General features: G+C 46.6%; 1 protein-coding gene across 1 annotated transcript; it reads left to right on the top strand.

Moving 5' to 3' along the window:
• The first annotated feature begins 29971 nt into the window (after positions 1–29971).
• Positions 29972–115120, top strand: RAPGEFL1 (Rap guanine nucleotide exchange factor like 1). The gene is made up of 15 exons (XM_084808252.1): positions 29972–30398; positions 73428–73506; positions 77158–77311; positions 77553–77650; positions 80346–80458; positions 82810–82977; positions 83978–84075; positions 84346–84468; positions 85903–86081; positions 89950–90040; positions 99506–99556; positions 101958–102045; positions 102944–103008; positions 112234–112288; positions 114996–115120. The coding sequence occupies exons 1-15, from the start codon at positions 29972–29974 to the stop codon at positions 115118–115120; spliced, it is 1914 nt and encodes a 637-aa protein (XP_084664378.1).
• Positions 115121–123617: the final 8497 nt, after the last annotated feature.

Consider the following 123617-nt stretch of genomic DNA (forward strand, 5'->3'; position numbering starts at 1 on the left):
TGCGCGCACACACACCACACCACCACCACCATCTCCATTAGACGTTGCTGCAGGCTCTTCTCCATCTGTACGTGCTATATTCATTTACTCTGCAATAATCTGTGCTACGCTAATTTAAAAGCACAGAAACTGTTTGTTCTTGTAGTTAAAGATATGCTAGGAAAACATCATTGTCCTATCATCTGTTAGCAACATGAACCTCAGCAGCAGCAGAATGTGAAATGGCAAGCTACACAGTATTCCGGTGTGGGCATTTACAGGCAGCTGCGCTAAAGGTAAGATGAAACTGATGGGAGGGAATTCTCCACGCCAGCTCCAGAGTTGCTGCAGATCACTAGCCGAGCTGACGTTTCTGGGGCCAGCGGTGGCGCCTGTGGATCCATAGCCTTTCGTAACACAACACCTTTGTCCTTGTTCCGACGTCAGAATTCTCATGTTAGGAAAGAACCTCTGTGGACATTTCCAGGGGAGCCAGAGTGGGAGTATCTGGTCGAGTCTCCTCCAAGGGTGGATCTCTCCCTGCCCTTGGAGTGGACGATCCGATTAAACCTGTGGCCCCTGGGACTCCCTCCCAGGGACCATAGTATTGCAGCCTACCAGAATTAACTTCTAGAAACGTGATACTGGGAGGGGCTGAAACATAACGGCAACTCTAGCGGTCCACATGGACAAGGGTCTTACATGGCATCCCAAAACATTGTCTAAAAGGCATTATATGGACAACAGTGTGTCAGGGCTGTCCCTGACAGATGGCATTCATTGGCGTGTATGAAGTTCTGCTGTGGAAATAGACTAATATCCACACACATTCATAGATACAGACGTTCTCTCTCTCTCTCTCTCATGCTCTCTTTCTCAAAAGGAATTTTTTCCACCCTTCTCTGAATGCCATGTGATTTGTCACTCCCACTCGCATGGTCTGTTTAGCAATGACATTGCCAAGGTTTCACACGTGGCACCTGGCTGCTGAGGCTGTCAGAAGGAGAACTGCAAATTCCTCTCTAATAAAAAAGCAATGAATTGAAATTGAATGGGAAGGAGGGGAAGAGGAGAGAGAACTCTTCAGGTACCTGCTCTATAAGTCTATTCGATATGCATTAGGTTTGGAAAAGGCCCTTTTATTTGAATTCATTCTCTCTCTCTCTCTCTCTCTCTCTCCTGCTTGGCACAATTGTCTTAGGAAATTGTCTTAACTACAGTTTGCTTGATGCAGATGAAACATTTCAGTATGGCTAACACAAGCTATTGTTTGCAAACTCTGACTCAAACCATGGTTTCACATCCTCGTTTGCAATAAATCCTTACCCATAGGTATTGTATTCAAACAATACTTAAACATGGTTAAGGGAAATAAACCATGGTTACGCATTATGTCTTCATCAGGCCTCCGTTTGTCCTATAGTGGCTGATGTTTGAAGAGAACTCAGAAAAAGATGTTGTGATGCTAGGTATTAACAGACATTTACAAAAAAGTGAATTTTGAAAGTGCCTATTCTGTGATGAACATGCGTATGCCCATTTTCTGTTATCTGAGGCCCTGTGAAGCTGAGATGCCTAAAGAGCTTAATGAGCTAGAAGCATGTGAAACCGTAACAGAAGGTCTCTGAGCATGTGCTGTCCAGGTTGTTCCCTTACCACTGAGTAGCCGCTGCCAATCTGTACACATGCAGAACAGGAGGCAACACTTTGAGATCAAAGAGTAGTGCCTTCCAAAAAGAGCTGATGCCTAGCACTATGGTCTTTGTACATAAAACACTGGATGTTCTGTTTCCATACATGTTTGATTTTTGGCTTTCTTGGAAGGTGTGTTAAGTTAGCAATTTAGCAGAGCTTAAATCCCAACTTTGATTTCTGGTAATGTCCTCTGTTCCATTTCTGAGACTTTAGAAAACACTGCCATCATCATCATTATTTTCTGCCACAATAAGGACTAGGAACTTTAAAAGGGAAAGCTGTGAAAATCAGAATAATGAGAAAGCTGCCAAAATTCTGCCTAGCAAAGCCACACTGAACACAATCCCAGACAAATTTTGTAGAACCAGGATAAATGATAGCATTGTATGTTGTTCAAGCCTCATTATATTGATTCGAGATACCTGGATTCAAGCTATAGACTTTATACACGTTTACCTCAGTGTACGTCCCTTTAAGCTTAATAGGACTTACTTCTGAGTAGATACATAGGATTGCACAGTAATTGTCTGGCCTTGATCAAGTCACTCAGTCTCAGTGCTCCCCATAAAATTGGGAAAATATGACCCCAAGTGCATTGTAGGCATGTTGTGAGGATGAAAATCATTTTTTTTTTAATTGCATAGGAAAAAGGAAAGGAAAGGTTCCTCCTGTGCAAGCACCAAGTCACTGCTGACTCCTAGAGGGATGCCGCTTTCGCTGGCGTTTTCATGGCAGACTGTAGCGGGGTGGTTTGCCATTGCCTTCCCCAGTCGTGACTCCCTTTCCCCCAGCAAGCTGGGTACTCATTTTACCGACCTCGGAAGGATTTACCGACCTCGGAAGGATAAAAGGAAAGGTTCCTCCTGTGCAAGCACTGGATCATTACTGACCCCTAGAGGTATTGGTTTAAATGCCAGGGTAACCAGTAGCATTTATAGTTAATAATTATGATGTTCGTAGTTTCTCATATATAATTAATTGTTGATATTAGGGATTGTTAATATGGGGGGCTGCTCTGAATTAAGCAGTTTAAACATTGGAATGAAGATAATAATTGCAGCTCAAAATGAGTGTTTTTATTCAGGTGACAAACTAGACCTTGTCTACCTTATGCTCAAACCCCTAGATTTTAAGAGCCATCGAGATCGGACTCCGCTCCCCCTCCCCCAGCCACACACACAGATCAATAGTCATATGTAAGTGTAATATCTCTTCTCCTGGGTACAAGACAGAGAGGCAGGCTCTGCACAAATTTGGTTGCCACTAGACTACAGCCGTACTGGGAACCCTTCCCATCCTCCCTTGTACCACCTGCTTGCCAAGCTGTTGCTTGGGCCCCAACTGCGTTCAATCTGAAGACACGAGTACAAGATTTTTGGCAAGGCTTAGTCCCTTCCCTACCACCACAATCAGCTTCAAAAGTGAGTGAGGAAGCCTGAGTCTAGCTTGGAGGCTTGAGCCCAGTTTGAACCTGAAGTGTCGGATATCTGGATCAAACCAGAGGCCTTATTTTACTTGGCCAAGTCAATGTGCAACCTTGTGGGAAGGAGATTGTGCACAACGAATGGATAGCAATCTCACGGTGAATTGAATGCACTAAAAACAGACAATGTGGAAAAGCTCTGAAGGCAAAGAACTCTTTGGGCATCTTTACACCAGCCTAAAATCCTGCATTTAAACCGGGCTTTCTGCTTCCGTTTTAAATGCAGGATCACAACTGACCCCCTTTGCATGTGCTTCCTTTGCCCCTCCCCTTCCCCCCTCCTTCTCCCCATAGCTGAGTCTGCCCTTCTCTTTCATTGATCTTGCTCCTCTACTTGCCGCTTTTCCTCTTTTCACGGAGGGAACTCAAGTGGAACACAACCGGGTGCTTTGATAGCTCTTGATCTGCGATCTATTTAAAAACGGAACAAAGGGCATTTAGTGCGGGAGACGCCCTGCAGGGACACAGCCTTGTGTAAAGAATCCACAAACTTCCCTGAGGGAGCCATCTCAATCATGGGATGAAAGCTCCGTGTGAAGAAAGCCTTTGTTTGGCCCTACCTGTAGATGTCAGGAGTTTTAGTCCAGGGACTCCGTCTTACTGCACTACCAAGATAGTTCACTAGAGGTGGGAGCTGCTGTGTGCTCTTTGCAGCACTGCGGTGCCACCAGGTTCAGCCCAGTCTTCTCAAGCTGCTGTGTGAGCAACTTCTTGTGCGGACTCTGATGGAGCTGCTAGTGGATCGCACTTGATCCAGCTGTTAAACACGTCTGCCCAGACAAGCGGGAAGAATTGTTGGAAATCAGAAACCTTGGAAACACAACAATGGACAGGTTTTTTAAACTCCCGCACCTGTCTTTGGGGATTTCTACACCAGCCTAAAATCCTGCATTTAAAATGGGGATTTCCGCTTCCGTTTTAAATGCAGGATGACCACGGATTCCGTTTACACGCGCTTCCTTCTCTGTAGATAGCCATTCCCATCATGCTATGCTTCCGTGAAGAGGCATTACACACGCTCCAGGTTCAGCGATGCTTGCTCCTGCCTCTTTCCCTCCCCTTGCACATTACTAGTGGATGGGGACTGACACGCGGACAGCCCCCCCACCGATCTCCCCGGGCCCCACCTCCCTCTTCCATGCTTTTGGCCAGTCCCTGCCGCTCAGCCCCTCTGCTGCTTCTCCACTCTGTGGCCCCCCCTCACTGCCGCTCTGTTTTGAACAGGCAGGCTGAAAATGGCAAGGAGCCAAAATGGTGCAGGAGCAGAAAGGCTGAACGCCCATCAGACCTTCGTCACCACCTTCGACGTCGTGACCACCACCCCCAACAACCACACTCAGCGCTTCATTCATGCTAGGAGGGAAATACACCGGGGGGGGGGGGACATGGCACTCCATTTGTGCATATCTGGAAAAATACCCAATTTTCCGTTTGAGGAAAACACGAGTAGGTAGGAGGAAATAGTGGAATAATGACAGGACAACGACGGCGGCATGTAATGGACCTGCACAATTCAGTGAATGAGCAACCATGAATGTGCAATAAACTTGAGGTGCAGAGATCCCCTTTGTGTCGCAAAATGGAAAGAAGCGCCAGGAAACTTGGAGGGCTTACTCTAATTTAATATGGAAAGAAGGACAAGTTCCTTAACCTTTTAATAGTTGTACAGAAGAGGACATTTCGGCAAGTCCACTTGCTTTCACCCCTACATGATGCGCTGCGCCAGTGGCAATTCTCTCTTGTACAAGTATTGGTATCGCCCTACTTCATTCATGCTCCTTTCAAAACTGCACATATGTTCACGTGCACATTGGCCTACAAACGGTACTGGGGTGAGTGCTGCTTTGCAGCTTCAGATCTACCTGGGCAGTGTTTGGGTTTCTGGGCCCATGCCATTTCTAGATTGGTTGCAGCCTTGGCTGATGATGCACACCCCAAAACTGATACTGGACATTGTACTCTGTTGAGCCTATTAGATCCTCCAGTAGCATGTGATACTGCAGACTGCAAGATCTTGGTCCCCTCCTTGGGATCTTCCAAGGCTATGAGGCTGCGTGATGGGACCACATGAAATACAAGCAAATTGTCTTCAATACACATCCATTTTTCTTTGATGTCTGCATCGGCTAGTCCTGTGCAATTATTGAAGTTCAACCATAGCAAGAGGCTGGATGGGGCCAAATTATCTGCCGCTAAATTCAGACAAACCCAACGTATTGCGATGGTGTTAATCAGTAAACTCAGACCTGCCCAGCAATCTTTCCAGCACCACCCCATCTGGCTTTCAAGAGGCCCAGGGAATTTGGCTGTGGAGGCGCCATGAGAACAAAAGGCGGATTGTCGTGAGCAGAGCTCAACAAGATGCTGGACCCCCAGGCTCCGCTCCAGGGTGCTTTCTGCCGCTGCTGCTGCCTGACCATGTGGCTTCATCTCTTTTTGTGCCAAGCCATCTGGCCAAGAGATGATGGGGTGATGCCTCGGGGGCAGCCTTGAATCGTTCCTTATAACTCACGTAGTGCTAATAGAGAGGCAGATCTACAACTAAAGTTACATGGGGCTTCATCTGAGTCAGGGTTCAGCCCCCAAGCCCGTTTCCAATGCCCAGGCTCAGTCCTAAAGTGAGTGAAGGCATATCAGTGTAACACAGTAGCTAGGAGTATGAACTATGAATCTAGACATGTCTGATTCAAATCCCACCTCGGCCATGAACTCAAGCCATTACAAGCCTACTCTATGGTGTCATTGTAAGGATTGGCCTCGTTCTGTTGTAGGGTTATGTGAGGGTTGTTTAGCCTTCAAAATAACCCTTGCCCGCCAGGTTTGCACAACGTGACAACCCCTGGTCAGGGCTGCATATTCACAATGGCGGCTGGCACATGCTGCAGGTTCTCTAGGGTTCATTAACCCACAATAGGCTTCCATATTGTCCGAACAAGATCAATATGTGGAAGCACTGTAATCTCTCAATATTATAATATAAATGCTATTATTAAGAAGATATCTTCAAGCACAGGGTCCTACATAAACAGAACTTAAGAGATTTTAATTATGTTTTTCTCCAGATTTGTGCCAGGCTGATGACTGAAAATATTATTCTGGCTTCTAAACAATTGAGGCTGGTACCTAGGCAGGGCCTGAGGAAGAACCCAGAGTGGAACCTGGATGGAGCCCAGCAGCATTTTTGAGATAGAGGCAGGGATATACAAATTGTATATTTTCCTGAGGTGTAGCCGGGCAACTGGCACAAAGGCAACATGCCGGTGTGTGCGCACACACGGCTTTATTCTGGCTATTTGGCTATTTGGTACTTCCCCTGCAAGTACACCCTGCCCCCGTTTCAGCACCAGATTTAGCATTATGAGAGAAATATGGGATTAGGAACCGGGTATTTTCCTTGTAACATCTAGTTGGAATCTAAGGGTGCGTCTGGATTGAACATCCCATGCAAGCCGTCCCTCGCCATTTTTGGGCTCCCATCTACAGCTGCCTCTGCTGCAGAGCATAATTTGAGCCAGAGTCTACCAGGATTAAACCCTGGCAGCTGCTTTTGATTCATAATGAGAGCGCCTCTGAGCAGGTGCAAAGATTAATTTATAGCCCCTATCAGAGAACTTGGAGGGACTGCTAAAGGGAGGGGCGTATGTGTCGCCCAGCAACGGACTGGACCTCCATAGGGAGGCCACCCTGCTTGAGGACCCAGAGAACAATGCAGGCCTTGGTACTTGGAGAATCTGGAAGGGGAATCCAGTACAGGGGGCGGGCAGGGGGAAGCAGCAATGTTGCTCTTTCAGAATGGGTGTTGCTCTGTGCTCCTGAGTCTCCCCCACTTTCAACCACTGCGTGTTGTACGAGGGCTGGCAAAAGCAGCATCTTGCTCTCTCCCTACAGTCATCGCCATCCCAAATTTTACCCGGAGAACAGGTTGCCAGGCAACTAGCTTTAACATGGCAAAACGCATAAAAGGCGCTAGGAGCTGATGTCGGCCCCATCCTCTGTCTCGACATGTTAATGCACATTCTGTTCCCACATCAGAGGACTCCCCGCCACTCTTCCCCTTCAGTTTCTAGAAATGGAGCTCTGAAGTGAACATCTCTGAGGAAAAACCTGGAGGAAAGAGCCATGTTCTGTCTATACCTTCTGACAGCTTCTATCTAAGAGCACTCAATCTGCAGAGCGTTTAATCATGTTTGCACCCTTGCATCAAACCTATGGGGGAAACAATTGCTGTTTCCATTTTACACACCAGTAGCTGAGGCTGAGAGACTGTGAGCTGGTTCTTAAACTTAGCCAGCTGAGGACTGTCGCTCCATGGGAGGGCACTCCACACATGGACCTGGAGAACATGTAGGCTTGATTCAAACTATTTCACACACACACACACACACACACACACCCCTTTAATAACAGAAGTTAAGGATTGGATGAACTGGGTCTCCCACAGACAGGCTTCGGTGTGAAGTGTCCAGTTCAAGCAATGCCCTTGTTACCCTCATGCAATAAATTACAGTTATATTTGGAAACCAAGCCTCTTCCTTCAAAATAAAAATGTTGCTGCAAGGGAATTGCATTTTCTGAGCATTTGGGGAGCGGTGTTTGGGGGAAATGCAGTTCTTCTCCTTTCAGACAGCAGTCGCTCTAGTGACTGCCAGAGGAATGTAGTTGTTTGAGGGTCAAAAGCTCAGTTGACATTTGCCTTCACATGAATGATGATGCAAAATTCCCTCCCTCCCATGTTAATGTCACTTCTTCTTTTTTTAACTGAGTTGTTCTCCACCCACCCAACACACCAATACAGTTAAACAGAAAACAACAAATGAGAAGACATTAGTACATCAAAATAATTCAGAAAATACTATACATTAAACAAAATGTGTTATTATTATCTGTATGTTGCAATCTGTTACACAGTGGTTTTCAAACTGTGTTCCTAGGAATCTTCTGATTCCACATAGAATTATAAGGGATTCTGCAGCAAAAAGAAGAATGTTTGAAAAGCAGGTTGCTTGCCATTACCAGCTCTTCGCCTACAGAGCCACCCTAGGAAGGTCTTGGGCCCATTCTTAGTATGCCAACTTGGGATTTTAAAAATAACCAGGGTTGGATCGTGATTTAAGGCACAATCTTATGCATATTTAGATGGAAGAAGTCCTACAACTCCCAGCATTAACCACCATGGCTAGCTGGGGAATGCTGGGAACTGCAGGACTTATTTCTGTCTAAATGTGCATAGGATTGCACCCTTAGTTATTCTTAGAGCATGGATAACTTACGTCCCATTGATTTCAATGTGTCTACTCTAAATCTGGATCCAACCAAGTGACTGTAAAATCACAGACAGGCAATTTTATTGAAATTTGGTATCCATTTATTGAATATACAAACAAAAATAGACCAAGATTGACACCTCTGGCCGCACCTGTTCCTCTACGAAGAGACATCTTAGGACGAATAAGACAATTAAAGACAGAACAAAACAAAATCACTAGAAAGGACTAATTTGGGAATCCTACTTTGAATTTAATACACAATGAAGCATTTTTTCTATTGACTGTAATGTTCATTACATTTGTTTGTAATATTAGTTTTATTAATAAAAATATGTGTATTTATTATTTAAATACCTGGTTAGTGGCCAGAGACAAGGCTAGATTCTAAGTAGCCAGAGAAGCTTGGTGATTTTTGGTGGATCAGGAGTACAGCATGGCAGATTTGGGCATCTCCTAGTGGATCAACTGTGGGTCCAAATGAAAACACATTTAGGGTGCAATCCTACGCATGTTTAGACAGAAAAAAGCTCTACACGTCCCGGCATACCCAGCATGGCTGGCTAGGAAATGCTGGGAGTTGCAGGACTTTTTTCTAAATATGTATAAGATTGCACCCTTAATCCCCTTCCCTGACTCAGGGAGCTTTTCTACACAAGGCTGTTAATCCGCTGTATCTACATAACTGAGATCGGAGTGCTACAATTGAGATCAGAGCGTTCCTTTTCTGCTTTTCTGCTACATAATCTTTAGTGGCATTTGGTATAGTGGAATAATACAAATACATAAGTGAAAAACACAATTTCTTTAACTTTCACAGTTAAATGCTGCATTTTCCCTGCTCTAAAAAAACTCACGAAAAGTGCTCGTTAGACACAAGCAGAACTGGAGAGTCACGACATCGTCTAAAGATGCCGTAAACAACCATGAGTAGGGAATGACGGCACATGATAAACGCCTCATGTAGAAAAGCCAAAAATGTTATTTGCTGCTGGGAGGGAGTGATCTCCCCCCCCCCCCGCTGTTCCTTTGCTTCCCTCCTTCAGCAGGAACACATTTAGTTCATCCTTCTTCCCATGTTCGTTTGGGTTGTGTTTTTTTTTTAAGATTAAATATATCCAGCTCTTAGAAAATCAAAAAGTCTCTGCTGCAATTTTAGTGAAATTAAGAAAACAACAAGGCTCCCCACAACATCAGGTACCATACCCCACCTTTGTTTGGAAAATTCAGACTCTTCACATGCATATTCACTTAAGGCTGCAATCCTATACATATTTACCAGGGAATAAGGCCCATTGAACTTAGTGGGACTTCCAGGTAAACATGCATAGAAATGTACTGTCTTTGGAATATTCTGCAGTATGGAATTTGGTGAATCTCTATTAAAGAATACCAATATTTCAAAATTGGGAAGGCCTATTTTCCCCTACCCCACTCCTCAAAATGAAAAATTCAGGATGTTGGCATATGTTTCCGCATTACTGTTCATAAATGAAATAAAAAATTTCCCATGTTTCATCTGACTGGTTCACTGCCTGGCATGAAGTTCGTTGGAATTTTTATAAATGATATATATGGGGCCAAATTAGATTTCACAATATTCACGCTTTTTTAAAAAGTGTGCTTAAATTGGCCGCTTTTCATCTTGAAGAAAAAGCAGCCATGGGGCCCTGATCTGGAATGTGCTTCCAATCCAGATCAGGGCCCATCTTCAGTTTCCTGCCAAGAAGCACCCCTAAGCTGATATCCCCACACCCCCGCCCCCAAGTGCTAGTTGCTATTGTTTGGAAGCAGCCATTTAGCAGCAACAGTTTATTGCATTGTTCACCATGATACGTGGTAGAAAGGTGTAGGAGGGGTCAGCCTTTTTCATGGCCAGTTTTCATGTAAGGGGAGATTAATGGATATTTATGTCCGTCCCCCCCCACAATATCTATTTATTTGCACATTTTCAGATTGAACACGAGAGAGCAGGTAGACATTTGGACAGACTAAAGCAGCATCAGTTCCCCCTGAAACAAACAGCATATGCTTAGAGATCCCAAGATCTCCACCCGACTTCTCTCTTTCAGGTGCGACATTCCCACTGTCAAACTGTTTTGCTCAGCAAAAGCCTAGAGAAAAGCATATTCTAAAATGGTGCTTTAAACTATCAGATGTCATACACAGCAAGCATGCAAAAAATAAAAGAGAAAAAAAACCAACAGGTTACAGAGAAGCAAGAGAGTATTTACAAGTCTCCTCTCTTGCTTTGTCCCTAATTTGTTGGCTTGTGGGGTTCTGGAGCTGCAGATTGAAGCTCAGCTGTTCAAGGAAAGGTCACCTGCTGTCAGACGCCCATGAGGAAGATCTGTGACAAAAGTACGGGGGGGGGGGTGTCTGCCAGCATTTAACTCTGAGCTCCCCACGGCTGAGGAAGAAGGCAGGAGTGTTCTTTGCTCAAGACTGAATGGCGAAGACCCAAATAAGGCAACAACAAAAAGGTCATTTTTGAATTTGACGCTTGGAAGCATAGGAGGCCTGGCCACGGAGGCATATTGGGCAAGAAAGGGTGTTGTGTTTTCTTAGGTATAGTAGGGCACTCTGCCCATATTTAGAGGTACTCACCTCTCTAGCCAGCTTGTGAGTGCAAATTAAAAGAGAGAGACAGAGAGAGATGGTGAAGAGATGGGATATAGCTGCTTCAGAAATGGAAGGAGGTCTTCTGAGATAACAGGGTGGTGTAGATGTGTGATTCTGTCTTGAGCCTTGGGGACTAGACCCTTTGCTCTGGGGCCAGACCTTCTACCAGTCAGGGCACCACCACTGCCGTGTGAACATGCGTTTGCCCCTCAGACTGAAGAACCTGCCAGGACCCCATGCGAAGTAACGAGATGTCCCAGAGAGGCCTCTGCTAGGGGTTGCTAAGCAGTGTAGTAAATAAATTGTCCAGTTTGGAGTCCTGGATTCAAATCTTTACCCAGCTGCGTGATAGCCTTGAAAAGATCACACACACACACGCATGCACACACACACACACACCCCTGAACTCTTCTCTAGAGAATCCTTGCGGACGTGCTTGCCTGTCACGCGTGTGTGTGTCACACCATTTCTCTCTGTCCCTCCCCCGCTTTTGCTGGCAGTGCTTTCCATCTGCATGGGAGCTCTCACCTGCTCAGCCATGCAGAGAGACACGTTATGAGTCAGCCAGCGATGAGCTGTGGACAGCTTTAAAACGGCCCATGCAAACCTTCCACCACACTGATAAATCACTCCTGCCTTGCCGCTACTGCCTCTGGATAACAAACACCCAACCCTGCAGATTCCACCGGCACCCATTCTGTTAACAGAAACCAACAGAAGCAGTACTCAGTGTTTTGTTCTCATGCTGCGTGTTGGCTCAACCTCAGAACCAATTTTCAGGTTCAAAGCTCCATTCTAGAACAGGTGATGAACTACTAGAGTATCTTGGAGTATGTGAAGAGTGCCGTTCCCTTACTAGTCACAACAGACAGCCCCCAACTCATGTGGGATTTGAGGGCAGTCATGGGCATTGCTGTACCAACTGTCCCACCCCGTCCAAACAAAGCCTGTTTTGGAGAACAGTGTAAATTAAGCAAATGAAATAGATCGACACACGTGTAACATGATCTAGGATTTGAAATTAGTTTCATTTATTTTATACTGTTTTAGTTTTGCATGGGGTAGGTCTGACAGGGGAGTGGATGGAGAGGGTGAGTCTGGAAACATTTTCAATTTCTGCTCTATCTAAGCACCCTGAGGAATAGAAGCCTGGTTTATATTTTTATCTCCTTGGGTGTCTCAGGATGTCACATTTGCACTTTTTAGAAGGTGTTGCTATGTTTACCATGTTTTTACTGTTTGGGGTGTGTTGTTAATGTTTTTAATACCACATCGGTATTATTATGTGTTTTATTGTTGTACGCCACCTTGAGAATTCTCCCGCCCTGAAAGGTGGCCAAGGAATATTTTAAATAAATCAATAAATAAGTTTTTGTACCAACAACAAATCCCGAATTTGTGCATCACACACATGGACACATGAAGAATACACAGCCATCCATTCCTACCATTCCTGTACAAGGTGTAACTTTATAATAATCAAATTTCATGCAAGAATGCTTATCTTCTGATGGGCCACTTACAAACCATCACCTATACTAGATTAATAGACATAGGGTTGTATCCAGTGGGTTGCATCCAGTGTTAGTCTAGCTAAGTCCAATTCCTTTCACTGGGTCTACTCTAAGTAGGACTAACACTGGATACAACCTTGTGGTGCCTATTTTCCTATTGTGGTGCAGTGGTTTAGTGGGATTTCGAAGAGAATGGTAGCCCGTGACTTGTGGTTGTGAGCTCATATTCTATCCTCTCTCATGCGCTGGTGGAACAGGGCCCCATATCTGCAAAACTAGCGTGATCTGTGTCCAGGGTGCTGGATGTTAACTGGGGAGGCCTAAATTCAAATCCACACTTGGCTATGAAGCACCTGGGTGACCATAAGCCAGTTCCAGTCTCTTAGCCTAGCATACCTCACAGGGTTGTTGTGCTGCCTTTGAGCTCCTTGGAGGAAGGGTGAGATTTAAAAAGAAATTTAAAAAAAATCTGAGGAGTGTACTTTAGGATCCCTTGCCATACCATAGAGAGGATCCTGGGATTACCCCCTCAGGTTGTACTATTGCACACTCTCCTCTTCTCCAGCTGGTGAGGCGTTCCGGAGGCACAGCTACAAGGGTTTAGTATCTCTGCGGAAGAGAGGGACAGAGCACTGGAAACCTCCATCAGTTTGGGTAATATTTGCAAATACACATGTTGAGCATGGAGAAGTAGGCAGGCAGCCAGACAGATGGCACCAGTCTGTGGGCTGCAGGCAGCAATGTTCAAAAAGCAAACAGCATCCAGTTGAAGCCCCTCGAGAATCTTTCTTCCAGCCAGTTGCATAACTCACACCTATTCCTCACTCGCCTGCTACACTGCATCTCCCAACTCTCTCTCTCTCTCTCTCTCTCTCACACACACACACACACACACACTCACACCCACCCACCACAAAACTGATCTGGTAGTAACTTAGCCCCACCACCCCGCTCCCCCATTCAAATCATAGCAAATCACTTCCAGTCTTCCCGTCACTTCCACACCCACAGATAAAACATCAGCTTTATAATAACTGTCCATTGGCAATCATAAGAGCATAAGAAGCGCCCTACTGGATCAGACCAAGAACCAATCTCGTCTAGCATTCTGTTCCCACCATTGCCAACCAGATGTCAATGGGAAGCCCACAAGAAGAACAAGAGGGCCACAGCACCCTCCTGCCCATGTTCCCCAGCAACTGGTGCACATAGGCTCACTGCCCCTGATACTGGAGGGAATATAGAGCCCTCATGACTGGTAGCCATTGGCCACCTTATCCTCCATGAATTTCCTGCCTGCGAATCCCTTCTCCCTGCCCAGGGTCAAAGGTGAAAGCGAGGGGAAATTATTTGCAAAACTGGTTCTATAGCTTTGAAGGCTCTCCCACCAGTCCAAATTCTGATACCAAACAGTCCATACACGCCCAAAGAATCCCCTAATTTTAATTACATTATGGACCCCCCCATAGCCTTCTGAAAAACAGTTGACACAGGGGGCAAGCAAGACAAGGTAAGTGGGTCAGACCATCTCTGGCACCAGTATAATTCAAGCAGCTTCTTAGGGCTGAATGCAGGGCCAGCCCCCAGGGTGAGGCAGCTGCCTGAGGCCGTAGATGCTGGATGGGGTAGGAGTGGGGAAACAGTGGCACCCTCCCTCCCAGCTGTAACTATGGAGACCCTAGCGGTTCCCTTCCTTTGGAGGGCAGAGCTGTGTGTGCTACGCAACCTGCCCTGAACCTCTCAAGAGAGTTTGCTGCCTTCAGGTGCAACGGAGGATGCTGTCCCATTGCTAGTGATGCAGCAAGATTAAATCACCAGTCTGGTCAGTTACTGCAAATGGAATGGGGGGGTGGGATCTTGTCCTTTACCCAAAATGTCTTGGACCCGCCCTGATTAAATGCTCCCTAATATCAACCATAATTAATTATTGCTTGTGGTTGCAACTGTTATTATTTTAAAATCCCTATAAATGGGAAACGGGAATATCAGGGATAAAGTTAGGCTAGAATAGTTCTCCTTGATTTTTCTATTTGCAGGGAATTCTTTTGTTTCGTCGTCACTCCTGTGTTCCCCCTCCTCCAGTACCACCTCATCTGCTGTTCCTGAGAAGCTGGCCTAAGAGATGCCTTCCTGGCTGCATAGCCCATATGGTATATTGGAATACCTATTTGCCCTGGTTCATGCGAACACAACCTCTTGCCCACCTAAGCTTGTGCAGAATAGCAGCCTACATTTTTTCAAAGTGTATTTTAATCTGATGAAACATTGCCGAGCGGGTTACTTCTCTGGTGTCGCTCAAGAGCTGTTGATTTAGTTCAACTTGCGTTGAACACTTTTGGCTAAAACACTGAAACAGACGCTTTGTTTCCATGGCTGCAGCATGTGGGGAAAGTACCCGGTTGGCCAAGCGCATGTCGCAGAAACACGTTGCAAAAACACAAATGATGGAAAGTGTCAAAATAATTTCTGCAAAAGATTTTTTTTTAACATTGCTTTTATTTTCCGACAGGTTTAGAAAATGTAGTTCTACAACAGATCTTGCAATGACAAGAAGGAACATCATAAATGGTTGTGCAGTAATCAGGTAGGGGTTCTGTAAAATTATTTTGGTTTCCAACTTTCTATACTTGATTTCCATTAATATGTTGACTCCTCCTGATAGTATTGATCATAGTAAAGAAAAATTCAACAGCTTCAGGTTAGAGAAGAACAGCTCATGCTGGTTACCTGCCTCCAGTCTCATCATGTATGACCTGGGTTGTGCAAACATTGTGCTAAAAGATTAACATTCTGCAGTGAGAAAAGCTGAATTCTGAAACATTATGCACATTGAGCAGATTTGCATAATTTCCCTTATTTTGCATAATGTGTGCTGATTTTGGTAGTGATGGGGAGTGTGGTAAAGTTTATGAAACAGACTGTGGTGAATTAAGAATTAATAGTTTTTGGAGGGACCACCAGCAGCCCCTCAGAGGCAGTCTGGGAAGAAGAACCCCTGTACTGTTAAAATGGCTGATTGTAGTTATCGGCTCTAAGCCTTGATTGTGTTTTATACTCAAAAATAGTTTCAGTGAATTCCTAAGATAACAAGGAGGAGCAGAGAGCTACACAGGGGACTGAAGTCTCACCCCTAGCCTCTGGAAATTTTGTTCAGCCATTCCCTCTGGCCTTTGCGGGTATCATCAGGCATTGCCCACATACTTTTAAGCCAGGGCTGGCCAGCCTTTTCAGCCCTGTGGGCACATTTGGCAATTTGAAAAACTGCCCTGGGCACCACCACAAAATGGCTGCCACGGGAGGAGACGATAGTCACAAAGGACAAGTCACCTGCCCACCTGTGCTGGACTTTTAATGATACCTTTTTAGCTGCAGTTCAGTTCAGCAGTCTCAGAATCTTTTGATGAAATCAGTCAATAATTTTGGTTAATTATTTACCACATTAATAGCCTTTGGCCCTTTTCGGATGTCTCAGTGGTGTCCAGCAGGAAGTTGTGGGTTAATTAATCCATACATTGCAGGGATGCACGCAAGCCACATACAAGCCGCTTTCTGTTTCCAGTAAAAAATCCTTGAATGAGGCATTTGAGGGTTGTTTCTGCGATGTCCGAACCCAGGAACTTGGTTAAACATATTTCTGTCTCTCTGGCCTGATGTCATGCACTCTCTGGCCTGATGTCATGCACACTGATGTCATGCACACAAAAGAGAACTCTGGTGAGAGGAACTATGGCGCAAGGACAACTGAAGGCGCACTGCGCAAAGCAGCTTATTTCCAGATACTCATAGAAATATGAACACATTGCCGACACTTCTCTTCTTAGAACTCTTACAGGTACTCCTGCCCTGGGACTGCAGACCAGGGCTGGTCTCAAGGGTAGGCATTGCTGGGCACCTGTGGAGGGCCCAGCAGAGCGCCACTGACAAGAGCCCCTGGACTTGTTCCTCCTCTTCCCCGTTGCAACCTGCTTGTTCATCTGCTTCTCGCTCTGGCCCAGACAAGGGTGGTGGTGAGAAGGAGGAGCAGGAGATGCCATGGCCTACTTGCTCCCTGGCTCTCTGCCTGGCACGCAAGCAATGGTGAGAGAGAGGATGAGGAGCAACCGCAGCTGGTGACAATGGCGGTGAGAAGGTGGACTCACTGAGGGAGGGGGCCCATTGAGAGTGTCTTGTCCATGGACCACCAAAAACCTGGAGTTGGCACTGCTGCAGACCCCTAAACACCCAAGACCAAGCCCTACTCCAGTCCAACAAATGGGGGTGCCAGGAGAGAGCGCCCCACATAAGTAAGCAAGGGAAGGGATTCACCATGCTACAAAGTATAACTGTTGCAACTTTCTCCCAAGTCCCCTCCAACCCCACATGGACTCATGGCCTGGCTGGAGTCCACCAGCAAAAGAGCCTTTGGTGTGGTGGCCTCCTTCCCGTGGGACTCCCTGCCTTCGGAGGTCAGGCAGGCACCAACATTGTGTTGCTTCCGGCGCCTCCTGAAGAAAATGTTATTTCAAGAAGCCTTCCTTGATGACCAGCCACACTTTATTACATTCAGTCTTATCAGAACTGGTTTCTTTTTAAAATGTTTTGTTTTAACATGCTGTTTTATTCTTTTATCTTTGCTGTTCACCGCTCTGAAATCTTTTGATGCAGAGCAGTATATAAATATTGTAAATAAATTGAATTGTTGGTGTTCAGTCGTTCAGTCGTGTCCGACTCTTCGTGACCCCATGGACCATTGCACGCCAGGTCTTCCTGTCCTCTGCTCTCTCCCGGAGTGTGCTCAAGTTCCTATTCATTGCATCGGTGATGCTATCTAGCCATCTCATCCTCTGTCGTCCCCTTCTCCTTTTGCCTTCAGTCTTTCCCAGCATCAGGGTCTTTTCCAGAGAGTTTTCTCTTTGCATTACGTGGCCAAAATATTTGAGCTTCAGCTTCAGTATCTGTCCTTCCAATGAGCACTCAGGGTTGATTTCCTTTAGGATGGACTGATTTGACCTCCTTGCAGTCCAGGAGACTCATAAGAGTCTTCTCCAGCACCACAGTTCGAAGGCATCAGTTCTTCGGCGCTCAGCCTTCCTTATAGTCCAGCTCTCACAGCCATACGTTGCTACTGGGAAAACCATAGCTTTGATTAAAATAAAATGAATAAATATATGCAAATGTTATCTCCTGCTTGAACTGTATTGGCGCAATACATCCCCCCCCCCCCAACAGCAAGGAGCAGGGAAACCCACATACAGGGAAACTCACAAGCCGGTAAGCTGTCTTTGGACAAGGGCCAGTCACTCCGCTCCCGCGGCTAGCCAGATGCTCCTGAGTACTTTGGCCATGCGGGATTACAGCCCACGCGCATGGAGCAGAACAAGCTGTTCCTGCATCCATAGAGGCCCACTGCAGCCCCAAAGGGAAGAGAGGGAAGCGTGGCCTCAGTTACTGCACTGTCCTGCTCAGGGGTGGGGTGGAGCGTGAGCACTGGCAGACCACTCGGGGGGCCCTGCTCGCTCTCGCTCCTCGGAAAGACCCACTCTGCCCCCAGATTCAGGACTGTGTGTACCTGCTGCTAACTACTGCTTGTTACACTCTCAGTGTCTCCCGTTACTCTGCAGAGGTTGCTCCCCCACAGGTACAGGACCTTCTTCCACACCCTGTTCCATGCAGGCCATGAGGGAGGCCCACCCCGTGACCCGCAGCACTGGCCAGGACGCTCCAGGCTGTCCCTCTGTGGGGTTGCCTCCCTGCTCGTTCCTGAAGTTCTCCAGCTCGCGGTAGGTTAATTTACCCGCCTGGAGGGCTGGGGTGGGGGCTGTCGTATTGTGCGAACCAGTCATGATGTTTCTGTGGTTCTCCCTGCTGCACGTCTTGCCTCCACTTCCCCTTCACTGCCTGGCAAAAGTCTTTTCCTCCCTGAGTGGGTTTTCAACCCTTGTCCCAAGGGAGGCTGTGTGATGTCTCTGCCAAGGGAAGTATCTGGGTGCTGTGTTCTGTGGCATCTCCTTTCTTGCCTTTGTGTGTTGCACTCCAAAACTGTGCGCGTGAGCAGCGTGTGGCATAAGGGGGGGGGGGTCAGACCTCTTCCTGCAGGGAGTTCTGGGGACCTGCAGCTGCTTGTCATTGGAGCTCACAGAGTGTGGGTGCTGTGGCATCACTGTGTGTGTTGTGGTACAGGGGAATCTCCTAGGGGAGCCACCCATGGGTGGGTGGGTGGCATGACCACCACACTCCCTGACTGCTGAACATTGGCAGCGTTTCCATGGATGCCAGAGGCATGGAAGCCTTCGCAATTCTCTATGTTTTATGTTTCCTCCGCCTTTCCCGGGCTGAGCACCGATGCAATGGATTCGGCAGCCGTTACATTGACCCGTCCCACCTCAAACATAACTGGTGTGGAGGTTTGCTCAACGAGGGTCAGTTGGGGATCTCTGACTTTGAATTCTCAAAACCGGCAGGTGGCTGTGTTACAAAAACAAACGAACGAACACGGACTGCTAAATGTAGTGTCATGAATCCTTTACTAGAACCAACTAAAACATCTCGAAGTCGTGTGCTTGCTATTCTGTGACTTTTTAATGAGTTCTTACAGAGATAGGATGCTACTGTTATTTCTTAAGGGTTGACAGCATCCATCACCGCACCACAGCTCCCAGGGTTCTTTGTGAGAAGCAGTGGCAGTTAAAGCAGCAAAATCCACTAAGTTTGTATAGTGTAGGCATGCCTGTATATGGGGGGGGGAGGACTTTGGGTTGACTGGGCAGAGGTTGACCCAAAGTTGCCCAGTCAACCCATGGCAGAGGTGGCAAGCCCTTCGGCACTGTATCCTACTGCAACGTTGCACCAACAGGCCTGCACCGGCTCTGCCTCGTTTTCCCTCCTAGCAAGGACCTTCACTTCCGTGCTCCTCCTCTGCCCGGCGCTGCCATCCTTGCCACTAACCTGGCTTAGCACGTCTCACTTGTGGGCCTTGCTGGGGCTTGTTGGCCCCGTGTCTCATCCACCTCGACATTCCAGTTCCCATCTTCATGCCCTGCCCCATGGTGGCATGCAGCCACCTGTTCTGTTTGGCCCGGTTCATCTTGTAAGTGAGGAAAGCCCAGAAACCAACGAGGGAGGCTGGGGCGGGGATAGGAGCTGCCTGAACCTGCTCTGCTTCGGGAGATGCCGTGGGATGGCCAAAGAAACGGTAGCGGTGGAGGAGAGCCGGGGGCGCATGGTGTCTCACTACAGAAGGGATTACCCAGCTCAGGTGTGTCTTTGTGTTTCTAGTAAAAAGGATCCAAAACACTAGAAACTGAGGTGCGCACACTGTGGGACTCCCTGCCCAATGAATTTGCTAGGCTCACTCACCCCATCATGGTCTTTAGGAAATCTGTCAAGGCGCTTTTATCCTGCCAGACTTTCTGAAGATTACAGTTGTTTCATCTTTTAACATGATATGTTATTGCTGCTTGTGTATTTGTGTTCTGTTTTATGAACTGTTTTATGTTTCATTATGATTTTATCTTAAGCTGCTTTGAGAGCCCTTATGTTTGAATAGAGAGAGAGCCCTTATGTTCATTTGAATAAACAATCTTATTTGAATCCCTTTGAGAGCCCTTATTTTTATTCGAATGTAACTCTAAAATACAATACCATAAAACAATACTGGTATGTGGCGAGCTCTGTTCGTTAGGGTAAGGTAGCAAACCTCTGAGCTGCACAACACTCTTTATTCAGGCAGAGCAAAACCAAGCCAAACTGCAAAGCAGCAAACACGGCTTAAGAAAATAATTACGGCTGTGGTGCAGAATTCCCCCCCCCCACTGGTTAAATTATGCAGAGAAGTGCTGGGGCTCAAGCGTGTCTCAAGGTCTTACCCGGTGAATCAGAATCGTTACATCATAAATTCCTGATGTGCAGGGGATGGCCTTTAAAAACCGAGCGCCTGGACTGGCAGGAAGGGTGAACCCGGGTCAGGAGGAGGTACAAACTCTTAAGGGTCTGAACTCTTTGAAGCTGAAAGAGTCCAGAAGGGAATTAATTTAGGATCAGAGGGAAAGAACCTAATCCCCCCTCCATGGTACTATAAACGGTGAGCGTCTCTATCAGATCGATTCCTCGACCACCAGCACAAAAACTCGCACTCTGTTTTCTTTTAGTTTGTTTTTCTTTTCAACCGATGCCCTCGATACTTTATAGATCCTGTAGGGTAATAAGTTTGCTCAGTCCCGGTGACACTGTTTTGGAGTGTTTGTTTTCTTTTAGCGTACAAAATGTATACATTAATTGGGGGGGGGTACATGCACAGAGAGTCCCCCAAGTATGCCGAATAGGTGCAGGACTACCAAGCAGGGCGTCATCAGTGGTCAGCATCACCAGGTAACTTTCGAGGACCCTACCCCAGCAGGGGCCCACCGCCAGCCCTCTAGCGCTGCTCCTCAGTCTCCTTGATGCTTCCTCTTGTTCACTTGCTCTCTCCAAACGAAAGAAAGGAGCAACAGCCTTCCCCTCTCCTTCCAGGCAATCATAAGGATTTGGTCCAGGGGGAAAGGGCGATTTCATGGGCAGCAGTGATCATGGCGAGGAGGAGGGAGACCATTCAGGGAGTGCCCCCTCCCCCGCTTAGGACCTCTTCCCCATGCAAAACCTGGAGTTGGCACTTTTGCCCTTACCAACATTGTTCCTAAGTATACCTCTTTAATTTTTCCCATATAAATGAATCGTTGCCATTCACAACTAAAGGGGGAAGTAAAGGGGTACACTTGGGGACATGATGGGTGTGGGTGCACTTAGAGACATCAGATTGCTCTATAGCTCTGGTGACCTCAGTCAGTCAGAATCAAGCAGGCTTCAAGGTACGTACCCCATCCTAAGTGCTGTTTCTTGGCCATGCTTGCTGGAGCGTGACGGAATGCTGGAAACTGGCTCTTGGATGGATAGGTAGATGGATGGATGGATGGATGGATGGACGGATGGACGGATGGACGGATGGACAGATGGGTGGATTCTTTGCTCAAGGCTATATATTCAGCCTGAAACAGTAGTTTGCACGCTGTGACACTGCCAGGACATGTCACCCCAGAAAAAGTTACATACTTTGGTTATTAATTGGGATAGGATGGGGTGGGGGACTCTTGGGGTATTTTCACAGTATGTGCTGCATCCTGATTCTAATATCTTGTGGACAGAACTGGGGTAGGCAGTATTGACAGTGCTTTCAGAAATGTGGACAACCTAAGGGTTCGCACGAATTTTAATATTAGGTGTGTGCACCCCATTCCCTCTGCAGGTGCGGGCATGTTGTAAAAACATGTTCTTTGTTAACATGTTCCGAAATCAGAGAGGTTTTAGGAGTGGAGCAGTACATTTATGCCTGCCTTTCCCCATCCCCTCTCTGTCTGTCTTGTCTGTCTCTGGTTTTGATGTGATTCAGAGTCTTGTTTTCCTTTGCTTATGGATGCAATTTGGAAAACATTACCAAGAGGCCTTAAAGAAGCAAAAAGCAAAAACATCTCAGATGGTGTTCCTGAAGTGGCAAACAGTAATGGTTTGTTATTATATTAATTAACACTGTATTCAGATTACATGGAGGGCTGTTTGCACACTGGTTGCTGCAATCCATCCAGAAGCTGGAAAAACAAAAAACTAATAGGAGCCGCACAACAGCAACTCCATGCCCTTGTACGACTCCCAGTAGTTTCAGTGAGGCTTGCGCAAAGATAACTTCTGGGTGGACTGAGACCATTATATTTTTATTCGTGTAGCTAAGATGGTTTAAGGCAGGGATGAGGAACCTTTATTGGTCCAGGAGCCAGATTGCACCTCCAGACCAATCTAGGATGACATCATGGGGCAGGGGTCTGCCCCGAAGTCCCCCTCCACTGATGTCACCACCTCCATCCCACCCATTTTGCCTTTCTCCGTGCTCCATGATTTTCTCTGCATAGAGAAAGGGACTTGGCTGGCACTCTGAGCAGCAGCTCCTCCAAGCACTGGCTGAGTCAGGCACCCCCTTGGGATGCCACCCAACATGCAAAGAGGAATCCCCATCAGTGATTGGAGGTAACTGTGGTAATTCCTCTCCTGGGGAGAGGGGAGTGGCTTGGGAGGGAGACCTCTGCAGGCCAGCTAGGGAACCTGCGTGGGCCACATTCAGCTTGTGGGCGGAGGTTCCCCATCCCTGTTTTAAGGGAACAGCTAAAACAATAACTTGTGAATGTGTCGAACAAGTGTGTATTATACAATGACATTGTCAGGAAGCCAGGACTGGCTGTGGCTCCCAGCTTGAGTGGACACTTCATGGCAAACTATGCAATGTCAGCATTAGCCCAATCAGAGTGTGTTTATTAATATTAGTTAATTATTAGTTTTCATTTATTTATATTTATTTATTGCATTTATATCCTGCCTTTTTTCCTCTTACAAGGCACCTAAGGCAGCTTACAGTCTCCTCCTCCTCTCCATTTTATTCTCACAACAACAAGCCTGTGAGGTAGGTTGGTCTGAAAGTCTGGGGACCCAAGAAATATCTGGGGACCCAAGGTTGGGAAAAGGCTGCTTTAAAAGCTATTAGAATGATTAGATCATGGCTATAATCCGTGATAGCTAAATAGATCCTCCCTATTCAGAAACAGTATATCTCCAAAGACTATATGCTGGGAACAAACATTAGGAGAATACTGTTGCTTTTGTGCCCTGAGTGCACGTTTCTGAGAGGCATTTGGTTGACTGCTGATAGCAACAGAATGCTAGATGGGCCTCCGTCTGATCCCATTAAGCAATTTAAAGAGGAGGGGGAAATACCTTGCTGAGCAGCATTGTCAGTTTTACTTTCTATTAAACATGAAGAGTGCAGATGACTAGGATTTTTAAAATGTTAGAACACTCAGGGGATGTGAGCAGAGCGACACTGGAAAGGAGCATACAGATTTCTGAAAATTATTCATAATAGGATGTCTGTGAAATGGCAGGGGCATGGGTGAAGGGGAAGGCGGAGACACTTTTGCTGTTCCCCCGCCCCTTACCAAAAAGGAAAAAAAGAAGAAAAAGAGCTAGAGTAGCTCTTGAATGATACAACAGGAAATCCCTCAGCCTCTAACGTTTAAAAAAGCGAGGAAGGCCCTAAAAAGGTGGACAAAACAGCAGTGCAGCCCATACACATGGAAGAACTATGCTGCTCATTGCTGGTGAAAGTATAAGTGGTGTGGTACTGCTATGTTTTTAATAATGTCATCAGTGTCGCTTTACAGAGTATCAGATGCAAAAGACAGGGCCCTGCCCCAAGGAGGTTGCAGTCTAAATGCAGACCATGCGTGTGTGCGTGCGAAACAAGAGTTGAATGAATGGACAAAAGCAGCAAGGGAACAGGAAAGGGGAGAATGTAATGCTGTGCCCACACCATGATGGCAGAGTACCAAGGTCCACACAAGGTTTATTTCTGTGCATATTTTTGCACCAAGCAAAAGGACACTTGGCTTGTCCCTCTTTCAAAAGGGGACACTTTGGGCCATGCCAACAACAGTTCTTGAGGACCTGCAGAGATTCCCAAATGTTTCCAGTGTGAAAACTGGGACAAGTGAAAGAACCCTCTGTTCTACAGACACCGGGACACCCTCATTCTCCCATCCCAGAATAGTTCTTATCACTGTTAGGGATGCCTTGTGACTGAATCACACGACAGTCTTGGTTTTGCCTGCATCCTGTTGCAGGGAGTTCCTCAGGTTAATCTGGCCAGCTACTTTTCTGCCACTCCTCTTAATGGAATGTTTTCTACAATACCTGGAGATAATGAGCTCTTAAGTGTTTTCTCCCCTGCCTTTATTATTTGGGATGGCTAACCTGTGCGAACAGCATGGCCCAGCCCTGGAACACCGAAATTCTAAATTTTTATCAAGTGATGGATATTGCTTCATAGCAAAGGCAAACGGTAGAGAGCTCATGATACCTTTGGACATGTTTTTTTCTGCTGGTGGGTGATGACCCACACAAGTGGATTACCATCTCAGTACCATTTTTCTGAGCTTTGTGCAAAACTTGCAATCAGCCCCATGCCTCCACCCTGCTTCTGGGGGCCTGACTGGCTCCACGTGAACTGCTGTAAGCTTTTGGAGGAAGACTGGAATAAAAACTAACAAATTGTGAGAGGGGATGATGGACGAGAGGAACTGGCACACAGGGACACATCAATATACACAAACAAGTCAAAGCCTAAGCAAGCCCTCCCCGCCCCCCAGAGTTGCTTTCAAACCATGGAAGACAGAAAGGGATTAAAAAGGGAGAACAGATCTAGAGAGGGAACTAGTTATGTTAGGGACAGCCACTCATCCCTTTGTTGGGGCAAGGTGGCATCTTAATGGGCCAAGATGCTTGGTGGATGTTTCCTTAATGGTTAGGAAATAGTTGGAGATCTCTCGTGAGAGTTTCAAATGGGAGAGCCATCAGAGCTTGAGGAATGTGACTTCCCCCTGTCAGGATTCCCCTTATGACCTGAACTCCCTGAGCAATTCCTTAAGGATCTCTTGCCTCCTTAAGAGTCCCATCTTCCTTCTTTTAAACTTTCCATTCCCAATATCCTGGGGTTTAGGCTGTAGACGTGGGTTGATTGGCAGTTCAGACACCTGGGTGTTAACCGCAATAGTTTATTGGTAAATTAAGCAAGCAAATTACAGCTAAAGGTATTTACAGAATAAAACTGAGTGATACAAAAGGCATTAAGAGAGAATAAAGGTTGCAAAAATGGAGGTTCCTCTACCGTAGCTGCACTTAGACTTCTCCAGGCTGCTCTCTTTCCAGATCTGATGGGAGGCAGCAGATCTGGATCTGGTGCCTGGTAAGAATTTGCATCCTGTTTGCCACCACTTCTGTTCTGTTTGTATATTTGTAATTAAAGGAAACATTAGAAAGATTCCATAATATCCAGTCAGTGCTCTCTTCCCCAGAAGAAACAAAAAAAAACCTGTTTCTGGAACTTCTCACCCCTTGCAACAGTATATTAAAACCATACTTTGCAGTCATTCAGATTGTAGACCTTCAAAATGCAAACCTTGGATTGTATCCAATGGGATGTATCCAATGTTAGTCTAACTTGTCCCATTCATTTCAATGGGTTTACTCTATGTGAAACTAACATAGGATACAACCCTGTCCTCCCACATTTCATCTTACAGCTCTCACCATGCGGACATCATGACTTCAATATCAAGTCAGCCACACACACACACACACACACACACACCCATTCCGGCCCCCAAACACACCTGCTTTTTGTAACATCTTGCCTGATGAAGATATCTGAAGACATCTGAAGATCTTGACAGCTTGCACATTTTTGTGACCTTTGTGTTGGGCTAATAAAGGTATGACACTAACATGGATTTGGGACTTTTTCTTATGGCCAATATGGAGATAAGAACGGCTACCTTTTTGCTTGTTTTTTAGTTACATTTGTTAAATGTGAATTTGTTAATCTGATGGAGGGCTTCTCTACACAAGGCTTTTTATCCCGCAGCTTTACCAGGGTTTCTGCTTCCAGATTCTTTGTGGGATTAAGACTGGCTCTTCACATGCACTTCTTCCCCCCCCCCCCGGGGATTTCCTTTATCTGCAATTTCTGTATGTTTTATTATACAGCCACTAGATGGCACTGCTGTTATAGCACAACTCTGTCATTACACACTTGGATTCAAAGCACCGTTTTTTAAATAGCTCATTATCTGGATTGCAAATAAAAATGTGGAAATGGTCAAAAAGCATGGGAGAGGCCCTGGAGGGTGACAACGTCATGTAGCGGACCCATAAACTTCCATGAGTAACCAATCTCAATCGCAGGATAAAAGCCCCATATGGAGAAGTCCAATATCACTGTTCTGGCTAATAGCAGCACCAGAACAGTGGTCTTTTCCCCAAAGCTCAGCTGGACTGTGTGTGTGCATGTGCAGAGGGGGGGAGTTGGGAACCCAGGCTTGCAGGCCACATGGAGAGTGGCCAAGGGGTACATGTGTCCTGTGAGCCATGGGTTGCCACTACACACACATGCCACCACCCTGTTTTAGAAGATTGGGGAAAGTCTATGCATTCTACCAGGCTTTGGGGGATTATTGTTTTATTTTTATTTTATTTACTTAGAATATTTTTGGGCAGCCTTTTAGGGTACAACCTTCTCTAGGTGGGTCACAGCTCTGTAAGAACAATATAACAACAACAGTTATTTCTGTACCTCTCTGTTTCTCTCTCTGTGTATAACATACATATTTTAAAAAGCGATTTATATACCACCTTTTGGTCCAGCAGGGTTATTTCAGAATAAAAAGAGTTAAAATTGTAACATTAAAAAGAAAAAAAGAAGAAAAAACTCTTCATAAACCTGAAATTATTACCAATTAAAATGTAAATTGTGTCTCTTGTTTTAAACAAATTACTGTAAAATAAATACAATAACATGATTATGATTTTGTATATGGATTTTATTCTTGATATTGTATTATTTTTGTGTTAGGGTAGTGTTGTGGCTCTTGTACATAACTCTGCACATTTCTAAAAGAAAAGAGAGGCTTACAGCTTGTTGGTGGTTGGACCCGGCTCAGTGACAGATGGCATGTTTTATGCACACACGGTCCCAGGTCAGTCTGCAATATTTTTCATTGAAAGGACTGCAGGGCTGCAAAAGACCTATGCTTGACACCCTGGAGAGATGCTGCCAGGTGGCAGGCAATACTGGGCTAGATGAACAAACGGGAAGGGGCTGTAGCTCAGTGACAGAGCACCTGCTTTGCATGCAGACGGTCCCAGATTCAGTCCCGGCATCTTCAGTTTAGGGCTGGGAAAGATTCCTGTTTGAAACCCTAGAGAGCTGCTGCCAGTCAGTACGCAGTCTTTAGCCTTCCACAGCCTTGTGTCCTCCAGACTGGCTGTGCTGGCTAGGGAGGATCTGGGCCGACCCGAGATGTTTTGCTGCTGGAGGCAAAGGACAAGGTGATACCACCCCATTCCGTGGACAGGAGCTCACTGCACTGCCCGCTGAATCTTACTTCAATGCTAGCTGCCTCCGCTGCACCGGAGGTCAGCAGGGTAGCTGGCGGCGGGTGGGGGTGGAGGTAGGGCAGGATGTGTGGCATACATACAGCTCTGCCCTCCAATACCTTACCCGCCCTCCCCACCCACTCCTCGAATCCGCTGCCTGAGGCAGTTGCCTCACTCTGCCTAATGGTATTAATAAGGGTATTATGGTATGCTCCTAATGGAGGAGCGAGGGAGCAGGCAAGCCTGCTCCAGTTGGACTGCCCCTCCTTTGGGAGACGAGAGGGGGGAACGGGGCCATCCCCCCAGCCCTGCTGACAGTCTAACCAATTCTTTTTTCTCCCCTCCCCATTGCCTTTTCCTTGTGTGTCGTGTCTTTTTTAGATTGTAAGCCTGCAGGCAGGAGCTGTCTTCTTTGTTCATTGATTGTAAGCTGCTCTGGGATCCTTTTTTGGCTGAGGGGAAGGATTAAAATGCATAAATAAATAAATAAAGTTATAATTTTGTAAACTGCCCAGAGAGCTTCTGCTATGGGGCAGTATAGAAATATAATAAATACTACTACCACTACTAATGGTAGGGCCAGCCCTGGGGATGATGGGAGCAATGGTTGGTCTGACTATGTATAAGAGATCTTCCTATATTCCTTCCTGTAAAGCTTCATACGTTCACTCATGCGTTCATAAAGGAAGACTATAAATATAATGCATATATAAGTAAAAAAGAATTGAAGGGAACATTGTGTGTGTGTGTGTAGTGCGGGCGTGGGGTGGGGTCCAGCTATATTGCCATTCAGATGTTTATATACTGTATTGGAAAAAAGCAGCCAGGCACTCTCTATATATGACTTAACGCTAAATAAAAATGTGTAGGATCATACTGTTACATAAAGTTGATTTAGCCCCCTCTTTAAAACACTTAAATAATAAGAAACAATTTTTGTGCAATTATTCAGAATTACAAATATTTAACAACTGAGGAAAGCAGATTCTTAACAGACATCCAAAATAAGAAAGAGTCTTATGGTCCCCTAAGGACTAGCATATCTATTGTGGCATGAACTTTTGTAGGCAAGAATCTACTTCATCCATGCATGAAGTCTCCCTGAAAATATCAGATTGTGGTTTCTTTAAAGCCTTGGACTTGAAAAGTTTATACTTCAGTCTGAAGCTATGACATGCACGCGCGCGCGCGCGCACCTGAAATAATAAGCGGGGAAAGAGGCGTGTTTCAGAGAATAAACTGCAACCATTCAAGCCACTTAAACCACCCCAAATGTATTGCCTATTTCATTCCAAGCCTCTGAGGGCAACGGTTGCGCCAAGACGCAAAATAAACCCCAGTTACAAACTTGCAACACTGCCCGACCAACCTGATTTCCCATGATGTTTGGTTTGGTTTTTAACTCCGGCAATTGTCCAAGATCAAGGTGCACATTTCGGCTTCACTGCTCCAAGCAACAAGTGCAGGCAAAAAAGGAAAAGAGGCGGACGGGGGGGGCGGGGCGCGAGGAGAGGCGGGGCGCGGCGCGGCGCCAGCTCGCTCCTCTCCCGGGAAGGAGGAGGCGAGCTCGAGGCGCGGGGAGAGCGCCTGGCTGCTGGCGACCGAGGCTGCCCGCTCCGCCGCTCCCGCTTCCCCCCCGGCCGGGAAGCACCGAGAAGAAGGGGGGCTTCCTGCAGGGGGAGGGGGCGCCGCGCGAGAGGCCCCCGCGAGGAGGGGCCGGGTCCAGCCCCCGCGCGCTGCTGCCAGGCGCTGCCTCCCCCGCTTGCACGAGCATCCATAAAGGAGGATCCCGCTGGCAGCGGCGGCAGCGGCCGCCTGGCGAATAGAGCGCGCAGGGAGCAGGGCGCACGGAGCGGCGAAGGCGAGCAGGGCGATCCGGCCGGCAAGCGGGGCCCCCGCGGCGACTCCGGGAAAGCCCGGCCGGCGCCGGGGCGCGCGCCCGGCTTTGCAGAGGCGGCGGCGGCGGCGACCCTCTCCGCGGGGGATTTGCCTCCGCCACGCGCCCGTGGTGGCCGAAGGGAAGACGAGCCGGCAGCAGCCCACCTTTCTGCCCCTCCCGCAGCACCTCGGGGGCCGCCGGAAGGCAGCGCCGTCGGGGCGCCTCTGCCCTCCTCTCCCGCCGCCGCCGGCTGAGAGTCGAGGAGGACCCCGCCCGCCGCGGCCCCGTGCCTCCCCCCGCTCAGCAAGACGGGCCGGAGCGGCGCCCCGCGGCGCCCGCCAGGTCTCTCCGCCCCGACCGGCCCTCGCCCCCGCGCCTGGCATCGGTAGCCATGGCGCGCTGATCACGCGCCTCTCCGCCCCCAGCTGCAGCGCGCGAAGCGGTCCGCCCCGGGTCCCCCGTGCTGGGCAAGGCGGAGGAGGGCGCATTGGAGCACCCCTCGGCCTGGGGCCCTGCTGCGCCCCCGGGCGCCCCCGCCGTGGCCGGCGGGATGAAGCCGCTGGAGAAATTCCTCAAGAAGCAGGGCTCCCACTTGGCCGCCCGGTCTGGCCCCGGCGCCGGCGGGCAGGTGCCGCGCAGGCAGAGCGTCGCCAAGATCCTGCTGCCGGGATTCCTCAAGGAGCCCACCGAGGACCTGCCTGAAGCGGGCATGGAGGCCCCCGGCGACGGGCGATGGCTGGAGCTGCGGCCCCCGGATTCTGCGCTGCGCTCCCCGACGTCCTTCTCTTCGGAGGAGCTGTCCCCGGGCGGCGGCGGCGGGGGCGGCGGCGGCGAGAGCCAACTCAGCCCTGAGGCGGTGCCCACCTGCTGCTGGGCGCCGCTGGCAGAGCCCCAGAGCCCCGATCGGCTGCTGGGGAGGCTGCTGGAGAGGCTAGGGGGGGACCCGACCGCCCCCCACGGGCATGGCTGTGGTACAGGTAGGGCACCTAGCAGGGACCCTGGGGCAAGAGTTGGGGGAGCGGCCAAGGTGGGCAGGGGGTGGCCGAGGGGAGAGCGGGCAAAATAGGCAGAGGTAGCGCTGGGGGATCCTAGCCTCATGGGAAGAGGCAGGGCCATATGTGGAATGTTACAAAGAATAGGGATAGATTTGGGGGCAGGTGATAGTAGGATTAGACAGACAGATATGTCTTCATTTGAGCCCTGGAAGCTGGAACCAATTTAGAGTGCAAGGGATCCTCAGGCCCACAGTATGTGACTTCATACTGAAACAAAAAGAGTGTCTCTGAGGATGTGCAAAGTGTCTCCCCTCCCTCCGTTTCTGATCAAAACGGAGCACAGGGCATCCAGATCCAAGGGTGTGATTTCCATGCAAACATGAGCATGGATTTCCACCACTCCCTGAGATTTTCAGAGAGTGGGATCCACTGGGCCTAATCGTTGGGGAGCAGAACCAAGCTGGGAAGATGGGTTGCCTTGCCTGCTGGTCATGGGGTGATTGGAGATGTGGGGACCCTAGCTGGTGTATTCACTTCAGTTTGGGAGCAGTGATCTGGAGAAATAAGTCTAGCATGGAGGAAGAGCTTTTGAGGGGGGCAGAAAAGGAGGTGGGGCAAAAAAGTTGGGGGAGGAATCTCTCCTTTGCCCTGGTGATTGCACATGTTTCAAGGATGATGGCAAATGTGGAATGCTCGGGATGGGGCCGGGGTGTCTGCCAGGGGTACTTGTGTTGGGGATATGTTGTCGGGATAGGGACGTTTGAGGGCCCTGGGGTTGCCTGGTGGGGGCTATGGGAGAGGATGGGGCAAGCTCATTCTTTGGGAGGTGTAACAGATGGGAAAGGAAGCAAAAGCTTCTGCTGTTCATTCCACCGAAGGTATCAAGGTGAAGTTTCCAGATGAAGGTGAGCCGTATGACAGGGCTTTGGGGAAGAAGGACTGGGGTCAAAGAAAGAGATCTCAGGCTGGGCCAGGGAGGTGAGGAACTTCTTAAAAGCTGAGTATGAGTGCTAATGCAGCAAGAGCTCTGAGTCAGTGCCCAGTTCAAATCTTAGCTCAACCATGAAATCACTGGGTGGCCTCAAAGAAGGCGCTGACTCTATGTCTGTTGGAACCCCTGGCCTGCCTTGCAGTGATGTTGTAAGGATTACTGAAGGAGTTTATGGGAAGGACGTTGAGCCCTTTAGCAAACCCTTGGATTCCCGCATTGAGCAGGGGGTTGTACTCAATGGCCTTGTAGGCATCTTCCAACCCTACTATTCTATGATTCTATGAAATCTGCTATATGCATACTAAATATTGTAATAATTTCTCTGTAATTTGTTTTTAAGTATACACATGTTTTACAGTAACTATCCTCACAACCACTGCCTGACACTATGCGACACTACACTACGCTACACGGTGTCAAGTGTGGAAGAGGTTGGACTTGGATGGAGTATGGCTTTGAGAGTCAGGAGGTTCAGTCTTTTGTGTGCGTGTGTGGGAGGGAGAGGGTACTGAGACCTTCACACCGCACATTCTGATGAAAATGCAATACATTTTTTATCTCCAAATTTGGGGGGATGGGATTACCTTCAGTGTTTGGAAAATTAAATCTCCTAAAATTATATTCACTTATATGCAAGTCAGTTAAAGCCATATATCAAAATGCACAGTTTCATCTTCCGTACTTGTGTGTAAAGGTTACAAAAAGTTAAGTATATCATCATATATGAATGAAAATCAGCTATATATATATATGATTATTTTTATACCAATTTTAACATCAGTATTATTTATTAGCTTTTTTAACCGCCTTATCTGTCAAAAAGCCATTGAGGCGGTGCACAGCAATTAAAAACAATAAAACCTTAAAACAATAAAAATAAGACAAGGGCACAATCCTATGGCTGCTAGTCAGCAGTTAGATGGCCATAGGATACGTCGGTTCCCAGGAACCAACCTCGAGGCAGTGCGGCTTGGCCCCACACTCTGGGCTCGTAAGAGCAGCAAAAACGGGATGTTCCTGGGGGCAGGGAGGACGGAAGTGCCTTTCCAACGTTTCCTATGCATCGTCCCGTCTCTGCCACCCCCCTCTCCGACTTCCCACGGCTAGACAGCTGAAATCGGCTGTCTAGCCGCGAATGCAGGGCGGCTGAAGCACGGAGGGGAAGATCCCCTCCGCACTGTTAATGCCCTGCATTGGATAGGCTGTCGCCTCCAAGTTCGGAGGCAGCCTCCTATCCCGATAGGATTGCGCCCTAAAAGCAATAAAACATTAGAATATTTAAACAAATACATAATCTAGAAGGCTAGATTTAAAAGATGTATCTTCGCACCCTTCCTAAAAGCCAAGAGAGTGGGAGCCAATCACAGCTCCTGCAGGAGCGTATTCTACAATTTGGGAGCAACACAGGAGAAATCCCTTTCATGTGTGCCTGATAAACGGGCTTCTGTGGGTAACGGTGTACTTGAGAGGGCCTCTTCTGCAAATCTTAATACCCGGGCAGGCTCATAACAAGACAGCCAGTCCCTTAGATAGCCAAGTCCTAAGCTGTTTAAGGTTTTAAAGGTTAAGACCTTGAATTCTACCCAGAAAGCAACTGGCAACTAGTGTATGTTTTTCAAGACATGTGTAATATGAACCTGATATCGTTCACTGGTCAACAGCCTAGCTGCTGCATTTTATACCGACTGTGTCTTGTGAGCGCTCTTCAAGGGTAGTCCCAGGTAAGTGCATTGCAATAGTCTAAATGTGAAGTAACCAAGGCTTAGATAACTGTTGCCAAGCCAGGAAGAGTTGTAGCTGGTGCACCAAGCATAATTGTGCAAATGTACTCCTTGCCACCTCCACAACCTGAAGATCCAGGGACAGTGAAGGAATGGTGTAGGATCCCAAACTGCACACCTGATCCCTCAGGGGGTGTGCAGCCCTTTCCAGAACAGGTTGAATTGCGATCCCTGAGTCAGGCTTTCTACTGACCAACAACATCTCCGTCTTGTCTGGGTTTAAGCCTCAGCTTGTTCACCCTCATCCAGCCCACTACTGAAGCCAGGCAATGTTCAAGGGTTTTGACTGTTTCCTTGGTGTTAGGTTGTTGTAGAAACTTCTACAAGGTGACAAAGAGCAATAGAGCTGAGTGACATCACCATATTACTCCAAAGTTCCAAGTGAACTGTCCCAGCGGTTTCATGTAAATAAGATGGGGACAAGACAAAACCCAGTGGCCAGGGAGTTAAACAGTAATCCATCAACACCATCTTCTGGAAAGGACCCAACAGAAGGGACTGAAAGAATTACAAAACCGCGCCTGCAAGGCCCACCCCTGCCAGGCGGTCCAGAAGGATACCATGGTCAATGGTATCAAAGGCCACTGAGAGGTCAATAGGGTCACATTTCCCCATCCAGTTCCCGGCATAAGTCATCTTTCAAGGCGACCAAAGCAGTCTCGGTCTCATATCCTGTGTGAAAGCCCAGTTGAAACGGATGCAGATAACCAGTATCATCCAGACGATCGAGTTGCCACGAGGCTTCTTGATCACCACCAAGATTAGTACATCCAACATGATGCGTTCTCAGTGGACTGAGAAGGAAGTACATCAGAAGCATCAGAATACATCCGAAGCAGGGAACAGGCTAGGGAGGCAGTTGGACAGTTGGATGACAATGGAGTACTAAAGGAGGATGAAGAGACTGCAGAGAAACTGAATTAATACTTTGCATCTGTCTTCACTGCAGAAGATGTAGGGCAGCTATGTGTGCTTGAACTGAGTCAAATAGAGGTGGCAAGCATCTAGACCTTATTGACAAACAAATCACCAGGTCCAGATAGTACCCATCCAAGAGTTCTTGAAGAACTCAAATGTGAAATTGCCAGTCTTCTAAGAAAAATATGCAATGTGCCTCTATGATCAGCTTCTGTACCGGAAGACTGAAGAGCGGCCGATGTAATGTCAATTCTAAAAATGGGATCCAGGGGGAATCTAGGTAATTACAGGCTGGTTAGCGTAAGCATTATTAAAGATAAACATTATCAGGCATAAAGCACAATGGGTGGAGAACATGTGGCCCGTGGCCTACATGCGCCCTCATCCTTTCTAAAACCCCTGCCCCTCTAACACTGAATTTGCCCTGCCATGCTGCACAGTGGCAAAAAAGAAAAGCCTGTTACCGGTCCTTTAAAAGCACAACATTATCTTGTTTTAAAGCTGAATTTGTCCTTTTTAAGGACCTGCGGTGGTTTGCTGCCAAGTTGCAGCAAGAAACCAGCATTTTTTGGTCACAGGGCTATCAACATTTGGTGGTACAGCAATGGCTGGAGTGCGGCCTGGGGTGGGGTGGGAGTTAGAAAGTGCCTCCTGGACCCCCTGAAGTTGCCCAGCCCTGATCTAGGAGGACCTGTCCGGCTGAAAGCTCAAGAAAAATGATAGAGCTCAGTGAAAATGTCAACCCAGTGTGTACCTGCTGTGAAAAAAGAAAATTCTATGTTGCAGATCCTGGGGGGGGGGGGGGAATCGAAACTACAACTGCCAATATCATAATGTCCTTATACAAATCTATAGCATGGCTATGCTTGGAATACTGCACTCCATATCTCAAAAAGAGGTGGAAAAGGTGCAGAAAATGGCAACCAAAATGACTGAGAGGCTGGAACAACTCCTATGAGGAAAGGTTATGTTTGGGGCGTTTCAGCTTAGACAAAAAGGCGAGTAAAGGATGTGGCATGATAGAGATGTATACAGTTATGCCTGGTGTGAAGAAAGTGGACAGGGAGACATTTTTTCTCTTAAAAAACTAGAGCCTGAGTTCATCCAGTGAAGCTGGATAGTGAGAGATTAAGGACAGACAAAAGGAAGTACTTCTTTACAGAGCACTTAGTTCAGGAGTCCAGAACTGCTTTGGGGTTGGGGGGCTTATATGAGGTCATGTGGGCCTGGGTACACCCACCTGACGTAACGTGCTGCCCAGGTGGCGGGGCTTGGAGCCTAAGCCCCGCTCCTTGGAGGAACCCCAAGAGGCATGAAGGCCAGCTGGTGTGCTCCGTGGGCCAGAGGTTCTGCACCCCTGGTGTAGTTAAACTATGGAATTTGCTGCCACAAGATGTAGTGATGGCTGCCAACTTGGATGGCTTTAAAAGGGGATTAGACAAATTCATGAGGATCACTGGCTGTATATATATTACCTCCCATATGGGAGACAGTATGCCTTTCAATACCAGTTGCTGGGGAACACGAGTGGGAGGGTGCTATTGCATTCATGTCCCGTTGTCAAGGGTTTTTATTAGTGCTGTGCCAAAAATTTCTCCCGCATTTTTTTCGACCATCCTCATTCAATTTGATAGAAGAGAAGTTGCTTCCAAAAAGAAATTCGGTGGTGAAGACATTTTGGAGAAATTTGGGTTTCTTGGGCTCACCTTACTTAGGAGGTGGCCGAGGAGTGAGCACAAGGGTCCTGTTTTGCATTGTGCAATCATCTCTCTGGCCGCCTGCATTTTTTATTCATTTTTATTTATTTATTACATTTATATCCCACCATTCTTCCATCATGGAACTCACGGTGGCTACATGTGGTTCCCAGGTGGTCTCCCCTCCAAGCACTGACCACACCCAGACCTGCTTAGCTTCAGCAAGGTGGCTGCCTCATGTGCCTTCAAAATATGCCCTGAGACCTGGGGAGATGAGGAGGCTACTATGCCTGTGGCCTCCTCAGCTTCCTACACTTCAGCTAAAGCCCAGTTTAAGGCACCAAGAGGTAATTCCTCCCATGGGGCCTTTTCAGATCAGGACGTGCAGGCAGCCTGGGAGGCTCGCTGTGATCAAGGAAGCTCAGAAACACCACAAAAATACATGATGAAACATCCCGAATGAGGCAGAACAAGGGAAGCCCCTTTCATTGTGGGAGAAAACGTTCAGGAAATTTGAGGACAGCTTTTGGCAGAGCACGAACTCCCCCTCATCCCTGGAGCTGGACCCAACACTGCCCCCACCTGCCTTGTGGTGGGTGCAGACTGGGGGCCGGCCTGTCAAGACAGCTGATGCTCTTGCAGCAACCCCCCCCAAAAAAAACCCTTACCAAAAAAAGAAAGAAGCTGTGCTATGACCCCTGTCAGTGGGGAGCCCTATCTGGGAGAAATGGATGAGAATTTCTCCTCCCCCTGGAGAAATTCGGAGAAATTGGCTCCCAAATTTCTCTGCCCACAAGTAAGATGGAGAACTTCAAGAGGCCATTTATGCGCAGCTCTAGTTTTTACTTTCAATAGTACAGCAGCAAGTAAAATTGAACATTAAGATAAACACCTCTGCCATGACTCTGCCTTGGGTCATCACTTACATTTCACTCCCAGTGTCTCCCACCTGAACAATGGGAATATTAATTGCCTGCCTTTGACCAAGTCTTTGTGCAGCTCAACTGGCCACTTTGAGACTTATCCGTGATCTATAGTAATTCAGATGTAGAACTGTATTTCTACATCTGAGTTACAGTGTATGTCTCTGGATGAAAAAGGTAATTGACTCCATTCCCCCCCCCCCTTGATTTGCACCTGGCTCTGATTAGAGAATATTGGGTTTCTAGTAAAACAGATCCCATAATCCCAAAGTTTGCACATCCCTTCCCTAAAGGATGATAATACTATGCTCCAGGATATGGGAGACAATTCTCTTATGGGGAAGCAGACTTTCTATCCACATTTGATTTTTTGATGTATGTAGGTTGAATATCTACAATTTTATTGCTGGATTTTGAACTGGTTTTCCACAGTAGGATTTAGCTCCAGAACATTTGGTGCAAATAAAATAAATAATAATCCTTAGATATCTCTGAACATGTGCAAAGTGATTTTGTGTTGCTAGTCAGAAGCTAGAGTCAATCATATGCATCTGAGAATAGGAGGCAGGGTTTTCAGGCCCCAAAGTGGAATTTCCAGGCAACTTTAAGCCATCTCTCCCAGAAATTAGTATCTGAGGGTCAAATCTTCGTATGTTTCAAATTCACTTGGGAACTTGCAATCCATCCTGGTTTAAACAGGTTGCTAGGATAGTAGAAATCAAAGAACTGGGACATGACCTGGCTATATAATTCCTTCAGGTACTATGGGGCACAAAAACAGGTTGGCATGAGCCTTGGGCTGGACTTTGGTTTGAAGTCTTGCATGGTATGTAAAACAGATAGCATAGGCCTCGAGTTCCTGAACCTCTTTGTTAATCTTTAACATCACTCCTGTGCTACATTAGGATAGGAAGAAAAAGGCAGGAAGCTCTCAGAAGTGGTCCATGCTCCATCTGGGGAAAGATGCTGAGGCCCATCACCCCGCCTAGATATGGGGTGAGGCTTCGAACAAAACAGTTGTTGCTGGGCACTTTTGTACTATTCTGTTCTTCTCTGGGTATAACTTTACAGAGAAATAAAGTTATAATCTTATTTCTTTGCATCAGAGTTAAATAACACTGGAATTGTTTCATGCTCCCAACTTCCCTGAGCTGTAGGAAATTTCAGGAGGGTTTTTATATGGTCAGTTTCCGTTGTTAGGAGATATTACTAGCGATCTGTGGTCCTGGTGGCCTGTGTGTGTGTGTGTGTGTGTGTGTGTGTGAGAGAGAGAGAGAGAGAGAGATGAGGGAAGTAAGTAAGTAAATTTATTTACAAATATACAAGCTGAGCATAAGAGCAGATGAGCATCCCAGCCAAAACTGATAGTCTTTAAAGCAGCATCAATCTCCCCCAAAGCAAACAGCGTACCCTAGAACCCCCTAGCTTGCTGGAAAAATACAGACTTACGTTTTCTTCACTGACTACAGTCCAACGCCCAACTGTTTCTCTCAAGCCCTGCTCTCAAACAGATAGAACACTGGTCTCAGCTCCCACACTGGGTAGTAAATATTCCATTTGCTAGTAGCCACCAGCTATCAAAAGCCCACTAAAGACACGTTTTCCTTCCTTCCTTCCTTCCTTCCTTCCTTCCTTCCTTCCTTCCTTCCCTCCTACCTATCTACCTACCTTCCTTCCCACTTTCCTTTGGATTCTGGGACCACAGGCTATACTTCCTGGAAGATGGGCTGTTGGCAAGGGATGGGTTGCACCTCACAAAGGATGGGAAGAATATGTTTGACCACAGCATGAAGAACTTCATCAGGAGGGCTTTAAACTGAATCCTATGGGGAAGGGAGATGTAATGTTGGGGGTAACAATGGACGTAGGCGCATGCACTGCAACGGAGAGAACAGCTCTGATAGCGCCCAATAATAGTCTTCAGACATATGTAGGAAGAAAGCCAGACTATGAAGCACATGGTCTTCGATGTCTGTATACTAATGCCCAGAGCATGGGAAACAAACAGAACGAACTTCAGCTCTTAATACGGGAGGGAAATTATGACTTCATAGCTATAACTGAGACTTGGTGGGATGACTTTCATGACTGGAATACAGCAATTGAAGGATATAACTTGTTCAAAAAGAACAGAAGGAACAGAAAGGGAGGTGGGGTTGCACTGTATGTGAAAAATACATATTTCTGCACAGAAATACAGGAGGATGAGCTTGGTAGCCCCATTGAGAGCATCTGGATCAAAATAAATGGAGCAAAGAATAAAAGGAACTTGGTGGTCGGAGTCTACTACCAGCCACCCAACCAAGGAGAAGACAAGGATGAAACTTTTGAAAAGCAAATGGCCAATGTTTTAAGGAAGCATGATGTAGTAGTAATGGGGGACTTCAATTTCCTCGATATTTGTTGGGAGACAAATTCTGCAAAACATGGCCCCTCCAGGAAATTCCTGACTTGTGTGGTGGATAACTTCCTTCTACAGAAAGTAGAGCCAGTGTGGTGTAGTGGCTAGAGTGCTGGACTGGGAGTCGGGAGATCCGGGTTCTAGTCCCCACTTGGCCATGGAAGCTCACTGGGTGACTTTGGGCCAGTCACAGACTCTCAGCCCAACCTACCTCACAGGGTTGTTGTTGTGAGGATAAAATGGAGGAAGGAGGAGGATCATGTACGCTGCCTTGAGTTCCTTGGAGGAAAAAAGGCAGGATATAAATGCAATAAATAAATAAATAAATAATAGAGGAAGGAACTAGAGGATCGGCTATCCTTGACTTGATCCTAACCAACAGAGATGACTTAGTGGATAAAGTAGCATTTACAGGAACTCTGGGGGAAAGCGACCATGTTGTACTTGAGTTCTTGGTTCTAAGGGAAGCAAAAGCCATGTGTAGTCAAACGCGCACCCTGGATTTTAGGAAAGCTGATTTTAATAAACTCAGAACAATGATCAGTAAGTGTCAAGGGCTCCTTGGAGGCCTCTCTCAGTCTAATCCAGTAGCCAAGTCCAGACACAGACAAAGGGATTCTTTTCAAAGCTTTATTCCTCTTTCACAACTTAACAACTCTACTGTTAGCAACTAGATATGAGCAGCAGAGTATCTATGCCCTAAATTGGAACGGTTGGTCCCCGTTTGAAGGAGAATCACTGGCAGACCCTGAACTTATGGGCTAGGGAGAGTCCCTCCCCTTTTCCCTTGGATCCTCTGGGCGCAACCATTGTTTGCACGCCAACCGGGCACTACGCCTCCTTTCCGCGCCCTCCATTTGGCGCCGCTCCCTGCGTCGGCGTCGCACATCCAGCAAGTCTGCTTCCCGCGCTGTCTCAGTCCCGGGACTGCTATCTATCCTAGGAATGCCGGTGGGAGGAACCTCTGTCAGCTGTTGGCCCTGGGAAGGATGAGCGCGCTCCTCTCCCAGGAGCAGCTCCTCCTCCTCAGAATCAGAACTACTCTGGGATTCTATGGGCTCAGTGTCCACCCTGACAGTAAGGTCCCACGGCAAGCGACGCTAACGAGAAAAGGAGTCCAAGATGGGTGGGAGCTTTTAAAAAAGGAAATTCTCAAGGCACAATCACAAACAATTCCAACAAGAAGAAAAGGTGGAAGACAACAGAAGAAGCCAATGTGGCTTCACAAAAAGCTTAGGGACGACCTGAAAACAAAAAAAGACACATATAGGAAGTGGAAAGAAGGCCAAGTAACAAAGGAAGAGCACAGGCAGGTAGCACAGAATTGCAGGGATGGCGTCAGGAAGGCTAAAGCTGAGAACGAGCTGAGGTTAGCGAGGGATGCTAAAAACAACAAAAAGGCTTTCTTCAGCTACGTGCATAGTAAAAGGCAGAGGAAATAAATGGTTGTTCAGCTATTAAATGAGGATGGCAAAACATTAACAGATGACAAAGAAAAGGCAGAGGTGCTCAATTCCTACTTTGGCTCAGTCTTCTCCCAAAAGAGGGTCTATGACCCCCCTGGAAAGGCAAAGTGCAGGCTGAAGGGGCAGGATTGCAGCTTGAGATCGATAGGCATATTGTCAAGGAACACCTAATGACTTTGAATGAGTTCAAATCTCTAGGGCCAGATGAACTGCATCCTAGAGTAATAAAGGAACTGGCAGAAGAACTCTCAGAACCGCTGTCTATTCTCTTTGAGAAATCATGGAGGACGGGGGAAGTGCCAGATGACTGGAGGAGGGCTAACGTTGTCCCTATCTTCAAAAAGGGTAAAAAGGAGGAACCTGGGAACTACAGACCAGTCAGTCTGACAACAATCCCTGGGAAAATTCTGGAGCAGATGATAAAGCAATCCATCTGGAAGCACCTTGAAAACAATGCCGTGATTACTCGAAGCCAACATGGATTTGACAAAAACAAGTCCTGCCAGGCAAATCTGATCTCATTTTTTGATCAAGTAACCTCCCTTGTAGACTATGGGAATGCTGTGGACGTCATATATCTCGACTTCAGCAAAGCTTTTGACAAAGTGCCCCATGATATCCTGATGAGCAAACTAGCTCAAAGAGGGCTAGATGAAACAACGATCCGGTGGATCCACAGTTGGCTACAGAATCGGACTCAAAGAGTGCTTATCAATGGGACCTTCTCAAACTGGGGAGAGGTAACGAGTGGGGTACTGCAGGGCTCAGTCCTGGGCCCAGTGCTCTTCAACATTTGTATTAATGACATGGAGGAGGAGGTGCAGGGAATGCTGATCAGATTTGCAGATGACACAAAATTGGGTGGGATAGCTAATACTTTGGAAGACAGAAACAAAATTCAAAGTGATCTGGATAGACTGGAGGGCTGGGCAGAAAACAACAGAATGACATTTAATAGGGATAAATGCCAAGTTCTGCACCTAGGAAAAAGAAACCAAAGGCATAGTTATAAGATGGGGGATACGTGGCTCAACAACACTACAAGCGAGAAAGATCTTGGAATTGTTGTTGATCACAAGCTGAATATGAGCCAACAATGTGATGTGGCTGTAAAAAAGGCAAATGCCATTTTGGGCTGCATTAATAGAAGCATCGCTTCCAAATCCCAGGAAGTACTAGTTCCCCTCTACTCAGCACTGGTTAGGCCTCATCTGGAGTACTGTGTCCAGTTCTGGGCACCACACTTTAAGAAGGATGCAGACAAACTGGAGAGGGTTCAGAGGAGGGCAATAAAGATGATCAGGGGACTGGAAGCCAAGCCCTATGAAGAGAGACTGAAAGAACTGGGCATGTTTAGCCTTGAGAAGAGAAGACTGAGGGGAGATATAATAGCACTCTTCAAGTACTTGAAAGGTTGTCACAGAGAAGAAGGCCAGGATCTCTTCTTGATCATCCCAGAGTGCAGGACACGGAATAATGGGCTCAAGTGACAGGAAGCCAGATTCCAGCTGAACATCAGGAAAAGCTTCCTGACTGTTAGAGCAATACGACAGTGGAACCAATTACCTAGGGTGGTGGTGGGCTCTCCCACTCTGGAGGCATTCAAGACGAGGCTGGACAGCTATTTGTCAGGGATGCTCTGACTTGGATTCCTGCATTGAGCAGGGGGTTGGACTCGATGGCCTTGTAGGCCCCTTTTAACCCTACTTTTCTATGATTCCTTCCTTCCTTCCTTCCTTCCTGTCTGCCCCCTCAACACATACACACACTTCTCCAACACTTAAAAGTATTATGTTTAAGTTGACACTGAGCGCTATAAAGTTTTATCTGTGCTGGTTGGTTCATTCACACATGCGCGTCTCATCACTTGATGAATTAAGAACTGCAGTGATGCACTGATGCATTACAAATGTACATGCGTGTGTGTGTATTAGTATTACTCTTACTTAGGTGGGTAGGTTTTTTCTCATGCTTAACTACTTGCCTGATTTGGCGTTGGGAAATAATTGGCTTGGTTTGCTTACATGAGTCACAAAGGGTGCAATCCTATGCATGTTCAGACAAAAAAAGTCCTGCAATTTCCAGCATGCCCTAGCCAGCATGGCTGTCCAAACATGCATAGGATTGTGCGCTTAGAGCTCTTTGCTCTGCAGAGGCCTTTTTGTTTTGTACCTGTTCTCCACTTGTGGCTTCTGCCAAGCCTGTTGATACCTCCATTTTGTGCATTGATGGTGCCGTTTTGGCAACATAAAGATAGGGATGACTCAGAAAATTAGTTTGCTATTACAATATAGGATATAACAATGCAACTTTGCAAATAGTTGTTTGGAGTGAATCACCCTCCCCGGCTTTGCTTAACTGCATCATATCTCTTTCTTACCCTTCTTCTTGCTGCTGATACTGTTGCTGCCAGCTAACCTCCTGTCACTTTAAGCGAGGGTTTGAACTGAAGGCATCTTGATCCATCCTGCACCTGCAGTGTGTCTACCAGAGAACATTGGCTCTTGCTAGACCTCTCCTGTTCCACTAATATCTTCTCTGAGGTTCAGTTGTGTCAGTCGGCTCTCCCAGGAGATACGTAGGGCATCTCCCTTGCTTTTCATTACCAGACTGGCTTTCCCTTTCATATTTTGACCTGACCAAATATTCTGTGCAGCAATAAGAAAGTTTGCTTTCTTATTCTTCCAGTAGAAGGTATCCTCTGTGTAGTTTGTGATCTCACAGCAGGTTGGTGGGCATGATTTTGGGATACTATGATGGGCTGTCCAGACAGCCATCTTCTCCATCAGGTTTGAGTGGACCTGTGAAAAGAAGCAAAGGAGAGCAAGCACGCACCTCTCAAGGGATTTGAGGCTAAGGCCAGGATTATAAAAGCTCTCTGTAGGTCTATTAAGAAACAGGGAACCCTAACATCACCCTCTTTTATTGGGACACCTCCAGACAGGGGTGATTCCAGGGGGTACTGAACACTCCCCACAAAGATTTCCTGCTCCCCCAACTTTCAGTCGCAATATATATCCTATATAATGGGGATGTGCAACAAGAGGCCTGCGGACTGCACGTGACCGCCTCTATTAGCCCCAGGAGCGTAACCAAGTCACCTGTAGTGTTAGAGGGGCCTAGAGATCCATAATGCCTTGATTAAGTTCATTATTAGTGCAATTCCCTTGCTAGTAAGCCTCTGAGCATGTGAAGGTGAGTCAAAGGGCTGATAGTGTGGCCTAGCACATTCCATACTAATGAGTAGAGTATCTAATCAAGGTGTGCCAGGGAAGTGAAATTTGTTTACCTTAAAGCTACAGGTGGCTGGGCTGAGAACCAAGTGCTGTTAGTCTATGCTGGGAATGAATGCTAGGGGGTGCTTGGTGCTGTCATGCTGCCTCATTGCTAACAAGTATGGTATAAAACCCTTTGTACCCCATGGCTCTGGGTTCAGAGAAGTTGTCTGATCCAACCATTGGGTACACCTGTGTGCTGATCGTACTGAATAAACTATCTCTTTGTAAGTAAACCTGGGTCTGATTTATCACCATCTTGGCACCTCTAACCTAAGAGTTCAACGCCCACGACTGGGGCAATACACCGCTCCAGTTTTTGCAGCCCCTCTGTGCCGCTGTGGCAAAAATCACACCAATTTAGCCAGAAAACAAGTTGCATGGGGAGTGTGCACCTTGTGTTCAAGCAGAAATGTGCTTCTGGAAGCCTCACGGAATTGCGTTGCTGCTAAAAAAACCCAAGGTGAGTGCCCTTGTAAATTGATGTGATTTCTGCCACTACTGCAAATTCTGCAGGGGTTGGGAGGGGTTAATGTGGCCCCCAGTCCCCAGAAGGTGCCCTACAGCATGGATTAAATCCTTACTCTCCAAATTTGTGTTTGCCACCCCTTTGCTCCCTCAAATGGTTTTTTCTGGAGTCGCTCCTGCCTTCCGATTGGCCAAACCAGGTATAAGAATGAAAGTTGTGTGTTTGGTCCTAGCCTGATCATGCTGTGCTGCTGTCTTCTAGTCTTCTGGCTTGGACTCCATCACTGTTGTGCAGGGGTTCCGGCTCTCCTTAGGTCCTTGGCTAGAGTGAGTGTAATGTATACCGAACAGAGGTATACAAGTGACTACAACTATGAATATGACCTTCCCTAGCCTCAGCTCTTCTTTGCTTATTCTGATTTCCCTTTGCCACTTGCCACATTCTCTCTGCATCCTGGATCGTCTCATCAGCTACAGCCTGTACTCTGGCTTCAGACTCCACCAATGCTCTCTTATCCCCAGGCTTGGTTCTCTATAAGGTCGTCCACAGCCAGAGCCTGACCATGACAAATCAAGTTCACAGTCTGAGAGAGCAAGCAAGCACCTCAGCAGAAATGGCTCATCTTTAAAGCAGTATCAGTTCCCCTAGAAGCAAACAGCATACCCTTGGAGCCTCAAGCCAACTGCAAAAACCCTGTCTTGTTCTCCTTGTTGGCTATAGCCTTGGTGGAGACAGACTGTGTGGGTTGGATGCTTACTCGATCTTTATCTACCCCTTTTCAAAACTACCATAGATAAGAGGTGCAAAAAGTATTTGCTGCAGGTAGCCTTTCAAGTCTTATCTGCCAGCCCCCAGATGCCCAGCATCTGCCAGCACCCAAAAAAGTGGAGAAGAGGGGGGAAACCACTCTAGAAACAGGCTCTATTGTTCCTGCCACAGAAGCCTCATTTCTAGAGTGCCCCTGGAACATCCTAGGAAGCAAGGACCATAGAGCCCGTTCTATGAAGACAGGGACTAGGGTTTCATGAGAAGAGGCAGAATTATTTGAAAATATCTCTGAGCATTTAGCAGACACTGTTAATGCTTGTTTTAAAATAATTTCTCAGCTACCATGAGGGCTAGAAACATGTTCATTTTAGTAGCAAATAATAATAAAAAAAAGCTGAGATCCGCAGAGCTCTACAATATACGACAGATTGTATGATGGGAAGCCAGCTGGCATTTAACTAGAGCATTGATCCTAGGGGTTGAATCCTGTGGAAAATTATAGTAAAACTCCACCCCAGCCTGGGGCTCTCAAATTGCAGCCATTGTGGATGCAAGGAGCTTTGTTATATGTTGACTCAGACCAGTGGGTTTTCTAGCCCTATACTGGAATTGTCGATACCGAATCTGAATCCCAGCTCTCCAAGGTGATGGGCAGAATTCTTTCCCAATCCCAGTCCCCTGGGTCCTCTCAAGTGGAGATGCTGGAGCTTAGAGTTCCAGCAAAGCACATCTGGCTTCTAGAGGTGGCCTGATGAAAGGAAGTGGGGGCTTCATGCTGAACCCCTATATGTTTCTGTTGTTACTTATTAAGGGCACAATCCTATGCATGTTTAGATAGAGAAGCTGGCTGGGGAATGCTGGGAGTTGTAGGCCTTTTCTCTGTCTAAACATGCATAGGATTGTGCCCTTAAACACCTGCATTCTGCCTTTCCACAAACGTTGCTTGTCTAGGGTGGCTAACAAAAGCCGCAATCCTTGTAAAATGATGCTTGAGGCCAGTTCGCACTGTACTTCATTCCTACACTTCAGCGAGTTCTGACTAACATGATCAGTGCTTGGAGAAAGGTAATGCGGATAGCTAGTGGGGAACGGATACAAGCAGCAGCATTCTGTTGTGGCAATGTTAGTTGGGTGGGGGGAGAGAAGAAGAATTCTTCTGAGCCTGTGCAGAGTGCCTTTCCAACAGCATGTTGAATTAGGAAGTAGCCTGGGCTTCCAGATTGGGGTGTGTGGCTTCCAGGCAGGCTTGAGTCCCAGCAGCCATCTTTTGAGAAAAACCAGAGTGTCTTGTGGCACTAAACAGGGGCCTAGTTGCATCCTTTTCACCACAGAGATTCTCCGCTTTCTTCTTCCCCTCCTCCTCCTCCCCCACCCAACAGTGCAGTGGCCAGCACTTCTTGTCCTTTGGGGTGGGGGCGACTCAGGGCTTCTGGCTCCAAGGACTCTTGCTGTCAACTCATTAGACTCCCGTCATCCTAGCTCCCAGCTTCCCACTCTAACCACTGGAGACATAAGTGCCTTTTATGTTGCTCTCTCCCTTAGGATATAATTATATGTTCTGTCCCCCCCCCCCCAAAAAAAAAAAAAAAAAAAAAGAAATGCAAGGCCCATAGGCTGTTGAGTGCTGGCTGAAATGTTTGCACAGGCCCGCCGTGCCTGGGAAAAACGCGGCTTGCTTTTTCCTTCCTTTATTGTTACACATCGCTAATTGCAGGACCACCCCAGCCGCAGAGCACGGTTCCCCATTGTGTTAAGGATTTCCTTAATCTTCCCCTCTCCCCAGCACCTCCGCTGCCTCCACTTATACAGAATTCCCTCCTCGCCTCGCGGACTAAGATCGCTTTGATCTGAGCTTGACGTCCAGGCCTGTCTCTCTCTCCTCTAGAGGGAGGATTTCCCAGACTTCACAACTTCTTTTCCTCCCAGTGGTTTGCAACTTGGAGAATGAAAGAAGTTGGCAGCTGTTCCCCATTTGAACAAATAGGGAAGGGGACCGTCACTTTGGTGGATCAGGCCAAAGGTCTGTCTAGTGCAGCAGCATTCTGGCCAGCCAGTTCCTCCTGAGGTGCTCACAATCTGGGCACACTGGAGATAGTTGTCCTTTGATGTTGGCTCCAGGGTCTGTTAATGGGAGGCATCCTTCCTCCAGACTTGCAAGTTCCATCCTTCACTAGTGTGGTTTGCTCCTCTCCTTTGAAGACTGCCCTGGTTCCCTGCTCTGTTACTCTCCATATAAGCATCTAGTCCTCGTTTTCCAAGCTCTCCCTTCTCCGCTCCTGATTGTGCCTCTTCCCTCATCTGCATCACCTCTTACCCCAGCGTTTTTTGCAAGTTAGGTCCAGCAAAGTTACTAAGGGAATGATCCTACAGCCCCTGGACAGTGCCTGAAAGGCCATAGGATACTTTGGAGTCCCAGCTCCAAGGTCGGAATCCGAGCTCCGACCTTGGAGGGGGGAATTGTAGCTCCAAGCCCCCTCCACCTCGCAGCCAGTTTCCTTGTGGAAACTTGACCTCGTAGGATGAGGGAAGGGGGCATTTCGGTGGGAGGGGAGGAGACTGGAGAGGCCAGGATATGAGCTACTCTGAGGCGTCTCCAGCCTCCTCCCCCTCTGAGACACCCCAGCTAGACCGGCAAAAGAGCCCGTCTAGCGAAAATGCAAAGCGGGAGGACAGGGAAGCCATAAGCCTCCGAATTTGGAGGCTTACGATCAACACAAAAGGATTGCACGCTAGGTCACAAAACTCTAGGCCAGCTTACCTGCTATTTGTGACCCAAAACAAAACCCAGCTTTTGTAAGGTTTCCCTGCCTAGAGGCAGTTCTCACATCCTGCAGGTCACCAGGTAAGGGGCTAGTTACAAGCCTGCCTTACATTCCTTCCAGCTGTCTAAGAGCTCCTCCGTCAGCAGCTCCCTTTCCCCAGCGTCTGTCTGTTCCGTTTCCCCTGTTCCTTACAGCTGGCCTTGCCTCACCTTCTCCATTTATCAGGCTACTTCCCTTCCTCTGTCAAGTCCTTCCTTGAGAGCCTTTCCTACAGCAAACCCTTTCCAGAACCACCTTAGCTCACCTTACTTGCACTTGCTCTAGTCTCGCCACACATTCGCCCTTCTATGATCCCCCCCCGCCCCCAATCCTGTCTTGTCTGACTCACTTATAGATTTCAGGCCCTCTGGGCACCTGTGACCTGTACAGCATCTACCCCACTCTGTTGGGGCCCAGCAACTGCTTGTAGCAATAATGGAGCGGGGGGGAGGGGGTCACTTTTCTCTGGCCTGCCTCCTAACTGTTATTGTAGCCATTACTGTCTTTCTCTATTTCTCCTTAGCCTCTGAGCCAGATAGGTGCTCAGTCTTTGCGTGTGGGGTCCTGTGCCTTAGGGGCACCTGGCAGCACATCACCCCTTGCAGTGAAGGGTAACTAACTCTGTGACACTTTTTCTTCTGCTAATCCCTTCCTGTACAGCAGTTTCTGGAGCCAGTTGGCTGGCTTCCCCATCTCTGAGTAGTTTTTCCTGGCAAAGCTGGTTGGCTGGTTTGGGTGTCCTTTTGCTGTTACTCACACTGGACCTGCATTGCTGAGCTAAGAAGGCAGGCTTGCTCCTCCTATGATTTGCACATACAGCATGCTGTTGCACTTGTTCAGTCACATTATGTCCTCTTCTCCACCCATTTTTTTTTCATCGCATTGGCCATTCCTTTTACATAGGCCACCCTTATTCCCACCTCTCCTGGAATTCACAGATATCACCCAATGTACCATCCAAAGCTCGCTGTTTTACATGTACCGTTTTTCATGCTGCAAAACCTCAAAAACTCACTGCTAGGTTGTACTTATGTATGGAGCCAGTGTAGTGGGATAGCTGAGACCAAACTTGAACTAGAAGCATCTGGTTGAAATCTCTCTACCCATCTGTTGCCTGGATAATAATACTGGTCTTCTTTACAGGGCTGTTGCATGGAACACTGATCTAATCTGTTTTGAACACTCTAAAGCATTTTTAAAATACTGAGTATTATTATTACTACTACTATTACTAAAAACTTTCACTTAAAAGTTCCAGCGGCAGGATAAAAAGGAGAATACCTTGTTTTAGTTTTCTTTTAGTTCCTGTGGTTAAAATTTAAACCCCCAAATATGATGCAAGCTAAAGCCCAAGGCTGCCCTAACTCCAGTGACCAGTGGGGCCCAACAGATAAAATATTGGGTTGAAGTTTGAAATAGCATTTGTTCTTAGATTCTCATTGTTGTTGTTGTTGTTGTTCAGTCGTTCAGTCGTGTCCGACTCTTCGTGACCCCATGGACCATAGCACGCCAGGCCTTCCTGTCCTGCGCTCTCTCCTGGAGTATGCTCAAGTCCATATTCATTGCATCGGTGATGCTCATCTCATCCTCTGCCGTCCCCTTCTCCTTTTGCCTTCAATCTTTCCCAGCATCAGGGTCTTTTCCAGTGACTTTTCTCTTTGCATTAGGTTACCAAAATGTTTGAGCTTCAGTATCTGTCCTTCCAATGAGCACTCAGGGTTGATTTCCTTTAGGATGGACTGATTTGACCTCCTTGCAGTCCAGGGGACTCGTAGGAGTCTTCTCCAGCACCACAGTTCGAAAGCATCGATTCTTCGGCGCTCAGCCTTCCTTATAGTCCAGCTCTCACAGCCATACATTACTACTGGGAAAACCATAGCTTTGATTGGACGGACCTTTGTCAGCAAGGTGATGTCTCTGCTTCTTACTATGCTGTCTAGGTTTGCCATAACTTTCCTCCCAAGCAGCAAGCGTCTTTTAATTTCATGGCTAGAGTCACCGTCTGCGGTGATCTTGGAGCCCAAGAAAGTAAAATCTGTCACTGCTTCCATTTCTTCCCCTTCTATATGCCAGGAAGTGATGGGGCCAGATGCCATGATTTTAGTTTTTTTAATGTTGAGTTTCAAACCAGCTTTTGCACTCTCCACTTTCACCCTCAACAAGAGGCTCTTTAGATCCTCTTCGCTTTAGTGTGTCAAGTAATAAAGGGCTCGCATATGTATAATATGCAGCTTTCCCCTTTAAAATATTCCCAACTGGGGTTGGGGCACCAACACTTTCTTGCTTCCTGTTTTAAAGTACTTGTACAGGAATAACCCTTCTGCACGTATGTAATGAGAGCCAGTGTGGTATAGTGGCTAGAGTGTTGGACTGGGAGCCAGGAGACCTGGGTTCTAGCCCCCACTTGGCCGTGTAAGCTCATTGGGTGAGTTTGAGCCAGTCACAGACTCTCAGCCCAACCCACCTCACAGGGTTGTTGTTGTGAGGATGAAAGGAGAGGAGGAGGATTCTGTATGCTGCCTTGGGTTTCTTGAGGGGGAAAAAAGGTGGGATATAAATGTAATAAATAAATAAATATGGGTAAGGTGGGGGTATGTTGTACTCCAGGGGTGCTTCCAGACAAGAGGGCTCCTGTCATTACCAATTAGAAGGGATTGTGCAGCTGTTCCGTCTTTCCCTCCTTCAAAGATTTTCCACAGTAAAATAAAGCTGGATGTCACTGTGGAAAAACATGGGAGGGCTTTGAGTGGAAGACATTATCCTCCCCGGCCCGGTAAAAGTCTGTGACTGAGGCAGGGTAATAGTGCAATAAAAACCTCAACTGGAATCACCCCAGGTATCAGAACCTGGCACAGAGTATATCACAAGGGCCCTAAGGGCCAAACTACATAGAACATTACACGGGTGACACATGAAATGCCTCCCAACTGTTTTTATTCCTCCAATGCAGCAGCAAGGGGTTCTGAATTCGATCAAACTTAATCCTTTCCCCGTGGGCTGCCTCACTGGGTAAACCTAGGCAGGCCTTTCCTTCAGCCTTGTTGTTGTTGTTGTTCAGTCGTTCAGTCATGTCGGACTCTTCGTGACCCCATGGACCATAGCACGCCAGGCCTTCCTGTCCTGCGCTCTCTCCCGGAGCATGCTCAAGTTCATATTCATTGCATCGGTGATGCTATCTAGCCATCTCATCCTCTGCCGTCCCCTTCTCCTTTTGCCTTCAGTCTTTCCCAGCATCAGGGTCTTTTCCAGAGAGTTTTCTCTTCGCATTAGGTGGCCAAAATATTTGAGCTTCAGCTTCAGTATCTGTCCTTCCAATGAGCACTCAGGGTTGATTTCCTTTAGGATGGACTGATTTGACCTCCTTGCAGTCCAGGGGACTCGTAAGAGTCTTCTCCAGCACCACAGTTCGAAGGCATCAATTCTTCGGCGCTCAGCCTTCCTTATAGTCCAGTTCTCACAGCCATACATTACTACTGGGAAAACCATAGCTTTGATTAGACGGACCTTTGTCGGCAAGGTGATGTCTCTGCTTCTTACTATGCTGTCTAGGTTTGCCATAGCTTTCCTCCCAAGCAGCAAGCGTCTTTGAATTTCATGGCTACAGTCACCGTCTGCAGTGATCTTGGAGCCCAAGAAAGTAAAATCTGTCACTGCTTCCATTTCTTCCCCTTCTATATGCCAGGAAGTGATAGGGCCAGATGCCATGATCTTAGTTTTTTTAATGTTGAGTTTCAAACCAGCTTTTGCACTCTCCTCTTTCACCCTCAACAAGAGGCTCTTTAGATCCTCTTTGCTTTCTGCCATTAGGGTGGTATCGTCTGCATATCAGAGGTTGTTGATAATTCTCCCGGCAATCTTAATTCCGACCTCTGATTCATCCAACCTGGCATTTCTCATGATGTACTCTGCATATAAGTTAAATAAGCAGGGTGACAATATGCAGCCTGGTCGTACTCCTTTCCCAATTTTGAACCACTCAGTTGTTCCATGTCTGGTTCTTACTGTTGCTTCTTGACCCTCGTACAGGTTTCTCAGGAGACAGGTAAGGTGGTCTGGTACTCCCATCACTTTAAGAATTTGCCACAGTTTGTTATGATCCACACAATCAAAGGCTTTAGCGTAGTCAATGAAGCAGAAATAGACGTTTTTCTGGAATTCTCTTGCTTTCTCCATGATGCAGCGAATGTTGGCGATTTGATCTCTAGTTCCTCTGCCTCTTCAAAACCCAGCTTGTACTTCCGGTAGTTCTCGGTTCGCATACTGCTGAAGCCTAGCTTGTAGGATTTTGAGCATCACCTTGCTGGCATGTGAAATGAGCGCAATTGTGCGGTAGTTTGAACACTCTTTGGCATTGCCCTTCTTTGGAATTGGAATGTAAACTGACCTTTTCCAGTCTTGCGGCCATTGTTGAGTGTGCCAAATTTGTTGGCGTATTGAATGCAGCACTTTAACAGCATCATCTTTTAGGATTTTAAATAGCTCAGCTGGAATACTGTCATCTCCACTAGCTTTGTTGTTAGTAATGCTTCCTAAGGCCCACTTGACTTCATTCTCTAGGATGTCCGGCTCAAGTTCAGTGACCGCACTATCATGGCTATCAGGGACATTAAGATCTTTCCTGTATAGTTCTTCTGTGCATTCTTTCCACCTCTTCTTAATCTCATCTGCATCTGTAAGTTCCCTGCCTTCTTTGTCCTTTATCATGCCCGTCTTTGCAAAAACGTTCCCTTGAGATCTCTGATTTTCTTGATGAGATGTCTAGTCTTTCCCATTCTGTTGTTTTCCTCGATTTCTTTGCATTGTTCATTTAAGAAGGCCTTCTTGTCTCTCCTTGCTATTCTCTGGAACTCTGCATTCAGTTGGATATCTCTTCCCCTTTCTCCCTTGCTTTTCGCTTCCCTTCTTGCCTCAGCTACTTGTAAAGCCTCATCGGACAGCCACTTGGCGTTCTTGCATTTCTTTTTCTTTGGGATAGATTGAGTTGCTGCCTCCTGAACAGTGTTACGGACCTCCGTCCATAGTTCCTCAGGCACTCTGTCTATCAGGTCTAATCCCTGAAATCTATTCCTCACCTCCACTGTATATTCATAAGGGATATGATTTAGGTCATACCTGAATGGTTTAGTGGTTTTCCCTACGTTCTTCAATTTAAGCCGAAATTTTGCAAAAGGAAGCTCATGATCTGAGCCACAGTCAGCTCCAGGTCTTGTTTTGACTGACTGTATGGAGCTTCTCCATCTTTGGCTGCAAAGGACATAATCAATCTGATTTCGATATTGACCATCTGGTGATGTCCATGTGTAGAGTCGTCTCTTGTGCTGTTGGAAAAGAGCGTTTGCTATGATCAGCGTGTTCTCTTGGCAAAACGCTATTAGCTTTTGTCCTGCTTCATTTTGTACACCAAGGCCATGCCTGCCTGTTATCCCAGTGATTTCTTGACTTCCTACTTTAGCATTCCAATCCCCTATGATGAAGAGGACATCTTTTTTTGGTGTTAGTTCTAGAAGGTGTTGTAGGTCTTCATAGAACCGATCAACCTCAGCTTCTTCGGCATCAGTGGTTGGGGCATAGACTTGAATTACTGTGATGTTGAATGGTTTGCCTTGGATTCGTACTGAGATCATTCTATCGTTTTTAAGATTGTACCCCAGTACTGCTTTTCTCACCCTTTTGTTGACTATGAGTGCTACTCCATTTCTTCTAAGGGATTCTTGCCCACAATAGTAGATATGATGGTCACCTGAATTAAATTCGCCCATGCCTGTCCATTTTAGTTCACTGATTCCCAAGATGTCGATGTTCAATCTTGCCATCTCATGTTTGACCACCTCCAGCTTACCTTGATTCATTGATCTGACATTCTAGGTTCCTAAACAATATTGTTCTTTACAGCATCGGATTTTCTTTTCACCACCAGACACATCTACAGCTGAGTGTCCTTTCGGCTTTGGCCCAGCCACTTCACTCTTTCTGGCGCTACTTGGAAATACCCTCTGCTCTTCCCCAGTAGTATATTGGACACCTTCCGACCTGAGGGGCTCATCTTCCGGCATCATATCTTTTAGCATTGTGATACGTTCCATGGGGTTTTCTTGGCAAGAATACTGGAGTGGGTTGCCATTTCCTTCTCCAGTGGACCACATTTTGTCAGAACTCTTTGCCATGACCTGTCCGTCTTGGGTGGCCCTTCACGGCATAGCTTATGGCTTCACTGAGTTACGCAAGCCCCTTCAGCCTTTCCTACCTGTAAAATGGGTGTAATCAAGACTTTCCTTGCAGGGTGATTGTGAGGAGAAAAGAGAGCTGATTTCTTTGGCCATTTTCAGGCCTGCTGAATTGATTTGTGGAGCTCCATACTGGAAGATTCAGGCTGAACGTTAAGAAAAGCTCCTAATTTTAAATATAGTTCTCAGCAATGTGACAAGGCTAGGTAGGATGTTGCTATTATCTTTAGGACCAGAGCTCATCCAGGCTCATCCTTGGATGAAATAAAGCAGCAGAGAGGACGTCGGATTGTATCTGGAGCACTCTTTGTCACTGAGTAGTGATTTGGGTGGTCAGACGCAAAAGAGGACAAGGCTCCTGCACATTTTAATCCTTGTATAAAACAGGGTGTTTCAGCAGGTATCATGCAAGCTAAACCTGTAAAAACTCCCAGTTTTTCTTTGGGTGCTTTTTCAAGGAAAGTTTGAGCAGGCATCTGCCAGGGATACTGTACGTCTGCCCTGCCCAAACTGGTTCACAGCTGGAGGGTGCCAAGTTGAGGCAGGCACCTGTAGATATAGAGCTTCTCCACACCAGGCTTTTCATCCTGCAGTTTACTGAGGCTTCTGCTTCCGGATTCTTTGTGGGATTGAGATTGGTTTCTTACATGGGCTGACACAGGCTTTTCCTCTGAGAACTTCCTTTGTCTGCAAGTTCTACATGATTCATTATACAGCCACTAGATAGTGCTGTGATACAGCAGACATATAGCGGAACCACGCAATTTCACACTGCCATTAAAGTGGATTGACATTTATTACTGCGTTATCCCCAATCTTTTAAAAACTGGGATAAAGGTCAGAAAGTGTGGGAGATTCCCTGGAGATTCATGCTGTCATGTAAAGGACCACAATCTTCCATGAGTGACCAATTATGAACGTGCAGTAAAAGCCTAGTGTAGAAATGTTTATAGGGAGATATCTAGAACAAAGGGGAAGGCCCCTAGATATTCCACTAGGTTTCCTCCGACTGTGATTTTGCATAAATAGTTCTAATATCTGCAAGATATATGTGGGAGGCTGATCCTGTGTGTGTGGGAAAGATTTGCCTTAAATAAATGCAGTTTATTAAAAACTTAAATTAAAACTTAAATAAATGCAGTTTAAAAAACAGTACGTTACTGTTTTTTAAACTGCATTTATACCCCACTTTTTCTCCATGGAATTGAAGGTGGCATACATCGTTCTCTTCCCCCCTCCCTTGCGCTTTTTTATCCATACAATACTGTTGTGAGGTAGGTAGGGCTGAGAGGTGGTGACTGGCCCAAGGTCATCCAGTGAGCTTCATGGCCAAGTGCGGAATGTGAATCTTGGTTCTGCGCCTTTAATAGCTGCGAAAAAGAAGGAATTTCAGCAGGGATAACTTGCATGACGAACTACCCATGTTGAAATTTCCCTCTTCCATGCAATTATTACCTGTCCTCTTTTTCATCTGGCCAGCCTACTCCTGGAGGGAGTTACACCAGAAGCGAGGCAGTTTTGCTTCTCTGATTAGGGACGCCCCGTTGAGTCTGCCTCGTGCTGCCCTTGGAGCTTAGCCAGGCCTTTTATAAACCCTCTGCTTTTGGGAAGCTCAGCTGGGGGTTCCCAGGTTCATTCTAAATAGCCGGCAAAGCTAGCACAATACTTTGAGTGCCTCCCCGCCCCCAATTTGAGATGATGATGCAGTACATCCCGTTGGATGTGCCTCCTTTGCAAAGCCCAATAGGGAGGGAAGAAAATGAAATAGCTACTTTGTCAGGACCCCATACACTCCAGTGGCTTCTATGTACCAGGGACAGCCTGAGTTTTTCTGGTGTCTGTCTCTAGAAATCACTGTTCATATTGGCCCGCTGCAGACATTTCTGATATCTAATAACATAAGAAGAGTCTTGCTGGATCAAACCAAGGGTCCATCTAGTCCAGCATTCTGTTCACACAGTGGCCGACCAGCTGCCCGCAGGAAACCCACAAGCAGGACAGGAGTGCAACAGCACCCTGCCGCCCATGTTCCCCAGCATCTCTCTTTACTATTTCTTTAAAATGTCTCTTAGGCCGCAGTCCTTAACACACTTACCTAAGAGCAGGTCTCACTGAATTCAGTGGGACTTACTTCTGAGTCGACGTGCACAAGATTGCATGGTTGGTGCAATTGCTCAGGTTTTCACTGTCAGTGCCGAACTGACTGAAGGTGGTGGTGGGGGGAGCTGTAGACCAACACATCCAGAAGGTGCCAGATTGGGGGAGGCAGATCTGAGTTTGGTGTGGATGCATTTTGTCCCCAGCACATACATTTGTAAATTTACATGCTTGAACACTAATGCTGTTAAGCCTACACACACTGACTTGGAATTTGGGGGTAAACCCATTGAACCCAGTGGGACATGCCCTGGATTGTGCTGCAAGTGGCTGGACCTGCTGAAATTCCCTCTTCTAAGCAGCTATTAAAGGTACAGCAGCCCTGTCCTCTTTTACATCTGGCCACTCTGCTCTGCTGTGTGAGAACGTACTGTGCAGAGTACACGAACAGACAGAATTGGTAAAGGCCATCGAAAGAAGAAAGTTACAATACCTTGTTCATATGATCTGAGGCAAAAAATACGCCATACTCCAACTCATTATACAGAGGAAAATGGAAGGAAAAAGACCAGTAGGAAAAGATGAACATCATGGTTAAAGAATCTAAGAAAATGGTTCAGCTGTACTTCTATACAACTATTTAGAGCAGCAGCATCAGAAACAAAAAATAGCTGTAATGATAGATAATCTCTGATAGGAGATGGCACCTTAAGAAGAATTGAGAGCCAGTGTGGTGTAGTGGCAAGAGTGTTGGACTGGGAGCTGGGAGATCCGGGTTCTAGTCCCCACTGGGCCATGGAAGCTCACTGGGTCACTTTGGGCCCGTCACACACTCTCAGCCCAACCTACTTCACAGGGTTGTTGTGAGGATAAAATGGAGAGGAGGAAGAGAACGTAAGCTGCCTTGGGTTCCTTGCAAGAGGAAAAAAGGCGGGATATAAACGCAATAAATAAATAAATAAGAAGAACTCTACTCCCTGCGGGCCCTACTTAGCCTGGCACAGAAGGAAGGCAGACTTTGTTACAGAATTGGGTTACTGTGCAGTTTGTACAGGGTCAGCCCTACTGTTAGACAAAGTGAAGCAATCCACTCGGGCAGCAGAAGCTGGGAGGCAGTGGCGGGAGCCTCTCAGCTTGTTCTGTTGGGCTCCCTGTCAGCACCCTAAACTAGCCTGTTGCCTCAGGTGTAGCAGAGGACAGCAGCCCATGGCCAGGGCTGAAGCAAGAGTAAATTTCCAATCTAGCTGGCTTCTGTACATGGCATACAGAGGGAGTGCCATCTTGTCCTTTGGCTCAGGCAGCAAAATGTCTTGGGCCGGCCCTGGGCGTGTAGCATCACTCGAGTTTTGTGTAGGCGTGTTTATGGGTTTTATTTGCTTCCTTAAAGGCTCAGATGCCAACCCATTAAAGAAATCTCACCTGTCCTGCCTTGCCTTGCCTCTCGAAATCCTGACAGCAGCAGTAACGTGTCAGAAAATCTATGTCCCTAGCTGTATGTCTAAGGCCACCATTTTGGAAAACCTCAGTCTGTTTCCTGGTACTGCCTTGTTGTTGCAACGGATAGGAAGATTTTCTCTCAAGGTTTTGACACTGTTTTTAAAAGTATGCTCCTGCAATGTAAACCCTCCTGTCTGCCTTCCCATCCCCTTCCTGCCATGGGAACCTTAGGAGGAGGAAATGGTAGTAAATTGGTAGATATTTATTTATTTATTTATTCATTCATTCATTTCATTTCTATACTGCCCAATACCCAAGGCTCTCTGGGCGGTTCACAAAAATTAAAACTATATTCTATATAGAGAATAATAAATCCACAGAAGATCTATATAGGGCTGTATGGAGTGAGAGTGGTTCCCATGGGATTAACGAGCCCATTAAAAGAGTCTTGCTGCAGGTGGATTAGATTTATTTATGTATTTTATTCAAATCATTTGTATCCCACCTCATACGCAAGGCTCAAGGTGGTTTCCAGCAAATAAACAAGAAGAAGATAAGGAGAGCCCTGCTGGATCAAGCCAATGACTTCTCTAGACCAGCATTCTGTTCCCGCAGTGGCCAACCAGATGCCTCAGCACCCTCATACCCATGTTCCCCAGCAACTGGCGTACAGAGGCATACTGCCCCTGATACTGGAGGGAATATATAGCCCTCATGACTAGTAGCCATTGGCACCCTTATCCTCCATGAATTTGACTTATCCAGCCTGATGCCTTCCAGATGTTTTGGACTACACCACAATGATTCCTGACCATTGGCCACTCTGGCTGGGGCTGATGGGGGTTGAAGTCTATAACATCTGGTAGGCACCAGATTGTGGTGGGCTGGTCTAATCTCCTTTCAAAACCATCCAAGTCGGTGACCATTACTGTATCTTGTGGTAGCAAATTCCGTGGTTTAACTATGCCCTGTATGAAAAGCTGCTTCCTTTTGTCTGCCCTGAATCTCCCATCATTTAGCTACATTGGATAAGCCTGGTGTCTACTATTATGAGAGAGGGAGAAAAACAATAAAGCAGTACCAATTTCAAAGCACCATTTAAACAGTAATTGCAAAAAACAGTGCACTCTACAGTGGTTAAGACGCTGAACTGCAGACTGGAAGGTCGGCAGGTCAGCAGTTCGAGACCCGAGTGCTGCGTGACAGAGTGAGCTTCAGTCCCAGCTTCTGCCAACCTAGCAGTTCGAAAGCAAGAAATTGCAAGTAGATAAATAGGTGCCGCTTCAGCGGGAAAGGTAACAGCGTTCTGTGCACCTCGGTGTTCAGTCATGCCAGCCACATGACCACGGAAGCGTCTTCGGACAGCGCTGGCTCTTCGGCTTAGAAGTGGGGATGAGCACCGCACCCTAGAGTCGGACACGACTGGTTGGGGACACCTTTACCTTTACCTACAACAGCACTACTACAGGACCAGATGTTTGCTCAACAGCTGTTGTACTTTTGGGAGAGGTAGGTTCTATATCCTCCCTGGGAAGATGCAAGATCACACTACAGGGGAAAGAAATGGCTATTGCTGCCTCTCTCCCCGTACTGCAACAGAAGTGTTTTGTGGGGGAATATTCCATGAATCGTGCTAAGTGAAGTAGCAGTGGCCAATGGTGCAGTTAGGTAAGAACGTAAGAGCCGTGCTGGATCAGACCAAGGGTCCATCTAGTCCAGCATTCTGTTCATACAGTAGCCAACCAGCTGTCGTCTGGGAACCCACAAGCAGGGCATGAGCACAACAGCACCCTCCCACCCATGTTCCCCAGCAACTGGTGTACATAGGCTCACTGCCTCTGGTACTGGAGGTAGCACATAATCATCAGGACTAGTAGCCATTGATAGCCTTCTCCAAGAATTTGTCTAACCCACTTTTAAAGCCATCCCAATTGGTGGCCATCACTACATCCTCTGGTAGCAAATTCCATAGTTTAACTATGCGCTGTGTGAAGAAGTCCTTCCTTGTATCTGTCCTGAATGCAAAGTTGTTAGTTTCTAGATTTAGGGAGCAACCCTATGGCCACTAGGCACTGTCTAAACGGCCATGGGATTTTTCGGTTTATGGGAACCAAGGTTGGAGTCCTGGATCCGAGCTTGGTTCCCAGAAACCACGCTCCCCTCCCAGCTGGTGTGGTTCTTCCCCATTTGGAAACGGAGCATGGAGAGGGCAAAAGGGGGGTGGTTCCGGGGGCAGGGAGGAGACCGTGGAAGCCACTTTACGAGGCTTCTTATGTGCCATGCGGTCTCCCGCTCTGAAGTCCCCAGCTAGATGTGCAACATTGTGTGTCTAGCTAAAAATGCATGATGGCTGGAGCACGGAGGCAAGGATCCCTTCCGTGCTCTGGCCCCCCTGCATTGGGTAGTCACCATCTTCCTGAGTTCGGAGGATTCATAAGGTTGTGCCCTTAGTGGTCTTCTACGCCACCCTCTTTAGATGGGGATGTTATTATTTCACTTTCTTCAAAATGTGGTAAGTCAACCCTGGAGTGTTTGGGGGCCCTCCTGCTCATTCCACTGAGTGGGGCCATGAATCTGTGCCCCCAAATCCTGCCCTTTCCCAGCAGACTTCGTCTTTTCTCCAACACAGACTGTTCATAGAGGAGGAATTGCATGCCTAGACGAGAGCCGGCTGCCTGCTTCCTAAAACACATTCCTACCACTAGGTTAGCAGTTCCCAAACAGTGTGCTGCAAGAGAACATCTGTGCCGGGAGAAGTATGAGGTTGCCCGCTGTAGTGCTGCATGATTTACTGCTCTGGACTTGATTCTTCCCAGTCAGCCTCTGCTGCAGTTGGTTAATTCTGCCCCTTCTCTGTCTCAGATGTGATCAGTTCATTCAGTTATTCCCAGTGCTGAGATTGCAGCAGAATGGCCTGCCCCCAGCGGAGACTCAGGCAGAACAGTGACTCATGCAGAAGACTTTTCCGAGGGCTCGTAATTCATATTCTTCCACCTTCCAAAAGCAAACTGCTGGGATACAAAGGAGGGGAAGTGTATCTCCAGTCACAATTCGGAAAGAAATTCTGTCTCACCTTTCAAAAAGTTTGGGAATTGCTACCTGAGGTCGCCTCTAAGAATGAGGTCCTTCTCCCCAGCATTAAGTCGGGGTGGCTGCTAAGCTGGGGCTTTGCTGGAGCTGACTGGATTGAAGTGGACATCAGTGGCCAGGCAGTCTCTTCTCTGTTGGTTATCTGCACCCGAGCCAGTTTGGCCTGGATTCTTGCCTCGCTCAGGCGTTTCTCTTTCTTTCAGGGGTGCTGTCTGGCGCAACGAGGGAGAGGGATCTCTTACCCAGTGTCACTCCCCATGGATTGTTTTCCCTTTCCAATTAATTAAGGCTTAGCTCAGTAGCAGGCAGGGAGCCAGCTTGGCAAGCGTGCTGGGTTGCAGAGTTTGTGATGAACTCCGCTAAATGAATGGTGTTTAGCCGTGGCCGGTGCCTGCCTGAGACCTTGTGGCCTTCCTAGGGAAGATGCTGCGTCCTTCTCAGTACGGGCGAGATCTGTGGCAAAAAGATGCTTTGGAGTAGTGATGTGATGGCTCTGCCTGCAACCTACCCATGCATGGGGTTCAAAAGATGCTTGCATGCATTGCAGGGTATGTTCACAAGATTGCATCCTTTTATTAATCTACTGTAACTGTGCACATACACCCACCCACCCCGGTTAACAAGCTGCAAAATGTGTGATGTTGCTATCATATTTCATTTCCATAGTGCTTCTCAGCATTGCAAAGTGTTTTTAATATATTATGTTTATTAAGAGAGAGAGGGAGAGGGAGGGAGGGAGCATGAGCAGAGGGATTAGAAGGCAACCTTCCGTTCTCTGACACTCTGAACAAACTCAAGCAGAATGAATAGTAACAATATCTAAAGTCTCAACGAGGCATGGGGAGCCTGCAGCCTTCATCTAATTCTATATGGTCCTCAGCATCATATGGCTCTCCAGATACAGCAGGCCCACTCTTGCTTTCCAGACTGCCCCTCTGCAAACTGCCTCCTCTTCCACTTTGGGTGTTGTGTGCGTGCGTGTGTGTGAGTGAGAGAGAGAGAGAGACAAAGGATATGGTGGCACAGAGACAGAGGGCTTCTTCACACAGAGCTTTTATCCTGCTATTGAGATTGCTCCCTCACAGAAGTTTGCTGGCCCTTTACATGACGTCATCAACCTCCAGGGCATCTCCCGCACTAAATGACCTTTTATTCCATTTTTAAACAGATCGGAGATAATGAGCTATCAAATTACCCCGTTTGTATTCGGCTTGAGTTCCCTCCATGAAAAAGGAAAAGCCACAAGAGGAGCTAGATCAATGAAACATATGGAGGACTCCGATAAGGGGGCGAAGGAGGGGGAAAGGGGAGGGGGAGAAAGAAGCACATGTAAAGGGAGTCTGTCGTGATCCTGCATTTAAAACGGAAGCAGAAAGCCCCCTTTTAGATGCGGGATTTTAGGCTGGAGTAGAGATGCTCAGAAAGAGCTATGCATTCCTGCATGACTGCAGACTCCACCCACTTTGGGGTCTGGCTCTGCCCACCATTAGCTCTGGCCCTCGACTGACTTTTCCTGAGCATCAATGGCCCTTTACAAGAAAAAGGTTCCCCACCCATGGTCTCAATTATTATGAAGACATTTGTTATCTCCTGGGCTACAGGCTCACTGACTGGCAGGTGCATACTATAAACACAGACCAGCTGAATGCACATCAGTGGCCCAATCCAGTATGTGTCAGGCAGGGATGCTGAACCTCCTTCAACCCAAAGGCTGAGTTCCAAGTGCTCAGGGACTGCATTCTAGTAGTGGGTGGGACAAAAGGGGCAGGGCCAAAAAGGCCCTCATTTTTTAGCTTAAAGTTCTTGCTGCCAGTAACCACAAAAGCCTGGAAACCACCAAATGACGGGTGATGGGGAAGAAGGGCTGTGGCCCTCTGGGAGAGCTGGATTTGGCTCCCAGGTCTGGGATTCTGCTCCCCTGCTTTAGGGGATACCTTGAGGGCCTGGGGAAACAGGCTTCTGAGTGTGCTGCTGATGTGCATAATCATTGCAGGGCTTGCATGATTTTATTTGTTTGTTTGTTTATTTATTTACAATATTGATATACCGCTCCACATCAAAGATTTTGGCGCAGTGAGCAATGAGGTAAAAGAATAAAACCCCATAATTAAAACAATTAAAACATTTTAAAAGAACAGATTCTGAACTTAATAAACTGTAGGTGGTCACTCATGGAAGGCCTCTTGAAATAATATCTTCAGGAGGTGCTGAAAGCAACACAGCGTTGGCGCCTGCCTAACCTTCAAAGGCAGGGAGTTCCACAGGAACCACGCTGAAGGCTCTTTTCCTGGTGGACTCCAATCAGGCTATAGGTCCATGTGGAACTACCAGGAGCAAGCCCTCCGATGACCTCAGTGACCAGGCAGGTTGGTAAGGGAGAAGGCGCTATCTCAGATATCCTGGTCCCAAGCTGTTTAGGGCTTTGTACACTAGTACTAATACTTTAAACCTGGCCCGGTAATGAATAGGCAGCCAGTGCAGTTCCCTCAGCAAAGGAGTTGCATGCTGAAAGGGGCAGCTCCCGACAACAGCCGAGCTGCTGTATTCTGCACCAGCTCCAGCTTCCGGACCAGCCTCCAGGGCAGTCCCACATAGAGTGCATTGCAGTAATCCAGTCTTGAGGTTGCCAATGCCTGTACCACTGTGGCCAAGCTATCCCTGTCCAGAAGAGGCTGTAGCTGGCAAACCAGCTGAAGCTGGGAAAAGGCACTCGGAGGCACAGCGGCCCCTTGGGCCTCCAGCAACAATGATGGATCTAGGAGTACCCCCACTGAGCTTGCTGGCCTCCTCTTTTGATGAGGAGGGGCAGGTGCATCTCCATTCCAGGCCAGTACTTGTGAGTGCATTTGTCAGGAGTTGGATCAGGGCTGTAGCATTTCAGTGTTTTCACCCTTTAGTCCCTCCTGTAAGTTGTCTCTGCCTAGTGCACACCTGTTCAAACTCCACCATTTTTCTCTCCAGCCAAACAATTTTGCTGCTGCTGTTTGTCTTGTGTGAAGAGGGGCAGCCGCTGAAGCCCTGGGCTTCTGGACATTTTGAAGGAGACCCAACTGGGTCAAAGATGGACATACTCTGTAGATAATTAGGGCATAGCAGGGGGCCTGAGTTTGGCTGGGACCGGGTTTTGTGACGTACTTCGCACAATGATTAATCCAGCCGACCCCGAGGCGTCCTGCTGTTGATCTAGCAGGCTGTGCATGTTTAATGGTTTATTTAGGGGTGTCAGCCTCAGATTAGAACCCCGTTGCTTGGAAAGGCACAATACAAAGGTGGCTAATTAACTTCCTCTTGTTCTTCCTCCCACCCACCACCCACCCCGCCCAGTCAGACAGTTTTGATTGTCTGGGAGCCTGGTTCTGAGGCTAGCGCTGCCTTTTGATGTCTGGCTGATGCAAGGGATTAACATGCTGGCCGCCTTTCTCTTCCCCACCCCCAATATCCTGAAGTGGATCCAATCGGATTTTCTTGCTCACAGGGACTGTGATAAATTTGTCAGGAAGGGACAAGAGGTTCACACACCCTTTTTCCTTGTCTAGTGTGTGGCGCAGTGCAGAGGAGAGGAGGGAGGGATATCAACAAAAGCAGCTCATGTATTAGCTGGCATTGTTCCCCCCCCCCCGCAAAAAAAGAATCAACTGCTGGCTCACAAGTTGTAGAACTGGGTGGGGTGGGGATCAAGCATGGGCACGCACCTGAAGTATCCCTGATTGGAACCTCTTTTTCTTTTTTTTAAGCCACCCTACAGCTTAACAGTAGAGCACATCAAGGGTAACTTCAGTCTCTGACCCCTCCAGTTAAAAGGCAGAGGGCAGAGAAACATGGACTGCAATGAGATGGATGCAAAACTCCCAAGATAGAGGCTCTTCTCACTTGCCCACCACCAAGGTCAGTTGGGCTGGTGAGTATAAGGCGGAGGGCCTTTTCAGTTGTAGCCCCACACCTCTGGAATAAGCTTCCGTCAGGGGTTTGTCAGGCACCTTTTTTGCAGGTCTTCAGGAAGGCTCTGAAGACCAGTTTGTTTTCGCTGGCCTTCCCATAATCTGTGGACTGAACGTTTTATAAGTGTAACCTGTTTTTAAATTTTTTATAGTATTTTGTTTTGTATATTTGTATAGTTTTGTATAGTTTTTAATCCCGTATGCTGCCTTGAGAGGGTTTTAACCCTAAAGGCAGCCTATGCCATGAAAAGCACTAACCCCACACCTCTTTCTCCTCTTTCCCCTGATAATGTGTAAAGAAAAAAAATCTGTGATATGACATCATCTCAGTCTGACTTTGCCTGCTCTCATTCCACTTCACTGGCTGCCACTTGTGTGGGGCAGGCAGATTTGGAGCATTTTTTCCCCTTACCTATTCCTGGAGTAGAGAGGAGGAAGATTCAGGGTTGCTCCTTTTAGCACCAGCCACACATCATCCTTCCCTTTATTTCCGATGTTCAAGCATGAGTGCCGTTGCTTAGGTAAGACAAAAAGCACCATCCAGGCATAAGAGAGAGGCAGCAACTGGCTTGGGGGAGCCCTAAAATTTGGAGAAGTACCAAAAAATGCTTTGGGGAGAAAAACCTAAAGGGAGACACATACACATACCACCCCCCAGCCTGTGATGATCTGTTGGGGTGGGGGACGGAATACAAAAAAACCTGGTGGTGAGGGAACAGAATGGAGTGTCATGGAGGAGTGCATGCTCGACTGAGTGGAAGAATGAATAGGAGCACTCAACGCTGCAGAGTTTTGTTTCAGGTCTCACTGGTTCCCTCTGTTTCCGATGTACAGGCATGAGTGCCTGACAAAAGTCCCCACCCCAAGCTGCCTTGGAGAGTAAATAGCAACGGGCAGGGATTTGACAAGAAAATGGCACAGAAGGAAAGGATTAACCCCCCCCCCCCGCACCCCTTGCACTTCAGTCCTGCTGGGCCCTCCCCTGGCTGCCTTTGGCTAAGAATGCACCTTATGCTAAGCGTGTACGAAGAATCATACGACAAACATAGCGTGTGGTTTGACCCTCTGAATGTTAGGGACATGGCAGAAGCTTAATGAGATGCTTAATGCTCCAGCGTTGCAAACAGGTGGAAGTATGAGGGACCTAGTTGGAGGTGGCCTTGCATCAAAAAAGACAAGAAGAGCCTCTTCTTGGGAAAGGGAAAGGAAGTAGAATGAGGAAAACGTTCGGGCTGAGCCTGAAAGCAGACTTGGGCCTAGATCAGGGATGGACCACCTGCAGGCCTCAAACTGATTTCATGTGGCCCTCAGCCTAATTTCTAAAGCGCTCCGTGTGCCGTCAGCTTAGACCTCTTCCCTTTCCTGGCATCCCACTGGGCAGGAAGAAAGAAGGACAGCGCAGTGGTGGTGGCACAAAGAGAAAAAGGGTGATTCCCCACATCTGGCTTTGGTTCTGCCTGCAGCTGGGATTTGGCTCCAGACAGATTACTGGTGAGGGAATGTGGCCCTCCACAGAAAAAAGCCTGCCTGTCCCCGCCCTAAATGCTCTGGGTTGCGTAATAATAGCTTCAAAAACAGTACAACAAATCTTTTGGGGAAAAATCTGATCAAATGATAATGTAACTTTGTTATTCAACTGTTATCAGATCTTTCTCCTGAGACATTTTAAAAAGGAGCCAGTCAAGGCCTGTTACTTCACTTTTACAGGTGGGGCTTCCCTTATCTCCTCCTCCTCCTCTTCTTGAGCCAAACAATTTATATCTTTTCCAAATCATTTTGGTGCTGAAGGGAAGAAAAAACCCAAAGCAGATACAGCATTGACTTCGTAATCCTGAGGGAGTGGTATGCAGGACTTAATGTTAACGGAAGAGTTTTAGGAGTGTGTGCTTAGGGAGGTATTACAAAGTTCTGGGCATTGATCTCTTTTTGTATGCAGAAATGACTTATTCATTGTTGATTTAGGGCTAAACTAGATGTGTTGTGGGAGACACATGGAGCATTGCCCATGCTTTTTCTTTTCTTTTCTCTTTTCTTGTTTTAATGCAGTTGTTGTTGTTGTCGTTCAGTCGTGTCCGACTCTTCGTGACCCCATGGACCATAGCACGCCAGGCCTTCCTGTCCTGCGCTCTCTCCCGGAGCGTGCTCAAGTTCATATTCATTGCATCCGTGATGCTATCTAGCCATCTCATCCTCTGCCGTCCCCTTCTCCTTTTGCCTTCAGTCTTTCCCAGCATCAGGGTCTTTTCCAGGGAGTTTTCTCTTCGCATTAGGTGGCCAAAATATTGGAGCTTCAGCTTCAGTATCTGTCCTTCCAATGAGCAGTCAGGGTTGATTTCCTTTAGGACGGACCTGATTTGACCTCCAGGGGACTCGTAAGAGTCTTCTCCAGCACCACAGTTCGAAAGCATCAATTCTTCGGCGCTCAGCCTTCCTTATAGTCCAGCTCTCACAGCCATACATTACTACTGGGAAAACCATAGCTTTGATTAGACCGACCTTTGTCGGCAAGGTGATGTCTCTGCTTCTTACTATGCTGTCTAGGTGTGCCATAGCTTTCCTCCCAAGGAGCAAGCGTCTTTTAATTTCATGGCTACAGTCACCATCTGCGGTGATCTTGGAGCCCAAGAAAGTAAAATCTGTCACTGCAACCATTTCTTCCCCTTCTATATGCCAGGAAGTGATAGGGCCAGATGCCATGATCTTAGTTTTGTTAATGTTGAGTTTCAAACCAGCTTTCGCACTCTCCTCTTTCACCCTCAACAAGAGGCTCTTGAGATCCTCTTCGCTTTCTGCCATTAGGGTGGTATCGTCTGCATATCGGAGGTTGTAGATAATTCTCCCAGCACTCTTAATTCCGACCTCTGATTCATCCAACCCGGCATTTCTCATGATGTACTCTGCATATAAGTTAAATAAGCAGGGCGACAATATGCAGCCTTGTACTCCTTTCCCAATTTTGAACCACTCAGTTGTTCCATGTCTGGTTCTTACTGTTGCTTCTTGACCCTCGTACAGGTTTCTCAGGAGACAGGTAAGGTGGTCTGGTACTCCCATCACTTTAAGAATTTGCCACAGTTTGTTGTGATCCACACAATCAAAGGCTTTAGCGTAGTCAATGAAGCAGAAATAGACGTTTTTCTGGAATTCTCTTGCTTTCTCCATGATGCAGCGAATGTTGGCGATTTGATCTCTAGTTCCTCTGCCTCTTCAAAACCCAGCTTGTACTTCCGGTAGTTCTCGGTTCGCATACTGTTAAAGCCTAGCTTGTAGGATTTTGAGCATCACCTTGCTGGCATGTGAAATGAGCGCAATTGTGCGGTAGTTTGAACACTCTTTGGCATTGCCCTTCTTTGGAATTGGAATGTAAACTGACCTTTTCCAGTCTTGTGGCCACTGTTGAGTGTTCCAGATTTGTTGGCATATTGAGTGCAGCACTTTAACAGCATCATCTTTTAGGATTTTAAATAGCTCAGCTGGGAGACTGTCATCTCCGCTAGCTTTGTTGTTACTAATGCTTCCTAAGGCCCACTTGACTTCACTCTCGAGGATGTCCGGCTAATGCAGTTGTAGTTGCTCTGAATTTGATTGACCAGTGGTGCGTGGGAGCTGTCTGTCTGTCTTTTACTCTTAATCTGTTTTCTGTGGGCTCTTTCCTTCCTTCATCAAAATTATTCTCCCCAGTTATCCTCCTAATCTGCTTTTCATTCTACAGGGAGAAAAGAGGGAGGGGTGCTAAACACTTTCCCCACAGACATTTTCCTGTGCAAAGGCATCTTTCTCCAGCTACTCTTCTCCCCACAAAGGAAAGGGTAGTCTCCCCACTTGTGTCCCGCTACTTTGATCCAATTTGGAGCCTCCTTCAAATGCAAAACCGTTTTAAAAAAACAACCATTTCGGCTACATGTTTTCCCTAGATGGGTGTGTGTGTACATACACAAACACCATGCTACATATATTAATAGTGAATTCATTCTCCACATGTGGCAAAAATGTAGCCAAAATGACAAATTCTGTGCAGAAGAGGGAGGTGTCAACAGGCTTGAAGGAGTACAAAACGCCAAGCTTTATAGAAGTACAAAAAAAGTAGACCCCCGCTCCCCCCAGTGTTCTAATTGAATGCTGGCTGAATGTTGGGGTGGGAAAATGGGGGAGGGGCAATGGAATGGAGTTTCCTGGGGGAGGACATGGCTGGCTGGCAACACCACAACATTTTATTGTAGTTCCCACTTGTTCAAAATAATAAGTAATATAAATAATATTTTTTAAACAGCAGAGCTGCCATTATGGAATGGAAGGTTGTAAACCACGAACACAAACGTATTAGACATGTGATTTGGGTGCGTCCTGGGTGTGGTGCCTCTTTTCTCACTCCCTGGCAAACACCCTAAGGAAGGATCTGTCCTTTTTCCACATCATTTAGGAACAGTTGCCATCATCTCATGATGCCAATTAAGTACCTTTGGACTGAACTAGGTAGATGTGATGTTGTAATGAAATGTTTTGTATATGGATGTTCATCGAAAGTATGTGAGGTAGTCCGGGATAAAATGATGAACCCAGATCCAGGAAAAGTGGATTTAAAATCTGCATTCCACTGTAGGACCACTTCTGATGCTACATTGCTCTCCTTGCATGTAGGGCAGCTGCCAGAAGATTGATGAAATCATGCATCTTTGTAATGTCGGAAAAGTCATGCATAAGTTTAGAAAAAAGACTAAGCGCGCAATCCTATGCACCTTTAAAAATAAAAAACCTCCTACAACTCCCAGCATTCCCCAGCCAGCATGATGGGAACTGTAGGGGTTTTTTCCTGTCTAAATGTGCTTAGGATTGTGCCCTAAGTGTTGCAGGGAGGGGGAGTGAGTGACGTTTCTAAAATTATGAATGGCATGAAGAGAGTGGACAGAGAAATCTTCTCTGTTTCTGTCATAATACTAGAATTTGAGGCCACCCAATGAAGTTATTTGGTGCTCGAGTCAGGCCAGACAAAAGCAAGTCCTTTGCACAACAGGTAATAGAATTCACTGCCTCAAGATGTGGAGGTGTCCACCAGCTCAAGTAATTTAGCAATTAGTGATTGCAGGATTCGTTTTAAAAAAGCAAACGGGCAGGGAGGCATGCTGTGTAGTGACTGTTTGGAGGGAGGGGATTTAACTCTTTGCCCCTGATATATCTCTGATCTGGGCCCCAGCCTCCCTGCCCCATGGCTGCCACTTGCACAGAGAAGGAAGTTCCCATCAGTGCCAATGGGAGCCAGTGGAAGCCGGTGGCTCGAATTTTAGTGGGGCTGAGAATCCATTCTGGGTTTCAGTCAGCACTGGCCAGAACTCTAAAGGAGCTATCCAAGGTACTGAAGCTATTTTGGGGACAGGGTCCAGCACCTTGGATAGCTCCTTTAGAGTTCTGTCCAGTCCTGACTAAAACCCAGAATGGATTCTCAGCCCCACTAAAATGTGAGCCACCATCCTCCACTATTGGGAGCTCTCCACTTGATGCAAATAGCAATCCAGGGTGTGTGTGGGAGGGGGAGGGAAACAGGATCAGGGCCATAGTGGGGGCAACGGGTTAAATTCCCTCTTGTTGGTCCATGTTCCTGATCCAAATTTCCCCAACCCACAGTTGCTGTTTGTTTTTAAGCAGTTACTATTTTGTTAGGATCACCATGTGTTTCTTTGGCCCAAAGAAAGGGGATAAATTCATAAAGACGGGTCTGTCACCCATGTCCTTGCAAACCGTTTGGGGATTTCACAAGGGTAAAAGCAGCTGGAAATGGGGGACTTTCAGGGGGGAACTGACTAGCAAGAGAAGAGTTACGCACTCTCCCCCCCCGCTCCTCCTCTGATGCTACTTGCCCCCTCCCAACAAGAACCCTTTAGGTGTTCTCTCCATGGGCCTGTACTTGTGTGGAGGGGAGAGTGGGCCCCACTGTCATATCCCCCCTCTCCCAGTCTATATGTTGTAAAGGGGACCCTTACTGTTCATGCTACATTTGAATGCATATGCTATAGTCATCAATTACGTCTGGGTGCTTATTTAGATATATGGACCACTTATATTAATGTATATATTTGGAATAGAACGGTTGAATCCTTTTTTTTCTCTTTTCCCCTTTTTAAAAAAAGTAGTGGTGTTGTGAACAGCTATTATGATTGAATATCGGGTTTTTGCCATGTTCTTTCTCTTTTTTCTGTTGCTGATTTTGTTTGTTATCCCTCTTTTCTTGTTATAACTGCGAATTAGATTTTTTTTTTTTTAAAGAATGCACCAGGCCAGCCATCCCCAAACTGGTAACCTGTGTTTGCCAAGTTGGCTGTGAATAATGGGAGTTGTAGTCCCACACATCTGGTGGCTACCAGGCTGGATAAGGTTGTGTTAGGCTTTCCTAACTGTGATTGGAAACTCTGTATGAGTACAAGTCCAAAGGTCAGACAAGTCCAGAGCGCGCAACCAATGCGTGACATTTCAGTGGCAGTTGTGCATTGGCCAGGCACAATGGATCACCTGAGGGTGCATTGCAGGGTGCTGCAACATTGCAGGCTGCTGCAACGATCGTGACTGCAGCTGTTTTGCAGCATTTATGTATTTATTCAATCATTAGATTTATAAGCCACACCTTCAGCACAAATTTATTTATTATTTATTTATTGCATTATATCCCGCCCTTTTTCCTCCTGCAAGGAACCTAAGGCGTCTTACATTATCCTCCTCCTCTCCAATTTATCCTCACAACAACAACTCTGTGAGGTAGGTTGGGCTGAGAGTCTGTGATGGGCCCAAAATCACCCAGTGAGCTTCCATGGCTGAGTGGGGACTAGAACTCAGATCTCCCGACTCTCAGTCCAACACTCTCACCACTATACGACACTGGCTCTCAGGATGGTCAATTTTTTATATAACTGTACAACCCGCACATATGTATTTATTTGAACCATTTGTATCCTGCTCTGTAGCCAAAAGAAACCCAGAGCGGCTTACAGATATCAGTAGTAAGACAGTCCCTGCCCTGTCTAAAATACATGACACACAAGGAAAAAGGTATGGGGAGGGAAAAGGAGAGAACAGCAAACAGCAGATAAAACATAATAAATAAGGGATAGTGGCTTAAACATGTTAAAAGGCCTAGGAGAATTAAAAGATCTGTGCCTGCTGCTAAAATGACATCAGTGTAGGTTTCAGGCAAGCCTCCTCAGGGAAAGGATTCCAGAGATAGGGGGACCATAACCACAGCCGGCCCAAGACATTTTGCTGTCTGAGGTGAAAGACAAGATGGTTCTCCCTTCCAGTGTTAGCCACGTACAGCAGCCAGCGGGACTGGAGGCTGAATCTTACTTTAACAGTAGTGGTGGACTACTATCCTCCACCACACCTGAAGCAGCAGGCTAGTTTAGGGGGCCCGTGACAGGCTGTTTGGCATTCACAGTTCCGTCCTCCAAGAGAGGGAACTGCCAGGGGTCACCGCCGCTGTCCCCTATCAACTGTTGGCTGAGGCAATTGCCTCACGCTGCCTAATGGTAGGGCTGGCCATAACAGGAAAGGGGCTTTCTTTGGTTGATACCCACCTCACCTTGGCAGGTGGGGTCACCCAGAAAAGAGGATGATTCACATGCCTTCTGGAGGAAGATTGGGGTGGGTACTCCGGTTTTAGAATACAGCGCAATTTATAATCCTGTTGAGTTTTGACATATAAGGTCGGCTGTTATTATCATCGATAACACTAAAATGTAAACGACTGAAAAGGCAATAGATGTGATCAAGGAGAAGATGTAAAGAAGAAAGCTAGGAAGGTCTAGGGTTGTGACTGGGATTCAGTTTATAAGGTAAGAGATGCTGCAGCTCATGCCTCCCTTTGTCCCATAAGCTTTTCTTTCTGGTGGGAAATATGTAGGAGCTGTATGGTTTATTCAGTGACATTACATAGATGTTGTCCAGGTTTGGATGATCATGGGAGTAAAAGAAGCCATCGTGGCTTCTTCCCCGCCCCCCCCCCACTGCGCATGCTGTGTGCTCGCCTGTAATTTGCATGATTAGCAACCTGCAATGCAGGTTGCTGTGTCTTCTGAACCCAGCACACAGTGTGGGCTTGGTACCCACCCTACAATCCATGGTTTGCAGTAGGGTTGTAAGGTCAGTACAAAACTACCCCTGCTGCATCACGACCAGGTTCAGATGACGCGGCAGTGCGGGTAATCATGCACATTACAGTTGCATATGTGGAGTTGGGGGGAGAAGCCATAATGGCTTCTTTTACCCCTGTGATCATCTGAACACCCCCATTATCTGCACATGCTCAGAGACACTTAAAAAAAACCTTTACTTTCCAGATCTGAGCCAGGATATTAGCAACAGGGCCTAGGCCCTCGGTGCCCCCTGACTCAAATTAGGTCCTAATTTTGATGGTGTGGGGAAAGAGATGATAGAGGTAAGGGTTGATATTTCTTTCCTCTGTATTAGATGTGACAGTCGGCAGCTCTGCCTACCCCAAAGCATTTTCTGTCCCCCGTGCAAGAATGCAGGAGGCGGGGCCTTTAAAACCGGTTTGATCTGGGCTTGTTTCAACCTCCTTGTGGCCATGTGCAAAGACTGTTCACATGTCTGCCTGCATGCCTCATCCCGTTATACCACTCAAAGAAAGGCTGATCCAAATTCCTAGTCATTGGTGTTGCCTTGCACTCTCTGGGCGGGACAGCAGTATCATCTCTCTCATTCTCTCTCTCTCCTTTCCTGTCTCCTCATAGACTTGCTCCTAGACGACATTGTCCTCACCCACTCGTTGTTCCTGCCCACGGAGCAGTTCCTGCATCAGCTGCACCAGCAATATCCTTCCCATATAATGTTGGGAAAGTCCCTCTAAGAATGGTGGCATTGAGGGTGGTGGGTGGGAGAGGTATGTCCTTTGGTACATGTAACTGCAGGAGAAACTCACTGCATTCATCTCACGCATTCATATTTTACATTCTTGTTGCATAGAGCTCTGGATTTTGTCATTCCACACACATACCCTGTGCTGGTGCAGAGTTTGTTTTTGGACAGTCCAGTTTAGCCTCCTGAGAATTCCAGCTTGAATTTTTCTTCTTTTTAAAGCAAGTTTCTAGCCCTGGTGGCTTGAAAATAGGTGAGCAATACTAGGTTCTCAGATGCCAAAGCGATAGGGCTTCTAGCACTTAGGGCTGTTAGGTTCCTTGACCTCCTCTGGGGCCAGAAGCAGAATATATTATGTTAGATGAGCAAACAGAAGGAAAATGAGTGCTGGATTACTTGTGGCTCATAGAGGGAGGATTCCCCCTTGCCAATCTGATTTAAGTCTGGTACCTTCTAGCCCTTGATTCTAGCCAAAATCCTATCTAACCCATCTTTTATTTTTTGTAACCTCTATATTACTAACATATTCCATATTTGGATGTCTAGCTCCCAGCGGGGGGAATGGGATTTGTGGCAAGAGACAGAACCACTAACCTAGTTCTCATTCAAGATGGGTGAGCCCCTTATGGAAAACTCCCTAACTCAGTAGTAGAGCCTCTACTTTGCATGTATGAGATCCCAGGTTCAGTCCCTGGCATCTCTAGTTAAAAAGCTCTTGAGTAGCCTAGACTTTGGAAAGCTGCCCAACAGACCAGACAGTACTTTCGCTAGATGGATCGGACTTGGTGTACAGCAAGTAATTGTTTATTAGTATATCTAGCTTGCATTCTCCCAACACACATATGTTCCTGGATGCTACTGCCTAACACACACCCCCGCCCCCTAGAAAGATTGCTAGAAATAGGTGAAGGGAGATTCCCACACCCCTACGTTCTATTGCATATGCAGCTTGCCCCATTTTCCAGTCCTCAATTTCACTACAGCTCTTCCCCAAAGCCAAGCCAAGACTGGTTCAAGTATATAGAGGAGTAACATAATTGCCACAGTTCAAGAGGCCCTCTGTCCCCTGCGTGATTTGGCTTGCTGCGCGGTAGAGTGTCAGCTACTATTCTGTAAATGTCACCTCCTGGATTTTTGATATTAATTTCCTTTGGCTGCTTGTTTATCAATTTTCTGCTTTTTCGCTGAGGAGGAAATATCGTATCAGCACTGCTACTGCCATGAAGCAACTCTTTTGTGTGTGTGTCCCCCCCAAAAAAACCCTGATTCGTGCTTAGGGGTGCAGTCCTATGGAGATAGTGGTTACCCTCTGAACTCGGAGGCTGAGGACTAGCCAATGCAGGACAGATGAAGCATGGAGTGCTCCATGCTCTGGCTGCCTGGCTGCCCTACATTTTTGGCTAGATAGGCGATTTTGCCTGTCTTGCCAGGGAGATCCAGAGCGGGGGGTGGGGGGGACTGCAGAGCACACAGCAAGCTGTGTAACATGGCTTCCGCAGTCTCAGTTCCCCATCCCTGAGACTGCTCCCTTTTCCCCATCTGCACACACTGTTTCCGAGCATGGAGACGTAGCTGGCGCAGAGAGAACTGCGCCAGCTATGATGGGGAGGGGCAGGGAGTGCGGTTTCTGGACTCCGAGGTTGAAGCCCTGGTTCTGACCTCGGAGCCCAGAAACCGAAAAATCGTATGTCCCCCAGATGCTCTCTAGGGGACATAGGATTGCTCCCTAAATGGGGCAGTTTTGTTTTGTCATAGTCTCCAAACAGGGGCTACTCATGACTCTCTAGTGGGCATCCACCTTGAGTTTTCCAGATGTTTGGAGAAGCACATTGCCCCTTCATGCTTTACATGTATTTGAGGCAAACATCATTGCCAAATAGAGAGGATCAGCTTGGAAGCTCACTGAGGGACCTAGGGAAGAATCTCTCTCTCTCTCTCTCAGGTCCAAGCAATGCATTATCGTAGTGAGATGTGAAGAAGTTTGTTGAATCCTGGTTGATTTCCCTAGGCAGATCTCAGCCTGGTCTCCATTACTGGGGAATTTAAAGTGCAATCCTTATGCATCTTTGCTCAGAATTAGGGATGTCAGAGAAATCCTTTTTGGGGGTGGAGCTCAGTGAGTTTTCACCAGTTCAGCCCCCTGGGCTCTGGCTTGATCAACTGTGAGCTGGCCTGACTCAGCACATACCAAGTCAGGCTAACTTGGTGTTTCTTTCAGGGGGATTGCACAAATAGTGATTTGTGCAAAATGGCGGCCATAAAGAGTGCAATTTGCACAAGATCGCAGCCACAAACAATCTGATTTGCACAAATTAGATTGTTTACAGCTACGATTTTGCACAAATTCCACTATTTACGGCCTCCATTTTGCGTAAATCAGCCTGTGATTTTGCGCAACCTCGCCTCAGTAACATTCCCAGGTTTCGAGAACTATCATGTGGCTTGGCTCACAAATGCAAACCGAGCTGGGCCCGTCACAGGGATCCATTGGGCCCCAAAAGGTTGTGTTTCCCCACAACAGACAGCCCTACTCAGAAAAAAGTTCTACTTTGTTCAATGGGGCTTACTCCCTAGTAAGTGTGTTTACTAGGCAGCCTTAGTCTCTCTTTTGGCCTCTTTAGTGAACTTCTCTGGAAACAGATCTTGTCACAGAGCTTCTGACAAAAAATATTAAGTACCTCTGAAAAATCAACAGCTTGGGTGGACGTTGTTAATTTCAACCAACAGAGAGCAATTAAGCTGCTTCTCCCTGTTAACAGCCCCCACTACCACAAACAGGGCATTGACAGATGGAAGGGCGTGTGTGTGTGTGTGTGTGTGTGTGGATTGTTACCTTCCCCGGTCCTGTGAGTTCCCAGAGATGATGACAACAGACACAAACACACTTATTAAGAAGTCAGCCCTACTTACTGCATTTTCTTAGGGGTGGATTGCACATGACATCTTGTCTACTCATATGAGCAGTTGCAGCTGCCCTTGTTTTTTTTCCCCACTGTCATCTCTGCTCCTGAAATATTTAGAAACTTTCTTTTGCCCTTGTGGAAACAGCCGGACTTGAGTAACAGCTGGACTTGAGTAACAGCTGGACTTGAGTAAAGTGGGATTCTCAGGACACACAGCCTGTGGAGACAGTTATTGTTTAACTGACATTTTTATCCCCTCCCATCCTCCAACAAGCTCATAATCCTTATCTCCATTTTATGCCCACAACAACCCTGTGAGGTAGGTTAGGCTCTAGGGAAGTTACTAGCCCAAGTTCTGCCAGTGAACTGGATGACTGAGAGGGGATTTGAAGCCAGGTCTTCTGGCCCATGTTTGATACTTGAACCACACTGACATAAACTGGAATTCTCAGTCTACTGGATTCTGTACCAGATACTATAGTCCATGGTTTTATGGTTGGTTGGGGGATTCATAAAATATGCCCAATACAAGAGATTGGGATAGGGCCCTTTGCAATTCTATGATGCTGTACTCTGCACTTGCCTTGTGGCTGTCTGGGCCCAGATTCACCCCACTCTTGCCACTTGGGAGGTCTTTCTCTCTTCCAGTCACTGCCTTCTGCAGCCGGACCCTGTGATTTGTCCTTGACCTCCCTGTGGCCACCTTCATGACAGCATTGACAATCCCATCGCCACCATGTTGGAAGGAAGGCGAGGCTATGCACCGGAAGCGAGCAGTTTTGGTTATTCTGCTGCACTTCCTTGAGACATACAAGGGGATCTTGCAGGAGGAGGAGAAAGCCGGCAAAGTAATCAAGGTATGCCAGGGCCTTCATAATCCTACTCGCATGTGGCTTAGAAATTTGCTGGTTGTTAAGAAATAAATACTGCTAGACTGCAAGGTATTATTCCAGCTACGGGTTTCCTAAAAGGTTTGTTCAGCTATCTAAGGTGGCAAGTCTTCATACTAGGATAGGTACAAGTGGGTGTGAGCAGAAGGTACCCTTCTGCTCCGGCATCAGGGCATTATAGCCCAAGCTGTCTTCTCTTTTCTCCTAGGACCTGTATCTGCTGATCATGAAGGACTCTTCGCTCTACCACAAACTGGAAGATGAAATTCTGAAGCTACATCAGCTCGTGGAGACAGTAGAGCTCAAGTAAGGAAAGCGTGGGATTATGGACTGTAGAATTTCAGCTTGCCCAGCAAACTCTCTAGTGCTGCTTTAGCAAGGTTCATTATGTCAAAGATACGTTGATTGCATCCACAAGGTAACCTATGTAAGATCTCATTTCTTTAGACAAAGAAATCCGGATAAAACGTTGACTTTTCCAACTGAGAATCAATATGTCCAGTGGATGAATCGTTTTGCTGGGCATGGCAGAAATGGGTTAAAATCCCAGCTTAGCCATGAACTCAGGCCGTTACTAGATGTGATGCAGGAGTGCATGAATCTCTCCCCCCTTGCCCTGTCCATTTTAAAAACAAAAACAGCCTTAGGTGCCCTTGAATTTGAGTGTAGGAAGTAACAGTGGGCAAAGGGCTGCTTAACTCTTTTGACTCTAGGTTATTTTCCAGCTGCTTTTCTCCTCATGGGTATGTTTACCTTTTTCCCCACAAACAGAGCAGTAGCTTGTATAATGGGGATGTGTAATTTTAAGCAAAAACTATGACCAGTGTGGAAAGATTAATCAGCCCCTCCGTCCTCCCTACCCCTAGCATTTCTCTGCTGAAATCTGCAGCCTCCCAAATCTACATTTAGTTAAGAAAAATAAAATGTTCGTTCGCTTGTTAGATTTGTATCCATCTTGCTACCAAATGGTGTTCAAGGCAGCTAAGAGCAATAATACAAATACAGCAAAATAAAATGAACCAGCAATAAAATGCAGAGTAAAAAAACCACAAAAGCAGGTAGGTAAAAACATCAGCAACACCAGCTTGGCAGAAAGATGAATGCAACTTTCTTGGGCTTCGCTGGGTAGGCTTTGATGAGGCTCAGCCTACGTTTAGCACATCATGCACATCACCTCACTAATCCTTGCAACAACCCTGTAAAGTAGGCAGTTATTATTAGCCACATTAGGGGGCTAGAGTTGAGAAGTAGGGGATTTCTACACGAGCCTGTTAATCTCTGTATTTACTTTCAGTTTCATCGCAGAATTGAGATCTGAGCTTTACACAAAGAGCTTTTCCTTTCCTGCTTTTCTGCTACGTGACCTCTAGGTGGAGCTGTGCTATAGCAGAATAGCACAAATACACAAGTAGTTCTTTCACTTTCAGAAATAATACCCCACTTTCCCTGCTGTTAAAAAACAGAAGCGAAACTGGAAGATCACATCATCTAAAGAACCTGTAAACAACCAAGGAACAGTAAGTGCACAATGAATGCCTCATGTACAAAAGCTCATAGTTGCTTACATAAAGCCACCCAGCAAGTTTGATGGAAAGCAGAGATTAGAACTAGGCTCTTCCAGCCCATAACTCATGCTCTTCACCACTATGCTGGACTATGCTTCTGAGTAGTGGAAGTCACCAGAAAGCTGAGGTCAGTGTGGGGTTGCCACCTCGCAATCCAAACAATCTACATGTACCTTTAATGGTATTGATGCACCAGGATAAGTTGTCACTGTCAGCTGCCTTGAGCACCATTTTCTTTGTGGAAAGGTGGGGTATAAATCAAATAAAAATAAATAAACAAGTTGCCAGTGTTGGACTACCTGCTTTGCTTTTTGCGAAGTCCTGTTGCTCACTTTATTTCCCTGCCTTCTAAAGAGATGTTGACGTCCCCCCGAGCAGAGAGGTGGAGGGTGGATAGGAAATGAGTCTTGGCAAGCAACAGGGAAAGTGACACAGTGGGAACAAGCTCTCTCATCACATTGGTGGTAAAAAAAGGGTGGTAAACATCCAAGATGTTCTAATGGCAGTGAACCCTCTCCTAATGGGTTTCTGCAATCTGCTGTCCTGACCATCTTCCTGTCCCAAACCACCTTTGAATCCCTCAATGCTCCCTCAAAAACACATTCAGAAATTCTTACCCACTGTCCTGCTTGGACTGTCGCAGAGTCTAACTGTGGTGAAGTCAGCAAACCTCCACGCCTACAGCTGGTTATCCAGTGGGGTTCAGGCTACAGTAGAGGTGGTCTGCTCTAAATCCAGGCAGAACACAGGCAGGCAGGCAGGCAGGCAGGCAAGAGGATCAGGCAACAGCAGGAGCGATCATGATAATAAGCAAGAGATCAAACAGGAAATCAGTCGGGTACGTCAGGCAGTCCAAAAAGTCAGGAAACAGAGCATCAACCACAGGGCATGGTTCTAGAGGTAAGGTACACGGCAGAGGCTGGATGGACCACGTTCCAAGGCTGGCTGGGTTTTCAGTGAAGGCGGTTAATCCCAAAGCCAGCTGGACCCCACCCAGGGTTCAGCTGCAGTAATCCAGCCTCCCTTTCCAGAGCCTTACTCCTGAGGAGTCCCTTTTGCCTGAGGAGGCCTTTTCTGGAGACAAGCACTCCTTTGCACGGGAGCCCTACTAGCCTGTCACTTGAGGCAAGGGTGCTCTCCGGGGTCAGAGGCAAAGTCCTTTTCTCCTGACAGGGATGGCCCTGCCACCATCTCCCCCATGGGCTCAGGCTCCTGTGGGTCTGGGGTCAGTCCCTGGTCTTGGATGCCCTGGGCTTCTGGGGCCTCTAGTGACTTCCACTGAGGAGGACTCCTCCAGGCAGGGCATTGCATCCAGTGGGGGCGTGACACCCGCTATCAGAAAAACATTCATCCCCTGCCCCTCTGAAAACGATTCACACGGTCGCAAAGCATTGCTTGCCCCTCTTTGCCTTCTGACTCTTGCCTTCTGGCTACAGGGTGACTGAAGAAAGCCATCCCCCCAACAAACAAGTCAAACCCCTCTTCAGGCATTTTCGGCGCATAGATTCATGCCTCCAGACACGGGTTGCTTTCCGTGGGTCAGATGAAAGTGAGTATTAAGGAAATGGTGTGGTGGTGGTGACAGTCCTAACTGGACTATCTTTAAAAGTCTGAGAAGGAGAAGTGGTGTTTTTTTTTTAATACAATTTCATCCGCAAATGCTTATCTTTAAATAGAAAAACACATCTGAACGTATGCTGCTGCCTCGCGTTGTATTGCTCACATTTACTACCAGCGGCTCCCTCGAGTTTCAGACAGGAGCCCTTCCCGGCCCTAGCTGGAGATGCCAGAACTTGGGTCCTTTTGCATGCAAAGTTTGTGCTCTGCCACTGAGCTACGGCCGCTCCCCTAAGCGAGGGAGGATGGGAGCTGAGAAGGAAATGAGTATGAGTATCAAGGAACAACAGAAGTTGTTGAGAACAACGGGTTGAGAACAACGGGTTCTCAAAGTGTGAAATGGTTAAGGGTGCGATCCTATCCATGTTTAGACAGAGGAAAGCTTTGCTGGCTGGGGAATGCTGGGAGTTGTAGGCCTTTTCTCTGTCTAAACATGCATAGGGTTGCCCCCTAATTTATAAAAAGAGATGACTCGAGGCCCTGCCTCTCTTGTCCAGGGTCTGTGGTTACTGAGTGATGTGCTCTGCACATGCTCAGAGATGCTGAAAACTGTGGCTAATCTTTGGAGACTTCAGCTTAACCTCTAGAGGTAGGCTTCCCTGTACACATACAAGCACATTTGGCAAGCTGATGCTTTACATTACTGCCTTGAAAGTCAACCACACAAGACTTAAGATTTAAGTATCTTTAAAAGCATCCTTGAAACAAAATTGCAGAAGAGAAATGTTAATTTGCTCGAACGTCAGGTTTTAATGTTGAAATTTGAAAGAATTGCCAAATTTAATTTGAGCTTCAGCAGCAAATAAGTGATTGATTATTTAGGGTGCAATCCTACATCCCCTGGACAGCGTCTGGGGGACATAGGATATTTCTGTTTCTGGGATCTGAGGTCAGAACCAGGGCTCCAAGCTTGGTGCCCAGAAACCACGCTCCTCCCCCTCCCCTTTGTAGCCAGCGCTGTTCTTTCCGCGCCAGCCGTCTCTCCATGCTTGGAAACAGAGTGCGGAGACAGTGAAAAGCGGGCAGTCCCAGGGGTGGGGAGGGGCGGAGACAGCGGAAGCTGCTTTACGCCGTTTTGTATGCGTGTCCCAGCCTTCTTCCCTCCCCCTCCCCAAAGCCACCCCCAGACAGGTGGAATCGCCTGTCTAGGGATGATGCAAGGTGGCCAGAGCACGGAGGCAAGGTCTGTTCCGTGCTCCGGCCACCCTGCATTGGATACTTGGCAACCTCCAACTTTGGAGGCTCTCGACTATCAAAATAGGATTGTGCCCTTAGTTGGATAGTTAGACTGATGCCAACCCCATCTTAAGGGCTTGGAGCAGATAACGGTATGCTAATAATTATACTTGCTGTCTGGCTGGCAAAAGGTGATTTGAATATAAACATCTTCTACTGCTTTTAGAATGTGTGCAAGTCCCCAGGTAAAGAGAATTCCACAGCTGAGGGGCAGGCCCCGAGAATGCCTCTTTGCATGCTCTTGTAGGTCTGATTTGGTGTACAGCGCATTCCTGACTGATCTCGTCCCCATGGGCTGCAGCATTTTGCACCTGCTGAAGTGTCTGAACTGTCATCAAGGCCAGCCCTCCCTAAAGCCCATCATGGTAGTCTAGCCTCAACGTTACGGAGGTAGTCTAGCCTCAACGTTGTAAGGATTCCTATTCACCAAGGGGCTGTCTACACGGCACCGCTTTCAACATTCATTCTGCTGTAACTGCGCAGTAGTGCAGCTGCGAATTTGCTTCTGCTGTGGTACACCATGCGATTTACGGCGGACTTCTCCAAGGCAAAAATGTGCTCTGCCATGACGCATAGCTGTGAATGTGGAGTACACTACAGCAGTCTCCAGTCGCACCGCTACATATTTTTTAAACTTTTTTTTTTTTACATGCACAGCTGCGCAGTGCCAGGATGCAGCTGCAATGCCCCAGTTTTTAGTGGTTCTTTTGTATGTTAAGGGTTCTTTTGTGTCTGTCCATTTCTTGTGGAGCTGGTGGAAAGCCCACAGCCACAACCAAGGTCTCCAGGTAAAGTGATGAATCCAGGAAGCACCTCAAGGCTGTGAGGATGAGTGGCCAGAGGGGATTGAATTCCATCAGTGTTGGGAATCTCTGTCCCCTCCATGTTGCAGGATCACCACCACTTCAGTCTTTTCCATATTTAATCTTGTTGACTCACCTGCTTCCAGTCCTCATCCATAGCCAGAGACAGGACTAAAACCATAATTGCTGTTCCCTGCTAGCTACAAATTCCAACCTTCACACTTTTGACTCTGTCTCTTTCTAGTCTTCTGCCGTGTCTACATGCCCGACCACTCCTATGTCACCATCCGCAGCCGCCTCTCAGCCTCTGTGCAGGACATCCTCACCTCGGTGACAGAGAAGCTCCAGTATTCTGATGAACAACCCACACGGGAGGAAGCTCTCATCCTGGTGGCGGTAGCATCATCAGGAGGTAACTGTCTCCCAGGAGGAGCTGTGGTAGGGACAGAGTAACAGTGACAGCTGTCTGTCTGCTCCCATTCTCCTTTTTGCAACCCTGAGGCTCAGAAACTTTGAAGCTACAGAAGATAAAACATCAGAGATGGAGAAAGTGCCATAATTTTCTAATACTACATGCTGTTAAAAGGAGAGAGAAAAGAACAGCTAGTTGGTAGGATTATAACAGTTTAGTGTAAACATGGTGCTTGGGTTGCCACCTTTTTCACCTTCTGCCGTTAGCAACAGCCTGGCACGCCACCATATAGCAGGTACAGCTTTTTCTGGCCTTGAGGTAAAATGAGGAAGAAAGCTTCACTAGCTAAATTGTTGTGTGTCAGGTGGCTGTTAAAGGATAGGAGTGAGGTCAGGGGAAAAGGTGGGGTAACCCTACCTAGTTCTGGCAAGACTGCTAGGTGCAGGACAAAAAGAGGTCTGGATAAATGAGAGTGCAGCAATCAAGCTGTGTAGCATGCAGGGCACTCACTAAACCTGAATTACATGAGCTTTATGGTGGTGTGGGGTTTGGCGCGAGAGTCCATGTGTCTAGAAGGGCTGCTAATTATAAGACTGGAAAGGCCCAAAAGTTAAACTCCAAAGCTAAAGGCTGAACCATCCAGCCCTCAGACTTCCAACAGATCAACTCTGATTCTCCAACATGCTTTGATCACATGAGCTACTGTTCTGAAATGTGTTCCTATGCAGTCCGGACCACACTGTGCCGTGAGCAGGTTTGCTACTCCAGATGTCTCAAACAAGCGAACCAAGCTACGTGCTGCAGGAGAAAGTGTGTGTGTGCTCAAGTCACTATCCACTTTGTATTGGGGGGGGGGGAACCTCCCAGCCCCTGCCTGAACATGAACCGTCATCTACCAAATTTCCCCAGTGAAAATGTCATGAGATAGGACTTTTATGAGAAATTTTCCTGTGCCATCCCAAATCACTCAGTAACTTCTTCCTTTTGTCCCTAACCCCAGAGAAATCTGTGCTACAGCCCAATGAAGAGTGTGTTTTCACTACCTTGGGGATAAACAGCCATCTCTTTGCCTGCACTAAGGATACTTTTCCATCACTGGTGAGTTCCCTTCCTTTGTCCTCCTCTGTGCGACTCTTGGGGCTGGCAGTGAGAAGGCCTGGCCTAACTTTTTGCAATGTGGGTGCTACAGTCAGTTTGTTGGTGTAAACTACTATGTCCACTGTTATGTGCATCCCTGAGATCAAAGTGTTGGAATCACCAGAAAGAGCTCTCTTCTATAAATATCTTCCAACTTTGCCTCTTGGTTCTAACATGCATTGGAATTCCCTCCCACCCCCCACTGCCTCCCAAATTTGACCTTCTCTCCAGGTCCCTCTCCCAGATGAAATCCAGGTGTCCCCAGGTGACACAGAGATCCACCGGGTCGAACCTGAGGATGTGGCCAATCACCTCACTGCCTTCCACTGGGAGTTGTTTCGCTGTGTCCATGAGGTGAGAAAGCCTAATGCACCCAGTAGTTGGTGAAGAATTGGGCTAGTGAGCCGATGTGGAAGTCTGAATACTTTACAATTTAGGAAAGAATTGCAAAACATTGAGGAAGGATGTGAATGGCCTTCAGGAGAGGCTGGCAGCTAGGCCAGATGCCGCTGTCTGAGCCTTGATTCAAGAGAGCCCCAACGGATGGAGTGTGAAACTTGGAGTTAAGATCCCGGGTTCAAGTCCAGCTCAGCCACAGACTAAGTACTGGTACAGGCAATCAGGAAGAGCATGTGTTGCAGCCTTTCATTGCAGTACACCATCTTAGGGTGCTTCCAGACAGAGTTGTTTGGTTTTACCCTTAAAGGCAGCCTAAAAATAATCCTACGTACATAATGAAAATAAAATTCTCCTAGCACTTCCAATCAAAAGCCATTGTGCAGCTATTCCATCTTTTCCTCTTTAACAGATTTTTTTCTGGTAAGAAAAAAGACAGAAAAAGCAGGAAAACACAGGTTAGAAATTGAAGATGGTGTCATCAGGACCCCCTGTGAATGAGGCAGGGTGATTGCACAATAAAAGTCTTGTCAGGAAGCGCCCTTAGACTGTTCGGCTAGAAAGGCAGAACTATGTATTGTCTGTGTCATAGGGTTACTGCCAAAAACTGCAGCCCCATGCTTAGTTTCCATACTTCAATTTACCTTGTGTTCTTACCTCATTATGCTGTGTATAATGAGGTAATACACCCTTGTTCCCCACATTTGGCTGCTCCTGGCAGGGAAACACTCTGTGTAACGATGCCAGAAGACAAGGTGAGCTGAACTATACATCGCAGAGGCAGATGAGAAAGTCAACACCGATCTTCAGTTTTCAGCCCCTTTTTCCTGAGAGTTTGCAGTTCTGTACTCAGCGTTCTCCTTGACATGCTAGCTTTCTGTGCACAGGATGAGCTTAGGCAAGGGCCCGTTCAAACGCAATGTGCTCTGAAACAAGGACTGTGCTGTGTGCTGTTCTTGGATGTTTGAATCAGCCTTCAGGTGAATCAGGTGGGTCACATGACTGAGTGATCCTCCACGTCAAACAAGAAATCCCTGCATATTAGAAAATTAACCTCACAGAGAGAAGACTAAGCTAGAATTCTTCCCTCTGACATCTAGTTTTCTATGTGGAAGGGGTTTTTTGTATGGAGGGAAAAATGGGAGTCCCTCACCCCTTGGCAGGCTGAAGTAGAACAGGCCAGACACAGGTTTATGATCTCAGTAAGCACTAGGCCTAGACTGCTGTCCATATATCTTCTTCCCCCCTTTTTTCCTACTTGTTATATATAATGAAAGACAGGAACTCATTTTAACGAGATGGATAGTGTCATGAGGGGGTCCTTGTCTTCGCTCCAGGCCTGGGCAGGGCATACTGGATATTAACTTTTCTCTCTCACATCCTTGTTTGTAGCTGGAGTTTGTGGACTATGTGTTCCACGGGGAACGTGGCCGACGGGAAACAGCCAACTTGGAGTTGCTGCTGCAGCGTTGCAGTGAAGTTCAGCACTGGGTGGCCACCGAGGTGTTGCTCTGTGAGTCACTGGGAAAACGGGCCCACCTGCTTAAGAAGTTCATCAAGGTTGCAGCCGTGTGAGTGCCATTCCTTCTTTTTGCTGTGGGTCAGGGTAGACACATCTGAAGGTTTGGCCCTTGGTTACTTCTTAAAGCAGGGATGGGCAACTTCAGGTGGTCTGGGGACCAATTTCCAGACCCTGGACTCCCCCCACCCCCACCAGGCCCACACTCCTGCACCGCCTGCAGTGGCAACCCCCCCCCCCAGGTGATTTGCCATCTAAATTAGGCAGCAAGCTGCTATGGAGACTTAAATGGGCCACATTTAGCTTGAAAACTAAATCTGGCACTTTTCGAATCTCTGTAGCAGTTTGCTGCCTAATTTCGGTGGCAAACCCCTGATTTTTTTGCCATTGCACCGTTGAATTTCAGCAGTATGGGGGTGGCAGGAGCTATACTTTGCCCACCCCTGGCATAAAGACTTATCACCACTCTAACAGTGTGGACTGAATTCAGTCATCTGTAGCTACTCTTTTTACGAAATTTATTCCATGGTGTTCCCTAATTTGCCCAGTGTATTATGATTTCACTAGTTACGGGGTGCTTAAGGAGCTGAACAGGATGTTGGAGCCCTGGCACCCTGAACTCCTATTCAGCTGGGCATTTTGCTTTCTGAGATTAGAGTGGGAACTGCCCACGTATTTTGAAGCACGTCTTAACCACAGGGACTAGAAACTTGCTTTCCTAAAAATGAATGCTGACATTCTCAGGAAGCGGAATTCTGCATCCACTACCTCATGTGGTGCTTTTTCTGCACTCCTGCAGAATCACATCGTGCACATACCTTGGCCTTACAACTTAGTAGGCTCTGTCCAACAGTGGGGAAACTGGTGCTGTGCTGAGCTTCTGCAGCTGTTCTGAAACCCGAGAAAGCAAGCGTGTGATGGTTGTGGTACAGGATGCCTTGTTGCTTGGGCAGAGGTTACATGTATCTGGGCTGGCTGTCCATGCAATTAGAGATGCTGCAGGTTTTAAGTGGCCACTACAGGCCATGTATGAGTGGAGGCTAGTGGCTCCGATTTCAGTGGGGCTGTGTTTTAAGTCATTCTGGGTTTTAAGTCAGAACCATCCAAAACTCTAATGGAGCTATCCAAGGTGCTGCACCCATTTTGGATTCTCTGTAATCGCAGCTACCAGCCTCCACTGCCATGTATTGAATCTACCATCAGAGAATGTGTGCTTTACTTGCATAGAGTTCCAGTTTCAAAACCCTCCAGAAACTTTGAGTTGAATGTGACTGGGACCACATCCCTTTGCCTGTGTAAATATTTCCCCTTGGCATAGAAGATTTATGTTCTTTTGAGCAAAGGTTTTATACACACACATACATACACACACTATAGGGTACATCCATTCACAGAAACCTAGATAAGTAAGCTTTCCACCACTTTTTTCTATCATGCTGCTATGGCTTTAAGAACTGCATGACAGGAAGAGATCCAGCATGGGCAGCTTTTGCCAGCATGGAGATGCAATGATGGGGAAAATTTCACTTGCTGAATTTCTGCCTGTTACACAGCTGCTCAAAGTGTAGATCCCTTGAGAAGGCGTCAGCCCTACTCATAAGCACGGTAGCAATTTGAACAACAAAACGAAAAAATTGAGTTGTTCTTTAAGCATTGGTTATTAAAAAAAAAAAAAAGACATAGGAGATGCCACCATTTACTCCCTGCCTCCAACATTTTTAGTTGATTTTCAAGCAGAGAAAGTTGTCTGGCAGCTCAGGTTAGAAGATGTTCTCATAGTCAGGCTTGGCAAAGTGTCTTCCTGAAACCCTGCAGATCCACTGCCAGTTAAGGAAATGTTTCTAGACTAGCCATTTACCTTGAAACTGCCATTCATAGTTTATTCTCTTTTTATAGAGAATCCAGGCAATGTCACTGCCAGCTCACTGCATTCCATTGTTTTTTATGTCATCCTCTTGCCTTTTTTTAAGATCTAGTACTTTTTTTTCATTTAAAACACAATTGTAGTGCTAGCTTGTCCAGGGTGAACTTTAAAAAGAATAATTGAGGTTTTCAGGGCTATTGTCCCTTTAATTAGAAGGTTCCTCCTCTAGAAAGACTAGCTTATTCTGCGTCTTATTGCTTCCTGTTGAGCACAGTCTGCATTACTGATTAATTGCCTCTTCATTTCTGCTTAATATCAGCTCCTGTTCCCTGTGAGAGTGGGTTAATTACTGGTTTGTTCTCATTATATTTTTCATATTCTTTCTTTTATAGCAAAATGATACTATTTTGCAATAAAGTGGGGGTGGAGGCAAATGAGAGGAAAATAGCAGTTAACCCATCCATCTGCATGGTGAACAGGAACTTGCTAATTAGGAAGCAATTAGACTCAGAAGCTGCAAAAAGGAATCTTCTAATTATAGTTACATGGGATTTTTTTGCTGAACAGGGCTTAACCTATGAGTAAATATTATAGCAGGGTCTTGGCTATGGGGTTGAGCTTTGCCGTGTTATATTAAGTGCCATGTTGAACCACTGCTTTAATTCTGCTTTCAGCTGATTGCAGAAAAGCAATCTCTTAGTAATGCTAAAGGGCTGTAGCCTAGAACCACATACATTGGACAGTGCAAGTATAGATGAATTGGCCAAACTGCTTATAAGTAGGGCTAGACAAGGCCATGCCTCCTCAAAGTAGTGCCTGTCAAAGCAGGGGGCTGAGCCTGATGGCACTTGGTTAATAATAAGGCTCTGCCTCCCTGGTCTTCAGCTGCTGCAGAGAAAAGGTAATGTGCAGCTTCACCAGAAGGGTGGAGACTCCAGGTGACCCCATCTTTCCATGCAGTTTTATAGCACTCTGCAGTCAGCTCCTGGCTAACCTCTAGGTGTGTGCGAATCTACCCGGAAATGTTCACTTTTGTAAAATAAGAAACCAGGAGCACGGAGGAAGCCCGAAATCTGTGCCAGATACGAGTCCTTGTACAGTGAAATTGCCCTTCTTTGTTTCCTCCACTCTTGTTTTGTTCAGCCATTGGTAGTTCCTCTCTGCCTTTTCCCAGCATGCTCGGTGCGGCTCCCTCTGCACTAAGGGCAAGTGAAGTCGCAGCCACGACATCAGGCTGCCTTTAATAACCCACGACGGCTGTATTACTGATTGGGCTTCCTTCTCAGCTAGTTTTTTTTTTTTTTTTAACATTTGAGGGATACTGCAGCAGAAAGGCTGGGAAGCTGAGCAGGACCGTGACCAGTATTTGGAAGCAGGTTGCGGGAGGTGTTTTGGCCTTGAATACTGCTGATCAGCACTACTCTGGCTACAGTGTGGACAAAGGGTCCCTGCCCCCCTGTCCTTTTGCAATGGCCCCTTGGCTGCAGAGCTGGCTGTGATTTGGGGCTGGAGTTTGTGGAGTTCATTAACGATACTGCTACCGTTTCCCTCACAATTTGAGCGCTGCTCATTAGCATTTTTTTGGTCTCAGAAGGATGTTAGGTACTGGACACCGAACATAGAGGTGAAGCTTTCCCTGCCTGAGAGGGCTTATAAAATGCCTGGTCAGCAACTGGTTTTCCTAGAGGGCCAAGGCCCTGCTACAGTGCTGTAAAACGAACTGTTGGCAAGTCCCTCCTTACCCACTTCCAGACTGGCAACTGGAGGCCAACCGGTGTTTATCACAGGGCAGCCAATTGCTGAATGTAGTATGCACTCTACATTCAGTGGGCGAGCACTGGAGGTAACAGGAACTGTCAAAAGAGTAGGGCTGCAACTTTTTGTGGTAGGACTCTTGTGCTTTTTAAAGTAGAATTTCACCAACTGTGTTGGGGAAAAACTGCACCTGCAGCCCTCGTGCAAAGGTCAGGAGGGGAGAACTCAGTGGATGCTTCTCAAGTTTGAGCTTTTTGCTGTCTTAGTTCTTAGCTCTCCCCCCATTCTTTTCTCCCCACAGATGTAAACAGAACCAGGACATGTTAACATTCTATGCTGTGGTTATAGGGCTGAACAACGCACCTGTCAGTCGTTTGCGTCTCACCTGGGAGGTAAGAAGAGAAGGGTTTGTTGATTTATTTGTATATGCATGTGAAAGGTAGTACTATGTGTAATCTCCCCCACCGAGTTTCTGCAACTGAGCAGCTCCAGTTGTACAATCTGACAAAGGTTTTATTTATTTTAACATTGCATTGTGCCAAATTAGTCAATAATAGACCCTAGTGGCAGCTAACAAATATAAGACACGCTTAATATAATACACATCTTAAGAACAATACAAAAGCACCGTAAAAACAAAACCAGCTCTGCAAAAAAGACCAGAGACTCCCCAAGGCTTAGCAATTACTGCTGTCAAGAACTGGCAAGATGAGCTTCTCCAGGCAGAGAGGACCAGGATGAAACTCTGCTTCTCATCACCTTGCCTCCCACCTGAGGTGGCAATGGAACACAGAGCAGAGCCTCCTCCACAAAGATTTCGAAGTACCAGGATGGACATTCCATTGAATTAAAAGGGACTTCCTTCTGAGTAAATTGTTTAAAGGGTCAGGCTGCAAGCCAGGCCCATTTAGCATATCTGTATAACAGGCTAAATTTGCAATAGTTTTTTTCCCCCTGTAGTCATGATTTATGGTTGTTGTTTTTTTAATGATTTGAGAGAATGGGAAAAGTTGGTAAAGAGTAACTGTGGGAAGCAAAGGGCACGGGGGTGCTTCCAGGTTTGTCTCCGCACTCTTATGAACTAGAAACATTCCCCTTTTTAAAAAGTGAGAAGTTGAGACCCAGAAACTGGAACAGTAAGGTGCAGGCTTTATTCGATCTAGTTACTAAGGAATGAGTGATCTAGACAAAAAGTGAAAACACTAAGAGATCTCAGGAGATTTGGGGTGACATTGTAGACCTTTTTGGAGACTGAAAACTGGAGCCCCCTCAATTGTCTTGGAGCCTGGTTCCTGAGTGTGACTTGTAGCTTCCTTCCCCCTGCCAGCTTTCTTTTTCCTTCTTTTCCCCCTCTGTTTTTACTACTTGTTTTGTCTGACTATCTATGTTCATATTGGGGAGGTCTGCTGGGGAAGGAGAGAGGGGTTGCCATTATGTCTAAAATGCATCTTTTTGGATCATTTATTTAAGGCATTTTTAGCCTGCTCTTCAGCTGACAAGCAGGGCCAGCCGAGCCATTAAGCAAAGTCAAGTGGCCACTTCTGGCAGCTGGTTCTGGGCGTCATGAAAGGGGAACAAATTGTTATTCATGTCATTTAGTGTTGTTGTATTTTTATTGCGGGGGGGGGGCGGAGGGGGGAGACGCTAATGGCCTCAGGTGCCAAAATAACTAGACCGGCCTTGGGGGGCTATGCACTTTGACAAGGGAGGAGAGGGGAAGTGGTGTCATTTGCTACTCAACCTCAGGCAGCAAAATGTCTTGGGCCGCCCTGCCATCGAGGCTCCCAGAGCGGCTTACATCAAGAAGAACAATAATTGAGGCAGTAGAAGTAGGTTATTTAAAGAAGTGGCAGTGATGATAATTTGCTCCTTCCTCCTCTGCTGCTCACAGAGCAATTGGTTCTAATGCCACAGCTGACGGAAGAGGCTTTGATGACAGCTTGCCTTCCTGGCTTCCTCCTCCTCTCCTTTTCACAGGGCAGTGGGGAATGGGGGGGGGGGTGAAGGAGGCAGGTGATTTTCCTGCAAATCTTGATATCCCACATTATTGAACACGGGCTGCTTCCACTCATCTCTCTGGAATTTCCACCCTTGGTGCACTCACTTTTTATGGCGAATCCAGACAATGCCTTGACAAATCGTTGCAGTTCAGTGTTTTCTGTGTTGCCATCCTGTCTTTTTTTCAGTCCTGATCTGTGATTTTTTTTTTTTGTAACAAAATGCAGTTGTTCCCCGGTAACGGAACACCCTCCCCAAGAGGTTTGATTGGCACCGAGGCTATAAACAACAGGCAAATTTTTTTTTTTAAATTTACCCTGACATTTTAACTCAGGTTAATTAATCTAGTTATTAGTAAGCTTTAAGGTTTTATTTGCTGTCTTTATCTGTTTTTGTGTTTTATTATATTGTTCTTTTATGCTTTAGTACTATGGTGAAGTCTGAAGGGTGATATATGTATGTTTTAAATAAATCAAAAAATTGCAGCATCAGCTTGTCCAAGACAAAACCCTATTGAGATTTTTGAGGGGTGTCTTTAATAAAAAAGGGCCCTGTTCACAGGTGAAGGGAACAATCCTATGGCCCCTAGACAGGGTCGGGCTGCGGGGGACTAGGATATTTTGGATTCCTGGATCCCAGTCAGAGACAGCGCTCCGACCTCAGACCCAGGAATCCAAGCTCCCTGCCCTCTCCCCCTTGCAGCCAGTGCAGAGAGAACCCTGCCGGCTTCCCAGCCTCAGAGAGGAGGTGAAAGGGGCATTCCAGGGGGTGAGGAGTGGACAAGAGGCCAGTTTATGCCATATCCTGAGGCCTATCCAGCCTCCTTCCCTCCCCCTGTATGACCCCTCAGCTAAATGGACAAAAAAGCCTGTCTTGCTGAAATGCAGAGCAGGAGGCGCGGCGGCGCAGCGGAGATTGCCCCCGCCGCGCCTCCCCCTTCGCCCTGGATACTTGTCAGCCTCCAAGTTCAGAGTCTTATGAGTGTCAAGGGCAGATCCCATAGGATTGAGCTCTTAGCCTGGGTAATTGCTTACTATTAAGCACATTTCGGCAATTAGCCTCCTAATTGCCCTTTGTATAGCCTCTCTGACAGCACAATCCTATACATGTCTTCTCTGAAGTAAGCCCCATTGCTTTAAATGGAGGCTTTCTCCCACTTAAATGTGTTTAAGATTGCAGCCATGACTACCCCTTACTGGTGGCTACTGTTTCCATGGGTCGGGGCGGCGGCAGCTCTTTAATTACCTATTTCCTCCCATTTTAATTTTGTCTTATAAAACATTTAAAGAAAAAATTATGGGAGGAAATTGGAAATTTAAAAGCTGCCCTCACATGAACAGAAACTGACAAGCCCCTATATTTTGGATATGCACAGTTGCGCAACTATAACCGATTAAAAAACAAAACCAGGCTCCGATCAGGATTGCAGTCGGAGTGGAGGCATGGGGGGCTTGGCAGAAGCCGGAGGGGGCGGAGCAGGGGTTTCTGCTGCTCTTGCCAAGCAGCTCGCTGTCAGATGCCCTTTACCCACAGTGGGTTGGCATGTTTGGGTTCGGATGAGATGCCCACCCATCGTGGGTGAAACAGCCCCTAAAACAGACCATGGGTTATCAGGGTGGCTTGTTTGGGGAAAAACAACCCACCCTGATAAAACCGGTCCAGGCTCGGACGACATGCCAACCCACCATGGGTTGTTTCAGACAGCAACCCATCAAGGGTTAGCATGCTGTGCAAACGCAGTCATTAAGGGGCAATTAAGAGAGGCTGTTCATCAGTAAAACCTCAGCCATGCTCAACAGGAAGCTATAGAACTGATGGAACCTGCAAACAAAAAGCTTTTAATTAGCATTGGAAAGGATCTTTGCTGAATGCGGCTTACTTTTAAGTAAACATTGTAGAAGGATTTTGGCTGTGGGGATAATATAGTACTATATTAACTGCTATGTGGAATCACTATTTAAAAAAAAAAAAAACCCCAGCTAATAGTGAAAAAGGAACACTTCAGTGGCTCCAAGAAGCTCTAGTTGTGGAAGCAATTATGCTTTTTGTACTTTTTGAAAATTAGTTAAAAAAACCCAATTAACAAGAAATAAATATGAGAAACAATTCACACTAGATAGTAACAAGACATGGTTCTGTGAAACATTCACAGCTTTGATACTGTTGGATTCAGTTTTTGCAGAACTCCTTTATACACTCTCCTTCTCTCCCTCTCTCTCTCACCCGCGTGCACATGCTCTGTCTGTCTATCTCTCTTTCTTACATCCACCCACGCTCCTTCTCTCTGTGTTTTAAGCCCTTTTGCAAAAGCCATCTTTCCTGTTTACCAGGAGTTGCGGGTGCACATATTTATGAAAGCCTTTTTTCATTTGTTGTGCTCCTCCCTATAATTTTGCATAATCTGTGCTCTTAAACTGGGTCATCACTGAACGGGGAGAAAAACAAGGAGCATCCAGGCTTCTGGAAGCAACATGATTCTCTTGTGAGGGATGATTCCAGTGGTGGATTCATGGCAGGGCCTCTGCACAGGGTGCTTGGCCCTCGCGGCTGGTGCATCCTTGAGTTAACTGGATTTGTGTCCTTGGGCCAACATACTGAAGAAGACCCCTCCTCCCACATATCCCATCACCGTTTTAAACATGGCCTGAAAGAAGCATGGCCAGCCACTTGGCTTCTGGGTGTGGTTCAAGGTGCTGGTTGTTCCTTTTCCAGTCTAATTTTGTGTAGGTTCACCAAGAAGTAAGGTTAACTCATTTCAGTTCTGAGTAAGTGTGGCTAGAATTATGGCCTTGGAGGGAGCAATCTTACCAGGATAGGAGGCCGCCTCCAAACTCGGAGGCAACCGCCTATCCAAAGCAGGGCAGGAGAAGCGCAGAGGGGATCGTCCCCTCCGTGCTTTAGCTGCCCTGCATTTGTAGCTAGACAGCGGATTTCAGTTGTTGGAGCGTGGGAAGTGGTGGCCGGATGACATGTCGGATGTGTTGTACCGGATTTCCGTCCTCCCCGCCCTGGCATGCCCACAGGAACGCCTGGTTTTCGCCATTCTGTGTTCCTCTTCCAAGGAGCAGCGCAGGAGGGGGTGGAGATTGGTTCTCAGGGGACCAACCTCAGAGTGCAGGCTCCAAGGTTGGTTCCCAGGAACCGACCTATCCTGTGGCCATCTAGCTACTGTCTAGCGGCCATAGGATTGCGCCTGTTGTTGTTATATTTATTTATATCCCACGTTTTTTCCAATATTGGGACTCAAGGCAGCTTTACAACATTAAAAACTTGTACAGTTAAAACATATAAATAGAAATATACAAAAGTTGAAAATATAATTCAATCATCAATAATGTTAACATTGTATAAAATTTTAAAAATTACAAAAAGCCAACAACAATATAAACAATAGTACCAATCCATCATATTCTCACAGGTCCAGACTATCTATACCCAAAGGCCTGCTGGAACAAAAAAGTTTTTACCTGCCTCTGGAAACATACAAAGAAGGGTGCCACTCTCACCTCCCTGGGAAAGGAGTTCCAGAGCCTTGGGGCAGCCACTGAGAAGGCTCTCTCCTGCATTCCCACCAGACGAGCCTGTGATGGCGACGGGACCGTGAGAAGGGCCTCCCCTAAAGATCTCAGGGCATGAGCAGGCTCATAGGGGAGGATATGGTCTTTCAGATAACCTGGACCCGAGCCGTATAGGGCTTTATAGTTCATGACCAGCACTTTGAATTGTGCCTGGAAATAGACTGGGAGCCAGTGAAGCTGTTTTAATAGGGGAGTTGTATGCTCCCTGTAGCCAGCCCCAGTCAACAGTCTGGCATCAGCTCTTTGAACCAGTTGAAGTTTCTGAACACTCTTCAAAGGTAGCCCTGTGTAGAGTGTGTTATAGTAATCCAAATGGGATGTAACTAAGGCATGCATCACTGTGGCCAAGTCAGACATCTCAAGGAACGGGTGCAGCTGGCGCACTAGCTTTAACTGTGCAAATGCGCTCCTGGCCACCGCTGAAACCCGGGCATCCAGGCTCAGGGCTGAATCCAGAAGTTCTCAGCGGTTTTGGTGTACCGTGCTTCTGGGAGTGCCTTCTCCCATACAAACCTGCCTGTGACTGAGGATGTACTCATTGGGATCTTCTTTTTTTAATTATTATTACATTTATTAATCGCCCATCTGGCTGGTCACCCAGCCACTCTGGGCGATGTACAGCGTACAATAAAACAGTTTAAAACAATAAAATTCTACAGTAAAAACATTTTCTAAAATACCCTAACCCACCCCAAATGCCTGCCTGAACAACAGCGTTTTTAATGCACGACGGAAGCTCATTAAAGAGGTCTTTTGATCTGTCAGATCAGTTAATATTCAGAGCATGGTCTTTTGCATGATGATGCTACAAATGTGTACTACCCTCATTCAGGTGCATCAAGCAATCTCTCTAATGTTTAGGTGCCAAGTGAAGACGTTCTTGTTGTGCTAGATTTTCAGTTGCTCATAGTTGTCATGTTGCTAAAGCTAGCTCTTAAGGGTGCTTGAAAAATGTCTCCCTTTTCTGTGGCTGCTACTGGGCTACACTCTCAGGGTATAAACCCATCTAATCTAAGCACTTTTAGGGCTCCTTGATTTCTGTAGGAGAGAGTTAAACATGTGCTCTCCTATGGAAATCAACAGGACTTGAAATAGCTTCAACTTTTGGCTGGAGGCTATTATTTACATTTATATCCTGACTTTCCTCCAAGGAGCTTCCTCCTCACCATTTTATCCTTACAACAACCCTTTGAGGTAGGTTAGGCTGAGAGTCAGTGACCTGGTTTGCACGGTCAAAACAGCTCACTGTCGGTTGTTCTAAGACACAGCGGGCGCCAGTGTGTGTCAGGCGGGATTTGCATATTCAACACCTGCTGTGTGAACCCAGGGACTGTGGGTTACTGATCTGCTGTTGGGTTATGCGAGAGTTGTTTAACTCTCACATAACCCGTGGTCACCAGGCATGACATGACAAGCTGTGGCTGGACGTTGAATATGCCAGTCCTGCCCGGCATGCACACAGTGGGCTGTTTTGATTATGTGAACCAGGTCATTACGTCTCTGAATTCCAAATTATTCTGGGGACAAACCTCAGAGGAAAGCCATCACATGCATACCCTGGTAGAGGGCTTCAAGAGGTGTTAGAGACACAATGCTGGACTCTATGGATTTTGATCAGATCCAGCAAGGCAATTCTTATATTCTTCTGGATGGTATTCATATTTGTTTCACTATTATGCTGTGTTTGTTAAAATTATGTTTATACTTTTGTAAGCCATCTTGGCTGCTTTTTTTAAGCAGAGAGGCAGCGTGGAAAATGTTAAAACAAGTTTTTAAATTCAAAAATCTCACAATAGCTCAAAACACATTTAAGGATGGAAAAGTCCTGGGTTTTCTTCTCCATGAACTGAACCTGCCACGCCCTTGGGTGTTAAGGGCAGGGCCTGTTGTCGGACAAGTAATTGCACAAGAGATCTCACTCAGAAACAAGCTGTGCAGTGGGGTTAGCTAAACACCAACACCTTGGCTGACTCATCGCACAAGGCAAATCCTGCTTGGCATATTTTGCTGGGTTGATTCATCCATCCCAAAAGTAGCAAAAAGGTTACCACAGGGCAGTAGGAGATGCTCTTCTATTGCATACACAACTCACTCATCTTATACATACTGCTGGTATAGATTTGGAGGTGTATGTTATACATTGAAGTCTTAGGTTACTATTATCTTAAGCTGCTGAGGCTGTAACCAGCTGTCTACCCAATTCTAGATGTGGAGCATCTCAACTCCAGCCTAAAATACTGCATTTAAGATGGGACTTTCTGCTTTTGTTTTAAATGCAGGATCATGACAGACTCCCTTTACACACGCTTCCTTCCCTCCCTTTCCCCCCTCCTTTTCCCCCTTATCTGGCTCTTCCATATGTTTCATTATACAGCCACTAGATGGTGCTGTGGTCCAGCTCCTCTTATTGCCTGTTTTCCTCTTTTCACAAGGAAACTCAAGCAGAACTCGAGTGCTGTAATTTGATAGCTTATTATGTCCAGTCTTTAAAAACTTGGAATAAAGGTCATTTAGTGTAGGAGATGCCTTGGAGGTTAATGATGAGATAGGCAGGCTCCTAGTATTTCTACCAGGTTATCCAGTCTAGAGGCTTCATATTGCTTGCCATTTGGAGGGACCAGTGTTGCACTCTCCTGTTCCTTTCTGCATCTGAAGAGGGCTGTGAGGCCTCATTGCCCATGGTCCTAGCTACTTTGGTAGGGTATATTCCAACCTCAGCACCATTAGTTAGTTGCTTCAAACTCTGGAGTCCCCGACAAAGAGCTGGCTTTGAAATCAACCCTGCCAGACAAGCTGCTTTTAAATGGAAGGCCATTTTAACTAAAATTAGTATTAGGCCATCAAATTAATTGAACTGACTTTGAAATATGTGTAGTCTGTAGTTCCATCACATGTGACAAATGCATACATAACTGTGCATGTAGCAAAATATACACATATACATTTGTTTCATGTGGTTCAACTGCATGTGTGATTTATCCTATTTCTTACACAAGAATTCTTGTCTTAAGAACATAAGAAGAGCCATGCTGGATCAGGCCACAGGTCAATCTAGTCCAGCATTCTGTTCACGCAGTGGCCAACCAGCTGTCAACCAGGAACCCACAAGCAGGGCATGTGTGCAACAGCACCCTCCCACCCATGTTCCTCAGCAATTGGTGTACATAGGTTCACTACCCCTGGTCCTGGAGGTAGCACATAGTCATCAGGACTAGTAGCCATTGATAGCCTTCTCCAGGAATTTGTCCAGCCCCCTTTTAAAGCCATCCAAATTGGTGGCCATCGCTACATCCAGCGGTAGTGAATTCTGTAGTTTAACTATGCGTTGTGTGAAGAACTCCTTCCTTTTATCTGCCCTGAATACTTCCATTTAAGGATGCACATGATTGTAGCCATGCAGCATGAACCTATGCATGTTCACACAGAAGCAAGTAACACTGAGTTCAGTGGGACATACTCCTATGTAAGTGTCCACAGGATTGCAGTATCAATTACTGAAGTGGTTAGTGGGACCAGTGCCAGGAACTCTCCTAATGCTATATACTTCCCCAGCCTGTTGCCCTCCAAATTTGGCTAGCGCGGATATCGTCATCCAAAACATCTGGAGGGCAACTGGTTGGAAAGGCACAAATACATGTAATGGTGGCCCAGTTACCTTTGTGGGGCAGTAGCGGGGACATGAAAAGGTGCTTTTGAAGGTTAGAATCTAGGTAGAGAGGTGGCAGAAAGGGGGGAGGCACAACCCTTTACTCCTTCGGTTTCCCCTGCTCCAAATGGCCTCTCCCCTAGCTGATTTTCCTCTTGCAGAATTTCAAAAGTGTCTTCCCTTATACCCAGTTCTTGAAAATTGGGATGGGATATGTTGCATTTGAGAGTGCATGTTAAATGAAATCTATGACACTGGGGATGAATATGAAGTTTTAATTTGGTTTGGTTTTGTCCGGTACATCCAGTTGCCCAGTTAAAATTATGCAAGGATTGTGAGCTAGGGCACTTGTGACACTTATTACCCATTTTCCTCAAGCAAAAGTCTTTATTCTTTGGTCATAGCAATTGGAAGAAGGAATGGTGGAAAGCATGCCTTCCTCTTCCATAAATTGTAGTGTGCCTGGATTGTTTTCCGCAAAAATTAAAAGATAACGCACCTATATGTTTTGAGGAGCACATGGCAGCCCTCTGTCCACATAGTTTATCCCACATAAATTACACAAAACAGAGTGGACTACTGGTTCTTATTTTAGAACATTTCTCTCTCTCTGAATATTTTTGTTTGTTTTCCAGAAGCTTCCAGGGAAATTTAAGAACCTGTTCCGAAAATTTGAGAACTTAACCGTAAGCCATTTACAGTTCTTCTGTTAATAAACTAGTGTAAAGTGGTGGTTAAGCATATGAGACATGGGGTGCTTCCAAATGAGGCTTTTTTATCATGCCACTGCCCTGCCTCATTCACAGAATTTTATAGGGGTTCCAGATGACGTGGTATTTCTCTTGCAACTTTCCTCTGTTTTCCTGTTGCTTCTTCTGTCTTTTTTCTTTCCACAAAAAAGTTAAGGAAAAAAGATGAAATAGCTGCATAATGCTCTCTGATAGTTAGCACTAGGACCGCCCTGTCTGGAAGCACCCATGAGCTAGAAAGTTCCCAGTGAATTCCCCCTCTGTCCTTAGGCAAGTCAGAGACCTGGTTCACAGGTGAAGGTGGCAAATCTTGAGTTAAATGACCCATGGTTTGCTGTGGCGCATGCCAGGCACATTCCACCACCATTTTCCTCATGTACCCTCCAGTCAGAGGAGGCTGCGTATGCAAAATGGTGGTAGAACATGCCCAAAACAGACCACAGCAAATTGTGGGTTAATTAAAAAATTAATTCATGATTTGCTGCTGTTATGTGCGAACCGGCCCAACGCCTTTTTATCTCAGTCTAAACAATGTCTAAGGGTGTTTTCGGATAGATTGCTCCTGTCACTACCAGTCCAAAGACTTTGTGCAGCGATTCCATCTTTTCCTTCTTTAATGAAAAAAGATGGAAGAACTAGTGAGAGAACCTGGGAGGGTTACAAGTGAAGATGTTGTCATCTGGACCCCCCTCCCAATAAAATGATGTGAATGGGGCACAGCGATTGCACAATAAAAGTCTCATCTGGAAGCACCCTAAATTACAGGATTATGGTCCAGTCACTGAGATAATGTATGTGTATGTTTTTAGCAAATTAGGAAATATACTATGTAAACATGTGAAAAGCAAGTCATTTAAAAAATTTATATATGAAATTCATTACCCGCTTTTCATTATAAAATAATACAAACTGGGGTACAACAAATAAAACATAATGACCCTGTTCAGACATCACGCTAGCCCATGATGGTTAGCGTTTTTGAGCTCCTCCATGGCTTAGCGTGATGTTTGAACAGGCCCCTGTCGTTAACAGAGCACTACCATAGAGCTCCACGGCAAGAGCAGCTGAAAATGGCCATTATGGGAGCAGCGCTGTTGATGGCTGTTGGAGGCCATTTTCTTCTTTCTTTCTGATTCCGTTACAGAAATAAACAAAAAATAAATAAAAATGTTGAAAATTTGCACCAAATCACCATATCGGTAAAATGTGCATTTGTGCAAATGCACATTTGCACAAAATCGCTGTATTGCTGATATGGCAATTTTACGCAATTCTGAAGTGTTTTATTTATATTTTTGCTTATTTTTGTAATGGAATCAGAAAGAAAGAAGAAAATGGCGGCCATCAGCAGCCCCACTCCTATAATAGCCATGTAAGCTGCCGAGGCTGCTGGGATGCATGACGCAGAGGTTGGAGGACTGCAAGACGGTACATAGTTAGAGAGGCTAACCACCCTGCAGGCCATGGTTAGCTGCACATGTGGCAGGAGCTTTCGTAGTGGTTAGCACTAACCACCCTGCAGCATAGTTAGCCTGAACAGGGTCTATAAAATCATACAACATATATTTATATATATCTTCATCCTCAGGATAAAGCACAGGTCTTTTGCCCTTTGATAAGCTCAGGTTTGGGTGTGAAACATCACACCCACCCTTCCTAATGCAGTCATTTCCAGATGGTGTTCCAGGAAACCCTGAGGCTCCTTGGAAGCTTACTGGGGTTCCTCACTGAGAAAATTGGTAGTGGCAGACAACTTCCCTGAAAGAGGGGCCCACAACCTCTGATCTTCCCTTGCAATGTGCAGCTGTGGGAGAATGTTGGGTAAGTACTAGGCTGCACTCTCAGTTCAAGTAAGGTAACAGGCCCAGAATCCCCTGCAGTATGTACAAATTATTTTACGGACAAGTTGGTGTGAAAAGGGTTCTCTGATGGTAGGGTGTTTGGAAAACCACTGCCTGAATGAATGAATGAATTGGGGATATGGGTTTTCCATCGTGAGGGTCACAGATAAAAATAAGAGTTTTTCCTTTCTCTCCAGCTTTTCCTTTAGATTCCTGCCCTTTAGCTTGAAAGAAAACTTAACGTTTCTAACCTGTGTGATGGCAGGGATGACCTTGAACAGTCTGAGCCCTGTCAGGTTTTCTGCATCTTTTTTTTTAAAATGCAAGCTTAAAAAATCTGATCTTTTCATACGTGCATGCTTGCTTGGCAATGCTGACTAACAGAGTTATTTTTTTCAACACTATGACCTCAGCCATCCCTTGGCAGCAGCAGTTGGCTCTCGATCTTCCTGCAACCCAGAAACAACGGTGTCTTTTTCCCCCCTTTTGCATTGCAGGACCCCTGCAGGAATCATAAAAGCTACCGAGAAATCCTCTCTAGGATGAAGCCCCCCATTATCCCTTTTGTGCCCCTCATCTTAAAAGGTGAGCGATGCCTGCTGCAGCCAGGGCCCTTGCTGTCCTTGAACTGGGGTGTGTGGAAAGGGGTGTCTCGGCTGTCCTAATCTGGGCTTAATTGTAAACTAGGGGCATCTGAAATAATGACATCCCTCTCTCTCTAAAAGACATTTCCCAGCATTTGTCATACTCTAGAGCAGCATTTCTCAACCAGGCGCCCCCCAGATGTGTTGGACTACAACACCCATCACCCCAAGCGAGCAGCTGGCTGGTGATCATGGGAATTGTAGTCCGACACATCTGGAGGACATCAGATTGGGGAAGCCTGCTCTAGTTGTCCAAGAAACAGAACGCAGAATAGGTCTATACAGATGATCGGGGGGGAGCTGTACAGGTAGGACTTGATTCCTAATCGTTGGGTCACCAGGGAATAGGGAACAGGTCTGGCCCACCTCCCAGAAGCAACTGGCAGTGTCTCCTTTATCTTCTCCTATATACATGGATGTTTTCCATTCACTCCTAAGCCTGATACCCAGGGGCCCAGCCCTCATGGGATAAGATCCTATAAGGGTGGGGTGTGAGTGTTTGCACAGAGTGTGTTTCAAAACACATCACCACCTGCACCCTTGCAGTATATAAACCCTCTCACACATGTACCTAGCCCCCATCGTAATGACAGATATTTTGCTGGTTGTAATAATTTAAAAGGGAAAGTGCCTCTGAGCATACACAGAGTTCTGTTTTCTGTCATTTAATTACCACAATCTTTCCCAGGCACCTGGGAGGAGGGGGAGGGGCTTCCAGGCCAGAGACCAGGGTTACAACCAGGCACCTTTTAAAAATTAGAAATCAGCCGTTTGCGAAGCTTCCAGTCCTCCTTTCTCAGTTCACTTTTCCCCCTCTTTTTTTCTTCTAACTCTCTCAGACCTGACATTTATGCATGAAGCTAGCAAAACCTTGGTGGATGGACTGGTCAATGTAGAGAAGCTGGTAAGAAAATACCTCACTCCCCCCCCCCATCCTTCCCCACTTCCCTGAATATTCTGTCTTTGGTAGCAGTCACAATGTCCTCACTTCTTCAGTCTGTATAATGGGAATAATAACTCCACAGAATTGGGATGAATCCAAAGGCCATCTAATGCAGCCCCTTGCATGAGGCAAACTGATATGCCCTAAAGTGGGATGTTGTGAGGCTGAATAAAAAAGCAGGATTGTAAAGCATCTGGCACATTTAGAAAGTGCTGTATTAGTTATAATGGTTGCAAAGTTAGGGGTGGGAGCAAGCAGGAAGCACGGCCGAAGCATCTATTGCAGAAATGAGACATTTACCCCAAGCAGCTGTTCCTGGTATCAGCTTCAGCCATTTTGCCAGGTCTGGGGCATAAAGAAGCTGAAAGCAATCAAAGGTAGGAGGTGCTCTAAAATTTGGCTGTCTCTCTTGCTGAGACCCCTTTACCACCATGATGAAGATGATGATGTGGGATAATGCTGCCATTTTTTTTAATGGAAGAAGCGGTAGGATGCATTTATATAGTATCTATTTTTGTTTCCAGTTGATGTCAGATTTGCTGCTGGGTATTTACCACCACCACCAGCAAATCAGTGGCCAAAATTGAATTAATTTTAATTCCTTAATTTTAAGGGACGTGTTTTATGCATGGACCTAAGATGAAGTATAAATTAAAACAAAAAACATTACCCTGTAGGTGCCCTTCTTTTTTCAGCCCAGGGTGCTTCCAGATGAGACTTTTATTGTGCAATCATCCAGCCTCACTCATGGAATTTTACAGGAGGTCTAGATGAAGTAGTCTTCCACTTGTAACCCTCTTGTGTTTTCCTATTACTTCCGTCTTTTTTTCTTACCAGAAAAAAATCTGTTAAACAGGAAAAGATGGAATGGCTGCACAATACCTTTTGATTGTTAGTGTTAGGAGCCCTCTGGGGGTGTCATCACACAAGGCAGAAATCCCACATCCCTACCGGGCTTTCTTCTTCCATAGACCTTCCAGCATCGCAATCGGCACAATACATGTGCCTCCCCCTTTTGGTTTTTTTGGCCGTTTCCCTTGTGCGGAAGTTCCCTGTGTTCCATGTATACTAGATGGTGCTGTGACATTACAGTGATATTGCGGGTCCCAGAATTACACGTCCTCTTTGATAGTGGTATAATTTATTACTACATTATCGGTGAGTTAAATAATTGCGGGATAAACCTAGAAAACCTCAGGAGAGGCATGGGAGGAGGATGAAGTCATGAAAAGGACCCACAAACTTCTGGGAGTGACCCTGCAGGAGTGAATGATAAAAGCCTCGTGTGATGGTGCCCTGTATGGAAGCACTCATTGTCTAGAAAGTTTCTGTGTAGCCATAAAGGAGAAGTTATTCTCATCTGCAGTATTCAGCTAGGAAGTTTCTTGTTCCTGATGTATATGCTTAGAGGTCTTGTGATCCAGGATCCTTCCTTTCCCTTCAGCATCTGAGGAACCATGTGTCAAGGCCTCCTTGGAGGTCTCTCTCTGTCTAAACCAATAGCCAAATCCAGACACAGACAAAGGAATTCCTTTCAAAGCTTTATTCCTCTTTTACAACTTAACAACTATACCGATTGCAACTAGATCTGAGCAGCACAGTACCTATGCCCTAAGTTGGAACAGTTGGTCCCCGTTTGAAAGGGAATTACTGGCAGACCCCTGAACTTAAGGACGGGACAGTCCCTCCCCTTTTCCCTTGGATCCTCTGGGCACAGCTGTTGTTTGCGCGCCAACCGGGCACTCCGCCTCCTTTCTGCGCCCTCCATTTGGCGCCACTCTCTGCGTCGGCGTCGTGCATCCACCAAGTCTGCTATCTGCGCTCTGTCACTCCCTGGACTGCTATCTAAGCTAGGAATGCTGGTGGGAGGAATCTCCGTCAGCTGTTGGTCCTGGGAAGGAGGAGCGCGCTCCTCTCCCAGGAGCGACTGCTCTTCCTCAGAATCAGAACTACTCTGGGATTCTATGGGCTCAGTGTCCACCCTGACACCATGGCATAAAACCCATTCAAGTCAGAAGCTGATTCCTTCTCCTGGTGGGACAAGCCCACCTTTGGGACCTGATGCAAATGAATGGAAGTCATGCAGCAGCCATTTGGTGCTTGCAATCTGGTGTACTCCCCAATATTTCACACATCAAAAAGGGGATGCGGTTGTAACATCCTTTTTCTCACACCAAGGGGCACTTGTGTGATTTCCGCCTGCCCCCCATCCCCACAAACACACTATTATATTTTGCTGAAAGATCTCCTCTGCTGTTGTACATAATATTAATTTACTCTGCAATAGTCTCTCCTTCACCCATTTAAAAGCAGAGGTTATTTGTTCTTTTGATTAAATATATAATTAAAGATACAAACCTGTGTACACTATGGTGTCTTGAATATTCATGCATTGCATGTGCATTTATTTGTATGTATATTAGAGACAAGATACGGTACCCCCTGACCCTGCGCTCCCAGGGGTTTAACTTATAGAGTTCTGGGAGAGAAAGGAGGTGGAGGGAGCAATCCTGTGGCTGCTAGACAGTGTCTAGACAGCCATAGGATTTTTCGGTTCCCAGAAACCTCACTTCCCAGCCCCTCCCCTGCCGCCTCGTAGGCAGCACAGTATGTCCCCATCTCCATGCTTGTAAGAGCAGTGCAGAGTGGGTTAAAAGGGGGCGTTCCCAAGATTGCGCCCTGAGCTGTGCACAAATGCCCTCTCAAAATTCTCCACCTGATTTGTGGCCAGAGAAATTGGTGGGGGTGGGGGAACACGCTATTTCACCAAATTTCTCCAGGAGAGGGAGAATCTGAAGCGGTTTCTTAGGGTTGGGGATCACCATTAGCAGTACTACCGTTCCTTTCTTTTTTCCAAAGCTTTGTGTTGGTGGTTTTTTGCTGCCACTGCAACTGTGTTGGCTACCATTTTGCCTCCTTCTCCCTGTGGGATGGGGTGAAATATGGACATGACCCCCGCCCCCCCAAATGGTGGAGGATACTTGGGAGAAAATTCCGCAACTTGGCCTTCTTTTCCTTGGGGGCTGGGCATGAAGAAGAGAAGAGAGAACGCCAGCAACTCACACTTAAGAATATTTTTAACAAGCATCCTGCAGTGGCGAAATAGGGATAAAATAGGGCAGTGGATTGCGAGGAAAGGATCCCTGCAAACAGGAATTGTCCCTGGTACGTAGGGACAGTTGGCGCATATGGAGTCTTACCCTGGAAGGTGTGTGTGCTCCTTGTCGGCATCTCTGAGGTAGGTCAACGGCGTGAGCTGGAGCAGCAGGCAGAAGAGCAAGGTCTGTTGAGTAGGCAAGGGCAGAAGTCTGGTATTTACGCCAGGCTGGGCCAGTCCAGAAGCTCCATACAGTCTGATGATTGCAGGGGCCAATAGTGCACACTCTTGTCCCCTTCAGCGTCTGAAGACCGAAGTAGGCATGATGTTGGGAGATACATGACCGCACCTCCTGCCGTTTTTTAAAAGTTTGATAGGAGCAGTGAAGGGGGTGGGGGATCCAACCCTGGGGGAAGGGTGTTTTTTTTAAACCTTTCTCTCTGTGCTGTTTTCCCACAGAAAATCATACAAATGCCACACGGCTCCTTCACACGGAGCTTTTATCCTGCTATTGAGAGTGCTCACTCACGGAGGCTTGCGGGCCCTTTAGATGATGTCGTCAACCTCCAGGGTGTCTCCCGCACTAAATGCCCTTTATTCCGTTTTTAAATAGATCTGAGATAATGAGCTATCAAATTACTCCACTTGTGTTCCGCTTGAGTTCCCTCCGTGAAAAAGGAAAAGCCGCGAGAAGAGGAGCGAGATCAATGAAACATGGAAGACTCAGATAAGGGAAGAAGGAGGTGGAAAGGGGAGAGGGAAAAGGAAGCGTGTGTAAAGGGAGTCCATCGTGATCCTGCATTTAAAGCGGAAGCAGAAAGCCACCTTTTAAATGTGGGGTTTTAGACTGGTGTAGAGATGCTCACAGATGACAAATAGGTATCATGCAGGTTTAACTGCATGGCTAGAGGCCATGTCCCTAACTCTGTGACCCAAGGAGAAACTGATATAGAGGTCTTAACCTGCTTCTGGTGGTTGTTTTTTAATTCTTCGCTCCCCACCTTTCCTGCTCATGCCGGCCGGGTATACGGAGAGCTGCAAAGAGCCTGCAACGTGATTTTTGTCCCAGCTGTGTATCTGGGGAGTAGCTGGAATGGTTGGCGTTTAGCATCAGACCCCGCCAGGCAAATGCAGCACGATTCAGTGATGGTGTGAGTACTCAGGTGGTCTCTCCCCAGCCGCCCTCCCCCATCCTTCCCCTGCCCTCAGGGGATTAACTAGGAGTTGGTCCTCTGTACTGTTTCTAACCCAATGGGACAGTAGAGTTGCCATGGTAACAGCTTCATGTTAGCTCCTCCAGCAATCCTTGTCAAGAAACAAGCGTGTGGCTGTGTGTGCATGTCTGTGCCAGAGTTGGCCCAGATTTTTCTGGCCCCTGGGGAGGATGGGATGGTGGGGGAGAGAAACGAAGCTACGTCATTGTCAGCTAAGCCCTAATTTCCCTCCCAGTTCACCCCTGTTTAAATGCACGCTGTGCGAAATACAGAATTATTCATATGCCGAGCATTTGTCTCCTCCAATATAATGCATTCCAAACAAAGAAATTTATACGGAAGTGCTTATTTTGCAGAATGTGAAAATCTGCCTACTTTCTCTTTGAACCTGTTTTTAAAAAAATGTTTTTAATGGAATCTGGGTGGGATGGGGGTTTCTGTGGTAGGAGAAAGGAACAATGTCATGTTGTTAGGACTGATTTGTGAGTGAGAAGCAATATAGGATTCTGTAGGAAGAAAGAGTGGAGAGCTTATGAAGGAAGAGAACAGAGCCATACAAGGCAATGGAACCCCACCCTTTAAACACCATGGATTGCCTGCATATAGCTTGAGCAATGAGAACTAGAAACATGATTTTCAACTGCAGACTCTCAGGAATCCAAAATATGTGCTGTAGAGTTTCCAGCCATTTGCTGGGGGCTGTAAGAACACAATTCTTCTTCTGTCACTGACCAGTTGGGACATTGCTATGCTTCAGACAATGGGGACATTCTTATGCCTCCAGAAGGAAGCAATATCTACTGCCTGTGGTTAATTTGCAGCACTTGCTGCTCAGCGGTGGGGCTTCATTTATGGCAGGGGTTCACCTCATTTTCAGTGCCAAGGCTCACCCAAGGATATGTGATAATATAATAATATGGAGGACTGGCTCTGAATACATGCCAACTCTCACTCTTTCACTAGTGAGAGATCACAACCAAACCCACCCTCCCCAATACCTGTTAGGGCCTAAAACATGAAAGCGCTGTGAATTAATCTCAGATACATGTGTGTGCTTGCATGTAGGGAGCCATCTTCCCTCAAGAGGAAAATTAAATTTTATCAGCAATAAATAATATTTGTTGCTAGAGCAATGCGGGCTTCTGTGCCTGTTACAGCTGTAAGTATTGCACAGATGGTGGTGGGGTAAGTGTCACAAGCACTTACTGGATAGTGCCTGTGACATCCCTATTGATGAGTGGTACAGCTGAAAGTGACTTTCATACATTTAAGTCAAATAATATACAGCAACAGTGAGGCAGCAGGGCCTACTCTATCAGCCTGCCTGGGGAGAAGTGCTGCATGCCTCCTCCTTCCCAGAAGTGCCCCCCATTTCTCTCTCGCCATTCCACCTAGTTATAACAATTCTGTGACATTATATAAGAATTGATGCCAAGATTTGCTTGCTTTGCTCTTCCCTCCCCACCCCTTTCACCCTTTGTATTGTGCGTGCCAGACTGTGTACTATTCCTTTAAATTGTCAGCTGCCTTGAGTGCATTGGCTAAAGGCAATATATAAAATAGCAAATTTTTAAATACAAAAAATGCAAACCATTTTAAAAGAGGTATTCCAAGGTGATGCCTGCTGTGGCAGATGCATGTATCATTTAAAAACAAAATCCACCTTTTTTCTACAGAAGTATTTCTTTTTCTTATGTGTAAATTTGTGAATTTTTAGTCAATTGCGTAGTCAAGTAAAACTCACAGGATTAATGGACAAAGATCTCTTTAATTAGGGTGACAGGCCTAGTCCCCCACCCAACCACCCAAATTTTTTAGTCAGTGCTCCTAACAAATTCCTTTAAAATTCCTGAAAGCCAGGCTTATGAAATGGACCCCGTAGAATCGGGTGGTGAAGAGAGCAATACATCAAGCAAGCCCTGGTTTGAAATTTGTAGGTGGAGGTTCAGCATAAACGTCTCAGTTTTGTCCAATGGAGATGGTTTCCCTGAACTGTTTAAATAAGATGGTGTAAGGCTCCCTCTACCGGTGTAAAGCTGTAAAGATATAATATGCATCCCACTGAGAAAAATGTATCGCCTTATACAGAGCCTAGAACTGGTCATCAGCAACTAGTTTTACAGTAGCGGTATTTTGAAGGGAGAATTGAGTGTGGTAGGCCAGAGGGCCTCCCACCCTCCCCAAAAGTGGACTGCCAACTATCTGTTTTCTTCTCTTGCTCCTGGGTTGGCAGCAGGGGGTCCGCTGCTACTACTCAGGGAGACATATTTTGCCTTCAGGCTTCTAGTTGCTGACTCCTACCATAGTATAATGTTTAGGCATTAATGAGTAATTACTCACTGGGTGAATTTGCATGTCACGCTGAGCCAGCCTGAGAATAAGCCACCATGGTTGTTCGCTCACTAACCTGATAGGCAAGTGGGCACTCTGAAACTTCCCGTGGCTTGCTTCCCCTTCAGCTGGCTCCCGGCATGTATCCCACATGCCTTTGTGGCAGAACTCCTCATTTCCTCGGTCCATGCGTCAGCACCCTTCCTGCAATTGGTCCGCTGCGGTTGCTGGCTAGAGAGGGAAACTTCCCCCGCCCCAAGATCAGATCGTCAGATGGAATTAATTTTCTGAGCCCCGAAGAACACAGTAACACGTTCATAAACTTAGAAAAAGACCGCCTGTACACTATTTAGCCCAGCATACGGATATCCCGCTTTTGTCAAAGTCCTTGTCAATTTCATCCTTCACTTCAGTGCTTGGATTGCTAGCGAACCCCCCACTTTTTTAAAGGTTGCTTCATGTAATACCGAAGTAATTACACCTGCCTGAAAAGCTCCTGAAGTTGCCAGCTGCTTTCGGCTCCCCTCACCCCATTGTGCTTGTTGCTTTTTTCCACTGGTCTCCATTGTTAGCTGTCAGATATACACATAGGTTACAGAGCAGTGATCAGGATCGATAAAGATGTGCAGATTTCAAGGCAGACGAGTGAGGGGGATTGGTAAAGATATGCAAATTTCAAGGCAGACAAGTGAGGGGGATCGGTAAAGATATGCAAATTTCAAGGCAGACAAGTGAGGGGGATCGGTAAAGATATGCAAATTTCAAGGCAGACAAGTGAGGGGGATTGGTAAAGATATGCAAATTTCAACGCGGGAACGCAGAAGTGGAGGATAAAATTATTCAAATTTCAGAGCCATGTGCTCTCACACAAGACCTTTTTTTTAAGGTGGGTGGGTGGTCATGTCGTGCAAATCAGGTCAGTAAGTAAATAAGATAATTAGGGAAGTTTTTTCTCCAAGTACCATTTGACAACAAGGGGAAGAGCTTTCTCTGTTGTAGTAATCCAATTGTGGAACACCACGGAGGTACAGTTAGCGCTGAGATTATATATTTCTATTAACCATCCTATTCTTTCAGACTAGGATAGGACATAGTTTTCAGTAAATGAAATAAATCACACATATATTTGTTTGTTCATTAAAATATTTTTATACCACCCTTCATTTTACGATACCAAGACAGTATACAAAATATAATTTTAAAATCCCAATATAAAATAAAAACAATAAAACATCAACTATAACAACTAAGGCAGGTAATACATAAAAAGAGAGTTCACTTAGGGCGCAATCCTAAGTAGATAGGCGGCCGCCTCTGACCTCGGAGGTGACCGCCTATCCAAGGCAGGAGAGGCATAGGGGGGGATCGTTCCCTCTGCGCCTGTCCTGCCTTGCTCTTTTTCGCTAGACAGCCATTTTCGACTGTCTAGCAGCGGGGGGGCCAACCAGAAGAGGAAGCTGCTGTACAACACATAGGATGTGTCATACGCGCAGCTTCACTCTCCCCGCCCCGGAATGCCCCCAGCCCCGCCCCTTTTCAGTTGCTCTGCACTCATCTTCTGAGCGCAGAGGATGGGGCTTCTTCGCGCTGTCTCCAAGGCAGTGCAGATTATGGAGGTTGGATTTCCGGGAACTGACCTTGGAGTGCAGGCTCCCAGGTCAGTTCCCGGAATAAAGCATATCCTATGGCCCACTAGACAGTGTCTAGCGGGCCATAGGATTGTTCCCTTAACCAGATTAATAAAGCAGTTTAAAATGCCTAGGCAAACAAATAGGTTTTGACGTGGCACTAAAAACAACATATTTTAAAAGCCTGCAATATATTAAATTTTAAAATCCCTTTATGGTCTTAACTTCTCCATACTGAGAGGAAGTTGAATTCTGTAGAGATTCTGCGTATTTTCTTAGTTTGCATAATCTAGCATTTTAAAAAAAAACTGTTCTGCAGAGTTTATTCCAGCTTTGCTGGGGGTGGGGGTGGGGGGGCTGGCAGCATGGAGCCATGCAGGCCCCTAAAGCCCCATCCTCAACAACTAGAAATTTTATTCTGACTCCCCTCCAGCTTTGGAGGTTTCAGCAGGCATTTCGCTTTCAGGCAAAGTTTGCAGGCTTGAGGAATCAAAACCTCCCCTTTTAATAGATGAGAGCTGACATTCTTAGTAAGCTGATTTCTGCATACCATGCCACTGTTAGAATCATATAATAGGGTTGGGAGGGGCCTAGAAGGCCATCGCATCCAACCCCATCTTCTATGCTTTACCACCATAAGGAAGTGCCCATTTTGCCTCCTATCCAGCTCCTGTGCTGGGTATTTCTGTGGCTGTGGAATCCGATGACTTTCTGTGATGTTGCTGAACAGATGGTGGATTTTGATGGAAGATGTAAAGGTGTCTCAGAGAAAATAGATTAGGATTCTGTTACAGCTGTTTGCTATAGTAACATCAAGGTTTCTTTGGGGTTTTTTTCAGGATGGGATTCCCAGTTACACGTTTTAAGGTTTGGTGTCTAGAACAATGACGCTTTTCTTCCTCTCTCTCCTCTGCAGCACTCGGTAGCAGAGAAAGTTCGGACAATCAGGAAGTGCCGGAGCCGACCCCTCTGTGAGTATTGGTGGCCCTATTGGGGCTGCCCAGGGATGCAAGTGCAGTCACTGCTGCTCTTCTTGGCATGTTCTCAGTACCAACAGCATGCCAGCTTCTTTACTAAACATAGAAAAGCATGGTCCATGCCTCAGAAAGCTTACAATCAGCATTAGCCAAATAATCCAGAGATGAAGAGAGAACCTCAGGAACTAGACAAGCTGTAATGTGATTTCGGGCTACTCCACACGGAGCTTTTATCCTGCTATCGAGATTGCTCACTCACGGAAGTTTGCGGACCCTTTAGATGACATCGTGAACCTCCAGGGCATCTCCCACCATTTTCCCCAGCCTATCCTGTGTTTGTGTTCCCCCAAACACAAAAAATGTGGTATTTTTTCCAGCCGATGGAACAGAATCGCCATGACCTCCCCTTGAAATTTGTCAGTAGCGCAAAGAAACTGCTGTGTCTGGGCGGCTGTGGGCCTTCGTTTTGGTTGTTGGGGGTGTGGTCAGGATGACAAAGGCATTGAGGATAGGCTGCACGGCGTGTTGCACCTGGGAGATCCTGAGCGGGGATCCTCTTGACAAGGAGGGAAGAACAGGTGGGAGGCACCGGCTGTCAAGCCTGTATGGCCTCTCCTTGCTTGCAAGGAGACTGGGCAGATTTGACAGGTGCAAGGGCAGGAATCTCCCTCCAACTGTGCTCTCTCCTTTTCCTTTCAAAGAGGGAAGGCCGCATGGTTGGGGGGCAACTCCTCCCTCCGCCCAAGCCTTGCAAGGAGCCCATGAAGGCTTGAGTCAGGTGATGGAGGTAGGAGTCACCCGCCAACTGTGCCCTTTCCCTTCCTTGCAAGAAGCCAGTGAAGACTTGAGTGTGTGTGTGTGGGGGAGTAAACGGCAGAGATCTTGACCATATGAAAGGAATCCAGCACCTCGCTGGAAAACTGGTGGCAGAGCCGGGGGACTCTGCCCATGTCACTCACAAGCCAACCACCAGTAATGTCCGAGGGGAGGGAATGAGAAACCAGGGAGGAATTTTCACTATGGCCCCAGCACATGTAATGAATCATAGCAGAAAAGGAGCGGTTTTTCTGAGCAGCTTCCCACCCCCTGTGAAAAGGTAAAACACGGAACATGGCGAGATGGGGACACCCGTATAAAGGGGCATGACCCAATCCTGCATTGAAATCGGATGAGGGAAGCACTGGGATTGTTGGGGATTTCTGCTCCTATGTGATGGAGCCCTTCATCAGGCATTGATGCCCACATATTTGAAGTCTTAACTGCGGCATTGAGGCTAGTAACTGACTTTTTCCTTAAAGACAAACAGCGGATTTCCTTAAGATTCTGCAACACTAACTTCTTACTTCTGCAGTATGGTCATGGACATTCAGCATACACAGGGCATCTCTACATTAAAGAATAAACTCACACCCCTACCAGGCTTTCTTCGTTGTGGAGCCTTTCCACGTTTACTGCAGGTGCCCAGACGGTGACCACGTGATTGCGGAGAGGGGAAGTTTTCAATTTTCAACACTCCATAAGTTCTCAATGAAACAGCACCATCCACTGGCTGTTTGATAGTGCTATGACAAATGTACATAGTGGGGAAAATCCAGGATATATTTAAAAACTTCATTATTTATGGATCTTTTTAACATGGAATAACCCAGAAATACCACTGGATGTGCCTTGGAGGTTGATGACGTTGTGAAAGGGACCCGCAAACCTCCATGAGTGACCCACCACGAGGGCACGATAAAAGCCTTGCGTGATGGTGCCCACACAGCCCTGGGTTTGCATGGCCAACCTGCTCAAAATCCTCAGGATACAAGCTTCAAACATGCAAGCGGAAGTCCCCACCTGGGGGATCTCTTGTTGGGCTGTACCGTTTCATACTGCAGGCAGAGGAATAACATGTTTGAATGTTCCCTCTCATCAAATCCTCCTTACAGAACCAGCACATCAGAAAGAAGCATAATGGCTAGCCATTTTCCTGACCCAGAGACGTTGGGTGTGGAGGGGTATTTATGCATTTATTTATTTAAAACATTTGTAGCGTGCCCTATATCATTAGGATCTCAGGGCAGCATACAGATAAAATCAATTTAAACCGTGTAAAACAATAAATTTTAAAAGCTCAAACATATTAAATCTTTAAGCTAGCTAATACCAATTTAAAATCTAAAACAGTTAAAACAGCGTGCAAACTCAGGGAATCCAATTAGCCCTCAAAGGCTTTGGGGAAAAAGCCATGTTTAAACTTGGTGCTGAAATGAAACCAGTGTCTGCACCAATCAGGCCTCCAAGGGGAGGGCATTCCACAACTGGGGTGCTGCAGGAGTAAAGGCCCTTTCGCACGTCCCACCATAGTGTATGTCCTGCATGTAGGGGATGCATTCAAACATCCAGTCCCCCCTTCAGGATGAAATGGTTCAGTCCCACATCATCTATCAGGTGGAGTTTCCACTTGTGTCTTTAAGGCAGCCTTCCCTAACCTGGCGCCCTCCAGGTTTTGAGCTACAACTCCCATCATCCCTGACCATTGGCTGTGCTGGAGAAGGCTGATGGGAGATGTAGTCCAAAACGTCTGGAGGGCACTAGGGTGGGGAAGGCTGCTTCAAGGTATCTGCTCACGACAGGGGTGTTTCGTTGAGCCTGGAATGGTGTTGGCTGCGCATGTGACGTCCCTTCCTGAATGACACCCCTGTCCTTCTTCCCATAGGCCTGGAAATGGAGTCCTCTCCCCAGCATTTGCAGACAAAAGCGTATGTCCGGCAGTTCCAAGTTATTGACAATCAGAACCTGCTCTTCGAGCTTTCCCACAAGCTGGAGTCAAACAGCCAATGAAGCCGCTGCCCTTAGGTGGCTTTGCATCGCTGGCAAAGAATGTTTACTCTGTGTGATACTCGAGCACTTTTTGGATGTACAGGGGTCCCTCCTAGGGTTTGTCCTGATCAGAGAGGACAGCATGGAGTCACCAGACGGCAGGGATGGCCCAAGACATGTTGGGGCCTGAGGTGGAAAATCGAAATGGCACCTTGCTTTCCTTCTAATTCACATGAGATGCAATCTGTCAGGAAATTCTCCTGCCAGGGCTGGCCCAAGACATTTTTAGGCTGGAGGTGGAAAACCCAAATGGCGCCCTCCCTCCCCTCCCCACCCCACCCCACCCCACCCCTGCCTTTAAAAAACAACCACTATTTAATGATGGACAAGCTGCTGCCCTTTTAATTGCATCTACCACTTTTGCCTAATGGTAGAGCGCGCCCTGTTCCCTGCTCAAGCCTCACTTAAATGATCGGGAGGTGTGCAAGCGTACATTTGAGCAGGGCTTGGGCTGCTGAACTTCCCAATGGATTGCAATGGCAGTGGCCCACTGATCAGATCCGTTAGTCCCTACTCCGCTGCTTGAACGGCGTTCAAAGTCTGCTGCCTGAGGCAGCCCCCTCATCATGCCTCGTGGCCTCCTTTTACGGAGTAGGTAGGACTAAAAATGAAATGGCCAGAGGAGGTGGAGCAGTGTTTTGTGGTGGAGGTCAAGCCAAAACTGGATTTGCTAAACTTGCTTGTAGGTCAGCTTGCCCTGGAGGTCAGTGCCCTGTTCCAGCAGTTTCCCTCCCCAGCAATGAGCATAATGGAACAAGGCCTTGAAAATCATACATTTTGAATCAGATAAATAAGCTTCCAATGTTGTGAATGGGTTACAGTACAGCTGCCAGAGGCGGCATGTGCAGAAATGTAAAGGAGTATTAATTTTCTATCTTTTAATCCTGCTCTTATTTCTACAGTGTTGATGTACATTTATATTTCCACTTTAGAAAGGTTTGATGTATAAACCTTTAAAAATTATTATTAAAGATAACCAGGAGACTCTTGGAGGATTCAGTTCTCAGAGACTGATGATGTTGATAATAATAACTAGTTCAGCTAAGGTGGGAAAATATTTTTGCCTTTCTTATTAAAATCCTGCATCAACTGAGTGTGATGGATGGGACAGCATTCAAGAATTCCCATGATGTGGGATTTTCACAACTGGAACTTTAAATTTAAAATACACATCAAAACTATATGTCTGTTGCAGTTCCTTATTGGGAAATATCTAGACTACAGAGTTTCATTGGCCTGCTGTTATTACTAATTACATTCCTATACTGCCCTGTAGCCGAAGCTCTCTGGGCGGTTTACAGAAGTTAAAACATTACAATATAAAAAGTTTAAAATCCATTTACATAAAAGCACACAGACAATATACACAAACAACATATAACTAAAAACAACTTGGGTCAGTCATAACTAAAGACACATCCAGGACCGATTAAAACTCATCATGTGTTGCCAAATGCCTGGGAAAAGAGAGAGGTCTTAACCTGGCTCTGAAAAGATAACAACATTGGTGCCAGGCGGACCTCATTGGGGAGCTCGTTCCACAGATGGGGGGGCCACCGCTGAGAAGGCCCTTTCCCTCTTTGCCACCTTCCAAGCTTCCCTTGGAGAAGGCACACAGAGGAGGACCTGTTCTGTGATAGGAGCTAAGGAGCTCTTAACAGAAAATCCTTGGCACTCTCACCAAACTACAATTCCCAGGATTCTTTGTGGGAAGCCATGATAGTTAAAGTGGTATGAACCAGAGATAGGGAGAAGGTAGATCTGGACTATACTGCTGAAATGAAGAAAGGTCAAGGCAATCAGGAGTGGATTTTTGTGTGGAAGGACTGTGAGGTCCCTTCAGTTTTGGTATTCCAAATTCCTGGGCTCAGAATTATTTGATTCTAAACTATGTGTTTTGCACCAGCCACTGATTGGTGGATCTCAGGGTTCCAATAAAAAAAAACTAAGTAGATCCCGCAAACCTGCTCACCTATGGTGTAAAGCATACATTTGTAGACTTGATATGTGGTTCTGACTTCTGTTGGGATGTCTTGTATATCCATAGGTGTTGAATACATTTATTTTTGGATGTGTGGGGTGAGGGAAGAAGCCAATATCCCTTCCTCTTGGACCAGATTGTGAATGAAGGTCATTCTTGAGTTTTAGGGTGTCTGCTTCAGCAAATCTGCAGAGCCTTGGAAGGTCAGGGAGATTGCCATCTCAGAGTAGGATGGTGGGGGTTTCTTTATATTATCATGGGAGCATTTACAAGAACATTAGATACATGTTATTATCTCTTGCTATTCAGAGTTTTGATAGTTTATATAGTGATAAAACAGTTTTCATTCTCACTCCTCTAAAGTGCCTTTAAAGCAGGGGGTGAGGAATCTCTGGGCCACTGGACCTCCCAATCCAGCCTTGTGCACCTTCTCAGCCCAGCCCCCCTCCCCCAGGCAGCAATTTGGCTTTTAAAAAAGATTCCATTGGTGCCAATGGAAGCTTTTTTCAAAGCCAAATTGCCATGCAGAGGGTGGTTTTTTGGGGGGTGCTGCAGCTGGGGAGGAACGGATGTGATGGGATTTGAATCCACCGTAGTTCCAAATTAATTAATCTGTAATAAATTATCAAGATTAATATAGGATTGGGAAAATTTTCCATAAACTCTGATTTAAAAAGCAAGTTGGTAGAGGATGTTCTTTTGCTATCCTTCAGCTCTCTGCTCCAATTGCGTAGATAAAAACTTGATCTAAAGTGTACTAAGAGGTTCTTAACCCCTGCTGTCAAGTGATCTTGAGAAGAGACCCTAATTCTCAAAAGCACTGAATTTAATCCGTGTTAGCAATTGTGAGAACAGAACCAGAGATACTAATTATCCTGGATTAATTAATTTGGGATAGGAGTTTGTGGAACTGTCTCCTGCCCCCCAGGTTTTTAGCCAACTTTCTGTGGAACAGACTGCCAAATGCATTTACACCAGTCATTCCCACACATCACTGATAGAAAATTTATATTATGTCTGGATAGGTCTAAACATTTGCTTAGAGAAGCCCCCTATGATAAGACATAAGAACTCCAGATTTTGCCCAGTCCTAAAACTCCTGCATGGAAAAATCATGCCTCAGTGCTCAGTCCCGGAAACCGTGTTCAGCCCTAGAAACTATTTTCAGTGCCATGGTTCAATCCTGGAAATGTGGCATAATAATAAGAGTGCCTCTGAGCATGCCCAGAGTGCATTTCCTGCACTACTGAGTAAACACAGTCCACTTCTACACAGGAGACAAGGCTTTCAGGTTAGAGGGGAAGGCTTGAACCCCAGTGCTTCTCTTTTTAGAAATGAACTGTTTTCCCTGTCACATTTCTAACAGCTTTAATATTTGGTTGAACCTTTGGTAGATATCAAAGAACAAGATATTGGAAAGAATCCTCTTGCCATTTTTCAAATTGATTTTGTGCTTTGCTGCCTTCCCCCCTTCTCTTTGATAAGGGGTGTGTGTGTGTGTGTGTGTGTGTGTGTGTGTGGCGGGGGTTGCCTCTAGTGGCTTTCTGTTCAGGGACTTTTCATTTCAGGGTCTCTCGCTTTTGTCTATATTTCTTTTTCTCTCTCCCGGTGAGAGCTTCAGGTCCTAATGCGAGGATGTGTATATATGTATGTATATATATATTTTTGACAAGACACTCTTGAATTGTACATTTATTTTTTAAAAAAGAGCCTTGTATCATATCAGACCATTGTACAGTGAATTTTCTACTGTTGGAATGAGGAACTGCCTGCCTACACAGCCCCACAAGGTGGAATGTAAGATGTGTTGTGTCATTCTGGGGAAGCTCCATTTATTTTTGGTCTGGCTGTTATTAATTATTATTATTATTATTATTGTTATTGTGTTGCTACAGAAGCACTTGGGTGAGAAGCCAAATGGTGGAAATAAAACATTGTGAAAAATGGGTGACTGGCTTTTGTATAGATCGAGTGTTCATCACAAATCTCTCACCATGCAGAGCTTTTCCAGAGGATTCAAAATGCATTTTTTCCTAGTTGTAATAGAAGATCCAGTACCATGAGGATTTCTCTCTGCTTAAAGGATAACAGCAGGATTTTCTTCTAGGTTTTGTCCTTCTGCCAACCTCAGCCCCCCCCCCCCCGCCTGCTTGCGCAGGGGCAAGTAACGTGGTGCTCAGGGGCACCAATGTGGACACCTTCCCTGGCACCTCCCTGGGCGCCCTACCCCTCCCAGTATTTTTTTTAATTATCACATTTTCTACCTGCAGTTGGGATGGCTTCAAAGTGAAGTGAGAGCCTGCAGCCACTGCCATCTTCATCGTGTCTCTAGGCTGTGCTTGGGGCTCTCATACATTATTAGGAAATGAAGATGTCTGGTGGCTGCAGGCCAGTCCTTTCCTCTGCAGTGTGCCCAGCCACCAAGAAAAAGAAGTGTGCGGGGGGAGAAGGGTCCCTTATCACTTCTGTCTGGTAAGCATGGGTATGGGGGGGGGGGCGAAGAGCAGCAGGAGACCAGGGAGAGCAGTGGGGGTTCTAGGAAGGGCAGTGGTAAGCCAGCAAGGGGTTCAGGGATGCCTATAGTGGAGTCAGAGAAGTCAGTGGGGAGGGGGCTAGGGAGAGAAGGTGGAGCCAGGTAGAAGCGAGCTGGGGAAGATTGTGTATTTGTATGTCTGCCTGGATCGTGACTGCCTGTGTGTGAGGAAGAAATCGTTTAGGGGTGATGCAGAGAGAGGGAGGTTTTGGAGGGATCCTAAAAGAGTAGGAGTAGTTTTTCGTGTGCTTGCAGTGAGGAGAAGAGAGGAACTTGTGTGCGTGTGTGCATCATGATCAGTACATTGCCTGCTTGCTGGGTGTATGTGTCTTTGAGAGAGAAAAAGATGGTGGGAATGAGTTGGCTGGAAGAGAGAAGGGGGTGGGGGAGAGTTTTCCTCCTGTGAAATTGGTTTCTGTTGGTGCAGAAACTGGGTCCAAAGGAGTTCTTTTGTAATAGAATCTGAGGTCATCCTATGAAGCTGATTGGTGGGAGATTCAGGACAGAAAGCAGGAAGTACGCCATGCAGCACATAGACTATGGATTTCACTGCCCCAAGATGTGGGGATGGCCACCAATTTGGATGGCTTTAAAAAGAGGTTAAACACATGGCTACTAGTCCTGATGGCTATACACTACCTCTAGTATCAGAGGCAGTATGCCCATGGATGTCAGTTGCTGGGCACATGCACAGGAGGGTGTGGTTGCACTCATGTCTTTGTGGGCTTTCCGTGGGCAGCTGGTTGGCCACTATGCGAATAGAATGCTGGACTAGAAGGACGCTTGGTCTGATCCAGCATGGCTCTTCCTATGTATGTTGGGGCTCAGCCCCCACATCTGCTTTGCATTCAGTCTTTTGAGCAGGTTACCTGTCCTTTGGGATGCCACTTGCCATGGCAGCCATTTTGCCACTTGCCCTGGCAGCCGTTTTGTGATGGTGCCCAGGACAGTTTTTCAAATGACCAAATGTGCCCATGGACCCAAAAAGGTTCGAGACCTCTGCTCTTGTGTGTCAGTGGTGCCATTTTGGCTACATAAGGACCAGTACTCGTAGAATGAGTTTACTGTGACAGAAATATATAGATACATATAAAGACATATGTGTATACTTAGAATGGATATGGTCTCTTTATCAACTTGCGTTTGCTTCCACACTAGCAGCTCAGTCCAGAATTGCCATCTCTTGTTCATTCACTATATGGAGAATCTAGACAACATTGCTGCCAATGCACTGCATTCTAGTGTTTGCTGTGTTTTCCTCTTGTCTTTTTCAGATCTGAGTTGTGGCCATTTTAAAAATATTAAATGCACTTGCAGAGCCAGCCTGTTCAGGGCTACTGTGCCTTTAATTTAAAGCTTTCTCTTTGCAGCTTTCGCCCCTTTCTTGCTTTTTGTCCAGCATGACAGCAACCTTACTGGTTTCCTCTCTTTCCCTCCCTCAGCTGCAAAATAGAACTATTTTGCAATTCTAAGAAATAGAAATAAAAAATAGACAAAACCAGTGATTAAAGCTTCCTGCCGCTTGCAGGGAACAGGAAGTAATCACAATTACTAAGTACAATTAAGAGGACATTGATCAGTAATACTGCTGTGGTGGTGGACAGGAAGCAATAAAAGAAGCTGCAAGGAAGAAACTACTAATTAAGTTGCAGGAGATCTTTGCTAAACAGGACTTCTGAGTAAATATAGATTTATCTCTGCCATGGGAACAGATGTTGCTGGATAATATAGCACTATATTAAGTGCTGTGTGAAACGACAGTTTTAATTTTGCTTCCAGCTGATTGCTTAAAAGCAATGCTTCTACAGCACTAAGGGGCACTAGTGTAGGAGCAAGAGCATAACAATGGGCAGGCATTCTCCTTGAAATATGGACCTTATGAAACCTGTTGTTGTTCAGTCATTCAGTCATGTCCGACTCTTTGTGACCCCATGGACCATAACACGCCAGGCCTTCCTGTCCTGCACTCTCTCCCGGAGCGTGCTCAAGTTCATATTCATTGCATCGGTGATGCTATCTAGCCATCTCATCCTCTGCCGTCCCCTTCTCCTTTTGCCTTCAGTCTTTCCCAGCATCAGGGTCTTTTCCAGAGAGTTTTCTCTTCGCATTAGGTGGCCAAAATATTTGAGCTTCAGCTTCAGTATCTGTCCTTCCAATGAGCACTCATGGTTGATTTCCTTTAGGATGGACTGATTTGACCTCTTTGCAGTCCAGGGGACTCGTAAGAGTCTTCTCCAGCACCACAGTTAGGAAACCATCAATTCTTCGGCGCTCAGCCTTCCTTAGAGTCCAGCTCTCACAGCCATACATTACTACTGGGAAAACCATAGCTTTGATTAGACGGACCTTTGTCGGCAAGGTGATGTCTCTGCTTCTTACTATGCTGTCTAGGTTTGCCATAGCTTTCCTCCCAAGAAGCAAGCGTCTTTTAATTTCATGGCTACAGTCACCGTCTGCGGTGATCTCGGAGCCCAAGAAAGTAAAATCTGTCACTGCTTCCATTTCTTCCCCTTCTATATGCCAGGAAGTGATGGGGCCAGATGCCATGATCTTCGTTTTTTTAATGTTGAGTTTCAAACCAGCTTTCGCACTCTCCTCTTTCACCCTCAACAAGAGGCTCTTTAGATCCTCTTCGCTTTCTGCCATTAGGGTGGTATCGTCTGCATACCGGAGGTTGTTGATAATTCTCCCAGCAATCTTAATTCCGACCTGTGATTCACAAATGCAAACAGGTATATGCTTGTTACACTCCCATTCTCATAATAAGGATCACTAGCCAAGAAACTTAACATATTGCTGAAGACTTGACTGAAGTCTGCTGTGTTCATTCACTTTGCAATGATCAGTCCTGTATTATTTTAATTGCCGAGAAGATGCTTATCCCACAAACTGGCTATCAACTTCTCAAAATAAGCCTCGCCGTCATGTGAAATGGGAAGCTGCATTTCCTATTTATGCACACCATTACCCTCTCCAAAGTACGCAGCACCTTAGTGTTCATGAATGTGCATTGCAGACAAGACATATCCGTTTCGCCCAGAGATTTCACTTCTAGAGATCCTGTCGAAGGAGCCAGCTCCCTGAGGAGCTGACCCTTCTAGCATCTCGACCTTGTGCTGGCAAACATTAGCAAGGTACCCTTAAAGGGCAACAAATAGGAACAATATGTATTTATTTACCAGGAAAAGCTTCCAGAAAATAGGGAATATAAATAGGGGGGTGCACGGAGCTTATGGGCCCCCCAACAGCATTATATACGCAGGTAGTTTTCAGAACACAAGTGTGTCCTGGGGAGCCCTGATAGTCCCTTGACTTTTACTAGGGTTCTCTGGCCAGATAGGAAATCGTGGTGAAGTTCCCAACACTAGCAATCTTCCAGTGCCATGTGCAGCTACAACGCAACCTCTGAGCGAATCCTCTCTCCAGAACTACAATTCCCAGAGATCCTTAAGAGGCAATCGGACTGACGGGAGGTAAGCGCGGGAGAGACCTCACCGTATCGCGTCATAGCGTGCGTCCCTTGTATGTGTGCACTCTTGGCACAGTTTGTTGATGATAGAAGGAGGGATTTGCTAATGCCCTCTCTGGCAACGGATAGCGTGGCGTTGGGGGATATTGCAAGGTGCGGTGGGCACTAAAGACCAATGAAATATCTCTTGCAAAAAGAAATTACCCTGCAAATTACAGCCACCCACCTATATATATATATATATATATACCTTTCCAACATGGCAATACTCGTATCTTCATCATAGAGAAGGAAAGAGGGTAATACACGCGCTAATTTTCTGTTTGATGGGAGAGCCCCACTTACTACTATTAGGGTGCAATCCCATCCCTCTTTAGGCAGAAAAAAAAGTCCTACAACTCTCAGCATTCCCAGCCAGCATAGCCAGCTAAGGAATGCCGGGAGTTGCAGAAGTTCTTTTTCTGTCTAAACAGGC

Source organism: Heloderma suspectum, chromosome 6, assembly GCF_057233095.1.
Source record: "Heloderma suspectum isolate Gila_16-S chromosome 6, 16-S_ref, whole genome shotgun sequence".
In the NCBI taxonomy this organism is placed as follows: Eukaryota; Metazoa; Chordata; class Lepidosauria; order Squamata; family Helodermatidae; genus Heloderma; species Heloderma suspectum.

Excerpts from the sequence above, each read along its gene's own strand:
- RAPGEFL1 (XM_084808252.1), top strand. The coding sequence starts at position 29,972 with ATGAAGCCGCTGGAGAAATTCCTCAAGAAGCAGGGCTCCCACTTGGCC. Across the intron at positions 99,557-101,957 it reads GAAAATTTGAGAACTTAACC|GACCCCTGCAGGAATCATAA; the intron begins GTAAGCCATTTA and ends TTTGCATTGCAG. Across the intron at positions 102,046-102,943 it reads TGTGCCCCTCATCTTAAAAG|ACCTGACATTTATGCATGAA; the intron begins GTGAGCGATGCC and ends TAACTCTCTCAG.